At 37.2% G+C, this 144,179-nt stretch overlaps 3 protein-coding genes and 3 long non-coding RNA genes across 7 annotated transcripts in view; 3 read left to right on the top strand and 3 right to left on the bottom strand.

Moving 5' to 3' along the window:
- The window catches only part of gria2b (glutamate receptor, ionotropic, AMPA 2b), a 26,282-nt gene extending 11,760 nt beyond the window's left edge, over positions 1-14,522 (bottom strand). Inside the window, exons 1-7 of the mRNA XM_014981983.2 lie at positions 14,007-14,522; positions 6,049-6,245; positions 4,850-4,903; positions 4,560-4,718; positions 3,125-3,292; positions 604-708; positions 101-205 (exon numbers count right to left, since the gene is read on the bottom strand). Coding sequence (XP_014837469.2) covers positions 101-205; positions 604-708; positions 3,125-3,292; positions 4,560-4,718; positions 4,850-4,903; positions 6,049-6,245; positions 14,007-14,283 — 1,065 coding nt within the window. The 5' untranslated portion in view covers positions 14,284-14,522. The remainder of the gene's footprint in view (positions 1-100; positions 206-603; positions 709-3,124; positions 3,293-4,559; positions 4,719-4,849; positions 4,904-6,048; positions 6,246-14,006) is intronic.
- Positions 14,523-46,259: 31,737 nt separating this feature from the next.
- On the bottom strand, positions 46,260-68,438 carry glrbb (glycine receptor, beta b). The gene is made up of 10 exons (XM_088009361.1): positions 67,717-68,438; positions 66,601-66,739; positions 64,142-64,248; positions 60,426-60,493; positions 57,321-57,547; positions 55,407-55,489; positions 55,101-55,241; positions 53,735-53,887; positions 48,767-49,059; positions 46,260-47,296 (listed from the first exon to the last, which is right to left on the bottom strand). Exons 2-10 carry the CDS (start codon positions 66,720-66,722, stop codon positions 47,003-47,005), a joined length of 1,488 nt encoding a protein of 495 aa, XP_087865487.1. The 5' UTR covers positions 66,723-66,739; positions 67,717-68,438; the 3' UTR covers positions 46,260-47,002.
- A 4,771-nt stretch (positions 68,439-73,209) lies between these two features.
- LOC106914866 (uncharacterized) lies at positions 73,210-74,316 on the top strand. The gene is made up of 2 exons (XR_001417692.2): positions 73,210-73,634; positions 73,772-74,316. It is a non-coding gene; the product is annotated as an uncharacterized LOC106914866 (long non-coding RNA).
- Positions 74,317-79,055: 4,739 nt separating this feature from the next.
- On the top strand, positions 79,056-121,017 carry pdgfc (platelet derived growth factor c). Of its 2 annotated transcripts, none has more exons than XM_088009360.1 (6): positions 79,056-80,637; positions 108,665-108,857; positions 112,093-112,273; positions 118,469-118,676; positions 118,880-119,097; positions 119,974-121,017. In XM_088009360.1, exons 1-6 carry the CDS (start codon positions 80,466-80,468, stop codon positions 120,085-120,087), a joined length of 1,086 nt encoding a protein of 361 aa, XP_087865486.1. In that variant the 5' UTR covers positions 79,056-80,465; the 3' UTR covers positions 120,088-121,017. The 2 variants fall into 2 exon arrangements, with proteins under 2 accessions (XP_087865486.1, XP_014837481.1); XM_014981995.2 differs by lacking the exon at positions 79,056-80,637 and adding an exon at positions 94,790-95,406.
- LOC148156698 (uncharacterized) lies at positions 95,431-96,234 on the top strand. The gene is made up of 2 exons (XR_015764446.1): positions 95,431-95,850; positions 95,974-96,234. It is a non-coding gene; the product is annotated as an uncharacterized LOC148156698 (long non-coding RNA).
- On the bottom strand, positions 107,226-108,829 carry LOC148156697 (uncharacterized). The gene is made up of 2 exons (XR_015764447.1): positions 108,699-108,829; positions 107,226-107,682 (listed from the first exon to the last, which is right to left on the bottom strand). It is a non-coding gene; the product is annotated as an uncharacterized LOC148156697 (long non-coding RNA).
- Positions 121,018-144,179: the final 23,162 nt, after the last annotated feature.

Below are 144,179 nucleotides of genomic sequence, written 5' to 3'. Positions count from 1 at the left end.
GTCAGTCATTTAATGATGTTTTACTTTTGCATTGACATAGAAAATGTAAATAGATGATGCCAAAAAAATTGAAATAAAATGAAATCATGCTAAAAATTACCAAAATGGTGGTGACAACAACTGTTTTGTTTCCCCCGATTGTGTCGTTGCTGGATATATCTTTTTTGGTCACAACCATTTTGTTGTTTTCATTCCAGAATCCAATCTACAGGGAGAAAAAAGCAGAATATTTATGAGCTACAATGACATTGCAGATTTAGAGAAAAGTACACAACAGGGAATTACCATGCCAATACTCGCAAAAGTTATAGCAAAAATAGGTTTTTATTGATCTTTTCAATCAAATAAAAGTATTTTTTGTTACATCATACAAAAAATATTCACAATATTAAGAGTAAAAAAAATGCACTCAAAAATCTGACATTTCATAAGATAGATTTTTGTTTGGCTTTATGCATTCATTGGATGCATATTCAGTTTGATCACACCATGCAAAAAAAAACAAACAAATAAAAACAGAAAAATAAAACCATAACAGGCAACTATTAGGAGCAGTTTTTGTAAACCTTTGAATCTTGCTATGAGGAAATTTTAGACACTTACCTTCACAGGACCATTATCCGTTAATTCCATCACACCCACTGTGTAATTGAGTCTCTTGCCATGTTGATCAAACTGGATGTTTCCAGAAAGTCCGTCCACGTTCACCTGGGGGACACAAAGGAAAACATGTTTGTTCTTTTACATCTTTAGCTGCTTTTAAATATGTGTCCAACTTCAAAATCATTTTAAATGTCCATGTTAAAGATGGGAAAGACTTTCATTTGAGCTTGCCAATCCAGAGTTATTGTTCATGATGGTTAGATGGAACAATTTATAAAAAGACATAATGAGGCAGGTTCGTGTCTCTTCTGTTTAACATCTCAAACGGATGGCGATATTTGTCATTCCTGTCTTTATCGCTTGATAACACTTTAAAAACCTGATTTTCATCATATTTTAATCCAAGAAACAGTCAGAAATATTTTATAATTAACCTTGCAAGTGTTTTTTTTTTATGCAAAGAGGAAAACTTAGATACGCTAGCAGCACACATGAGCGGTTTGCTGTATGATGCCTGCTGGTAGTTTTACCAACTAAGCAAACCTTTCTAAAGTAAATATGCCGAATTCATATGTAGCTGATTATTTGTGGCACAGAAAAGGTTTGCAAAGTACATAAGTAGTCACAAGTCTTCAGTGGCTGTATCTAAGAAAAAGACATTGTTTATCACCGATAGAAATATAACATGGGATTATTGGGAGCAACAGCTTCAGCAAGGTGTCATGGCTACACAGAAATGCTGGGCTAGGTCCTGCTTCTCTGAAGAGGAAAAGGGCTGACAAAGAAAAATACCTGATCAATAATGAGGAAGAGAAATATCATTTTAAAAATATACTCTAAAGATGTCACTGACATTAAGAGGAGTTTTGAAAATAATAGTGGAAAAAGTACATCACAAGTAGGTAAAGTGAAGATTAGATGAATATTTTAATTGAAAGATCAGATTTCAGTAACATGCCCTTCGAGCATTTATCCCCATTTAGACAGTAAATGAATCTTCAGATGACTTTTGTTCTCCGTGTTATTCGATTAATCTGTTTTCTTTTGAATCTGCACAGAGTTTGGTATGTTATTAATGCCACAACATGGAAAACATGTCAGAGAAAAGAAGACATATTGGCACTACTTTATCTATCAAACTTATTTTATATAAATTTTTCAGCAGACTGCTTTGTTTTTGTATTTCAAGCAAATACAAAAACAAAGCATTATTCTCAGTAAACACACATGAATAATGCAAGCTAAAAACCTCAGTCTTTGATCAATCTCTTTGTATTTGGAATAATTTCAGCTTTTTTGGGTGCATTTTGTAAGGGAGAGCTCCTGTTACCACGGCAACAGGTCCTCACCAGTTTAACTGGTGAGCCTTGTTGTGAATGCATTTTGGCATCACAGAGCATGAGATGAATAATACTATGCCTCTTGTTGGGATTCTCTCTCTGTCATGCTCTGCCCATTCGGAAATGGGCAGAGCATTTAGAAAAGACTCTTCTGACGGAAGGTTGATTCCTGCATCAGTGTGTGACCACTGCTGGATGTATTCACACTAATCAACTGATTAGTTTAAGAGTTGGTGTACATAACTGACACATTAAAATGTAAAGGATTCATCACCATAATAAATATCGGAATGCTGAGAAAAAAAACTTTGACCTTCCTTAGCTAGCACAATACATGAACAGTTGTGTTCATGTATTGAACACAACCGTTCAATACAACTGGTGTGAATACAGCTGTGCATTCACACCAGCCTTGCTCAATCGAACTCTGTCTGGTTCATTTGATTAGTAAGTCCGGGTTATTTGTGGAGGTGTAAATGTGCAACTCTGTTGTGAATCAAAAAAGCACATTTTTGGTGCACCTCAAAACTAAAATTCACTGGTTTTTGGTTTTATATACAAACTTCTTATGAAGGTCTCAGTTCATGGACATGTGTAAGGAAGGTAGAACTCTCTTCAGATTCTAAAGTTCTACACATTTTATAAATATCGGGTTTGACACACAGTTGAAGTTAGATGTAAATAAGTCCAGATGGTTTATGTAAATAACCATCAAACTGACAGAGAGCGTACTTCCTTCTTAACAATATGGTCACAGCTGCAGGCAGTGCTTGTATATGTATTGAAGTACTGAGTCAGTGATTTCCAGTCAATGAGTCAGCAATTTTCAACAAAAATTGCAAGAGGATGTCATTTATAGCTGACATTTGGGTGTATATTCTGGAGTATCCTGCTTGCACATATCTGACTGGTAAACGGTAAATACTATTCTAAACAGCTCTTGCAATGCTTTAGTTTTCCATTTATCAGAAATGTGCAAGTATGCAAGGTCATTATTACTAACTGAACTCTGATCGGAAGGCGCATGTATGAGAGCTAATTGGCAACATCAACTGAATACAGGAAACAAATGATCTGCAAATGTAAATTATTAATTTAGAATATAATCCAAAGCATCCAAAATGATTGGTGTCATTTCCTCCTACAGGTTCCTACATAGGAACCTATAGGAGGACAGTTACCTGTTTCAGCGCTCGCTCAATTTCCACTCCCTGAGCCCAAGGCACAGCTGGATTAGCCAGACAGTCCCCTGTGTTGGCCCTCCTTGTGAAGTCAACGCGCTGCTTGTGAAGGTATCTGAAGGCTTCTGTCATCACCTGAACAGCATCGTAGGTCAGCGCTGATGTATACTAAAATGGACAAAATAGGACATGATCATAGATTTCTTTACAAAATATTTAGAACTCCCAGGCCAACATTAAACTAACAGACACCCCACAAATTCTAAGTAAACCTGATTCTAATTCTGAGCTACATCTCCTGCAGTCAGCAGGCCAGAGACCCAGGAAAGGTCACCAGTCCATCACAGGACAACACAGAGATTCAGCCATGCAGACACTCCTACAGGTAATTTAGAAAGAACAATTGATCCTAGTCATTTGGCAAAAGCTGGATTGTAGGAGAAAGCTGGAGAACCAAGAAAGAAGCCATGCATGCAGGACCACAGTGCAACTGAGTCACCATGCAGAACATTGATATATAAATAAAATAAAATGTGTTCCTGTGCTGGACTGGTTTGGTTTGCAACAAAGCACACAGACTAAAATAGAATGTGATTTTAACAACATCCGCTTCTCCATTGTCAATGTTAACGGTTCTACTGCAGCTTGGAGTGTCTCCATCAGGGTCATCAACGATGTAGTTACTATTATATGGAACATTTATAAGGAAATACAAATACAGGAGCATGTTGGGCAGAGGGGTAAAATACGGCAGCTTCCCGGCCAAAACGGGAGACTTGACAGGCATGCAGGTCAGACTGGGGCAGAACTGGTCAAAGCAGTGGAGAAATGACAAATGATAAAAGTTAAGTTTGCAGTTTTGTTTCCAGCATTATCATTTTTGTGTAAACTAGATTATTTCCACTCCATTTACCTTTGATATTTAACTATTGAATTTTGCTCTAATATATATATAGATCCCACATTTTGAATCCAAAGTCAACTTGTTTTTCCTGACAGAATAATCGGACAGTTTCTTTTTGGAACTGTGATACATTAACACAGGATGGCGACTATGAAACACTTAAACCAAAAGAAATATTTTCCTCCCAAGGTTTCATCATCCCAAAACCTGGAGCTGCTCCGGCTCATCATCTTTCCAATATGTATTATTGTCATAATTAGAAAAAAGATAACATGTTATTTTATTATTTTTTTCATAATGAGCCTTTATAATTTACTTTAACTTGCAGATTATCTTGGCTGGCCTGTGTGCCAACATTTACTAGATCCTGTTTTGTTATTTTATTATTCAATAATTTTGCATTATTATTTATTTGTTCCATTTTCAAATGTAAAAAAAAAAAGAGAATTAATGTCAACAAATACATTGCAATAGAATCCTTAAAAAAAATGGAATCAGAGAAAATAAAACGGTCAAATGCTTTAAGCTCACCCGTATTTTGCTGTCTGCTCCTGGATATTCCTTCTCCTCCAGTGCTTCCCATCGTTGGTTAAACTTTGAGACCAAAGGTTCTTCGAAATCAACAATCTGAAAGCCTGACACGTTAGCTCCACCATACTGAATTTTGGAAAGGTCTCCGTCAACAAAACCCTGAAAGCAGAATGGAAATAATTTATTCTGGGGTTGTTGTCTAAATGTAGGGAAACAAATTGATTTAGAAAACTGTGCAGTAATATGACAGAGGAACATTATACAAACTGGATAAACATGTTTAAACTCACCAGATTAGCAATGATGTAGTGATAGCCTTTAATATGTTGGCCAATTTTGATGACCTGCAGGATTATAAACATAAATGGAAGAATTCAGAAAATCATATTATTACAGAAACTATGACTTTATAAAGGATAATTTGAGAGAATTTGTTGTGACTAAACACAGTAAATACAAAATTATTTTTTTAATAATGAAACTATTATTCCTGTATTGGCTAATTTTCATCATAAAACAATTAATTCACAAAAAGCAGATGTAAATCATATCAAATATAAAACACTACATACCTACAGGAAAGAAAAACAAATATTTCTAGACACTGATGTACAGCAGGTAAAATAAGTATTGAACACATCACCATTTTTAATTGTAAAAATATTTCTAAAGGTTTAATTGACAATAAATTTTCATCAGGTGTTGTAATAACCAAACTAATCCATACATAGAAAGAGGTCGAAACAAGTAGGTTCAGAAGTTAAGCTATGTCTAATAATGGGAAATAACAAAAGGAAAATTATTGAACACAAGCAAAAGACTAAAAAAATCACGGATTGATGAATCAGTGAAAAGAGGGAAAACTGCAACTTAGAGACTAGAAAATAACATCCAAATTTTTTGCCAGAACAGATTCTCTGAAGAGGCGACTGGCTGCAAACACTTAGCAGTGATTTGCTAAATTGATGTTTCTAACCGCTAATGTTCATCAATATCCTTCTATAATGAGTAAAAATTTAAATAAAAAACACCTTGTTCATCTTCATTTGTATCACCTTTAATTGAAGTCTTGTTTACAGACTAAACATGCAATCAGTATAATTATTTTGGTTCAAATTTAAATCAGTGGAAGGTTCTAGTTCATCAGGAATTGTTTTTATGAATGGGTTTATTATAACTGAATGTAATTACTGGTCTACTGGGTAATTCTGCTATAATTGAGTTGTTATTGTTTCTTGCTTTCAAGTTTTTTCCCTACTTGTTTTAATTATTGCATCCATTTCCACATTAATGGAATATTTTAATTAAATGAAGGTCGAAATTCACTTAAACAGCAAGCAGCAAAGAACCAGCATGCAAAAGTTTCTGTAGCGGACTCATAAATAAGAATCGCTACACAATTCATGATTATACCACACGCTGTTCAAACCTATTGCTCACACTTGTCTGTCCACAGAGCACATTTAGAAAACTGCACAGCCTGGAGCACCTGCTCCATGATGTCCTTCACTTTGTCCTGTTCGCAGTCCAGGATCACTCTCCTCTCTTTCTTGCTCTCCAGATCTTGGAAGAGTGAGCGGTAAGCTTCGTCCTTCTTCTCATCTTTGAGGTTTCCCACATTGATGGCCGTCACATGCCACTCCTTTATTGCTGCGATGTCCAGAACAACCTGCAGAGTTGTCAGGCCTGGAGACAGAATTAACAGAGAATTATTTAATAAACTTCAGGCTGTGACAGAAACATTAAACAACCATCCAAAGGTAAGTGCTGATATTATGAACATATTATTTTCCACCAAAAAGATCTAACCTGTAATAAAGAACATGATATTTAACCTTAAAGTAACCAGGCCCAAATAAATTTTTTTCAGGTAAACTGTCTAAATTGACTTGTATGTTCTATCTTTATATGTTTGTACAAATTTTAACATGTTTGTGTGAATATGTTTAGTTCTGCAATATTTTGCCTAAAGCCGTCTCAGTGCTGCCCTCCTTGGGTTGAACGGTGGCCACTGCAGTTGGATTCCACAGAACCACGTTCGGTATCATCTGGGTCCACAACATCACCCAAATACAGGAGATGAAGGCGAGAACATCTGACTGCAGCTGCATTCTGAGGATTTTAATTTCCCTTCTGTCCACCACTCCAGACTGAAGTGACTTTTTAGGGCAACTGACAAAATAAAGTGCAGACAGAGATATAGAGGTTCACAAACATCATCACTGCATGAAACAAAGTCAGAAACAATGCTGATCAGAACCAACACAGTATCCTGAATGCTTCAGTGTTTTGCATTAATGTATTTGTCACAAGTGGATTTGCACACAATGGCAAATATATATGGAGAGACTTGGTTCATCACTTCTAAAACCCCCTATGAGATTCTATCTCCTGCAGTCAGACACATTTCTACTCAGGTCCTACTCCTCACTGGACAAATGACTAATTATTCACAGTATGAACTCAGCTTTGAGCTAGAGATTTTGAAATGGTTCCTTCTGTTTTTCTTATGGATGTGTTATGCATTGATGTCTGAGTTCAGCATTTGAAGTGCAACATCTCTTTCACAACATAGCGACTCTTCTGGAACTTTTCTTGTACATTTTATCACACAGAGAATCAAATAATAAACATTATGCATCATTAACTACAACCATCAACAACAAGAATTTCTTAAAAAATATATAGAGATACACCCTTTTTATCTTTATGTGAAATGTAACATTAAGATTTACATAAATACTGAATAAACTGGCTGTTGATGTTTTACAGTCACTTCCTAACTTATGTAAATGTCTCTGTATGATGAGTCACAGTTGCTCTGCCATGTACCTGAAAAACATGTGGGAGGAAAATGGCTGCAGCAAACAATGCACTCAACTACATCAGTACTGCTGATGTCTGATATGGCAGTGTGCTGTGGCTTTATTTGCTTTGAAATTAGTTGCTTAACAGTTTATTTGATTGTGTAATGTATGCTAAATGAATCCCAGAGGATCAACTCATTCCCTGTGATTTCACCTCAGAGACTTCTTAAAAAAGGAAACCACTTTATTTCTGATCCACATAATCATTTCAATAGAAAAGAGGAATTTCATTAATGTAACATAAAAAATAACTGTTTAGTGATATATGTATGATCAAAATAATAATAAAAACTTAGTTTCAGTGTACATTCTCTGAACAGAATCCATGACCATATATTCCTATCAACAACTAGTTTCCTTGGTAAATCTTTGCTGATATTGATTGCTGGCCAACAGAGAGCAGTTAGAGAGTGGTTTGATAAAAGGCTTGGCCGTTTCACTCCAACTCGCCATGCTGAGGTGAAATACAGATGTAATCAATTTCATGCGATACAGCCATAAAAGCATGGCACTGGTGAGGAAAACGGAGGCTTGCAGTTTTATCTAAGAGGGTGGTACATCATGTTTACCATGAGGTCATCATGGTGTACTTAAATTTGACTGTTTTATTAAAGCTTAAAAAATGTGGTAATTACAGTTCAGAATGAGTTACAGGAAAAAATAATAAAAACAAGATATTAGAAAAGGTTTAACACCACATTAAAGCTGGACTGTAATTTTAGATAAATGTGAGCGTGACTGAGAGGTGAAGTGCACCCTGGACAGCTCACCAGTCCTTCACAGAGCATCATAAACATTATTTACAGAAAAACTGAAATGTCTTTGTTGCATATTCCCCCACAATGCCTGTACAGTATTTTGCATAAATAAAATATTTGAGTTACTTGTATAAAAAAAAACCTCAAAGACAAGCGTCACTCCTTTATAACTCCAAGCTCTCCCTGAATTGTTTTCCCCTCAATCAGTTGAGGTAAAAACAATATTTCAAGTTATAATCCTTTGATTTAATGAATGAAACTCTTTGTAAATCAAAGAAATGGCTGAAGACATCTGATAAAACTCCAGCCAGTTTCATAAAAACACTTCAAACCAGGAGCTGGTCAACTTCAAACTACTGCTGTGTGATTTTTGAAAGGACTGATGTATCATTGAGGGTTACCGTCAACCCTCTCCTGTTACACCTCTGCATGAGGAGTCAAGCAACATCAGAACCAATTTCACTTTAAAACATTCGGATGTCAGACGGGAAACCTAGCAAAACTTCTCAAAACCAAATGTGAGTTCAGAGTAAACAAACATGTCTGACTGGGAAGAAGCAACATTTCAGTAGGTTACATTGATCTGTGGAGATCACCACAAAATGAGCCGAGACAATCCAGCATGTTGGATATTCTCTATTTCAACGTCCGTCCAAACAGACCCGATCACTGAAGACATCTGACAAAACATCACACATCGCAGGAATCGGGACAGCTTTAAAACATCTGATAACATCTGATATTGCCCAGTTTGATGGCAAAAATCTTGCCATCAAACTGGGCATTATTAAAATCCAGACTGTTAAAATATTTTACCAAATATTATTTTGCAATGTTAATATTTAGAGTCATAATATAATCCATCCCCAAATTAGCAGTTGATGTATTGATAAAAACAACAAAATCCCATTTTGATAAAGCCATGTTTTTTTTATATATCAAAAAGTAAAGCAAGTAAACTCACATGCATAGTGACATCTTGTGCATATTTCTTTTTCTCTTCCAGCTTTTACAAAGCAGCATTATTTAATGACCTGGGAACAAGAACAAACTGCAACTTCTCTCACTAGCACAAAAACCATCAATTCATTAAGAGAACATTGCAGTCCCAGCAATGAAACTGAATTGTGAATTTACCCAACTCTTAATTTTTCCACCAGTTTACTGGAATGTTTTTGCAGACGGGGTTACCTCCATATATGGTCATTTGAGAGTTGAAGAAATTCAGAAATAAACCCCAAAAGCAAAAATGATTTAGTTCACCCATTAGTTGGAAAGTGCTAATCAAATTCATCATGACCTTTAGTAACTCCAATGCCTCCTCACTTTTTTCTTGAGAAACACCCACACACAGACACGCTCACTTCATTTAGCAGCCGGCTCAGGCGCATACAATCTCTCTCTGTCGTTCTCTCTCCTCCGCTCTCGCTACACTTTGGTTGCCATGGGAATGAGAGGATCACACTGACCTAATTAGACAGCCATGCAATGATGAAATATGCACAACAGGCTCCTTAGTGCTTCCTTGGACGTACATTAGGGAGATCAGGTCATTGCTAGCATCAGCTTGGGGACGATCTAAAACTGCTTGTTCCTCTGATTTTAGAGAGAATCTGAGTGTGATCCTCTGTTAAGTGGAAGGTAGGCTGCCAGGGAAGACACTCAAACAGAACAGAGGAGGAAAAGTACCAGAGAGACTAGACAACAAGCACAGGTTAGGAAACAAAAGGGCTTTACTATGTTCAATAAAGGGAACTCAAAGTCTGTAAGGCGATACGGCTCAGTGGGAGAATTTAAGTGATGTAAATGATAAAGATTGTAAGCTGATCTCTCCTAATCTGTCTGCAGCTCAATGAACTCCATTCAGTCTGCACATGTAGCAATACAACTTGTAAGAGCTGATTTTCCTAAAGTTACCTTAAGCTACTGAGGAGGGAATTCAGGAAGCAGGGCCATCGCCTGCATTTCTGTTCAGGTTTTGCTGAATTCGTTGCTTTATTTGTGCAAAGGATTCACAAAGCATTTTGCCATAGTTCTAGGTCATAGTTATACCTACTCTACAAACAAAAGTGCCAAGATGATAAAACATTTTCTTTTAATTGTAATAATCCACTCAGGATTTTTAGACAATTATTATTATTATTGCATGACATCGACTTTGTTTTGTAAGAAATATTGGCTCTGTGAATTTTGAACATTTTTTATTTTAATATTTAGTTTCATAAAAACTTTTACATGCATTTTAAACTAGAATATTTATTGTTCCCTCTGTATTTTTGTGATATTCATTTCAGAAGTTTGCTCTTGCAATCTAATATCTATTTTTAATTCTTGTCTTAAAGTCCCATCAAAATATTCACTAGGTGAATATTATACACAATAAAGGGGCCAAAATTAATGCAATTATTTGACAGTTTTCCTGTATAATGAGTAATGAGTGCTTATGCATAATCACATGCAAACATTTAAAAATATGCTGAAACATTAGAAGTCTTTTAGATGTGTTTAAGGGAGAAAGTTGGAGCACAAAATGAAGGGAATCTAAAAAGTGATCAGTATTCCAGCCTCTGATCCAAACATGATTTCCTGTAAACCCTGGGAGTTATGTCACAACACTGTTTTTAAATCAACATGTGAGGCTGCACATTGTTAAACACTGGAAGGATGCATCAGCTTAACTGATTTATATGGAGATAAAAAGCATTGATTGGTTCAGATTGTAAAATTCTTATATAGTTGTTGGTACAAATACGCTCCAAACATTAAAACTTGCAGAGTTGTATCAGGAAAAAGGAGGCATGTGTGTCTGATTACAAACAATTGATTTCCATTATGAGAAGCTGTGCAGTACAGATGTGACTGACATCAGCTCTGGTGTAATCCAGACAGAGATTTCACTATTTGCTTCACACAACTGAACTGTTGTGCTTTATTCCAGATTCACTCTCTAATTAATCGATTCACTACAAAGAAAGGAATGCCATAAAAGAAGCCTTTATATAATAACGATTATAGCGTTAAATTCAATACAACATCTCAGTCTACAGTTACTAACATAAAGGAGAACCATATCGATGAATGAATATTCCAATCACCAACTGGTTTCTGTGTTAAATCATTGCTGATATTGATCCCAGGTCGTTAGAGAACAGTTATGGAGCCATTTAAAAGTGGCCTGAATGGTGCATGAAGTGCTTTTCAGAACTGATTTGTCTTTGTGTCATATTTCTGAATTGGAAGCATGTGCAAACTCAGGTTTGCAAACTTACAGCCCTTGCTGATATTGTTATTGTAAGATATGCATTTTTTCAAAAACAATCCTGAAACATTTTTAAAACTAAAAATAACCACTTTCGTCTTTGTAGTAAGAAGCACAAAACCTGGGAAAACCGAAAAAGAAAAGCATAAAGAAACTAAAACGTAATGTTCTCCACAAGAACAGAACATAAATTAAGTCTTTATTCAATGCTTCTTATCACAGTAGCACTGTCAAAAAATGACACTATGTATGCAAATGAGTTTCGCTTTTTATTACAGGCTAGTCACTCTTTACTGGAGAAGAATGCGTTTTTCTGCGGAAGAATTAGTAGATGGCAGCAGAAAATGAGTTGCATGACGCAGTAAAGTGAGATAACTTACTAGAAGCAATTTTTCTGTCATCTTTATTACAGGTTATTATGGGCAGCTTTCGTACCCATTCGCTTTTTGTATTCCCTTGTCTTCTTTGTATTACGTCTTATTCCTAGTGGGTTTAAAAAAGGTTCAGTCTTCTCAGAATACAAAAGCCTGCTCTGTCTGTTAAACCTTTCAAAGAGTGTTCAAAGAAATCTAATCTTACTTTCAGATTTTGACACAATCAGTGTGAAATAGAAATGAACCTCTGATGAAAAGGATCAAAGAACAGTGTCAAATTTGATTTATATATCAGAAAACTCTGGATATTAGTTTGAAGGTACATTTCTTTTCATCTATTTTAGAAATTCAATCTATGATCTTATTCAGGTCAGTAACCTCAGGTACACCTGCTGCTGACGGCAGTAGTTTCATTCATAAATATAGATTTTTTTGTTGTTGTTTTTGTTTGAATATTAAACGTATAACTGTTTTAATCTACCACTTTCTGTAAATGCAAGCTGCTGGGATATAATTCACATCAGACTGTCAGCAACAACCCAAGTAAATCACACATACAAACGCAAAGTAGTTCACACATTAATTTGAAGGTAAAAAATATGTGTAAAGATGTAAAGAAAGCCAAGAAACCAGCTGACATCAGGCAGTATTTTGAAAGCACCAATGCTGCCAAATGCAAATCAATATCAGCCAGTTTAATATTAATAATCCACAAAAAGGTTTACAGTGAAAAGTTAAGAAAAGAAACTTCTAAAAATTATTTTAAAAAGCATGCTAATGATAACGGTTACTGACGATTTTCTAAACACCTAAACGTTCCAGTGAATGCCACTGAAAACTAAAATGAAGAAGAGGAATGATAATTTCACCAAACCAAAGCCAAGAGCCTCTCAAATGATTTTCTGACAAAGGATTTGAAAGAATAATCGACAGACTTGTCCGAGACACACAGAGATCTTCAGAGAGACCTGAAAATAGCATGTTCAGTTATTCCTGTGTCAACAATAAATGCTACTCAAGTCATTAATACACATGATAAACAGCTTGGGCCCAGAACTGAGCCTTGTGGGACACCACAGGTAATATTCAAGCATGCTGATTTGGACTGGGTAACAGATGCTTCACATCCAGGGGTATAAGAACTCAAACAGATTTCCTGTGAGGGTGAGTGAACGGACCAGAGAGGGGACAAACAAAGAGGAATATTACACAAATAAATCCACCGTTATATATTAAGTAAGATTTTCTGGTTTGCAGGCTTTTAGCTCAGTCTGCTTCATGAATCTTGTGAAGCAGTTTAAAGTAAAGCAAACAGTAGTTCCAAACAATTGAAAATTATGAGGGAGATTGCATTGTTTGTGAAATTCCTTCCTCAGTTTCAAATAGCACAGGAAAACTATTGTGGATTCTTAAACAGCTGAGTTGTGGTTTGTTACGTAGCAAAGCTTTTTGTTAGTGCTATTGCCTGACACTCAGAGACCGTTATCGACAGCCTTGTGATAATAAAAGCAGCATTCTGCCCCATGGCACCATCGGGTTCACAATGGAAATCTCACCCTTCAACACAGAAACATATTTGGTCGTTTCCAAATAAAAGAAACTTAGCAGAAGAAGGAGTAACTTTGTGTGCACACATCTGCAGGCATATCTATACTTTTATTTCTGTTTTATTTTACTGGAAGTGGGATGACATACATGCCCTCTGTCTTATTTTATCTAAGTTTATCAGTGACATGTCAGAGCATTTTTTTTATATATTTTATCATCAAAACAGGCTTTTGTGGTGAAAAAGCAGGTTCACTTCACATATATAAGAGATGTAAACAAACGCCACCATTTGGAGCAGGGATGGAAATAAAGAGCTGCAGGTTATTTTATCTCCACTGTGGTATCATGACTGGCTGCACCTCCTCACCCATGTTACATAAAAACACCCTAAAACACATGACCTGCTGTAGCTGACTACACTTGACAAGCTGATTATCACGATCCAACATGCCCTTTAGCTTCACCCTTACAGTGTTAGTTGGATTTTTAAGTGTTTTGTTCAGCAGATGAACTCTGTGAATATGATAATTGCAGCTGGAACCAGTTCATCCAGTCATTCAACTGGTTTGAGCCTTAAACTGAAAACAATGCTGAAATAAATCCCTCAAATTGTTCTTTAAGAGTTCTTGTTTGGGCCTCACCTCGATCGCTGTCATACAGATAGGCGAACTTGTCCCACTTGTAGTACTCGATCAGGCTGAGGAGGGGCCCCTTGATATCAGGCCGCATCTGGATGACGAACTGCTGGTTTCCGTCCAGAGGGAAGCTGGGCGTTATGAAGGACACATGTAGCGTGCCACAAAACGACGTGATGGTGTTGACGGACTTCTTATCATAAAATCCAAAGATGGCGTAGACTCCTCTTGAGAACTGTGAACAAACTGGAAAAAAAACAAAACAAAACAAAAAAAAACACATGGTCAGATTTAAAGCTTGGATTGTGATTAAAGTTATTTAAATCTTAAATTGTTGTGGTGCTTATTTGAGCTTCTGAGCCAAACTCAGAGAAATGTTTTCCTTTTTTGTGCATTTTTAAGCAAACTGGTCAATTTAATTCCTGCTGTAACTCAAAATGATTTACATAATAAATCCAAGGCCTTTAATATGATTACTACACATGAAAGTGAAATATTAAGGGACATCTTCAGCTGATTAATGGATACATGTTAACCTTTTTCTTCACAAAACCAAAATCATCTGACTCAAGATTTCTTTTAACAGTAATCTAGTTAATTATAACCTTTTCACCACTAAATGTGCCAAAGTGTGTTAAACATAGTCTTTAGCACATCTCTGAAGACAATGAAACTGTGCTCTCTTTCTTGTAAGGACGTTTAGTGCACCAACCCATTATTTATTCTGTCTTGCTTTATCATGTCATTATTACCAGACTGTCATTCTGGTGACCTACCAAAATAAAAGCCACAGTATAACTTTTATGGCCATTGTAATTTCTCATCCAAAGACAATAAATAGCTCATGTAAACTCATGTTAAGAATAAACTGATCTTCTGAGTAATCCAGAGAGTGCTGCTTCTTCAACGTCACACTCTGCCCAGTAAATTGGTATGCTGCCTGTAAATGCATATTGATCAAATCTGGAATAAGTTAGTGTTATTGATGTAGACGTGTGTCTTGCTGGGTAATCAATCTAATGAGTACTTTCCTCTAACAATAGTGCAGAGAAAACTGCTGGCAACAAAAACAGACAAAGTAATTGACATGAAGGCTTAAGTTTTCAAATTTCTTGTCAAGGATGAATGTTTTAAGAAACTGGAAGTGATCTTTTAGTTCAGGTGAGGTAGCAATGTGCTGTGGTGAACCGACTGTGACCCTTCAAGAGTTAAAAGCAGGTATAGAAAATGGATGGTGTCTCTTAGCACTATTGTATTTTTCTCAAATTGTCTTTAGTCAAGCAGTTTTATTCTTACATTTTAGGCTGAATGTGCAGCTGATTAAATTTTATGTCTGGTTTTTAAGGTGAAAAGCCTGCAGTAAGCTCTAACTTTGTTCTAGCTCGACTGATTTGGTTGAGTTTACTCCAAACAAAGTTTTACTAATTACTAGAATGTGCAAAAAGATGGTGTTGCCATGACATTGCTGTCCATCGATATTGCCAGAACTTTCTCTGATGACACTTTTGCTGGTTTGCTTCCTGGCTTTGCCCAGGATTAAAACTCTCTAAGCTCATGCTTAGAGACTGGATATCCCCACGACTACACTGCAGCTTATGCCAGAGCAAACTCTGACAACATTTCACTTTATTACCAAATATAGTATTTCACATTCATAATCAATGTCTGCATGCAGTAAGGGTTCTGGTGGTCTTTCTGGGTCTGACTGAGTCTAAAGTAGAATGTCAAAGACTTCTATGTACACTTTGTCAATGACAAATTCAAAAACTTTTAATTAAAGAAGAAAAGCCAAGCACAAACAGTAAATCCTGGGAACAGTGACGACTGTAGAAAAGCCATTAAGTCTCTGTTACATCTGACTGCTTTTCACTGAAACTCAATATTCATTCTTAGAAATCTCACTCCAAACAGAGAACAAATAAGAGACTTGCTTTGTTTCTCCTGCTGAAGAGGTCACCCTAATTAGGCACCAAGAGCAAACTGCTGAAAAAAAGACTGTTCCTCCACTCTCCTGGGTCTGTTAATTGCAACAAAGAGGCTGTTTTTCAGTCCATGTTTCTGCTTTAAAGATAAAAGAAATCCAATTGTTTAGGGAAAATGTGATAAATTAATTTGTACTCCCATCAAAATACAAATACAATATTGTAGCTATATATTGTTATTTTTTCATGCATTTAAAAAAAAAGCAAACCAAATTATGTGAATTCACATAAAATAACAAATATGCTTCATATTTATTTTATCTTTTTTTAAATGTACCTTCCAGTGTCATCTAGAACAAAGCAAATAACTACAACAAAATAACCTCCTTATGTATGCAATAAGTAAGATTATGTTCTGCTGTTCATATTTATTGGCACCCCTATTAAAGAGTACCAAGATCTTTATAAGGTCAAACATTTATCTTCTTTTCATGTTTGATTGCTGAAGAACTACAGCAAAAAGTGAAATTCTGGGGTCAAAAGGTCAACAATAGCAGTCATTAGATGAGACCTTTACAATAGCAAAGTTTTGAGATTGAAACCAGAAAAAAACTTTTTCTGTCCTCCCATCACAGAGGTGAATAAGAAGTGTGCTACAGTCTACTGGGACTTGGACTAGGACAGAGTTCTTTTGGTTATAAAACTAAGACTGAGCTTTTTCGCAAACCACAATCCAGGCGTCTCTGGCCTATAACAAAGGATAAACATCTGGATAATCACCTTATGCCTAATGAGTACGGTGAAAGATCGGTGATGCTGTGGGCTTTTTCTGTTTAAAGGCCATGGGAAGTTTGTCTGTGCATGACATCAGCATGGAATGTGATTCTGGAGAAGTTAACCAGTAAAAGTGAAATGACTGGATATTTCAAGTAATTTAATGATTAGTGATTACTAAAAATATAATGCTCTTTTAGTACGATAATGATTATATTAATGCATCAATTTGCTCGCCAGCCACAAAGTTTACATTTTCCCATGGTCTTCCAATCCTAACCCGTTTTGTGGAGAAGCTACAGAATGAAGTTGAAATGATTGTGTGAAGCAGAATGTTCACAGATCCCTTTATCTTCAAAATTTGGGAAATGCTTCAGAAAAAGACAAAGTGTTGTCCTACATGTCAAAAACTATATGTATGAAAAGAGTAATAACATTTCCAAACATGAACATGATGAAATTCACAGTAGGATTATTCTGAAATCCTACCTTCAGAATAGGTAGTTAAGCTTCTATTATGTTGTATTATGTTGCTGCAATAAAAACTTAATTTATTTTAACAACTTTTATGCATCTTTATAAGGAGTGCCAACAAATATGGCTGGAAATCGTTAAGAGTCCGACATCTTTGTGATCAGGTCAAAATCCATATGATGACTCTGCATCTTGAGTCGATGCAGAGCAACGGTGAACAAATAAAGCCAAGTTTCATTTGTTTGTTTTGATTTGAACATTTGTTTGACCATTGGGTCGTTTATTTTATTAACTATAGCGTCGTCAGCAATAAACCCAAAGTCTGTGGTCATCACAAAGTTGCAATGAACTCATTACACTGAGCTTTCTAAATCTGTTGCAGCAGTGACTCCTGCACCGAGTATCACCACCCAAGGAGAGGGTGTACCCTGCTAAATATATTTAGCTGTCCCAATTAGATGACCTCATTTTCACCATTATTGCTCCACTGCTCTTCCACTGTTTACATGGGGGCTCCATTACTGATCAAAGATTAAACCTGCACCAATTAGCGGTTAATAAAACCAGCTTGTGTTAAATATCAGCAAGAATGAAAGGCACTTAACTGCAAATTCAGCTGATATTTGCTCCCGGCTGACATCCCAAACTTTACATGAGGGGATGAAAGACTGCTCAGTGCCAAACTAGATGTGGAGCTTTAAACTTTTCATTATTTTTTGGAAAACAAACATTTACGCTTGTCTTTCTATTGAAATACAAGACAAAATATGTGGTTCAAGTAAAACATTTTTGTTTTTATGCAATTTATAGGTAATACAGAAGGAAATCAGAAGCACAGTACATCAGTAAAACAATGAGTCAGTGTGCAACACAAACTTGCATTCACACGCTCCACATGTCTCTGTGGTGGTGATCATCAGCAGTCCAGTCACAGCTAGCAGAACGTGACTGTTACATATCTCATCCTCCCCAGCAGCAGCGTTCTCACCAAGAGGAAACGCCTCGAGACTTCGGGCCGTTTTATGTAAAACTGATCTGTCACCAGTTGGTGCGGCAGCTTAAAGCCACCAGCCTTTCTGTCATGCTGTACCCTGAGCAACTATAATTGTTGAACAAGCAAATTTTAACCTTGAAAATCTAAAGGAAGGGAGCGTTTCAAAAACATAGCTGAGCAGTCCTGTCACCTCGATGTAAAAACTGGATTTCATGAGTAAAATGTTTTTTTCTCTCTTTTTTTTTATATTTTTACCAGATTTTTTTCAGCAATGGACTTTTTCATGTAGTTTCTCTTGCAGTATTAAAGCTCCTTGGTCTACATCAGATTTCTTGGTCATTCAGCATCACTGGTCTCTAAGTAGGACATGAAGGTTTTCCTCAGCTGGGACAGAGAAGCAGATCAGAGTCAATGAAAGGATGGAGCTCAAATACAGAACAAAATACAGGAAGAGAATTTATTAGTTTAGAAACAGAAATACTTAAAACATTTGATCCCAGTCATCTAGTTCAAAGTAATGCAGAGGAAACGTATGTAAACTTCTGATTAGTACATCAATCCCTTGCATATTTCTTCTTTCATTGTTGTGGTAATTAGCAAATAGAAATGATTTTTGTAGTTCTAACAGACATGAAACAAGAGAACTTTGGTCTGATTTAGCTTCAGTCATTAAGAAAAAAATGTCCATGTCTTTTTTTTTGGTTTATGTAAACTTTCACTTTTAACTGCAGATGCAGTGTATATGATTTATTGGCTCTGTTTTGTCTCAAGCTACCTCTGCAGCGTGATGTGGTCTCGTTCTGCCTGGGGACTGCTGCCAACGTCTATTTTAGTAACGTTCTTTCTGCACACAGAAGAAACTGTTCACCTGTGTCACATAAATGCAAATGTTGAGGCTTGGAAATGTCATTTTTCTGAGAACTAGAATCAGCAGACTGCGTTTTAACTTGCTTCTGTTATCGTTATTGATTTCCTTTATGCAGCTTTAAATGTCAGTTCAAAGTACTTCTTAAATGTGGACCTACGGCTGTTTTTTTTTTAACTGTATTGACTAATGACATGATTATGAAATGCAGGCATTTATGTCTGAAGCACATGCAGCAAAGCATTGGAGCAACAGCCCCGTCATGCATCTGAATGGCTGACTGGCTTGTGAAAGGTTTTTTTGTGCACCCTTGAGCAGTTCTTCCGGCTGTTCGTTTACAGCGGCCCAGTTTTTATCACCTATTGAGCTCCACTTCTCTCATTTCTCATTCCATTTTCCTCTGAGTCTTTCTCCCTTTCCCCCCCTCTGCTTTTATTCACTGACCTGTTTCCAGGAGGCTTCTTCATAGTGGAGGATTTAAATTCTACTAAAACACAGTTTGCTGAATGCACACGCATTCAAAACCTCAGTATTAACATTTTAGATTCAGCTTCAATCTTCTAAATGTGTTTTTTGTGTTTAAACTTTTCTACAAAGTATGCCTTTGTTTTACAAGGATTTAGATGAACCTGGAAGCTGAGCCTCAGAAAAGCTACCTGCTCACTGATGCAGGAAAAATAAACTTTCAGAACAGAAACTCCAAACCATCATAAACAGATTAAGATTTTTTTTAAATAATAAAACTTCTAAAGTTTGGTTGAATCTATATAAAATATATACCTTTTCATGGGCAGGTTTTTTCGTCAGGTTGGTGGAGAGACAACACAGTGTTTGTATTTTCTCTCTTTTTTTTTTTTTTTTTTACTTTTTGAGCCCTGAATTGTCTGGTCCCCGCTTAATATCTCTGACCTTCCAGAGCGCTGCACCTTTTCTCACAGTTCGAGGTCTTCCAGTCAAAAGCTGTTAAAGCTTCCACAAACACATTTTACCACCGGAGGGGACAGAGCTGTGGTCACAAGCTTGTAGAATAACTTGCCTCTGTGTTTCTGCCGTCTTGGTCATTTTAAGGAGAAGTTGAAGATTAATTTATTCAAAAGAATATGTATACAAATTTATTTGTACGACACTTTTAGTGTGATTTTAAACAGTGAAAACAAACAAACAAAAAAGACAGTATATTCTCACTATAATGCAACATATTGAAGACTAGACTGAATCTAAGTTCTAGTTATTGTTAACCAAAGGCTGATCTAAGCAAAGGCATTTTCTTAGATTTGTGTTTTGATGGATTTAAAGGTATTCAGTATTTCAGCTTCTCACCGAAAAACTTCCAGTTTTCTAGAAATTTGTTCCAGATTAAAGGACCATAGAACCTGAATGCTGTTTCTCCATGTTTGGTTCTGGGGATGCAGAACCTGAGTGGTATGAAAGGCTGATACAACAACACATCATTGATTTCTAAAACTAAAATATTTTATATTAACTTCTCCTGCTTATGACTTAAAATTTATGTCCATGAATGTAGATGCTCGCTTATGGAGGGGCAGGGGGATTAGTTGTTTTTGGTCCAGTCCAATTATTTAACATTATTATAAATTTATTGATTAAGATTTTTGGGAAAATGAAATTCTGTCGTAACTGGATATAAGAACAAGGTGAGTGTATAATAAAATGGAATATTGCTGAATAATTTCATAAACATTTATTTCTTGAATTGTTTGTAATTTTTTGGGAGTAAAATTTGAAATCTAGATGTGATCAGTTGTAAAGCATTTCCCAGTGTGGTTTAATCCTTAAAGCCAATCAAGAAACAATTGACATTCAATAAAGCAAGAACAGATTTAAACTAAATTGCAGAAAGTAATATGTGTTTGGATTTCTTGGTTTATGGTAGCTATTGTGTTTCAGATGACTAGTTTTTTGTTTTTTTTCTGGATACTCTAGTTTCCTCTCACGGTGCAAAAGCATGAATGTGGGGTTAATTAATGGGCTTGACCTCGAGTGTAGCTGTGTGCATGGTTGATATTCGTTTCATGCTCTGTCTCAGCTGAGAAATGTCCCTGCATCCTGAAAACGTCATTTCAAATTCCAAACAAGTTCACTAAAACCAGAACAACTTCTCTTTTCACAATAGTTTTAATTTGTCAACTATTTTAAGCTCAAGCAGATGAATCAGCTATTCTTAAGAACAGTGTTGTATGATTTGATCAGTCTTTCAGAAGAATAAAGTTTTCCAGATGTTCTTCCTAAAGCGCAGCACCTTAGAATCCAACAAACGCTCTGTGCCAATCTGTCCCACTTAGCTCATTGCAGATTTCTTTGACCAGATTGATCCTGCAAAACAAGCCCATTCATCACCTACGGCGGCTTTGTTCCCATTTCATCTTCCTCCTGTTATAAAACATATCATATATCCACTGACCTTTAGTGGAAATACCAGCGCAGACTTTGGATCTGCTGTTCTGCGTTCTAATGATCTTGGAAACGGCCAGAAACAAAATGAGGGGCGTTGATGGAAACGCAGCTTTAATCAGAAGGAACGGCTCCCACAGCAACCAGTTACTAAGTGTTTGCTGAAGATAAGCAGGAACAAGCTCACAGGGAAGCAAATAGACATAAAAACGTCTGATTGTGTGTCTGCTATCATTAACTCCAACTATAACAAAAGCTTCTTCTGATTTCTTATCCATTTTCAATTTCTATTTAGTTTTTTTTAGTAAACAAGGAAATGAAATTAATATTTATTTCTTGGCCACTTATTTAGGTACACCTTGTGCATTCACCTAGTCCCTTAGACCTACTTTTATTTTTGTGATATAGATTCAAAAGGGTCCCAGAAACATTCAGACATTTAGGTCTCTGATGACAAAATCGTAATTTTGCTGCACATTTATCACCAGTATACCCATGATGTTGATGTGCATCCCGAACCTGCTCTTCTGGGTTGAGATATATTAACTGTGGAGGAAGTAGGAGGACAGTGAGCTGTTCAAGAAACCAGTTTATTTAAATTCTCTAGTATCTGACTGGAAAGCCTTCAAAGAGACGTCCAATTAGCTGCTTGAGTGCTTTAACTAAGCAGATCTGGACACACTCGCATATAATCTAAAAATTTCCATTTAAAACTATGTATTACCTCATGTTATTTTGTGGTAATACCATAACTGAGGCTAATGACAGAGACAGAGACATCATATTTGCACATTTATGAAATTGAAATGAGATGCACATAATTTCCATTTGCAGTGAAAAGTTTACTGAGTGAAATAGTGGAGCTCCTGAGAATTGCCTCATTTTTTATCTAGTGCTCCCCTGAGCTGCTTAGAGAACACTCCTGACATCGTGTCTTTTCCAGAGCCCACACACTTTGAAACAGTGCCAGCACCGCGTCCCGCAGAAACAGATTTATACAATATTCCATCGTCAAACGGAAGCCAGCTTAAGTTGTGACCTTCTGGAGGCCTCAGCTTTCAGCAGCAAAGAGAGCATTAAAAAGTAAAAGTGGGGCTGCAGCTGCAGTTCTTTCATGGCATTTGATGTCTTCCTCACTTTGGGGGATTTTCATGTAAATTTGACTGCTTTTGACAGAATAAAACACAGATCACTGCTTCACGGTGCAGTTAGACACAAAAAGGAACCTGGAATGGTGAGAGAACACTTAAACATTACTAATATTGGTAAAACAAAAAACATACGTGTCATGGCCATGTAAATTCTGTCAGTCATGATTTATTATGGGTATAATTATTATGGCATGGATTCCCCTAAGAGATTTAAAGATACCAGTTTGTTAGATATAAAATATTTATGGATTTCTGATTCCAGGTTAACCTGTGACCCTGAATAGGAAAGTGTAGAAAATGGATGAACGTATTCCAGCTCATTTTTTAACCATGTCAATGTATTCATTAAAAATGAAAGTGGAAGAAGCTGGGATTAGGATTTCAAAATTTATTGATCAAAATGGTCAATAAATAGTTTAACACATATCTTAAAATTAACAAGAGAATTGTACCTGTATAAAATGTAATTTTTATATTTGTTAGGGGTTAGGGTGCAAAACTGCACATAAATATCTAACAATTGAACATTTAATCATTTTTTCATTGCCTACACATTTGTGACTTTCTTATTGATTGTAGTTGATCAGTGGATAACATTGCAAAGAATATACTTTTCCCTATGTATTTCACTTTTAAGACATACATTTCTGGATTGTTTATCTTTTATTAATGAGAAACAGATCAAATCTAATTTTGATTTGTAACAATGATTTCCCTCTTTATTGTGTTGATGGTGACTTACTCTGCAGATTGTGTAGTTTATGACCTGTGAGTTATTAGAGTAAATGTGAATTGCTGTGATCTGTATGATCATAGAAATTAATGTCAACCTTTGGGTGATTGAGCCCCTCTGTTGGACAGGTCTGCTTTCACAACCGAGAAAATTATCCTCTTCTTGTTGTCATGACACGATTCAGCCTGATAATTCATATACAGTACATGATGTCAATGTTAAACTAAATTAAGTATTTTAACAGAGTTAAAAACAAATCTGGAAATGTCATTTTTTTAAGTCAGACAAAAATTTGGGCTAAGAATCTCATTATATTTTGTTCATCTGATATGAGTTAATGCATCTGACAAGCCAACTTTTCTCGCTGTACTTCCTGCTGTTCTGTCACTGCAGGGCGACTGGAACTGCCAACAAATGTGGGAGACATTTTTTTTTGCTGCTGAAAAGACTGTACCTGTCAAATTAAACTACCTTAAAGCTATATTATCTAGACTCAGCCTCTACCTGTAACCACTCACTATCTTTGACCCACTCTCATTAACTTCCACTAAGTTAAAATGGGAGCTGACAGCCAGCAGGAGTCTGAAGCTGTCTCTTGCCTGCTGTAACTTGTCACTCTCTGCAGTCCTACCAGCTCAGTGTGTATTGGGCTGAACATTTCCATCCTATTTGTGTGCATGTAAGCATCTGTTTCTTTCTCCCAGTCCCACACAGTGATTCCTCCTGCCAGGGGACATGGGTGCTGACCTGGCTATTGTTGACGCAGCTGTTGGTGGAAACCGTATCTCTCTTTGCCTTGTCATGTTTCTGGTTTATTTGTTTTCTTATAGGCCTCTAATTGTCAATGTCATTGTGGATTTAATGATTTTATCCTTGCCATATTACATCCTTGCATGCAGCTAGTGTCGCCCCCTCGTTTTTATTCCATATTTTTCTTTAGGGGTTTGATCTTCCCATGGCGCCACAGATTTTTTGTTTACTGATTTCAATTTATTTACTTGAAATCATATTTTGCATTGCAGTTTGGTGCTTTTGGCTCCATAATAGGAGCTGCAGCTCCAGGAGGCAGTAAGCCAACATATAAAGAAATCACTTACATACAGAAGAAAAATCAGAAATGGAAAAGTCACTGATCAGCAACACAATATTTTTACAGATATTATCTATGAACACTATGTGCCCAGGTTTGATGGCCATAACTGCCAAAAGTAGTTCAGCATTGTATTTGTGAAGTGAGAACATGTCGTACTGCCTCCACATGGGCACGTCTTGGTCTTTCATCTTGCACACTGTGCGCCTGTCACAAGGAGTCCTTATAAAAGGCTCAAGGTGAGTCTCATTTTATCAAGGCTCATCCATTGGAAATTTCACACATGTGACTGACTGACAGCAAGATGCCATTTAGACGCCCCGTACTTCCAACTGGGACTTAGAAATTAGGAGAGACAGGTCATTTATTAATCACTGGAGAAATACAACAATTTTAGATTGCATTTTCATAAGGAAGTGTACAGAGTCTCACAACAAGAGTGTCTAAAATAAGACTCTCAATGATTTATTTTTTCTTTCTAATCTGCACTCACCCACAAACATACATTCAGTTCTACTAATTTTGGTAATGTGTTCTTTAATAAACTGCAAAGAAAACACAAGTATCTGTGAGCAAGGGTGTGGCAGGATATTTACCACTCAGTGGGACATAATCAGTGGAGCTTATATAAGGATGATGTTTCCTTAACCAAGCTTTTAAGCAAAGTCTATAAATTTTCAAAACAGTTGGGCTCAGCATCACACCAAATATTAATGTGAGCCTTCTTCATCCTTTCCAATACCAACTACGATGTGTGTTTTGGGTCATTGTCCTTCGAGAGAATCAGTTACGTAAAAGTCTGAAATGTCTAACCAAATAAAACTTCTTGGGATTCTGAGGAATATTCTGGAAACAGTTAAGGTCAAGCCTATCATAAACTGAAATGTCTTTCTTCTCTCCTTTCTTTCTTTAAAGTTAAAACCTTCAAAGCATCTGAAATTTACATCTGTCTTCATGGAAAGCCAATTACCTTATGGAGAAATGTTTTAAGGTCAAAATTTGCAGAGATTGAGATGTTTTACAACAGCAATGTAAAAATTGTTTGGAGGAATCAAGGTCAAGTTTTCAAACCTATGTACACTGCACATACTGTCAAGCACGATGGTGACAGCATTATGCTGATTGTCTGACTTAATGTCAGTCAAACAGGGGAAACAATGGGTGTCCCAATGGGAAAATGACACTAAAAATGAATTAACTTTGATCAGAACAGTGGTCAAATATCTGGGAAGAAATATCCTAGAAGAAAAAACAGAAAGTATATTATAAATTATAGAGTATAATATTAATTTTGAAAGATCAAAATCTGATGAGGGGGGGTTTGGTCTCAGAAAGATTCAACAAAACAGAGATAAATTAAAACAACCAGAGAGAAGACGTCTTGGTATAAAAACATAAATATACACTTTTCATTAAAAAACAAAAATCTGTGATCTGAAAGGTTCCTAATCTTCTTTCCTCAGTTGAATTCATGTCTGTCTGAGAATTTCATCATAGAAACCATCTACAGTGACTTTACAGGGCAGCAGGGAAAACACATGAGCTTCGCAGAATGAAGACAAACACCCTCACAGATCAAAGCAGCAGAGCATCAGTGCTGGAGCATGTCTAAAAAAGCCTCCTGATCACCTCTAAACTCCAAAAACTCCCATCAAACATCTTCTGACAACAGAAGCATGCACACACATTTCATATTAATCAACTATATTGTAAGAAAGTAACAAGAGAATAATGTACTGCTGTTTCTAATTTGCAGGATTTGTGCAAGCATAAATACATGCTGTATGCAAAAAGAAAAACAAAGAATCGGTTTATGTAAAAGCCCGATTTAAAGTAGTAAGACAGAGAAAATGTCCAACTAGCGCTGTGAAACATTTGTTTCAAGGTTTGAAACTCTGATGCGCTCACAAAGTCTGCATGTTTGTGGAGAAGCTAAGTGACATGACAAAAGCAGCTGGGATGTGTTGGCTACAGTCCAGATGAAACCTTTTGTTTAAACAAAGACCATCAGGGAAAGAAGGTTGTTACAAAAGAACAATGCAGCTGTCAACCAAGCAGACATGAGGCTAACAGCACCGCTGACACCACAAGGAAATGCTGCAAACGGATCAAAGCTTTAAATGAGCTGGTTAAATTAGGCTCTGTAGAAAAAGTGTCAACCAAAGAGGAAATTTACCCATCAGCATTCTATTCAAGTTGCCTAGTATGTTTGGAGGAATGACAGATGCAATTCTTTTAAAGAAAGGCTTTGCTAGCAAAGCTAACAAAAGTCAAACCTGCGGAGAATCAGATAGAGGAGGAACTGTTCGCCTTACTCTAAAAACAAGATCAGTTGGTATTTACAACACCAATTAGTGCCACATATTAATGTTTCCTAACATAGACTACCACCCTCTAAAAACATGTGCAAGTGCCTGTTTTAATATTCCAAAACACCAAATTTATCCCAATATGCATTAAATGTAGAAAACATTTTGGTCCAACCAAAGAAACCAACATCTTCAGTTTTCCTTCCTTGCAAAGGGCAGCTAATAGCGTATCAAGTGGGATGGGGTCAAGGGATTTTTGAGCTTCCAATAAAAAAAAATCTGCAAACAGGCAAACTGCGTTCTTTATCTGTTCATAGATGGAAATCAATTACACATCTATATTAGTTAGAACATCATACAAATTAACACATTTGAATGAATTACACACAGAATTAAAACGTTCAACCAAACTTTCATCCTGACTTCTTATTTCTTTCAGTTAATGAATAAACAAAGTCCAGTTTCTCATACATCTAAAACAACAAATAAGGTCTAGAACAACAGTTGGCAGAGAGCAGCACAAAGTGATGCACAAGCAGGAGAGCTAACCTCCAAATTCAGAGGACTGAAGTTGGGCTCATTCAATAGTTTGGCTTGAACTGCATCCAGAGTCCAACAAATGCATCAGGCATTTTCTCAGGTTCAGCAGTGGCTCAGCATGATGGATGTGACAGATGTAGAGCATGCCTTTAGTACATCTGTGTGGTGGCCTGACTGGCTGCAGTCCATGCCTGGGGAATTTCTCTGAAATCTTTAAAATTCTGTCAGGGTTACAGTTCATCTGGCACACTTTTTCCTTCCACCAAGCTTTCCCTCAATAAGATTGGATACACCACTCTATAAAAAGATAACTTTTTTGTTTCCTACCATCTCTACTTGTGAAAAGTAGAGATGAGTGTCTTTGCTAAACAATCTTTTCTATAGCTACTTAGGTGATGACAATATTTCTGTACTATTTTTTAATAATGTGTGAATTGTTTGTTTTTCTGTCCTTTTAATGATTAACATTACAACTATCTCAGTTATCTGGTTTCCTCCACATTTAGCATGCATCATGCTGCCATTTGTAAAACAAACTTCTCTTAAAAACTTCTTAGATTTGCTTAGTGTTTAAGTTTTGCTATTAGATAAAATTTTACAACCCTACCACTCCATAATGTTTACACCTTTCCTTTTTTGATTCATTCCCCTCTGCTTACACATTTGAAGCCAAGCAATCAAGAAAGCATCATAAAGTGCAGCCAGGTTTGACAGGAACACCCCAAGAACACAACAAAATGAAATCTTAATCACCAGCATGATAAGGACAGAATCTCCAATGAGAATCCCTCCACCACTGAAAAGGTTTCTGTCTTAAATTCTGAAAAAATAAAAATAAAAGAACCGAAAATGATTTTCAAGATGATCAACAGTTGTTAAACATTCCATAAACGCCTTAAACAAGTGAATGTTTAGCCAAGTATGTATTCTTATTCTCTAAACATAAGTATAAATGAGGACATTATAAAAGGGATAAACTTTATTATTAATAGATGAACTTGGTATATGTTAGGTGTTAGACGACTAGCCTAACATCTTCATTTCTGACAAATGATTTGCTGTATTTAACCCCATTGAAACGGTTAGAATAAATCCTGTCATTGTATCATTTTACAGTTGAACTAAATGAGGTTTTATCTTTTAGATCACAGAGGAGATACCATTTTAAAGATTTAGACTTTTACATTCAAAGTCTGTGCTCAGTCTTTATCTTTGTGTTTTAAGGCAGATGCTGATAGATCATTAACAGGAAATGACATCATTCTGAACATGGATTTATTTTTTCTCTCAAAATCAAGAAATTCAGACAAGTAAATCCGTTTTTTGTTTTATATACTTATTTAACGTGTAATCAGCCTGGTGATGACACATGATATTTGACAATATCGTTCCTCACATTTTTCATTGGAGGAAAGATTCAACTAGTAAAACCAAATTGATTGCAGCAATCATCCTTGAGATTGGCTCAAGGTCTCTCCTTGTTAAAGAAACTGCTTCTCTTTATTGCCAACAGCAGCTTGTGTAAGCTCAGGATCAGGGCATCGACTGAAGTGAAATTAAACACAATCAGCTTTTTTGTAAGCTGGGGGCTCACTAAAAACCGAATTAAATCAAATTTTGACTTCTGTGTGACTGTGCTCCTGCAGGTACTGAATGCTGGATAATCATACAAAAACTCCAACAGTCATTTTACGCCTATGCCATTTACACTGCGCATTTCTGCCTGTTTTTAGTCTGTTTTGTCTCTTTTAGTAACACAAATGAGTCACTATCAACTAAGTGTCAATTTGTTTCATCATCTGTTTTAAGGAAATGTGTTTATATCAATTATCTTCACCTGCAGGAGGTCATTTAGACTTGGAGTCATTTTGATAGGATCAGAGGTCATCATCTCTCATATCTCAAAAAAGTAACTGATCCAAATCATAATCAGAACCACAATCAATAGAAATGTAGCATCTTGTGAGATTTAAGGATGGAAACAATATAAACCTTTATAGATATTTATCATACAGACCTCAGGATAAATATGTTTTTTTTGTTTTTGTTTTGTTTTCTGAGCATCACACTGTAAAATTTTAAATTTCCCTTACAAGGAAATATACCACAACACCGAAAAGCCTTATGTTATCACTGTGTTTACCATCATAAATCATACATTTAAAAGCTCCCTTCTCTAGTTTTAGATGTAGTTTGTGTAAACTAGAAGTGTTCATAAGTTCTGGCTTCTTCCACTAAATCAAATACAACATATCTTCCCAAACAGCAAACAGCAAAGGCATTTCCATTCTGAGAAAATGTAGATATAAACTTAGACCTCTGAATCTGCCTGTATCTGTAGCTGGAACTTTTGAAGGACACAGCGATAAAGGCTCGGTTGGGGGGCTGTATTCAGGGCAAGCCAAGATCCGCAGAGGCTGTTTAGCCTCTTTTTTTTTTTTTTTTTTTTTTTTTTTGACCAGCCAGCTGCTAGGCCCATTTACCATTTCAACACTCTCTGTGAAATGGCAGAGATGCTCTTAATTAGGTGTGAACAATGAATTGGCTTTAACCAATTCCTGGTAGCGCATATAAGGAAGGTTTCTCCTTTTGATCATTTGGCCAGGTCCCTGAAATCACGCGTTCATGAAATGCTTTGTGCATTCAAATGTATGAAATTGCAGTGCGACATGATTCAGCCATGACAAACAGGAACTTTGAAGTGTTAAATGGACAGCTGGCTGTCAAAGACCTCTTCGCCCTCACTTGGCCTCAGTAATGGTGGATGTCAGGAATGAAGGCACCGAGACCTGCTGTTGCAGCACATAGACTCCCAGTCATTATGGCAAACACAAGCAAAGTAAACATATGCACTGTAACATCCTTCTGTTTCTCCAGGATGAGAGGAATAGAGAGAACATCAAATTGGGAAAGAGACCTACTGAAGATTAAAATCTACTGGCTTACTGATATGTGTTTACTATTGATTGTTTATGATCTTTAACAATTAAATGTTGGTGAAGTTTGATTTAATGATTATTTTTCAGGTATTCTTTGACACGATAATTCTGTACTGCTTTATGTTGACCTATCCCAAAATGACCATTAAATACTTTGTAATTTGATGTCATAATGTGACAAAATAAGACGTTCCATGGGATTTAAAAACAAATCCAAAACACTGTAAAATTACAATGTAGATCTGGAAAACTGGAGTTAACAGGAATTATTCAGGCAGGCAAAAAGAAGCTTTGGATACTAAGAGAGCAGGAAATGACTGATTTTTCAGATTGCAGTCTTTTAAACTGTACAGCTTAAAACACCTCATCACTCCTAACCCTTTAAAAATGGATTTAGGTGATCATCCAGCTCCAACAATAGAAGAATTACACAGGAACCTGCAAAGAATTGTTTTCACGCTTTGCTGCTTTAGTATCAATTTGTACTGTTTTACAAAGGAAAACTTTTATCAATTTCCCATGCTCCCAATATTCAATGTCAGAAATAGGCTGCTGCAATTGTTTCACATCAGTTGTCCAATAAGACAAAGAAAGGGAAGAAAATGACAAAATAACACTTCTGGTATCTGCTTAGGAAATAAAAAATTAGATTCTTCCCACTTTCAGAGAAACGTTTTGAAATTGTGACTGCATGCCAGAGAGTGAGTTTTCCTAAATGTTCAGCCTGGGTTTGCTTGTGTTGCCTTACTTTCATTGAAGAGGATTCATTTGAAAAGTTCAGGAAGTAATTTCAAGTTTTAGACTTTTAATTTAAATAACACAAAGTGAATGGATGAAAAGCTTTTTACAACTTTCCATAATAAAAGGTTTTCAGGGTCTGTGACCAGTTCTCAGTTTCAAATTCCCACCATCATTCAGAAACTACATCATAATCATTTTATATTCATTGTGTCATTATCCAAAAGTTTCAATCTTCTCAAACTGATTACGCTTGTCTAAAAATGTAAGCTGAAAACATTATTAGTCAGAAAAAATAAAAAACATGAAGAAAACTGGTTAACCAGAAATGTACATCACTGCTGTGTTCTGTCCTCAACATTACACACAATAAACTTATTAAATTAAACAAGAAAACATTCAATCTTGTTAAGAAATATGAATAAATAACCTAACACTGGACCAACACAGAGGAGTGGTACATGGTCTTATATTATAACAGTTTTTGATCTAAAAGGTGATTTGCATTTCCATTCACTCCCAATAAGTCAGTCCTTTATGGGAGCCCAGTCAGGATTTAACCTTTTGGCCAATAATAGCTGCAGGTCTTCAGACATTTCTATCAGGCCGACTCAAGAGTTTCACATTTTTTAATTCCTTTTTCAAATTACAATAAATTGGCTTTTTCCCTGGACTTTGACTAACCAATTAAGAAATCCTGATATTCCTGATATTCCTTTGTTGCTTTGGATACATTTGTAGGGTTGTTGTCTTGCTGGAAGGTTAACCTCTGCTCCAGTCTCAGGTCTAACAGGTTTTATTCCAGGTTTGCACTGTATTTAGCCATATCACTGCATTCTAAGTTGAACTACCATAACTATTTAAAAGTTAGTTAATAGAAAAGTTGAAGGAAACAAGACAAAGCATGAGAAAGAAATGTGGCTCTCCTGCTCCCCCACAACAGTGAAAAGCAGCTTTAGGTTGTTCAAGTCATTTTCAGGATTAAGAGGTGGCTCTAATCCAGGAAGTCTTTAGATTTATTGCTTTAGGGGGAAAGTGCATCAACATTACTGCACATACACACATATATACATGGTCAGAATGAGTCCCCTGGTGCTGGCAGCAGATGCAGGGCTGCCCAGATGAACTGTTATTGATGGAGAAATGTGTCATTCTGCCACCCACTGTCTCTGACACACTGTGTTGATGAAGTATGCTTCTGCACAGGCATAGAGCAGCGAGAGTTTCATAAGCCTGAAAGGAACTCAGACACTGTGAAATAAAAGACTATAGTTAATTAAAAGCTGAAATAAGGCAGCAGCTTTCACGATATAAACAGATAATAAAATCAAATCATATTACACACGTCTCATTCATGCAGTACTGCAGTACTGCATTTTTTTCCCCATATTTTTGGGTCATAGGAATTTCAGATCTAACTAATTTTAACAAAAGACAAAGTTAACCATGTTAAATACAAAATGTAGATTTCAAATGAAGATTTTACATAATAAATTAATTATATTCGGTTCCAGACTTGTACAATGAATGGATTATTTAAGTAGAACATGAAGTAGGCTAATGGAAAGAAAAGCACCAATTTAAAGAACATCAAGAACAGATGAGAAGCAAATCAACTGACATCTGCTGTGGATCTTCAATGAATCAGAGAAAGAGCCATTATGTTTAAATACAGAACCTTCCCAGAAGTGGCTGGCCTCCAAATTACTCCAATAACTTATCAGTGGCTCATCCAAAAGGCCAAAAAATAACCCAGAATAACATCACTGCTTTTTTTTTTTTTTTTTTTTTTTTAAACAAAACATTTTCTCATAAGTGAAATAATCTTCCAGTGGAATTTATCCTTTTCCATAAAGATTAAATAATTATTTATTTAAAGTAAGCTCATGTAAAACCTACTTGTAAGTTGATTTTCTCTTATTCCACGTGGGAAAAAAAGCAACAACTAGAAATTAGACCAACACTACTTGGTAATATTTTATGTTTTCAGTGTGCAGGTCACACCATAAGGTCAGAGTTCATGATTGGACAATAACAAAAGATGGTATTTGGCAGAAATGACCTCTATAGGACAGGGACCCATCCCAAATGACCACAGTCCTGCTTGTTGGTAAAACATATTGAATGAGAAAGTCCAGCAGTCAGTTTGTGTCCTTAAACTTAAACACACTTTGGTTGTGCATCAAGACAAAGATCAAAAACATATCAGCATCCCGTCCTCTTAAGGTGGATAAGGGGCTAAAAATCTAATTTAGATGTCGTAGTATGACCTTAAACAGACTCTTCATGTGAGACAACCCTCCAACATGGCTGAATTAAATTAATACTGCATAGAAACGTGAGACAACATTCCACCATCATAAACATTTTTGGGGACATTTGTCTTAACAAAGAGCGGCACAAACACCTGTTAGATCTAGGGGGCAATTACTTTTTTCCATGCTGATGATAGACCTTATCGCTAAATAAATAGTTTGAAAACTGCTTTTTGAATTTAGACAGCTTATCGTTGGTATTAAAATCTGTTTGGTTTGATTAAGAGGAAATCTGAAGCATTTTGTGGCCCTATATATGATCATAGTTGTTCATAAGTTTATGTGTTGAGCAAATTTTATCATGAGTTTTAAACACTGATATAAAGTTGTACCTTTTCTTCCGTTTAATATCTTCCTTTATCGTATGCTGATTAATGAATGCCAAAGTACCTCTCTTCCCTGTGGTTTGAAGTGTGCTATTATGTAACAGAAAGCCTATCAGAACATGTCATTGCTTTTACAGCTTCATATTTCTCCCTTTATTCTCCCCTGAATGCAGTTTCGTGGAGCACATTTGAACAAAAGGCGAAGTGGTGGAGTTTAAGTGCTGTAATTTACAGTCCACCATGGATGGTGAGGCAGACTGCCATCTACTGGCTTTTAAAGCTTCCCCACACGACCCCCCCTCCATCCACACCTCCTCACCACAGCCAGCATCACCCCTCCTCTTCTCAACTCCCACTCAAGAACTCAATTAATATGAAGACAGAGTTCACAAAAAGCCACCAGATAAATCCATGGGGGATGCAAACAAAGCTTCTACTGGCTGTCAGACCAGGTGACAGCCTGTAAATCAGCTCAGCATCACATAATCAACATCAATCCACTCATTTCTTCCATGTCTGCATTTATAAGCAGCAGCTGCTGATGCTGAGATGAACCAGTCCTGCAGTTTGTCACCAGAGACCACTAGAATTTTCTAGAAGGATGATTTAACCCTTAAGTACGTTTCATCAATAAGAACAAAAAGAAACTGAAGACGATATTTTAATAAAATAAAAAATGAAACTCAAGACTAAAGCTATTAATATTTTGATAAATGAGAATGTCCTAAGTTCAATCATAATTGATAACAAAATGATGGTTATCATAAGAAACTTTTAAGATTTCAATCGTTTCTGTTCATGAGTCATTTCCCCCCAAAACACACTTGTTGAGGAGGGAAAAGTTGAAAAACATCCACAAATATACCTGATGTTTTACATAAATTATTAAATATGACAGAGAAGTGCATGTTAACACCATATTCTCTTATGTAATCTCTTCCCACTACTATAAACACCCAACAGTACCTAATAATATATATTTCTAACTCGTAAAGCCTGGACAAGGAGCTGTTTTTCCCATCAGGGAAGGCAATGCTTTCAAGTTCTTGTAACCAACAAGAAGCAATCATCTGAGCACAAAACACACGACTTGCTGTGATCTGTCGGACGCAGTGAGCATCTTCAAGCAGGAAGGTTTTATATGGTAATGGGATCGATTGGACCAGTGCGCGCACCAATGAGAAGCGTTTGATTTATGTTTAAGGGACTGTTGAGAGCAGCAGTCGCTTGGCAACCACCTAATGAATGTACGAAATATAGCGACCTATTTGCTGCAGCAGTTTAAAATAAATCTGTCAGGAGAACAGAGCCGATTCTTACAGAAACTCTGAGGAGAAAATGTCTCAAAGTGAAGTCACAGCTTAGATTGTGACTGGAAACCTTCGTTTGGACCAAAAGTAGGGATTCAAATCAGACTAGAAGCCGTTCTGGCAATTAAGTAATGCATAGGAAATCCTTCAGTGCATCGGCTTTTAATTAATCGCTTCATATCAGCCCTCATTAGCCGTGTTAGAGCGTGTCACAGGCACCGAGAATGTCTGTCTCTATCTGTGCATGTGGGCTGTTCTCCAACCCTGAGTGAACAACGCTCCTCCTGAGCTGAGAAAAGACATGAGGGAGAAAAAAATCTGCCTCAGTCACTCTTTACCTCAGATTTCTGTCCTGAAACATGACAGAAGACATTGTTAAAGTTGGGAGATGGTGTAAAAAATGTAAGATGCACAGTTTTTAATTATGCAAAATGAAAAAATTAATAGAGAATCAAATGTACCTAGAAAATATTGATTAGCCCTTGAAAAAGTCTGCTAAGGCGTTTTAAATAAACCTGAATAACAGAACTTTTATTATTGATATTTTTTATTGTGTAGCCTCTTCTAATGAATGTGAAAGACTGAAAATGGTATTGATGTGACGGTTGCTCTGGAAACCAACTTTCCCCTGGCTACTCAGCGCTGTTCATCCTCAACTACCCAGCTCACAGTCTCAGCGTGTTTGCAGACAGAATATAGATAAGAAAGCTTTGAAAATATTTTTATTAAAATAGCTGAAATTATTTATAATATTTAAACTATGATGTTCTGAAGAATGACTATAATTGTTTTGTGGGTGTCATTCTCCCACTAGATTTTAGTAAAAAAAAACAATAAGACTAAAGATATTTTTGCTTACAACAGTTGGTCACAGCAAAACTGTTGGCAACCTCCAGATTGTCAATATGGGGTGTCAGTCTGAATTCCGAGGTTCCAAATTGAACCATTCCTATCCGAAACGCGCTGTACTCTTGATCTGCGCCCCTTGGAAAAAGTCCCCCTGAAATTATGACAAAAAGCCTGTTACACTTCCACAAAAACAACATCACAGATTTAGCGACCAGAATTCATAATTTTATTTTATGCCAAATTATTTAACCCAATTTTCTTTTGTCCGAATGAGTTAGCTACTCACCAATTTGAACACTGGGCGAGCCCCCAAACGCGCAGACCCATAAAACCAGAAGAATAGAAAAAAATAAATTCACTATATTTCCCATGTCTACAGTTCAGGTGTCCACATCCACCAGAGGAGTCTGGTCTTCCCTTGTTTCTCTTTGGAGGCGTTAGATCCAACACATATTAAGAACCTTTAGCCTCGGAGAGAAAAAAAGAGGAAGTCTTCTTGAAATGTGCGTTTTGTAGCAGGTAAATGACACCAGTAGAGGAATGGTCGCCGGCGGTGAGGTTCTGCTGTCTCTTTTTCCGCTCCTCCTCGTCACTCCCCTTCCACCGGCAGCTGCGCCTCTTCTGAACGCACGGAGCCGGTGCGCGTCTCCGCTCCGCGCGCCGGAGATCTTCGCGGTATCACACCCACAACTGAGGAATGTTAATGAGAAGGCGGACAGACACGAAAAGATCCGAAAGTCATCCACATGGAGACCAAACCACACGCCAACCTTTGAGTAAATGGGAACGGAAGCTCCTTCTCAAGCAATTCAGTTTTTTGTTTTTGCCTCTGGGTTTCAGTGCACATGATTACACAGGAGATTGGTGAACATTGTTCAGTCATGACACCGTAGCGTCATTAAGAGAAGTTAAATCATATTTACGTGTCTTCCTCAGACAACTGGACCCTTAAATTTCAGATAAAACACTCTAAATATACTACTAAATATCTAAATATCACACTAAAAATATGAAGAAATTTTTCATTTTCAAGTCGACTGAGTGTTTTTAGAAAGTCATTATCACAATTTCCTGTTCAGAGACGATATCCTGAGGGGATTTACTTGCAGTTATTTGCAACATGCAGAAGTGTGAAAACAAAATCACAACTTATCTGTGTTTTGGTGTTCAGCCAATAAGTGATTTCTAAACTGACAGAAGTATTTCAAACTCTATTCTCAGAATGAAATGATAGAAGATCGAATTTGTAATTGCTTTTATGTGTCTGAAAGTGCAGGTCCGGGTCCATCATTACACCCACATTTCAGGCCTGATTACCAGTTTCTAGCTGTAATAACTGAAACGGTTTGCTAACTTTTGATTGTTCCTCCTTTGGTCCAAAAATAATAGATTCAGTTTTTCTTTTTTATTCTAACTAAAAACAGTTATGGCACATCCATGCAAATTAAGCAAACCATGCTTGCTTAATTTGCAAGCATGACCCCACTTATCCCTACTGGAGTTGTGAGGGGTGTTGGTGCCTATCTTAAAGCGGTCAACAGGTGAGGTACACCCTGGACAGGTCATCAGTGCATCGCAGGGCAACACAGAGACACAAACAACCATGCATGCACACACTCACACCTAAGGAGAACTTATAGAGACCAATCAACCTGACAGCCATGTTTTTGGACTGTGGGAGGAAGCCGCATGCACAGGGAGAACATGCAAACTCCAGAAAGACCCCAGGCTGAGATTCAAACCCAGGACCTTCTTGCTGTGCCATTCTGCAGCCCAGTAACTTGTTATTTGCTGTAATCTTATCTAGTAGAAGCATGTCAATATTAAATAAGGAGAATCCCAGGGAGGAACTTTAGGCAACTCTGCATGTGACTTTTTTGTTGTTGTCAATGCCAAAAGTTACCCACTGACACAAACAAGTCCTTGCATGTTTGTGGTTATAGGACCCAAGTGTTGAAACTGGCCAGAGGAAAACTGAGAATTTTAATGATGAATAAAATGGAGACTTACAAAACCACAGGAGGCAAACGGGACATAAAGCATTAGTAGGGACATAAGAAAACCATGAAAGGGAACAGAAATATTCAGCCAGGAATGTCATAGAATGAAATGTTTACTGTACAGCTTGATTACTGTCAAGACAAGTGGCTGAATGAAAATGGGATGCAGCTGTGAGAGAAGCCAACAAGCATACTGAGGGAACATGAACAGTAAGCACGAGAGAAGCCGAAAAGGACAAACTATAAACTGAGAGAAGACTAATCTGAAAACTAAATTCAAATGCAGAACACAATACAGAAAAAAATGTAGAAACTCACTAAAAAAGGAACAAACATATACAGCATGACCCTTACAGCAATAATAATAAACTAAATATGGCAAGACTTTTGAGCAATGATGAATTCAGAAAATAAGAGGAATATGGCAGTACCTAAGAAAGTAAACAAGAAATTGGCAAAATACAAACAGAAGAATGCCAAAATCCAAACACCCCAGTATCATGACAGACCTGCTCTGGACTCAAACCAGTTGACTACAGTACCAGAAAGTTTAACCCAGTTCTTCAGTCGCTCCAGTAATAATCTGTCAACAGTGTTGAATGCTGCTCTGAACCCAAAGAGAACAGCATTGTGGTTCTTCCAGTCTGCATTCTGCTGACGACTCTGAACACCGATAGCTTTCAGTCCAGTTATGTGCTAACCACAGTACTGAGACTGCTCTTGTCAAAGTGGCTGTTCAGTGTTAACCTGCCCTAACCTTATTATGGAATTAAATGCCCTGTTAACTGGTTGAGCCACAGGCAACAACTGCCATCAAGTATTTACTGTGGAGAAATTTTGACCCACTGTTATTTGCAGAATCATCTTAATTCAGCCACGTTGGAGAGTTTTCAAATTAGAACCAACAGAAAAGCTAAAGCATCTCAAACAGATTTTAATCTAACTTTTGATTTTGTCACCTCAAAACCTTAATTGTTTTAGACAGTGAAAAGTAGACTTGCTGCTGTCCTTCTCCATAAGTCAAGTTCACATGAGCTTAAGATCACAAACCGATGGCCAGATGTCATTTTAATGCTCAGTTTATGCTGTCAGTTACAGAAGGTCATATTAAAGTGATTTCTTCATGCAACTGGTCTGACAGTGACCAGGCCTGAGCAGGGCTAGTGAAGCTGAATTCATCCTTCCAAAAATTGTTTTAACAAGTGCAGCAAATCCTTCTTCTCGTGGAAGCAGTTTGGTTTGGACAGCTTTTTTCTGTCAAAGTTAAAACAATATTTCAAAACTGCTTTTTGTATCTAGTCTGACATTACTTCTGTTTTGAAAATCCAGACTTCTCTAATATAAGGTGTGCATTTCAAGAAAACGTTGTCTCACATTGTGACAGTTTACAAGGTTATTTATTTTTTAATGAGGTGCCAGCCAAGGATCCCTCCTGACACCTAGGATTTGCAAAGTTATTTTACTTTTGTATTTTTTGTAACTGATCACACAAGGACCATACACTTCAAAAGGTGTTGATCCTCTAGTACAATTAATGACAAAAAGCATTTTTCTTTACAAACTATGTGTGTATATATATATATGACTGGAGAAATACCAGGGCCTCAGAGAGGAACTGGAGAAGGCCTGGAAGGTGAAGACCACAGTGGTGCCTGTGGTCATAGGGGCCCTCGGGGCAGTCACCCCCAAACTGGAGCAGTGGCTCAAACAGATCCCAGGAACAACATCAGACATCTCAGTCCAGAAATGTGCAGTTCTAGGCACAACCAAGATACTGCGCAGAACCCTCAAGCTCCCAGGCCTCTGGTAGAGGACCCGAGCTCAGAGGATGAAAGAGACCACCCGCGGAGGGTGAGAAGGGAATTTTTTTTTTATTTATATATATATATGTATTCATCATAATTTTATTTTTTTTCTTAGTTTTGTATTTTTAAATGTCCATAAGCAAAATAAACACAAATATGGACATATTTTGCTTATGCCCATAAGCAAAATAAACTACAAAAAATTGTCCATCATTATTTTCCAAAGTTCACATGCAAGCAAAGGTTCCCTAAGATTTTTTTTTTTTTTTGCACTACAGCAACATGAATAAACAGAACAAAATATACATATTTAAATGCTCAATTACAAATACCACACACAAACAAAAAATTAAAAGACTTCCAGGTCACTATTAGTCTCTCAAAAATCAGAACCAGAAATCCATTATTTTCATCTGCACTGGACAAATACAACCGTTTAATTTCATTATGGAGCAAAAATTATATTGAATTTATGACTTACGAGTAACTTTTAACTCGGTGACGTCACACGCTTTCAAGACTTCCGGCTTGCCACGTCGGAAATAAGTAGACGGTTTGTTTACTTTTTTTTTTTTTACTTTTGTTTTGTTCTTATCGGTCCTAGGCGATTTTAGGTTCTCAGCATGACAGTGATGCGATTAGGAACAGGCCAGGGATTGAACAGCCTTGGTTTTTATCGTAATAGCTCCTGTTAGGGGCGGCAGCGCTGGCGGCGGTGTTTGCCAACACCCGGTTTGGGTTTGGAGGGAAAGTTCTTCTTCTTTTCTATTATGGGAGACCAACTTTCATGTGCATACCACCACCTACTGCTACACGAGTGTGTAGCAACACTACATCCATCCATCCATCCATCCATCCATTTTCTATACACCCTTCTCCCTAGTGGGGTCGGGAGGGTTGATGGCGCCTATCTCCAGCTAACGTTCCGGGCGAGAGGCGGGGTCACCCTGGAAAGGTCGCCAATGTTACAAACCGGAAAAGAACAGCGGACCAATCAGGTGAGCCCAGGGGACAACTGGGCGTGATCAGGGGCGTGTCTGAAACTGTGACAGGACGGGAGGGGCGGAGGGAGAGAGGAAAATAATGCGACCAACTCAGTGCAACAAGCGGGTTTTCACAACGTGTCCTACAGGGATAGCTATCAAATGAATCACCTCTTTAACTTTAATCTATCTCCACCTTTTGCATACAAATCCTTTTCAAATTTATATGTCTGCCCCAAAGTGCTATTATAGTTCTTCTATGTGAGGTAAAGTGTGCCTGACAGCCATCAGAAAACGAGTGGCAATTTTCCCCTGTGGTTTTATATAATTTAACCCTCAGTGTGAACCGACAGATTCACATTAATCATTGTCTGTATTCGATCTGGAAACAAACTAAAGCATCTGGTGGACATTAACGGCCACGTTTTGTCAGATTTCAGCACCTTGGACAGCACATTACATAGAAAAGTGAGGCTCCTGTTGAGTGGATGACAGAAAGCCTGAGGAAAGGAAGAGCTTAGTGTGCAACAAAGCAGTTCTGTTATGGCCAGTTTCCATGAATATTCATTCAAAACATTTAATAAAAGTCATTTTTAGAATATGAAAAAAAAAATCACTGCAAAAATACTAAGTAAAGTTTCATATTCTTTATTTTTCACATTCTGCTGCATTGAAGCCCCAAACTTTAATGTGTGTTATTGGAATTTTATTAGATAGACCAACACAATGTAGCCTAGACTCAGTATAAAGGAACATTGATTGTATTTGTTTTTGGCTATGTTTATGCTGGTGCACCTAAACAAAGCCTAGTGCAATCAACTGTAAAAGTAATTTATTAAAAAGATCCTTTATTGTGTGATTCGGCGTCGGTGTAAATGCAGTTGTAAAGATATCAAGTGTTTGTTAGAAAACATTAAGGAAAATAAAAACAAAGACCAAGGAGACAGGTCAGGGATGAAGCTGTCGAAAAACAAGAATAAATCAATATCCAAACCTTTGAGTATTTAGTAAAACAGTGTTTAGTCAGTTTTCAGAAAATGTAAACACTATGACAACTGCAACCTACAAAGGTGGTCAAAGTTGATGGAATTATGGATGAAAAATATGAGACGAACATGAATAAGTTGTTAGAGGATGTAAAAGTCTCCAGCAGAACAAAGACACATTGCTGGGTGATGCCTGCAACCACAGTAAAAAAAATAATAATAATAATACATACACAACACATGCACTACCACAGTGTACATACACCAATGCTTTTTGGAGATACTGTTTATTGAAAACATGAGTGAGTTGCCATTTTCTAACATGACAGTATTTCTAGTGATTATCTCAGGAGTTTTCATTTTGTTGATTTACCCACAGAACGGTGCCCACCCAAAGTTTTGGAACCACTATCTTAAACCATATGAGAATGGCTTCTGTAGTTTGTGTTATGTGAAAACAGGGTTGCTGAAGATTCTCTCTGCTGTGACGTTTTGGGTTCTTTTCCTCTCTCCTTGATGGAAACTCTCTCTCTCTCTCTCTCTCTCTGAGGCTTATGCTCCTCCTGGCAGAAAAAGCTGCACTCTCAACAAACTCTTTGCTCTTTAGCCTTTTCTGAAGGTTTACTGTGCTTTGATTCACTCTTTTGGTGTTCCTGTGTTACACAGAAAAGCAATTTCACTTTGATTACCTTACAGTGCATTTACAGCTGTTCTAGATATGCAGCCTGTAATATAATTTAACTGTGACAAATTTTGAGGGCTCAAATTACTTTTTTCGAGCCAACATGGCAGTATGTCATAATAAAATCATAACCCCACTTTCTGGATCAGTTCACATGACTAACTCACAATAAGGAGGTGTGAATCAAACACATTTTGATGCACTCATAATCTAAAAATGAGTGTTTAAACTTTCAGGTTTCTTATTACATGTTTTATTCTTCATTTTCCAGCTGTATTTATTTATTTCTCTAACATCTAGATTTACCTGAAGCTCTTAACTCAAAATGCTTTCAGTGAGTAGCACTTCAACTAAGCCCTATTTTTGGATGGGCAAACAGCATAAAGGATGTGATAAGTGATGAGACAGGTGATCATGCTTTTGCTTTAACATATTTTTATTCCTGCGACTGATCATTGTTATTCTCAATGTGTTTTATTTATTCTTGTGCTCAGATAGTCTAATTAATTTTTTCAGCAGAGTTCATTTAAGTTATTTTGAAAACATTAAATTCAAACAAAAAAAAATCTTCACTAATGTAGTGTCATTTCTGTTGAGTAACAAAATGATTTAAGTGTTAACATATTGCCTCTAAAGTAAAAAAATAAAAAATAAAAAACTGAGCTCCTGCTGAGTTTCAGTCGATGTTTAAATCATTTACTTTGTTGTTAAGTTGTGGTTTATAGATGTTCATCTGCCTTTTTGAAGGATGAGTTCTTGAATTTTTCATGTTTATACACTTTGAACTGACAGCAGCATTGTGGTTTTCTGGTGTGTTGGTGGAGTTCATGACCTCATGATTTCAGTCCTGGGTTTTTCAGCAGGAATGTGGTTTCGCTGTTGGCAAAACGTGTTTCTACATTTATAAATTTAAGACCTCAGCCTTAAAAAAAATGCTCATGTCTGATTTTGAAATTCATCCTGTTCCATGCCTGAAATATAAGTCTGTCATGTTCTTGATAGGATTAATACTGCAAAAAGAGATGTGAATTTCCTGATATGATTTCCAAACAAGCAGTGAGACAAAACCTGCAGAATTGCTTCACTACTGTCCCGATTGTAATGCTTTTGGGGCACTTAGCACACATGAAAATGGAAGATTGTGAGGGTGAACTGTCCCATGAGTAGCAGGATACGGAGAGCCTTGGTGAAAACAATGACGCACCACTAGTGGGTTAAGTAACAGGGAACCAGATGTTTTCCTTTGTTACCCAGAGTGATGTTGTCACATAGTTATTTTCTAGAATCTGAGGCACAATTCGTCATTCACTGTAATAGTAATTACGATTATTGAATAATTTTAGCAGTAAACAGCTTGGTAAAGGTCACATAAATGTTTTCGCATCTTGTCATTTTACTACAAACTTTAGTGCATTTTATTTGATAGAGTAACACAAGCAACACAGTGTCTTCTTGTCACTATTGTGGAGTGTCGAGAAGAGGAAACATAGTTTTTGTATGTTTTTTTTTACAAACAAAAATGTTAAAAGGGTTTTGTGCATACATACATATTCAGTTCCCTTTCATCTGATACTCTATAAATAAAGTTATCCGTCTTTCTGTCACTGTTAGCTTGCAGTTAGTTGGATACTTTCCTGTTTCTCTAATATTTTGTAGCCAATTTAAAAAAATGTAAGTCACCTGTCAATATCGAGTACAAAAACTGGTTCAGCTGAATCTAAAGCACTTGCAGTAACAAGTCAATGTCAAATGTATTTATGTAGCACATATAAAAGCCACATCAGCTGACTAAAGTGTTTCACAGGTACATCCACAATCATAAAACAATACAAATTCATGCATCACTTTTCAGATTGTGATTTGATTTGTTAAAATTGGATGCTGTTTAGAACTGCGTTTTCATTTCAGCTATGCACTTTGTGTTGTACCACATAAAATCATAATTAAACACATTTGGTTTTGAGGTGATCAAATGTGAAAAAGTTTGAGAGAGATGAATAATTTCAGGAGCTTCTGGATGATCATGAACTTTTCATTATCTGAGTAATTTTGTTTAATTTGAAAAAATGTGCAAATATCCTCACGTGCTCACAAGATCTCAAAATAACATTTTCTTTAATCAAACAGATTTTAAAAAATTACAATGTTCTAACAAATTGTGAATAAAACCATAAGTGAAATCATTTCCCATAAGCATTACAGGTTGTTGGAAAGTTTTTGTATTCAAATCCACATTTTATATTCAGAGGAAAATAAGTCAGGGAAATCAGTCACAACATTGATGTGGGGACCTTGTCCACCATAAATGGGCCTGCAGTGAGCCCAGTAGCATGTCCTCCCCCACAGCGCCTTCACTAATCATCGCCTTGACTGTCATGGTGCTTTTCTCGGTGAGTTAGGTGGGAGCCTGGTGAGAGGTCTTGTTGGATTAGAAAGAACCTGTTTGATATAGGTTACTGCACTGTGGCACTAGCAGGGTGCTGTGGTGTGTAGGTGGAGCGCACACACACACACACACACACACACACACACACACGCACCGTCATGAGTCATACCTGTTAATGATTTTTAATTCTGATGCTGCAAATGTAATCATATTGCTGCTCACCATCACTAATCACAAAATATTCATCACATTAAACAGTTTGTCATGTTAAAACCTGAGAGGGTAAATTAAAGATAACAATTTACTCACCTCCTTAGATAGCTTTGTGTTTTTCAATAACTTTCATTAATATTCGGAATCACAACAAGAAAACCTTACCATTAGACTTTCCTTCAAGTTCTAAGCTCCGTTTAGAAGAACTTGTTAAGCAGACGTCACATCTGCTAAATTCCCAGAACATTTTCTCTCCTCATCACTGCATGAATGTCGCCATGGGGGGGCACTGCAATGCAAATTCTTTGTTGTTAGCCTCTGAGTCAGACCTCAAGTGTTTAGAGCAGTCAAAAATAACCACCAATTGATTTGAATTTTGCAGATCTGCATAAAATACACTTGTCAGTATGACGCATGTTTCCTCTTTGATTACAGATGCCTTTTCTCCAAAATGATTCTCGCCTTCATGCAACTTCTATTTTGTCTCCCTGTGTGATTATTGGCCAGTCAGACAAAAATTCTCCTCGGTGTCTGTAACCATGGCAGCTACAGACAGAGAAACAAGTCTTGTTTTCTCATTTCAAACCAATCCATAAAAGAAAAACAGATTATAGTATTGAGCTTTTTATTTTCTTTTTCCTTCACTGATCAGACTTTGGCCAAATGACTTCGATATTCATAAATAGACACTTTGTGCTTTGACAGAAAGTCAGCATCTATTTTAGCTCATTAGGCTAGAAATGAGTTTCATATGTGAAGCTTCACATTGATAGTCAGGAATCATTTCCTAAGCAGGTCAGCAAAATAAATGATTTGGCAAATTATCAAGCAGCTGTTGTGCAGGAAGATATGAAGACATAAATGGACAAAAATGCTGGACATGAAGTGAGAAATAAATTATTATTCCCCTTATCTGGAGAACAGCGTTCCAGACTGTGTTAACTTGGTTATGCTTCTGACTTTCGGTTATTAACATAATTTAGTCTTAGTTTTTAACTCAAGTTCATTGTGTCTGTAATTTTATTTTTACTTTATCATTTTATTTTATTTGAAACTATTAATGTAATAATTCAAATTGGCTATTGGAATTTGATGTAGATTTGACTGTTTTCTTCTTGGTATTTGCATACTTGGACATATTCACAACGGTTAGAGAACACAACCTCCCATTAGAAGCTGAAACCTGAAAATACTTGATCCTCCCTCTAGAAACACTTATTTCTGCCTATTTCAATACTTCAAACACTAAATATACCTCAATATGTATTAATACAAAACCATCTCAGCACTACAGCAGGAGCTAATGAATACTTGTGTTTTTGGCATTGTTTGGTCACAATATGTTTCTATTTTTTTCTGAAGTAAAGTACATTGTCTTCCCTACCTGTACCAGTGTAAGGTGTTCTAAAATGATTTATTGATTAATAAATAATGAGACCCACAGACACGTTTCTTGTCCTTATTTTTGATAACATCAAATGGTGGAAAGTCATTTGATCATTTATTTTCTTTGCTTGAAAATTTCACAAATATACGGTCACAGCTCAGTAGTGACCTGTTTACACAGGCTACAGTTTGGATGAGTCAAGTGTTGTATTAGTTGTAGGAGTGGCAGTGTCACATGACCATCTGGCAGGAAAGAGTGCTTCACATATCCACAAATCTTCTCAAAAGTAAATCATTGGAATATTAATATTTCATAAACATTTGATATATCTTTTTAGATTTTCTCTTCATATACATGCAGTATGTATAACATGCAAGGTAATTACAATGTAACACTTTGCAATGAAGCTAAAATAAAATGCTTTAACCAATAAACTTTACACAAACAAGGCAAAAGAAATAAAACTGAAATAAAACAGTGATTAGCAAATCATCTTTGAAGTTTCAGTTCCCCTCTTTAAAATTTTCTGTTTCACCATGACTATTTTATTTCAGCAATCTTCCTTTAAGTATAACTAAATGCATAAAGCATTTAATTGTAAGATTCTTTATCTTTCTTCTAACAAAAAAAAAAAAAAAACTTTTTATCTTATATAGAAACTGCACTGAAGTAGTATTTTTACTTCCTTCACAGCACCAGTTCTGTAGGGGCAAGGTTCCCATTTCTCACTTCTCAGTTGGAAACGCAAGCCTTTTTTTATACAAGCCAGTCGATAAAGAACTCATGAAACTATAGCAGTGGGATAATAATTCCAGATAATCACAAGTATATGGACCAGTAAATCACATTAAAGAAGAGGAAGGAGAAAGGGAACAGGGCTCTGGAGTACAGGTCGATTCTTTTGGCAGCGGAGGGGATGACTGGTTTTGGGGGAGGTGGTTTCTTGTTCTTTGCCTGGGATTTACCGAGAGCAGAGCCGGTGTCAATCGGTTTCCCGTAGCAGTCAAAGTTTGACAGCTCAAAGTCCCGTGGGAGAGATCCCACGATGCTGAAGTCATTGGTCCGCAGGTCTGATTTGGATGTGCACACCTTTTTACAGCGGGTCTCACCCACCTGAGAGACAGCAAGAGACAAAAAGATAAACATTTTGTTGCTATGATATAGAGATTTTGCTCTTTTTAAATTTTTCTCTGAAACATAACAGGAGAAAACTAGTTATGAAACAACTGCTGAAAAAGAACCATCTGGACAACTCACTACTGCAGAATTACAAGTCAAACTCCGAATTTCCATCACCAGTAAAGAAATCTGTTTTAACCATTTCCACATCACGTTGCTATAGCAACAAAAGATGCAACAAATGGCAGGCGATAGATGGAGGCAGACGTTTTTGTGACTTCAATGTAAAAAAAACAAGTTAGTGGTTAGTGACTCCATGACAAGCCCTCAGTTTATTTAGTTGGTCAGTTTATTTAACATGTGATTCTGAAAAGTTTACTTGTAATAGGTACAATTATACATTTGTTCTAATAAATATGTGAATTAATTGGTATAACTAAATGTTGGGCTAGAATTTGCCAACTGCACAATAGTCTGTGTATAAACTCCAGCTATTATCCAACATCCATACCGCACTGTTCCAGAAACTGAAGGAATCATTTATCTGATGCTTTTAAAAATGTTTTGACTCGACTGCAAACACTTTGAGAATGTAGTAAAACGAGCCGCTTGATCAGGAAACTTGGACAAATCTCCCACTGATAAATCACCTGCTGCTATTTTAAGAGAACATGAATGTTTGGAGTCAACAAAGAGAATTCCTTTGTTCTCCATAACATTACCTAATCAGAGGGGTCTTTTAACCCCTGTAAAATGCTATTTTACCCACTGTTTTTTAGGTTGAGGTCACCTGAAAGAAATCCTGTTTTGCTTTGCTGATGGCCTGCAGGGTGGACAGGATCTAATCAGACTGAAGTCATTAAAATAATTAAAGCTTTGTTATTTTAATTTCCTTTTGATGAGAAAACAGATTTAAACCTCAAAGGAGTAACGCTGCGACTCAGACCCTGATGTAAAATTATTTCTGTATATCAATGTTGTGGATTTCTAAGGAAACTGCTACAAATGTTCAAGCTGAACTCTGACCCCACAGTTATTTGCATTGGGACAAAAACATTTTAATGAATATATTTTCCTGATTTGCATTTAGATTTGATCTTTGCAGCAAAACAGCTTGAAGGTGTTGGATCTGCAGTCTGGGCTTCATTTGACTGTATGTTACTGAGTGTGGGCGTCTGCATGAAATTTGATATTAAAATGGAAAGAGCGCCAGCAGAGGGTATTTCAGGTTTTGTAGTTTGCACAATTAATTTTGAAGATTTTGATTTCTGCAAAAATGTACATAAAATTATAATTACCAATCACTTCAAGATCTCACAAGTCAAAAAAACACAACTTCAGACTTTCAAATTAAAAGCCTTAGAAAAAGCCTTAATTCTAGAGTTTAAAAACAAAAAATGTTTGTGGCTATATCTTAATGCTTTCCTAACACACTCTCTTATGGTATCAAAGCCAGTCACTAACGTGTAAGGTGCTGACGTGCAGAGGCGTCCCTCCGGTCCCGTTGATGGTGTTGTTCCTCACACCAGGACTCTTCCCTGCAGCCTTCTCCTTGGAAGCTATCTTGGCCTTCTCCGCCTCAATGTGCTTTGGACTGTTGAGCATCACTTGAACCACAGCGTACTCCACCAGCGAGGCGAAGCCGAACAGCAGGCATGCAATGAGCCAGATGTCGATAGCCTTGACGTAGGACACTTTGGGCAGCTCTGAAGCTAACGAGGTGCATTCAGAAGACAGGGAGAGCACCGAGAGGATCCCTGCATACCGGGGAGCACAGATGACCTTGTCAGTCAGAAATGTGCATGACAATGAAGAATAACTCTCTTTAGAAGGAAGACAAAAGCTACATTATTATGATGTACTGGATAGCAACAATATGAACAAATATTTATTCATATCAACATGGACAAACAATGCCTGGAAATATGTTGTAAAATCCTGCCACCATTCACTGAAAAAGGAAATAGTTGTTTCAACAGTGATGTGACAGAGGACACAGATCCTACCATGACGCAGCAGGACACTGTGACTTTCACCCCACTGATGACCAGCAGACAAAAGCTTTTCACAATCAGAGCACTTCAAATGCAATAATCTAAAGTATACAAGCAGGTCCATCTTTGGATTGCTAAAGAAACAGTGATTTGGTCAAACAGCAGACTTACATCTAAGAGGCTGCTGCATCATGTAGAGCATTGGGGGTCAAAAACATTCCAGTGTGCCTGATTTAAAACAATTCTGCAAAGATCAGTGAGTCAACATTCCTCTGCAATGATGTAAAAAATGTAGATACTCCAAATACTAAAGGTGGCACAACCTGCCAGTAAGCTTAGATAGTAGATAGTAGCTTTTCATTAAAAAACAACTGTAGTTATCATCTGATATGGACATTTTTGCAATGGTTAAATATCTTACTGTAAAAAAGCAAAAACTAGAGGAAATCTGTAAGGGAGAAAGTACTTTTTCACAGAACCGCATAATGAGTGAATCAGAGGATGGATAATGCACTTCTCAGGTACTTTGTCATGCATTTGCTGCACTTTCTGTATTTCTAAAAGACATTACAGTCAGATAACTGTTCATCACTGATCATTTTTTAGGCCTCATACTCCTGTCCTTGACTTCCCCTTTCATTTTTTTGCACAAGCTCTATAATCAGCAGTGATACAACCACTTGACAGAAAATCTAACAAAATGTAAAAAATCTACAGAAACGCTTCCAAAAATCTGGAGAATTAATCAAGACATCTTTTAAAGATTCCAGGAACGACTGGCTCTTCAGATGCAAAGTATTAAAGAATAAATGCTCCCATTGTTATAACATAAAATAAGACAACTAGAATTATAGAGACTTGATGTTTGTTTCCACTCAGGAACCATTTGTAGCCAGTTATCTGTGAAGGAAAATTAAAAATGTCTATCCTGTCAGCACAAAAAGCTGTAATCAAACGGGTACAAAAGGTTTCTGAGAACATTGCTGAAATCAGCATTCAAAGCTGATTTGTTTCCTTTTGTTAAAAGCACAGACAGCCTCTAATGAGTATGTAATTCCAAAGAGTTTTTATCTCTCAAAGCTTACATCATTACAGGTTAGTGATCTCCCCTAAATAGCAGCAAATCTTCTGGGCCAAAGTGGAAACAGCAATTACGACCAACGTTAAGAGGTTATTCCAACGTCAATGAAAGGCTCTGCAGACTTCTTTTCTTAACATCTCACTTTTTGCTGCTAATGTGCCTTACAGTGACTTTTAATACATTCAAATGATTAATAGATGGATTAATAGATGCTGCTCTCAGACTTAATTAAGATCATTCAACCAAAGAGAAGCTTGCAGAAAAGGTCGGACAGACACATAGATGTGGACACCCCCAGAAAAGATGCTGAAAAAATGTCTCAAAACAAATTCATTGTTAATTGATCCAACATACTCCCACACTCAAAAATTAAAAGAAATCCATTGTTTAATTTGATTAAATTCATTCAATGTAGGAAAAGATAACAGTGTTTAACAAAATTACTGTTAGATGCATGGTTCACTGTAGGAGACCTGGAGCAGAAAGAGGCACCATGATGTCACCAAATCTCCATGACAACCGTTAATCAACGATTTCAACATATTATTTGGGTGTAATGACAGATATATTTTGTCGCACCATCATAAATGAAAAACAAGCTGTGTTAGTGGGTGTAGAATTATGAATAATGGCCAAAAACCTCACCCAAGGTTTGGATTTTTCGACATTTTTACAGTGTATTCTTATCTTGCCCCAGTACAGGCAAGTTTAAGAATTTTTAGACATATTTAGACAGGATCTAGTAAGTTTGTCCTCTTTGTGCATATAATTTGACACAAAAATGAGCAGGAATGCAAACTCACAAACACACCTGGGTGCTGACTGACCTGGAGCCATCATATTCAGAGAGAAGTCAGAGCAGGCCGCCAGGAAGGGTTGAAGTGATGATGGAATGAAAGTGGTGATAAACAGCTGGAATGAAGATGGAGCAAAAAGGAGGCAGTGGATGAATGAGGTGGGATAACAATGGATTTTCTTATCCAGGCAGTCCTGTGCACACACACAAGGGTAATAGGCAATAATATATGAGGGTGATACTGACATATGAGAGTGATATGGACTTATTATATGTGGGTTATGGTGTGGAAGAGGAGTAAATATGTCTTTTATATCTAGTGCCAGCCTATAGTGGATGTATTTTGGAAAGATAGGACCATGTGTGAGGAAGCATATCTCAAACTCCGCAGGCCAGCCTGCTTTACAGCAGAAAATTCCTGGAAACACTTCCTGTGTCTCAAAATGCTAATAAAATTAGATTTAGCTTAACTTAAATAAAAAAACTATATATATATATATATATATATATATATATATATATATATATATATATATATATATATATATATATATATATATATATATATATATATATATATATATATACTCATCAGAACTTAATGCAAAAGGTTTTTTTTATCCTTCACTCTAGTTCTACAATAATTTGCAGAATCCATTAAGACTCCAGCAACTTATTCCCATGAATGTATCTAAACCTGTCTTTAAAACTCCATAACAGGAGAGTGTAATTGTTAATCTTTAAACTCTTAAATTGTTTTATACTTTTATCCTATGTTCTCTCAAAATATATTTGTCTTTTGTACTTAAATGAAGTTTATGATGTTTTAATTCTTTGCTTTTAAAGTGTATACTGCTGTGATTTCATCTTTTTCTTTTTTGACTTTAATAAAAAAAATAGCATTGACACAAATATTAAATTAAACATTAAAAATTCTGTTAATTACATTTAATTTGTGCAAATACATTTTTTTTTTACATTTTCATGGCTGCCGTAATTATATTTGTACTGTACATGTTTTTTGGGGGGTTTCTGAAACCCAAACTGCAGAGGTCCAAACCTGAGTTGAAAACACTTGTCAAATACACATTTTTCATTAGTTCACTGTTTACTTGTACTGTTTATAAAGCAAAAACAGTCAGAATTGTTTGCTCTGGAGTGATCAAAGCTATGTCTTGTTTACCTTAGTATTTTAAGATTAACCTGTTTAGTCTTTGATCTGTGTTATATGGGGTTGCATCATGAACCTACATGATTACATATCAAAAATGGTTAGATTTGACAGTTTGATACAGTAACAAAATGAAACTCATTTGCTCTCCTATGTGCACAAAATATTTCACACCTTTCTAACAAGACTTCAGCAGACGGTTTAGATGAAAATGTGAAAAAGGTCACCAATTGATTGTCTTCTTAAATTCAAGAACAGAATGTGTATTTAATTATTTTCTTTGTGTAAAAGTTGCTTTCAGTATATTTTTGGATTCGGTATTAAAATGTATCTTAATTTAAGTTTAGCACAAAGCATAGAAAATCCTGGCTGTCATTTACCAGACATAAAACCAAAAACAAAGCAACAAAACGTTAAAGCCAACACCTCAAGCAGTGGCAAAAGCCAAAGAAAAAAATAATTATTTATTTAAATCCATCCTGACAAATAAATAAATAATGATGGTCATTGCACTTCAGATATGAAATCATTTGTTTTTAGGACTACTCTAGATAAATGCATCACTGAGCGGGCCCCAGCTGTCAATTACAGCCACATTTAGTGATTTATTATTCAGCACAAACTGGACAGGGAGCCGTGCTTCACACGCAAAGTCCTTCACGGTGTCAAAGTGACTGATGATGTCATGATGGGAATGATTGGAGGTTACAATGTGAGTAATCCCTGAAACCTTTAGAGTGCTTTCTGTTTATGTGTCTGATTCTCTTCATAACATTCCTCTTAAATGAAGATTTGAACAGTAAACTCATTCAGAATATATGGGCGAATCTCATCAAAAAGTTGATTTGTATCAGTAATAAAATTCAAAAAGTTAAATTAATTTCATATTGAGTCATTGCATATAGGGAGCATTTCCTGTTTAGGTTTGATGACTACAGCTAGTGCAAAGGAAGTCCAGATTCTCTAAAATCAGAACAAACTTTACTTTTTTAACAAGGTCATTCATTCATCTTCCCATGATTACTTAAGCTACACCACCACAATTATTTACTAAAAGTACATTTTCATTGGTCTTATGTAATATTCTAGTATTCTGATAAACTAAAATGCAAGTTTTTCTCAGCTGTAAGCAATAATCCTCACCACTGACAAAAATAAGTGCTTAAAAACATAATGCCTCCTATGTTTTATGACTTTCTATAATATGCTTTATTTTTTACACCAAATTAAAGAAACAGATATGGCTTTTGGATGATTTATTACTGAGGTGGCCCTGTGAATGCCTTCTCACTGCAGCAACACTAGCTAAAAGAGCAGGAAGGGTGCTTACAGTGTTTATGTCCTTGTAAATAGCAGTGGAATATGTTATAGTTGGTAAAATGAGTCTTACCCAAAGGAACCCTTGCAGCACTCGCATCAGGGTTGATCCAGAAAGACAGCCAGGAAAGGACCACTATGAGCAGCGTAGGGGCATAAACACCCATCATGTAGAAGCCAACTTGTCTCCGTAGGGTGAAGATAACCTCTACACAAGTGTAATACCCTGCATGAGGAAGAAGAAAACTCAAACCTCACGAGGACTTCATTTAAATGATTTAAAAATGCATAGTAAACAGTGAAGGGAGGCAGAGAGTATCATTCAGACTGGGACCTCAGAAAATAAAGGTCATCCTTACATAAAAACTGACAGCTTTCATAATGGGACATATCTGTAAATTAAATCACAATTTTAGTCCATTTTGACATTTCTAACTTTAAAAAGATCCAATTGTGTAAATAATACACAGCATTACGAACTATTCTATCCATTAAATGTACATTAGTCATTAAAAGGGACAAGCTGACTCAAATCTTCTAATTTATCTGTCTTTTAACCCAGGAGCTACGAGGATGACTGCAGGAGACCCTCTGGTAGGTCCAGCGGGAATGGCTGAGCTGAATAATGTTTTAAAAACTCAGGATTCTCTCCATCTTTTATATAACGCCTGACAGTGTCATGAAGCATGTTCAAACCAGCTGAACGCAGAGACAATCATTATAGGTAGCCATGGTAACCAGGTAAAAACCTGAATCAACAGGAGCAGTGCTTGTCAGTAGGAGATCAGTAAGAAAATTCAGCCTCACATGCAATGGACGATAAACTGGCGCATCACTTTAAAAAAAAAGGATTAATTTATTGAAGCTGAGTTGTTTTCTCGCCCTGTATTTTCAATATTCAGAAGAAAATCAATGCTTCTAGCAGCAAAGGCAAAGCCACAACTTGCTGATCTATTGACTGAACAAAAATATTATCTGAAATGAGACACAAGTAGCAAAAATGATTCAATTAGCTTTAGATTATGACTTTGCTTCCACAAATTTTATGCTATAAAGGGTTTTCTTTGTTCAGAGACTCTTTAAGGATACAAACCATTAAAAACTCCAGGTTTTTCAGACATAAAATACTGAGACCATGATAATCATTTCCAGTTTTGTTCTACCATTAACATGACATGCATGATTCTCACCTGAAAAACAAGCTTGTCTCTCAGGCCAAGACAAGCAAAAAAAAAAAAAAAAAAAAAAATCAAATAAAGGGTTTGTGGCAGCACCTTTCAGTTTCATTTCTATATGGAATTTATTGAATTGAATTCTATTCAATCAGACAAATCTGACATTTGTAACTTACAGATCTCAGATGAATATGTTTACAGACAGTACTTGCTTTCTCTCTTTCTTTGTATATGAAAAACACTTTGTTAATATAAATCCATCACCTGTTCCTTCATAGAATTTGGTGCAGTTTCCATAATCAATGTCTTCTTGTCTGATGTCAAACTGTGGAAGAGCAATAGCATCCATTTGGACAGGGTCTCCTGTCTGCCACATGAACTGCAGGTCATCTGTTGTGTACCCAACTAAAAAATCAAATTAACGACAAACACACAGATATGAAAACATACAGATGCATGTTAAAAAATACAATACAAGTCTATCTATAAGAACTAACAATATCTATTTGAGTGATCTAAGTGCTTGCAGGCTATAAGAAGTAACATCATGAGGTATTTTTCTAAACGTACAGCTTTCAAGTTGCATTTTACACCTCTGCGTATCCATTGGAAACAAGGTCAGATCCAACGGGCAAGAAAGAGTGATGGACAACCTGGATGGAGATGAAAAGCAGCAGATTTTAGTTTGATGAGCTTTGTCTGCATCTCTGAATATCTACAGGTCCTTCTCAAAAAATTAGCATATTGTGATAAAGTTCATTATTTTCCATAATGTAATGATAAAAATTAAACTGTCATATATTTTAGATTCATTGCACACCAACTTAAATATTCATGGTCTTTTATTGTTTTAATATTAATGATTTTGGAATACAGCTCATGAAAACCCAAAATCCCTGTCTCAAAAAATGCATAACTTAGCATAATAATGTTAAGTTATGCATTCAATACTTGGTCAGGAATCCTTTTGCAGCCTTCAGTGCGGCGTTGCATGGAGGCAATCAGCCTGTGGCACTGCTGAGGTGTTATGGAGGCCCAGGATGCTCTGATAGCGGCTTTAAGCTCATCCAGAGTTTTGGGTCTTGCATCTCTCAACTTTCTCTTCACAATATCCCACAGATTCTCTATGGGGTTCAGGTCAGGAGAGTTGACAGGCCAATTGAGCACAGTAACACCATGGTCAGTAAGGCCATGGTGTTTGGCTCTGTGAGCAGGTGCCAGGTTGTGCTGAAAAATGAAATCTTAATCTCCATAAAGTTTTTCAGCAGATGGAAGTATGAAGTGCTCCAACATCTCCTGATAGCAGCTGCATTGACCTGCCCTCGATAAAACACAGTGGACCAACACCAGCAGCTGACATGGCTCCCCAGACCATCACTGACTGTGGGTACTGGACACTGGACTTCTGGCATTTTGGCATTTCCTTCTCCCCAGTCTTCCTCCAGACTCTGGCACCTTGATTTCTGAATGACATGCAACATTTTCTTTCATCCGAAAAAAGTACGTTGGACCACTGAGCAACAGTCCAGTGCTGCTTCTCTGTAGCCTAGGTCAGCCGCTTCTGCCGCTGTCTCTGGTTCAAAAGTGGCTTGACCTTTGACCTGGGGAATGAGGGACCTGTAGCCCCTTTCCTACACACGCCTGTGCACAGTGACTATGGATGTTTCTACTCCAGACTCAGTCCACTGCTTCCGCAGGTCTAGAATCGGCCCTTCTCCACAATCTTCCTCAGGGTCCGGTCACCTCTTCTCGTTGTGCAGCGTTTTCTGCCACACTTTTTCCTTCCCATTGAGGTGCCTTGATACTCTGGGAACAGCCTATTTGTTCAGAAATTTCTTTCTGTGTCTTACCCTCTTGCTTGAGGATGTCAATGATGGCCTTCTGGACAGCAGTCAGGTCGGCAGGCTGACCCATGATTGCGGTTTTGAGTAATGAACCAGGCTGGGAGTTTTTAAAAGCCTCAGGAATCTTTTGCAGGTGTTACTTTGTTGATTCAGATGATGAGGTTACTTGCTCGTTCAGAGAACCTTTTCATGATATGCTAATTTTTTGAGACATGGATTTTGGGTTTTCATGAGCTGTTTGCCAAAATCATTAGTATTAAAACAATAAAAGACCAGAAATATTTCAGTTGGTGTGCAATGAATCTAAAATATATGAGAGTTTAATTTTTATCATTACATTATGGAAAATAATGAACTTCATCACAATATGCTAATTTTTTAGAAGGACCTGTACATACACACCTTGGTTGTATAAAACTAGTGTAAACTTTGGCATTACATCACAGGTCTCTTTAAACACCAAACAAATGTCATGATTTTCAACAGTTGTTTTGGTTTCTGGGTCCTCCAGATTCAGTTATAACAGAAAAATAAAAGACATTGGTTTACGGATGTATTTTTTGTAAAAGGCTTTTTGAAAAATATTGTAAAAATGAAATGTAACAAACAAATAGACAAGTAAATCAGTAAGTAAAAGTACCTCATACTAATGAGGACATCTCCGTTACGGAAGATGAAGAGGAGGATGTTCTCTTGGGTCACATCGTGAAAGTTTGCACTTTTCTCATTAGCGAAGAACAAGTCAGGCTTCCAGAGACATTTGAACATCTTGGGATCAACAGTGAGCGAGTCTGACTTGAAGTCCTGTGGTAACTTGAGCCTGGGGTCATTCCAGCGCTGCCGCAGGAAGATGTTCACCCTGTAATCCTGTCGGGTTTGACGCCAGACAAGTTCAAACATGGCTGCATTTCAAATAAACACTTCTGGACAAAGGCTGGTTACTTTCAGACACGTAGCTCAGCTAATGAGTCACTTTTCCACATCAGAAAACTGGAACATTTGCTCTGAAGTTTTGAACAAGAAGGTGTTTAACAGCTTAACGACTGTGACAATGCACAGAGGTTTGTTAATCTTGAAATAAAAGCATTTTAAACAATTATTTGTAATATTTGATTTGTTTAAAAATACCTTCTTCTGATTGTTATCTGCTATTAAATTTTCTCTGTAGCACAACTAAAACAAGCCAAGAAGCAAAGCGAGTTTTTATGACTGAAACTCAAACATAATGACACGTAAAAAGCTGCAAAGCCCAGAGGTCAGATGTTATCAGGACACCAACACTGCTGACGCCATTAAGGAGCTTAATGATGAAATCTCCACATTCCTGCTGGTCTTGTGCTAAATTAGGCTGTTGTGAAGGTGAAGATGGATGAAATGTCAAAATATCATAGAACTTCCAACATATTGGTAAAAAATATGTATTTAAAATATAAACATATTACTTTTCTTTAAATTATTTCATTATCACTTGTTGATGAAGTCAAGTTTTATAAAGCACTTTTACAAAACATTTTTTACATATTTATCAATATTGTCACTATGTTGTCTCCCAGTGCTAACTAGAAACAACCAATCGGTGGTGGGAGGAGGGTCTTAGCAATGTCAATCAAGCTTGTGTACATGCTTTCTGCTGTGATACAACTTCCTTCTGATCGTGGAGCCCGTCATAAATGCAAAGGCTAGTTAGTATGGCCACCAATGACAGCAGATAAACAGCAGATAAAAAATAAATCTGTTGGATTTATTAAATCCAACAGATTTGTTGAATTTAACAAATGTGCAAAACAGTATTTTTAAGTTTTATACTGCAGTTTTAATATATGCAGCCTGACTAGTCGTTAATCTTCAACATTACAATGAAAGCCTGAGGTCCTTTTGCTCCACATTTAGAAAGCAGGCTGTCATTTGTGCACCGCCCTAATTTTAGTCTCCAGTGTCTGTCCAGTTCCACAAACAGCCTCTGTTGGATTTTTTTTCCTGTCTGAGATGCAAGCCAATTCCCACACCTTATCCTTCCTGAAAACCAGACAAGGAAATATATCTTCCTTCTGGCTCGGTATCAAGCTGCCAGTGCGACATTCGATTCCAGGGAGATTTAACACGGCTGTGTGTTGTAATCAGCAAGGAAAACTCAAGCTGGGAGGCAGTAAAAACATAGCTGCAATTTATTCTGTCTCAACAGCAACATCATTTTCTACAGAGGTGTACACAATCTTCAAGTGAAAATTGGTGCGTTAAATACTGCAGACGTGTGCTGCGTGTTAGCCTGAGGAAGGTGTAAATGATGAGGGATGGCTTTCAGAGATCAAACACCCCACAGAGTGATAAATTGAGGGGGCAGAGGTGACCAGCTGTTGTTTCTTTCTCCTCCATGAATCGTTTCAAACCTTCTTAACTTTCAGCGTCTTTGGGAAACTCGGCGGAGAGAGAGAAGACCTTTGGGACTTCTGCCTCATTTTCCTTCGTTGCCATTTTCTTGGCTCATGTTCCTATTTCCAACACCTGTCCTTTTCTTTTTTCGTCTTCCCCTCATCTTGCTTTGGGTAGATTCTCCCTTATGTTGCTTTGATTTTCATGGCTTTTTCCCATGAAATGCGAAAATGTTTTCACATTTTCTGTTACATTATTCCTCTCTGCTCAGTCTTCTTATTACTAGTCTTACTCCGTCACTATTGCCAAATTCAACAAATCCACGAAAAGAATAATATAACAAAGAGACATTCCAAATTTGCACAAATTGTTTGAAAATGAGCAGGTAGAACATATAATATCTTGTTTCCTGCCCCTCTCATTTATCAAGTTTGTGCATCTATTTGTAATTTTGAATCACATTTGTAACCAAATATTGAATTATTTGTAAATTTAGTAGATCGGGGCACTTTGGCTTATACCTCACACCTTATTCTTATTGAGATGCTCACAATAAATATGTTTTATCACATTGAGCCTTGTGATAAAACACATTGCATCGACATGTCTCCTCCCGTTCCTGACTTTATTGTTCTTTCTTCCTGTTTTACATCCTCTTTGCCAGACAAGGAAACCATCAATGACAATCAGGAAAGCTTGCATGCAATCTATCACTGATGTTTATATCAAAATGTGCAGGAATGCAAGACCTGCACATCACATCTCACAAAAGACTACTGTTCAGGATGCAGCTGTGTTTTCTCTCCCTGCAGTCATCTATAAAACTTCATCTCCATAATACTAAATTTCTAAAACTGCATGTGAGATTAAAAAAAATTCTTTAAGAAACACGAAGGAAGAACTTTTCAAATATTCTCTAAATTATACATGACAGAACTGAGTCAAATGGGAGATACTGTACGTTACTGAGCTGCCAAGCTTTAAATAATCTTATAAATAATCACTCCTTTTCTGCCAGCGGCTTTAAGAAATCATGAAAATCAGGCGACCTTCTTGAATGTAGAAAGCCTTCTTACACGTTTCTGACTGTTCAGAAGTCGGCCCTGCAGCGTCCTTGAGTTTAATCTGGTGGTTAGCATTCAAACTGCACTTCTTTATCTGCAATTAAGCCATCAGATTAATGAGGCTTGAAAACTTGCCTTTTCAATCATGATTTATTTCTAACGGTTCTAAAACATGTCAGGAATCACTTCTTTCTTCATTCTTCCTTAGACATCCACATTAGAGTAGTTTTAAAGCTTCTTGTTGACCAGCAGAAGTATGGATCATAATCATCATAATCTGACTACAGCGGAAACAGAACGGATTCTCTCACCATGGTTGTTTCCTGAATTGAGCCAAAGCTGTTGATAAAAATGTTCACTCTGTCCTCCACAGGAATCCCTGGATTCAGAAAGACAGAAGAAGACATTTTAACATTAAGTGTCATCTTTGATCACTGCTGGTTGGAAGTATGACTGAAGCACCATGCGTTCAGATACAACTCAAAAAATTTGAATGTCACCAAAAAGTTTTGTGATTTAGTTTGAAAACTTTAACTTCTAATTCAATTAAACAGGTTCATTACATACACAAGACCAGTGTCTGTATTAAACAACTTAATGTAGATGCTCTAAACACTTGGGCTGGGCTCCTTTTGCATGAATAAGTGCATCAGTGCAGAGGCGACCAGCCTATGGTTCTATTGAAAACACTTCACAGATTCTCTATAAAGTTTAGCTCAGGCCACTTTGCTGGCCAATCACAGTGAAACCATGGTGACTAAAGCAGGCATTGTTATTCTTGGCTGTGTGGGCCAGTACCAACCTCTTCTGCAAAATGAAATCAGCAGCGCTGTCAAGCTTTTCAGCAGAATCAAGCTTGAAGTACTCTGAAATTTCCAGGTTCCCAGCTGAGCTGAGTTTGGATTTGATAAACCGCAGCAGACAACACGGCTCCACGAACCATCACTGAGGGAGGAAACTCCTTCCTCATCCTCTATACATGTATTTTCATTTGAAAGGAGGATTTTATTTAGTTATTTTTTTCTCCTTAGCCCACGTCAGGTTCTCCTGATGTTTCCTCACTAACATCCTCATCCAATCATCTGACGTGGTCAATACAGATGTGGAAGCACTTAGTACATATTGATGATGTTTTTCATCCTTCACAGGCTGCCTGGGACACTCGCTTGTATTAATCTAAATATGAACATAAGCTGTGCCGAATGACAATGAAAGACCAAACACTGACCCTGAACATCACATCTCAAGTGATGTCACTTGAGACTCGGCTCAAGCAGCAAAGTCCTTTGCGGTCCACTCATCTAAAGCACTTAAACAGCTATATGATATACTTCAAATATATATATTTTTAGATAAAAGTTTTACTTACTGGAATCCGCAGTTCTAAAAGAAAAAAAACACATGTTGATACCAGGTCCAAATGGGGCCATGTGGTTCAGGAGTGACTTCAAGTATCTGTGTGTCTCAACTCTTAAAGCACAGAGTCCAGCTGCAGTCCAAGCTCCTCAAAGAGCTTTGCTTTCCAGTCCTCTTAAGATTGTGGTTATCCATGTATTGAGCACCTTTCCCTGTCTTACTTTTTGCTTCCACACAATTTTCCATTAATATCCTTGAATAAAGTGCTCTGTGAGCAGCCAGCTTCTTCAGCAACAACCTTAGCTTCTTTTTTGAAGGTATCAGTTGTGTTGTTGGACAGTTGTGAGGTCAGCAGTGTTCCCCGAGTGTTTAATTGGTTCTATGAACTATTACAGCTTTCTAAGGCAATAAACTTAAGTGAATTGGCAGAAATAAATGTTTGAAATATAACTCTCAGATTTTAATTTGAATTCCTGAGTCAAAAAAAAAAACTGATCAAGAATACTCTAATTTATTGACATACACTTTCTTTAATGTTGTTATAATGTTGAGAAATAAATCCCTTTTTTTGATTTTACACCTAAAAGTATTGCTTCAGATTTTTAGGTAGTTTCCTGTCTGACAAGGTGGAAGACTAAACAATAAAAAACAAATAAAAATCTATTTGCATGAGCCACCCATCTGTTTGTGACACTAAACCTGCGAATGTTTGGGCTGGCATCTCGCTCTGCTTTACCGTTTTGCATAAACTAATAAAACTTCTCATAAATGCTGACTCCTCACCCAGCTTTGAATAAATAATTTCTTTTGAGGTGTTCACTGGATGCGTCAAAGAACAAACTTTTCCCTAAAATGAATGCACATGAAGCGGAGGCGGCGCAGGGCTCTTGCATTTATTAAACAAACCGAGCTAATTAATATTCCATAAAACACATTTTGTGTTTCCTCACATATTCTCCATAGGATATGTAAAAGCAGCTCGCCCTTTTAAAGCCGCTGACAAAGCAATGCCCAATGTGCAGCTTAGATATTAATGTGGGAGATTAAGACATGGCTGTTAATGGACAGGGAGCTTTCAGCTCTGAAATCAAGAGCAGATGTCTGGCTGCTGGACTAGTTAGAGGCGTTCAGGGAGGGAGACCGTCTGCTCGCTACATATCAAAAACAGCCTCAGATTCAGGTCTGCCAAATGCCAGAGAATGGAAACTATTTGCAATCCACCTGAAGAATGACAAAACCATCAGTCAGATAGACGAAACAGTCAATAGTCACTCCTGTCTTGTTCTTATAGCCGTGTCTGGGAGGGTGAAGCAGGGTAAAACGTCTCTGTGATATGAACAGTAGAATATAAACACTGGAGACAGCTGCTTCCTGTTGAGTAAGAACTGAAACTAAAACTGGCACACATTAGGATTAAAGGGTTCACTTTAGCTCCAATTCCCACACAGATCATCTATTTAGAAACAGAATACTTATGTTTTCTAACTGTAACTTTGAGGTCTCCAACTCTCAATATAAATGTAAACTAATCAAGCACAGCATTATGACCACTGACAGGTTAAGTGAAAAAAAATGTGTTTAACACCTTTTGGCAGAAGTGGTTGGTAACTAGTTGCATTACTACTCCCATCTAGGAGTAATTTTACTGTGCTTCTTATTCCTGAGACAAAAAAAATTAAGCTATGAGGAAAATCTGGTATTTCAAAGAATAAAACATAAAAAAATAACTAAAATGATTGCCAAAGGCAGGAGAGTTAGAAGTAGAATAAATTGGCAGGCATAAGGAACTGAGTGAATTTGGAAATGGCCAAATCCTGATGACCGGATGATCAGGTGAGAGCATCTCTGAAACTGCAGCTCTGGTGAGGTACCTGATCTGTGTTCATCAGTTTCTATCAAAAGTGATTCAAGACTGAAACACTGGGGAGCTAGAAACAGCATCAGACACAAACAAGGCTAACTGATTGATATCTGGAGCGAAGGACGACCGATCTGATTCTGACCCAGATGAGCTACTGAAACTGCTGAGCATTTAAAGGACTATTATAGTAAAATGGGATATTATGTAAAATCAGAAAGAGTAGGAGATTTTTAAAGACACAGAGGCCCAGTTTCAAGGTGTGAACTTACAAACTCAAATTTCTTTTAAGTCATGATTGATATATACACCATTTTTATAACAACTGAAAGATAGCACAATCAAGCCTCCTTGATTGTGCTATAAAATGGCAATATGTGCCTGGAAATACATAAACCCACCCATTCAATGCTGTTTGTTGACAGAAGGATCTCAGAATACCCAGTAGACCAGTTTGGTTGTTCACCACCAAAAGCACCAACAGAAGAAAGTGTCTTGGTATAATGCATCATAATTTTAAAGCAACAGTTATCAAGCAATGTTTTAAGGATCACAACCACAAGTTGAGGTTCTGAATTTGCTCTTAAACTCCCCAGAACGCAATCCAATTGAGCATTTCTGGTATGTGTGGGACATTGTACATTTACAAAACAGAAACAGGACTTTCTGTGTTCCTTTACATTTTTAAGATACTTCCAACAGAACTATATACAAACAAACTGAATGTGCATATTTGTAATTAGCATACCAAGAACTCAGTGAAATTGTAAATAAAATCCAAAGCAGGCTGGTTATAGATGTGACAGGACTTGCCTTTGAAGTTGGGTCTTATTCTGGGATCGTAGCTGATCAGTAACCTGTTCAAGATGTTACTGGTTGAGTTTGCAGGGACTCGAGCCAGATCCTCAGACGACAGCTGTCTGCAAACAAAGAAGGCGGAGAGGGAAGTTTAGCAGGTCAAATTCCTGGCAGATGAACAACACAAATGGACAGCGCGCCCACTTCTAGCCGCTTTGTGTACTTTTTGATTAAACTACATGCCGAGAGAGGAACCACTTTGGGATTAAATTGGCTTTTAAAATTTGGACCACCCAACAAATGTTAGAGTGAAGCAATGTTTAAAAATGGGATCTGCTGTTATTCTGAGTTGTTCCCAGACCCTGACATACCCTTGGGTTGATGGGTGGTGTTTTGTGATCATCTGGGACAAATAGGAATAATCAGGGCTTTTACAACAAATACTCAATAAACTGATTTGCCACCAAATCAGTCCTCCAACTACTTTGATACATGCAATATTCCTAACATCAATTTTCATTTATTTTAAAGATCATAATGCCATACTTTTTTTTCCTATTTCTATCCTAACCAACTTGAGAATTTTCTTTTCAACCACCTTAAACCAAAAGTAGCAAAAACAGAGTCTCCTAAATGTGAGCACTCAAGCAAGGCAGGGGATTTCATTGACATCCAGCCAAATATATTCTGTTTCTACATCTTAAATATTACAGAACTAAGTGACAAAAACAAAGACTGAGCAGGATCTGGCAGGGGAGACAGGAGAAAAGCCTCTTCATGGGTGGCAAAGAATTTACCCCTCTCAAAAGCACTTTACATATCAAGAAGTAAACTTTATGCTCTGAGGATGATTCAAAGTCTTTCACAGGAATGATCTACAGTGTGTATGTTATGCTGTTTCCTTGATCAAAGTGAAACACACAATTCCCACCCACAAAACCTCCCTTTCTCCCCTTTCTGCTTTAACCAGCTCTTCTGACAGCCTCAAGCACCAGAGCTTAACTAGAACCAAGTGGTTTTCTTGATCCACAGTGGCATCCACAGCATTAAACACAAAATATGTCACGCAGCTTGCACATGCCAGCGCATGAACCACATCAAACAGTTTACTCCTCATTTCAGGAAGCCTCAGTGTGGATCCAATTGTTACCATTTAAGGGAACAGACAGAGCAGTTTCTCTGTGAAAAGAAAAATGGATATGCCAAAGGAGTAAGAGATTCTGTTCAGAGACTATTCATCATGTCTGTAATTTATCAATAAGATCTAAATCAGATTTCTTTGAGTTTGGATTTTGAATGCACATTTCTTAGATTTCAAGAAAGCCTGTTTCTTTCTTTGGAATGCAGATGAATAATGAATAATGCCTTAAAATAGTCTGATATGCTGATAAAATGAAACCAGTAGAATTTATCAAACCCATCCATCTATCCAAATCTATATCTGCTTGTCTGTACAGAGTTGGAGGGGGGGACACGGGTGACTTTCTCCAGCAGTTAAAGGGTTGCAGGGTGGGTACACCCTGAACAGGTCGCCAGTGCAACACAGACAAACAACTATGTCCGCACAACCTCACTCCTAAAGGCAATTCAGAGAGACCAATCAACCTAAAAGTTTTGAACTGTGGGGGGAATCCAGAGCATTCAGAGAGAACCGATACATTCATGAGCAGAACATGCAAACTCCATGCAGAAAAACCTCAGGCCAGGTTCAAACCTGGGGCCAATTTCAGTACAACCCAATCAACAAGAACTAAAGCATAGTGTGTTTGGGATAGACTTGGGGTAAACTGAGTCATGGGAATTCTAACTGTTTGGACAATCCAATGTAAAGATGAGTTTTTATTTGCTTTAATTTTAACACTTAAATTGTTGCATTTTCTACATTTGATCCCCACCGTGATGATTGACAAATATTCTCAATGTTTAATAAATGAAGCATACCTAAAGTCATGATTCTTTTATCTAATCTATATTAATGATAAATTATAAATAACATATAATTGATATATTGCCTCTTAAATTACTTTTTAACATTTTCAGTAGACTGTTTAATAACACAATAGATAAAATATTTAGAAATGTTACTTCTCAATCAAGAATTTTATGAAAAATAATTTACTGTGTTCTGCTGAACTGAATTATAATTATATTTAATTTGAATATACTGAATTAAAATGAGCTTTCTAGATAATACTGGTGTGCAAAGGATTTACATTTTAAGTCAGAAGTTTATATGCACTCATCATCGGCATAAGTGGCATGATAATGAGCAATTTTCCCATGGCTGACCAATTTTACACTTTTTTCACGTGGTGAAGACTATAAATAAAGGCTCACACACACACATACATCCCCAATAATATTTGTGTTTCGAACCCAGTGAAAAACACCCTTGTTTCTGTCTGGTAAAACAGTGTGTATGGAGGATGTTACCCTGCACAGTATAATAGATGTGGTGTTTATCTTGTACTTACGATGGACAGTAAACCTGCTTCCCTTTCTTTTTTCCCTTCTTAGTTCCTTTCTCTTTAGCAGATCCTCCCTCTAGACAAAGAGAGAGGACTAAGAGGAAGATGGCAAGCTTCTTCATCACCATTCTGGTGTGAGTGTGGCCTGTGGAGGATAAAGCAATTTAAGTACAGAGAAGACAGATTAAAAATTGTTCAGGCAGGAATATGACTTAAAATATTATAATGTTATTTTCACGTTATGTTAGGAGTTACTTGTCCTAACTGGATGTATTTTCCTGGTTTCCTTTGCTTTTCTTTTTTTTAATGAATCAATTCATTGTTATTACACACATTTATGATGAGATTTAAATGATACATAGACTCTATCTTTTCAGATCACACACATTCATATCTGACTAGCATAAGTAAGAAAAACTGCAGCCAGAAGAAAATAAATTGCATTAAACTTCTTTGAAATTTGCTTTGATTTATATTTGTTGTAGTGAGATAAAGCTCACTTTATGCTAAATAGATGGTATATGGGTAGGATCTTATGATGGGCAGAAATGCTCTCATGCATGCACGGTGCATTTTTCCTTTACAGAAGCCATTAATCAGAGAACAAACTGGTACCTGTATGATTCATGCCCTGTATTAGAAAACTGTGCCCTTTTATTGCATAGCGACACTAGAGACAAACAGTAAAGCCAGCAGTCTCGCCTCCAACCCCAAATACACACTCTGCCAGCCAGCCTGTATATTAACTGAGGCAGTTTAGTGTCTAGACAGAGACATACTCTTTCCTCCTCGATGCCTTGGCTATTTAGCTCCCTGTCTGCTCCTGGCCTGCACATGGATTATTAGTTTATGTTGGAGAAATGTTTGTCTTAAATCTGTTGAGTTTCTTTGCTCTAAATGCAAACATTTCCTGTTGACCATATGAAGTAAACAACACTTTATCAGGCAGATAAAATACAACAATGAAACTTTCTGGCCAACTACATTATCAGTCAAATGCTGGCTGGCAGCAGCAAGTCAATGTATGACTTGACGAAAAGTTTCACCTCCACAGATCAACAAAAGTACAGTAAAGTCCGTGTCTCCATGCAAGGACACGCATTCACACCCGACATGACTTACTTTTTGGTTTCACCACAAACTGACGCGGTTGGTGTTCCTGCCTCAGGTGTCATATCCATCCTGGCTAGCTTGTAGTTTTCATTGTCAAACATTCACCGGTTCAGAACGAAGCTCCGAGAGGGAGTCACGTGATGACGTCATGAGGATGTCTTAATTGAGTGTTTTTTCTTAAATTGAGTATTGTTTTTTTGTCCTAATTTTTTATTTCAGTGTTATGATTATTTTATTTATTTAGTATACTTTTATTATAGTTTACTTGAATTATAGGTATTTTTGTCTTCTTGTGGGCGGAGCCTGTGACCTTTCACATGTGACGTCACGCTTTCCAGAACAATTGGATTGCTTCTCAAAACAACTTATGCACTCTTGTAAAGCCTGCCAAAAAACAGGCAACTGTTAGCCCATTAGTATCGCTTTCACTTGATTTCACCTTAAAAAATTGTCACAGGATGCTGTGCGGTCAGCTGCATAAACAGCCAAGGGTGAAAACCAATGTTGTTATTTTATTGTGTAACTTTTAATGAAGACATATTGTAGTAATGGATTGCAGCCGTCAATCAGAGGGACTGGCAGCCCTCGGTGTAATTGTGGATTTGCTGCTAACACTTTTCATAAAGTAAGAATATTGAGGTTTATAAACTTTAGAAGTAAGCGTGATTAGAAAGATATAAAATATTGCATTACGGAAAAGGTACGTGTCTAACCATTTGTAATCATGTAGAAAATGCCCCGCCATTATGTTGCCTAACATGTTGCTAACTTGTTAGCATCTAGTCTTTGTGTTTTTGAGGCTTTTTCGGTGTTAGCGGAAATGCTACTTATAACATAATTATATAAATTAAGTGGTGTGAATTCTGGAAAAGTCTGCAATTTGATCAACACATCAGGAGGGAGAAGATTTGGGTCGGTTTTTAAGCTAACTATTTCAAACGGTTGTAAATACCACTGTGAGTCCCGACAAGTGTGTTACGTTCAATGATAAATTAGTTTGACTTGAACTACTAGAAGCTATTAATACACTGGCAAAAACAACTTGGTAAAACACACAGTTTTAGTGGATTGCTATTTTCCATTCTTTTGTTGTCATAGGCCTGAGGAGAGGAAGAAAGTGGAAGCTCTCCAGCCAATCACAGGGAAAACTCGGGATGCAAGGCAAACAACCATTCATCCACACATTTGTGTCTAACGGTTATTTAGAAAATATCCTTCCAATGTTTCTTCCTACTTATCCATATAACGTCAGCACTCATTCAGTGGCCAGCGGGTTAGTGACATGCTGGTCATGTCACTAATCCGTCAGAGAAACACAATAATACACATAAGGACAATTTAGGATCTCCCGTTAACCTGACATCAATCTTTTGGCTGGTTTGATGAAGGCAGAGAACTAATGAGAAAGGGGATGAGAACATCATGACCACCCCAAACATGAAGACCCCAAGCTGGGACAGTGCTAAAAAGGGCACCTCTGTATTTTTACGTTCAACATGGACATATGAATACATCCCAACAGAAATATGACTTGATTTAAAATACTTCACTCAACCATGGCCATGCAGCAGACTTAGGCTTAACCAGCTCTGTTGTACTACTAGCAATTTTAAACAGACAGAGGTTGTGTCACACAGTGACTCACATTCCTTGCCCAATGGCACAACTGTCATGTCCAACTCAGGTTGTTCAGGTCCAGATATCCACAGTCAATTAACCCTTTTTCTGCCAAGGCTAAATGTTGATATTATGGCTAAGTCTGAGAGCTTTGGTCTCTTTTCCCAGTTGAACTTGACTTTTCAACATTTGGTTACAGATTATTGCACATAATAAGACATTTTCAACATTTTAAAATAAGAAAAATACAAAATTGCTTTTTAATTGTTAATTTTTGAATTGTTCATGAAATTTCGATTTGGTATTTGGAACATGAACCTGTAAATGTTCAAAATAATTTACCAGTGATTTTTTTTTTTTGTATCTAAAATCAAATAAATATCTTTCATAACATTTGCAATTACAAAATCCTCGTTTGGAACATTCTAATGCACAAAGCCTGTCTTCTGCTCATATCGACATGCAACAAAGGTAAAAAAAAAAAAAAAAAAAGCAACCCGGAGCTATCCCAACCTGTAGCTGCTCATCGCCTCCAGCCCTTTTCTAACAAGAGAAAAGTAGGAGGCTGACGCTCTGAGCATCAGTGGGGGGGGGACACAGACAGGAGTGGGAACTAAACAGCGACCACCATGACGGGGGGTCGCAGGAAGAAGATGCCTATGCATGTGAAGGCGATGGTGTGATGTCACGTCATGCTATGAGCATATAAAAAACATGTTATCTGTTAATCACTGAACATGCACAGCTCCACTTACCGTTTTGGTTTTCCTCTTGTTAAAGATAAATCCAGAACAGCTGACTGTTAAAAAAATAAAACCCTATCAGAGCCTCGCAGACCAGTCGCTGATTTTCTTTCCCATCCTGTTCTCCGCTCACCTCTGAGAAGCAAATTGTTGAGCGGATATTTTCAGGGAAGAAAAGTTACATCTCGGCAATTTGCCAATTTTTGTGTTTATTTCTCCCGCTCCCGCTTATTGTTATTTTGGAATCAGAGTGTATATGGCTGCTGCCCTTTCGCCTCAGCTCGGGATGCCCAAGATGGAGGCTTGTGTACCTGTCATGCAACATGCGCAGTAGCGGCAGCGTGTAGCTGGAGCGCATCACTGCCATCAGCACCACGGACAGCCGCTTCCCCGCCTCCTGGTCGGCGGCGGCGGCGGCTGCGTGACGCCAGCTGAGCGAGATGCTGTCACACACGTGACGGTTCACTATCTGTAGCAGCTTCTGTGAGAAATCCACGGACGTGATCAGACCCACGGAATGAACATGTCTCCGAGAACATGGATTCAACCCTATTCCAGTTAGCAGATCGGATTTATAGGATTAAAATGAGACAATAAATGAATTCAGTTTCAGAAAATGTATGACCTAATATCGTCAGATAGGTGAAACTGTGGCACAAAATTAAATCACGCTGTATTGCACTAGTATTCATACCCTTTGAACCCCACCACACACTTTACTGTATTTTATTGGGATTTTACGTGATAGACTATCACAGAGTAGTGAATAAATATAAAATATATTTTATATTTATAAAATATAATAAATGGCTTTCACATGTTTCCATAACTAAATATATAAAAATAGTAAAAACATTTTATTTCAGCTGATACCCCGAAATAAAATCAAATTGTGAATTTGGTGGCGGTGAATCTGTCTGCAGCGCAAACATTAGTTGCCCGTTTTAGCAACCTTTCTTTATGGAAGAGTGATTAAAGCAAGTACTTTCTTCCTTATAGTAAAGTACTATGGTAAAAAGAAACTAAAACAGATTTCTTTTTCTACATGTAAAACGCTGTCTGTTGCGATACAGAAGTCCTCTGAGTCCTTAGTCTGTCCATTAAATTACATGTCCGAGTTAGAGGAGAGATGTTATTTAGGGATATAATTGCCCTCCAAGTAACTACACTATAAAGAATAGATGCACTGATGACTTACTATCCTTTATTTTTTTAAGGTAGAGTTTTTGGCAAGAGATCAAATCATTCTAAAAATAAAAAGCATTCACCTAACATTTTCATACTATTGATTTTTACATTCTGTTAGTGAAAAGATATTGTGTATAAAGTCATTTCATGGATCATGTACTACACAGCACTTTTATGCGATATAAAATTAATATTTGTTCAAACTGAAGAGCATTCTGTGCTGAGCAGAGTTTTATATCTGTGGAAACATCTAAAGAAATTTCAGCTCACTGAAACTGCTGGGGGAAAAAAATAAAAAAATATATTTAGATCATTGTCATCATATTCCTCCACATGTGTGGGGGTGCTGATATTTATTATTTATCAGTGTAAATTTAAAAAAATACAAGATATATTTTCCAGTGTATTGTTATTCATTTCTATATGACTGAAGTTAAGCAACTGAATGTAGAAATAAACTTTGATTTTATTATCATTTTTATGGTGAAATAGAGGGACAGAAGAATTCTGGTGCTTGATTCTTTATCAAAATATATTTTACAATTATACTACATCACATTAAGAACATATCAAAGAAATAATTGAATCCAAGTTTTAAAGTGAATTTCATGTTTGCAGTGGTTGGTAGATTTGTCTCCAAGTAGAACTGAGGACCCAAATGCAGAACAAGCAGGAAACTGGAGGCAACACAGTGTGGACAGGGTTTGCTACGTATAACACCAATCTTTCAAAAGTTTGTTTTGTGGATGATCTGCCCACAGTGTGACTATAAAATATTTTCACAAACATACGTTTATTTTCCAACACAATGCCTCTGAATTTAAATCACATGCACCATTTATAAACGCTCACTTTTAACTTATTTGACTCACAACCAAGAACAAGTTTTATATTAAAGTGTTGGATGAAGTGAAGAAATCTGAGTCAGTCTTCATAAATAAAACTTATTTGATGAAGATTAATTATAATTTTCTGAAAGATTTTCATCTGTTTCAAATCCTTTTAAACCCTTTAAACCCTAACACAAAAAATTCTCTGGATATTATTTACAGCCATAACTTTTCTACCCAGAAATGTGTTTTATTATCCAGAAGGTTTTGTATTATTTTTCAATTATGAAAAGAAACATACAAGTCTGACCTTTGGTCTCATCAGTGAAAATGAAATATTTTGGGAAACAAAACAGAAATAATTTAATCCACAATTTTAGTTCACAGTGATTCTCTTAGTTTGATCCCACATCTTCTGGCTTTATTTACATAGACAAGTTAATCAAATCCACATGTATATGGATAAATAATCTATGACCCAAGCCATGGTTCTGTTACACTAAAGATACAATTAGTTGAACTCAAAGACTCTTTTGTGTTGGTTAAAAAAGAAAAATCTGGCTCTTAAAGCTGGGTGTGCTGCACAACAGGGTGCAGATCCAGGAATGTGTCAGGCTGGATTGATGCAGTTTGATGCGATCTAATAATGTCTGGCATGCAAATCCCCCCTGTGCTACTACTTCACTTCTGGAGACACACTGGTGTCATCAGACGCATGTCTAATTGGCTATGAACTTCTTGGTACTGTGTCTGTTTTTATTTTAGAAGTGATGTGTGGATCTTTGACTAAACCCAGAGAGGTTTAGTGCACAAAACTTTAACATTTATCACAGGAGTTGGAAGCTAAAGAAGCTCATCTTACAGGATAAATTACATCAAAAAGCAGAGAGTCTGATGGAATCTGTAAAACAATTTTAAATTGGTTATTGTTTATAATTTGCTTACAGGTTGTCTTGATGTGAAAATGAATGTGTTTCATAATAATAGTGTATAAGAAAATATCTTGTGCAGTTATTGGTACCCTGGATTAATACTTTGCACAACTGTCTAGTCACATCCTCAGAGCTGAGTAGAGGCTGTTTGTTGTTTCTCTCATCACTCTCTCCAGGGTGTGACCGCAGGTGCAAGCGCCGCAGCTGCAGCTCATTAAGGTTCCTCAGCAGGTGCTTAAAGAGGAGTTGGCTCCCTAAACCAGCTGCTGGATTGTTTTGCTCACCAGAGTTGTAATCGGGCCTCTAATGTTTTGGTTCCAGGATCCCTGCAGTCCTGACTTGAGCTTTTCTTGTCTCCACTGACAGAAACTGTATTCCTCTGTTTATGTATGAGTTCAGGACTCTAACAAACTGCTTGCTAAGTCCTGGTATCTGTGTGAAGATCTCCTACCTTAATCTCTCCCCATCTTCGCCGTCCCCCACACAGCTGCTCCCTTGGTTCCTCACCTGTTCCACCGCTCCACTTACCTGCCTTGTCATTACTCGTCACCTCCAACCAGGACAGAGGACACAAACCATCACTGGACCATCAATGATCAAACACCTGCCAACCTCAGGTCTGTGGGTTGACTCGCCTCTTCCTGGAACTTCTGCCATTCCTCATGATTAAGCCTTGCTCATTATTATTATTATTATTATTATTATTATTATTATGTTCAAACCTCCAACTGATCACTTATTGTTTCTCCCATAGGCCTTTTCCTCCAGGAAAACTCTAATCCTTGAACTGGTTTGGTTCACGTACCTTCAAACTTCAGTGCCTTGCTAAGAGCCAACGCCTGTTTCCACCACTTTGGGGAACCAAAAATACGTGAATAGTGGGTGTTGCACAATGTGGTAGGAGAAGGTAGTAACAAGATGGCGGAGCTGTGCTTGTTTTTATGCATCTTCCTCTTGATTAGCAATCCACAAGCCTTTCAACTCAATCTTTATGTACATGATAAAGAGACTGATGTCATAAAACAGAAAAGGTAATGACTTCAAACGGTGTTAACTAAGCAGTAGTGGAGATGGCATGTGGCACAGAAAAAGCTATTTTGCAGTGCCTGTATTAAACTACTGTTTATGGTTTGGAACTTCTTTTTTTGAGGTAAGACGTGACACTCGTTTAAAAATGCATTTGGGGACCAGAACAGGCTCCAAATCACATTGTTGGGGAGGCTTTCTAGTGCCCTGCTGGAACTATGTCCCAAGAACCCATCTGCATATTCACTTTTTTGATAAATAATTTTGCATTAACCTCTTTTTCTGTCTATAATTTCTCCCTGTACCAGAGTCTGGCCCAAAAGGATGACGCCTTTTGCTGACTGGACAGCATTTTATCTTCTCCAGTAGCATCTTGCATTTCTGAAGCATACAGAGAGCTGGATCTTTGATCATTGCTCTTTGCACAATCTTTCTATGTTGCAGTTCTGGGGTCTCTTCTCTGATTTTCCGAAAATCTGTCTGATTTTCCGAAAATCTGTCTGATTTTCCGAAAATCTGTCTGATTTTCCGAAAATCTGTCTGATTTTCCGAAAATCTGTCTGATTTTCCGAAAATCTGTCTGATTTTCCGAAAATCTGTCTGATTTTCCGAAAATCTGTCTGATTTTCCTCAACTCTTCTAGAAATTCAAAAAGTTGATGCAATTCTTCCAACAAGGTCCAGATGGTCTTTGGAAGAAAAGCAGGCTCACATTAGTTAACTGTGGGGATTAAGTGCCTTTACATTTACTAATCCTTTGATTCAAACCCACTCAGTTTGTTGTGAAGGTAGAAGTTCTTAGGAATTCTGATCAACTTAAAGCAGGAACGAGAAGATTGTCCTGAACCATCGGTGCTGGCAGTAAGACCTTTGCTTACCAACTTGACATCGGTTTCAATGATGGTGTCGTCTAACTTTTTTAAACTTGAATTTCTGCCTCAAATGAAAAATCTAAAGGTGTCATTTGAACCCTCCAGTTACAGTTTGAGGTAGAAATTTTGAAATTAAAGATATTTCTGAGTGCCCTATAAATGGGTTATAGTTGTCCATTTGCCCTGAAGGTTTCATGCAAGTAACCCCAAACTCATAGCATACATGCTCAAATAATGCTTAGCTAATTATGATTTTATTAAAAAAAAAAAAAACACAAATATAAGCACATCTTCCAATCTGTTATGTACAGGCATCCTGATTATAAGATTTCTCATTTGCAGAGAGCAGGTTCTCAGAATAATTAAATTTGGCAGAGTGGTGCATCTGACCTTTCAAACATTAAATAAGCAGATTGTTTTAATGGGAGCTGGGTCTTCCCCATCAGCTTATGTTTCATAAGTACAACACTAACTAAAATGACATTAGGGGCACCGAGCCAGAAATCTGAGTCTGGAGGTTACTTTGTGGGGACAAGATTTTACTTTGTAGAAAAATTGAGGATAGAAAATAGGAATGATGGTCCTAAAATCGAAAAGGTGTAAACAGTGACTTCATGTTTACATCAACATTCAGCCAAGAATGATTTGGTACCATTTTATTTATTTACTCACTTCAGTTTGAATTCTTTTTAACTCTCTTGTGAATATTAGGACATCAATATACATGGATAAGGCTTTAGGTGAACTGTATTACTGACAGAGGAGAAATGCATAATAAGCTGGATAAAAAAATTAAATGACAACGATGAATAGTTTAACTTTTCAAAATGTGATTACTCTAAAAGTGGAATTAAATAAAGGCTTGAAGTGTATGAAATTAGTCTTATTTTAAAACAATGTTTCCAGATGTCAAGATGTTGGGTTGTTGGTTTTAGGTTTTGCTCATTTCTGTGTTCCTTTGTTCCTTTTCTTTTGTCAGCTGTTTCTGTTTTACTTTGGTTCAATATTTTCTTATTTTCTTAGACCCCTCAGATCTTCTGGTTCTGGTCTGCATCCCCAGAACCAAACGAGGAGAAGCAGCATTCAGCTTCTATGCACCACAAATCTGGAACAAACTTCCAGAAAATTGTAAAGCAGCTGAAGCACTGGGTGCCTTTAAAACTCGACTTAAAACCCACCTGTTCAGAGTTGCTTATGGCTAAATTAGGGTTAGACTGTGGGTTTTGATGTCTTCGATATTTTTGATGTTTTTATCTTTACTTTTCATCTATTTATTAATGTCACATATTGTTTTTATTTCTTCTTTAATTATGTAAAGCACCGTGAAATGTCTTGCTGCTGAAATGTACTATACAAATGAAATTTGATTGATTGATAGTGACTTAATGTAAAGTGTCTGAATGTCCTACTAAAGCTTATGAGCATGTCTGGGATTTCATTTCATGTTTTGACCTCCTGGAAATCCATGAATCAGAACATCAAGCAAAGAACAGCAAAAGATGTGGGTCAGAAGAGACTGTTCACTTTGTCAGAACCACTGAGTGACTTTGAGCTCTTTGGACGTCTGGAGGCAAAACTTGTACATCAGTGCAGAAATTTCACACAGAAATTAGATGAAAATAACAAAACATCTGATCCAAATGAAAATATTTATCGAAACCAAATCTGGCGAGTTATTCTAAAGAAGACAGGGAAAAACTAATTTGTAAGAAAGCAATATATTCATAATCTGAAAGAGATTTGATCCAATCAGTGGTAAAGTGAATGGATGTTTTGTACATCAATTAGATTAGCAAATCCCTTCAATCCCCATCTCAGACAAGCTCAGATGTTCTGCCAATGTCATGACTCAGATCCATCTGAACCCGTAGAAATATGTAGAACCATCTAATTCCTTATTGGGCTGTTTTAATGACATTAGTGGATGGGACTTAACTTTCTGAAACTAAGTGATGGAAAAATAAAAGATCTACCATCAGCTAATATTCTCACAGTTACTGATCTTTGACCTTTTGACACCTTCAGAAAATCATTTGGTGTAATCTTTCATAATCTTTAGAAAAAACAACACAAGCAGTCATCACAGTTTTTCTTTCAAGTTTAGGTCTTTCGTGAAGGTCGAGACCTCTTTTGTTCCCAGAGTTTGAGTGATATAAGCTTTCATCTTCAGACTTGATTATTGCAGCAGTACAGATTATTTTTGTAGGAGCCAGTCCTCGCTCTCTCATCTGCAGCTGGTTAAAAATGTTGCCTAACGACTTCTGACAGCCACATGTAAATGTGATCGTATCGCTCCTGTTTTACTTTCCCTGCACTAGCTTCCTGTCTATTTTAGAATTGATTCAAAGTTCTTGTCTTACAGGCATGAAATGGACTGGCACTTCAAATCAGGAACACTCACATATTTAAATCCCACTTAAAGGCTTGTTTCTATTCTTTAGCTTTCAAACTTGAGTGAGTTTTTTTGTCTAAATGTTTGCTTGTGTTTCTTGTATTAGTGTTGTTTAACAGTTTTAATAGTACCTGTTCATGCTGGATTGTTTTATCTAGTAGTAGAGCATATTGGCCAGCTCTAGTTTTCAAATGCAAGCAGATTAATTTTAGTTGATTTCTATTTGATTGGAAGAGCCTCTACATGTAAACACTAAAAAAAAACTAAAAAAAAAACTGGTTATTCATCCAATTGACTTAAAGTCTTAATTTGCCTCTTTAATAAAAATGAGACAAAACAATTCAAAAAGTTGAAAATAACTTGCATAATCTGAATTAGTACTGAGTGTTTAACAAAGTAAATCAAATATGCTTAAATGACAGCTCCCCTAACCCTACACAAGAGAAGCATATTAGAAAATAGGATTATTTTATTACAATAAATTAGAATATTTAGTCTAAACAAACTTTTGACATTTCCTTACCAACAATAGAAAAACTAAGAACTGGAAGAAGTTCATATACTACTAGGGCCAGTGCTTGTCTGTAGCCCCAAGGGGCACCACCAGGGGGCTCTGGTTTCAAAGCCAAGTGCAGCTTGGGGCAATTGATACCAAAGTGGGCATGTTTTCTAAGGTTCATTCATAAGCAAGAGCTCATCAGAGATTCACTGACACAATAAAGAGGCTACATGACCAACTAGTAACACTCAGAAACTGTTATCTGCCCCTCTTTGTTGACTTTTTTGATGTAAGGATGGAAATAAAACTTATATCTGAACAAAATCTAGAGATGTTGGTAATCTCAAAAGTCTTGCCCCTCTGAGCATAACAGTTTTGGAATAAACTCTAACTGCTTTAGCAATTAATTTACTCTTCTTGGAACTAAACTTCCATTTTCTGTAATATTTGATCTAGTTGTTAGTAAGAAATTATTGAAAGAGGGCAAGTGTTTGTTTGACCAATTAATATCCAAAGTAATCAAGCAAACCTAGCGATATTCATATGAGAGGTGATGACTGATTTCTCTATTACACACACATGGTGACCCCTCCCACCAGTCGACATGTCTCTGCCCATAAGCTGTGACCCAAATGGTTTACCTTGTCCCTAATTTCCTCTGTTTATTTTATTTCTTGGTATCAAAGCCTGTGCATTTTGCAAGACCACCCTGGAAGTGGTGATCAAATGTGGAAAAAGAGACAAAATACTCAACTTTTGCAGACAGAACCTCCTGGGGTGAAAGACTGTGCACATAAATGTGTGCGTGCGTGCGTGTGTGTGTGTAAAAGAGAGGGATTCCACAAAGTGAAGTGCTGACATCTGCTGCAGGCCCTTGCAGAGCTGGAATGTGATACTCTCCTTTACACAAAAGGGCCTTGGCCCTTGCAGAAATCACATGAAGACCTCCATTTGCCTCCCTCCACAGGGGCAATACAATTATGAAATGACTGCATCAATGTGCCATGCTTTTTTCTTCAAGCAGTTCACTTAGATTAAAAGCACAAAAAACTCTCCCTTAAACCTTGGTGCCACAGAGAAGGCTGCTCTTTGCTCTCTTTGAGGTGGTAGTGCTGTGTAGTTCTGAGCTATGCGAGACTGGGGGTAAATTGCTGCAGCATTGCATCATGCCTCTAACTCAATAGGTTCAATATGTCTCCAGAACTCCTTTGATTGTTGTGTCTGTGCCGCAGCAGATTTAACCTACAGCGTGGGGATACTGGTGGGTTTAGCCAACAGTGGGGTGGGAGGAACCACATGAAACACAGTTGATGAGGTACTGCACCGTGCTGGAGAGAAAAGGAAATTGGGAACAGGAGGGAGTATTGTTCCAAGCAGCGACTCTGCTTTGATATAACAAATTGGGAAGCCCTTTAACATTTCCTTCCTCAGAAACATGACAATAAAAGAATTTAGTATCCAATTGGTCATTTTTTTTCACTTCAATTCACTGTAAGTTAAAGTAGCTTGTTAAAATTTTTTTTTTTTTTAAATGTGCTTTTATGGATAATTCAGTTTCCTCAGTGAGGTGAGGAAGAATAAAGTATACTCCTATGATATGAAGATAAATATCTTCATATTATTTCAATCAGATATTCAAGATATAAATGCTAATGAAGTGGATTAAATTGAAACTTGGCAAGTAATGGTTGTTCCTAATACGAAAATATTTTTTTTTTCTCTCAGACACAGGGATAAACCAAAAACAAACTATTCGTTATCTTAGTTTTATACTTTTTTATTTAGTAGTTTTTGTTAATGTAGTTCTATTTTTATTAACTAATTGGACCACGTGTCATTTCTTTCTTTAGATGCTTCTGCAAAGCTATTACAAAAGCTTGATCCCGTCTTTGTTCTGCGAGCCAAGCTGATGTTTTTTTTCTCTCTCTCTTTTTCAATCCTGAAGCTTGAAAACAGGGAAAGTAAGCCATTGGATGACAGAATGGGACGGCCAAGGACATCATAGACCCAGACAGCAACGTAATGGTTAACATCCAGGGGAGTTCCCTTGGCTGGAAAGTTGTGCTTTATGCGCAGCACCTGTTGTGCCGTCAGTTGCCAGTCTCCAAAAACCCAACCCCGTCCGCGCAGCGATATTTTATCTCAGTCTACAAGTTATGACTCTTGACTGCGCCAGACAACAGATCTCGTCTCGGAGTTCCGGATAGTTTTCTCTGCTCGGACTGTATCAGGTTGCTGGACTCCGTCGCAGTCTCTCTCTGTGTGAGAGCTTTGGGTCTAATGCGTAAAGATCTGACGGGATTTATATGACGAAGTGTGGAACACACCATGAGCGCGCAATTGAGCCGAAATGCATCTGTGTATTTTTGATCGCCCTGTGCCATAGATGATACGCGTGCATAAAGGCGATTTTCAAACCATGTTGCTGGGATTTTAATTGCTTAAACTTTCTTCAGCACAAATATTCGACTTTCCTCAGAGCCAACAGGTGCGCACCCGCACTGCGCAGCAGAAGCAAGTTTGAACGCCTCGGAGAAGATCCTCATTCATCAGTTATATGTTTTTTCGTGTTATGAGGAAGAATTTATGATTAAGATTATGTGGATTTTACTCATTGCTTGTACTCTCCAGATGTGTCCAAAACTACACTTGTGTCCCGCATGTTTGTGGTGATCCAGACCAGAGTCCAGCTTTGTGATTGCCAACTACCACTCATCCAAATGATCCTTTTATTAATATTCCTTCTTGCATCGCTTCTCCAACAATATGGCACCGAAGCCGAATCCAGTGATGTCAGCAAATTACAACTTTCAAGTATAAAGGAGCCAAACGGTAAGTCTGTCTTTCTTAAAGTTATTAAAGTGCACATTGCCTTGCAACTTTCTCACACGGACATAGCAATAGATTCCTTCTTACTTGGCTTTCAGTAACTCCTAAAAATGCAAGTGAAATTGTGTGAAAGGTTGCATTTCAGTTAGTTCAAACATTGCTCAGGATGAGAAGTTGCAAATTACCTTTTACCTTTAAAATTTACCCTTGTATGTATACATAAGAGGGGAAACCCTCCTGAAATTCCACGTCCCTGGGGAAAAGTTTTCCTTGTGAGGATAAAAAAGGCTCCATTCATCCAACAGAAATTGCTCCAGGTCATGTAATTTACCTACCTACTGAACTGACTGGGATCAAGAGCATTAATTCAGAAAAGATGTTTTCTTATGTTTTATGTTCATCTCATGTTAAGGGCAAGTTTGTCTCTAGCTGGAAACGTGCATTTCTGTCATCATGGGATTTCTGACAACCAAGTTCTTTGTTGCTTGGGGAGTTGGGAGTGTGTAGCACTGGCCGCAGACAATAGTATCTTTCAGACCTTAATCAAAAGTTTTTAAGCTCTCATCATGCCGTTATATGACTGACAGTTGTGACCTTTGATTAAAGGTATCATCTTAAACCTTTCTATGCTGCGGTGTGGATGTCTAAAAGCTGAAAGCAGCATGAAGCAATCAATCATGCCATGTTGCCGGAACAAAAATAATAATTAAGTAATTTTAAGAAGTCATAGCATCTGCGGTTGTAGAGTTAATAAAGTAAACAATTAATAACCAGTAATGTGTAAAATTCTCCTGTTTTACTGAGATGTCCAATCATTAACAGACCCCATCATCAGGGCAGGAATTAGATGTGCGGTGGGGTGAGAAATGTGGGAATGAAGCATTACACTCTCCTTATCCATATATGACATAATAAATTATTCATTGTTGGTAAGTTGTTTTTTCTTCTTTTGACTACAGAGTGCTTCTAATCCATGAGCAAGTCGTGTGCTCCACAGTTTCAAAACCTTTGAACCAAATATTTTCCTGTGGCTAAATACTAAAGGGTTAAAAATAACCTTACTTTCACTAAAAATCAAATGAGTGAAATCATATGTGTAGGATGAAGAAGATGTATTTGTTGTAAGTTCCAGTAGATGTGTCAAAATCCATTTATCAGCCAGGAGGAGGACATGCAACAGTGACTTCACTACAGTAACAGTCAGGGCTGAGAAATCAGACCCCCTCAATGGGACTTCCAGGTTTAATCAGGACAACTGAGGAGGGAAGCACAACAAGGATGAGGGAGGAGAAGATGGTCAGGCAGCCTGTGACCTTTCACCGGTGTCTGAATGCTCACTACGCTGCCCCACTTGATTTCTGATGCTTTGAGACACAATGTGATATTGATCAGATCGTGGGGAGAGAGCCAAACCTGTCTGGCATGTTTAGTAGTAGTTGCTTTGAGAGTTACAGTCCCCAGTCGTATTAAACTTGGCAAGTGGCTGCTGATGACTCCATAAGATATCAGATGGGAACTTCTCCAGCTGAGAGCGAGTGCTGTGTAGATGACCATCAGTCACAGTAAATGATTTTGACAAAACTCAAGAAAGAAAAGGGTTCTAACACTGCAGTCTAAATATTGCACATTGTCTTCATGAATTAACATTTATCTTCCTCCTGCTCTGGGAATTTAATATTGCACTTGACATTTTCGTGTGTTACCTGCATGCCTAATATTTACAAGATGAAAATTAGAGATATGTCATTTAGAAGAGCAGCTCGGCTGTGTATATTTTGCAAACTGAAATAGGGTTAAAAGTCGTCTGGCCAGATCAACACATCATTTCATTTCCTGGACTTCATGCTTTTGTGAATAAAAGATTCTGTCCCGTTATAAAACTTACCAAAATGTCCAAACCAATATTTTAAAAAGTTTTTGAAAAGTGAGCTAAGCAAATTGAGGTTAAATAAAAACTTTGAAAACTGAAGTTTTTAATGGCCCCAGAGAAGAAAATGCTCCAAGCTAGATTATTAAATATAGAACAGTAGTTTTAAAAAAGCTGCTAAATTATTCATGACAGAGAAAAACATATTTTTTGATTAATAAGTTGAACATAAACATATTTGAATCTATTTCAAATGTTATTTATATTTTCAAATTAGCAGACGTTATATCTGAACAATTTTGAAAATAATATAAAACAGTCTAACATATATTTGGATAGTAAATTAAATGTGAAATAATAAGAATATTGCTGTAGATGCAGATTAAAAGAATAAAAGTTAGTAGTTTCATGTAATTAAGGGTTAAAAAGACAAATGGAACGGGTTTGGATTTTGAACCTGGATCAGCAGGGTTAGAAGTGACCTGGATGTTTTTTCAGTCATTAGATAATTGACACTTCACTTTGAATCAGAGGAAAAGACTTGAGACTTGATTGGGTCTTAGAAAAACTGATCTGGGAACATCTCTGCCCTAGACACACCATCTCCTCTGTGAAATATGGCAGTAGCAGGATCATGCTGAGGGATAGCTCTTTCTCAGCAGGGACATGGAAAGTGCTGTTTTTAGATGAGTCTCAAAAAACATAAATGTAATGTTTACTCATTGGCTTTCAGACGCCCAGCCACCAGTTTTATCAAACCACAGTAAATATACCTACTTTTATCACCAAAGAGAGGTTAGTAATACTAACATGTTGTTCTATGACTTTATTTAAAAGCTAATTATTCAAGGATTCCCTAAAGAACTGGAAAGGATTGTTCTGTTAAACCTAATTTTTACAACATTTCCCTACAGGTGTAAAAAATACAACTTTGGCCCTTCATTAAAGCCTCAGGAGATACATTATTTATTTTCTACAGCCAGTTAAAGGAGATCTACTGTAAGTGTTTCTATAAAATGTATTTTATATTGGACAAGGAAAATGATAGGCATTTATATTTTGATCATTAAAATGCTGTGCTGAGGTAAATCAATGCTTCCAATCTTTGCAAATAGAGTTTTTTATAAAGCTACACTTCACTCTGACTTCAGTTTATTACTTCCTGGCCTGTATGAGCTTGAGCTATTAAGCTATGATGGCTTCTCTTAATGCTGTAGAGTTCACTGTGCCCTCTAACATTACCGTAAGCTATGATCTGCTGGCCCAGACTCCAGTTGTCAAGACTGCACATCCAGCAGAGAATGCATCTCAGCTTCCCAATCAGACAGGTCATCTCAGAGGGCGCCTCCTCATATCACCTCTCTGAGTTAAGTGGTTTCTCTTGTGTTTACCGTGGAAGGTTTGTTTTCATCCCTGCCTCACTCTGCCATCAGCACAGGCCCAGATCTCATCAGAAGAATCTAGCAGGAGATATTTCTAGGAGATAAGGATTACCTGTGATATTCCGATATGGTACACCCTGAACCATCAGAGGAATGTCTGCACCCCACTGGACCAGCCAGTGATCACAGGGACTGCTGTTCCTCTAAAGATTACGCGATTAGGGGGGAGGACAAAGGTTAAGGGAGTCACAGGCCTATGGGGAACATGTGCACTGTCCCACGTATGCATACTTTCAGGACAGAGGTGCTTTACATACTAGCATATAAACAAGTAAGATATTTTCAGTGGGGATTTTTTTAACAAACAGGAACAATCAGTCATTTATTGACATGAACAGCCCACTTAAACGGTAGGGTATAATTTAAAGTTTACGTTTTTATTCCTCCATCACAAACATACCTGGAGTGTTGCTTTGGTCCTTTTATGCATGTTTGAGAAATCCTCCAATAATAATTATAATTCATCTCCTTGGAGCCGCAGACTCTAAGTTGAGCTTCCTCTTCACAGAGTACCTCACACTCATAATTTCCCTCTCTCTCTCAACTCCCCCACTCAGTTCCTCCAGACTAGCGGCAGCGGCAATTGGGAAACACCTGATGGAACTGTGCAGTTTAGCAAATGAACTACTTCTTATTCCAATATTGATAAGAACGTTTATAAACGGCTTAATGGTAAACCATTGTTGAGATGACATGCTGAAGGCAGAGTGTCGAAAAGAACAGGAGCTTCTTAAAGAGACACAGGCTCAATTTCAAGGCATTAAATTGGAAAGTTTAATTTTTTTAAGTTATTTTTGATATATATGGCATTTTTATGTATACTGAAAAGGGAATACCTACGATAATCCTTTGAAAGGTTGTACAAGTCAAAGTAAAATTCATATGGAGGAAATCAAAGTGTTTGATCTTTTTCCTATACTGCATCAGGCTTCCATGTGCTTCCAAGGTAACCAGGCACATGCACCTGTCCATTAATGTGATGCAAAAGAAAACAGGATTTGTAACACCAGCTTTCCTCCACGCTCTGCTCTGCAGTGCAGCTTTGATGCTCACCTGCATAGTTTTGGCACCATAGGCAGTAGGGTGTGTTGACTGGACTGCAGCTTTGCAGCTCCATACCCAACAAGCTGATTCTCTGCATTCTGACACCACTGAATTTCTCTCCCGTCCATCATCAATAAACCTTATCATGGATAATATGGTTATCCATGTCTGATGAACTCTGTTTATTTTCATAGGCAATGACCACTGTAGACCAGAAACATCCAAGTTACAGTTTTGAAGATCCTCAATTCAGCCATGATTTTCTGGGCAGAAAGAAACTAATTCTCTCTTATAAATGCACACACTTATTTATCACTTCAACATAAGCTGTTCAGTTGATGGATTCAAAATAATGTTATTGTTTCTTTCTTAGCCACTATTACAAAATTTGTCCTGTACAGAGCAGACGTAGTGATTTATATAGATTCAAACCTCTTCTGCCAGCTGCTACAAGTGAAGCCAGCTGGCATTCAGATTTCCTCGATGGCATTTGAAGGGTTTCCTCCATTGTGTCTAACTTTAAAACTACGGTATGACTCTTAAACTCGTGAAATAAACTGGCTTGGCTGCGTGCCTCCATTCATTACGGGTCAGATGCTTCTTCAGCATAATGAAAAAGCTTAGAATAGTCTCCACTTTGACGCTTGAATAAATGAAGCACTATGCAGTTCATCATTGTGTTGGGTAGCTTTATATCAGTGCGAAAACTTCCTTTAAATTAAGGCCATCCAGGAACATGAATGGTTTCAATGTTCAATGAAATCATTGAAAGGCGAAAAGGACGACAGCGAGACCACTTAGAATGGTGGTCAGATAAAAACCACATACCAAAGACAGGTCAAACACAAAAACGTTTTCCAGAAAAAATAACATATTCCGGTTTATGAAGATTATTCTTTCTACTTTTACTTTCATGGATATCCCAAACATAATAATTATCCCATAAAAGTCAATCTGACTGCAAATGAAAATCCTTTTAGTAAATCTTTATACTACTGCCAGCAGTTTTCAGAGACTACCGAATGCAGACAGCTCCGTTCATGTGTGTATTTTTTCATGAAACCTCATTGGAAGACCATGTATAAAAGTATGTAAGTTTTCCCTGTCAGCACTATTTGAACATGCAGCGCTGTGTTTGGCAAGCAAAGCATGCCAATGTGTGCCTGAAGTTTGTCATTTCAGGGAGCCCACACTCCAGCTGTCCCAAAGTCAGGAGTTTTCAAAAAAAAAGTTTAACTTGTACTGTCAGAGTAAAGGTCCACACAAACTTTGTCTGTGCCATAGTAAATTAATGTTTGTCAAGCTGTGTGTGGTGAGGCCAGGCTTTAGCCAGTAATGGTTGTCTGAAGATAAACATCAAATGGAAATACTCTGGTCTCCAATAAGAAAACAGTTTAATGTTTTTAATTTATCTATGTTGCTAAAAGTTGGCAGAACATGCAAACAAAACTACGCTGTAATGAATCGTGGTTGGATGACCCATAATCAGAACCAGGAAGGTGCATTGGCTGATGGAAACAATGCTCTCTAATTTTAGTAAGACACAGAACATAAACTTTGTTTATACTCTGCCTCGTACTAAAATTATATAGAGCTATGGTTTTCAACTAACTCAGGTCTTGGTCCTGCTGTTTCTGTGTGGTGCCATTTGCTAAAATGCTAGGCTAATTTCAGCATTTCTGCTCTCAAAATTTAATATGGCATGTTAAAATTAGGCTAGCATCACATTTCAGTGTGGTGATAATTAATTATGTATGCATGAAAGTTTCATGTAAAAGTGTTCTGATGTGCAACAACAGAGGGAGTTTCTGCTGCCTCTTTCTTTCAGTCCTGAACAGAAAGCCCAATTTCTAAATTAATGTTCAAAATAGTTTAATGAAGTCTGGCCATCTGTGCATGAAAATCTGCTGTAATTGTAAAATGCAAATTAAAAATTGTATATGAATACATAATGAAACACAACAATGACACCATCACAGAACATAAACCAGTGACCCAGCAGTGTGACTGTGTTTTCTGTGCTTCACTTTTTGAAATATTACAAATAACTTCCAATTCATAGCTTTTTTTAAATGCCGCTTGTTAAATGGTTTTTCTAAAAACAGCTGCAGTATCAGTAAAACCTAAGTTCTTAAATAGTCACTTTTTTACGAGGTGTGCCCATGTCTTCCACTTTGACCACACTGCAAAAACACACAATCTTGCCAAGTATTTTCAGTCTAGTTTCTGGTGCAAATGAAAAAAGAGCAAACTATAGAAGCTTGTTTTAAGTAAATAACTCTTTTACTTTTAGGATATAAAAAAATCAGAAGTTCCACTGACAGATTATTTCAGTCGTTACAGAACTTGTTGCATCTGAGTACAGTGATCAGTGACCAAACTAGCTACCACAAGCAAATTTGCATTCAAACATGAGGGTCACAAATACATGAGGGACAGTACTGGTGTAATGAGATGTAAACCCACAAGTCTACATAAAACTGTTCAGCGTTCATCATGTTAGATGCATATCACCATTGTGGATTTTGAAATTGTTGCTGGTAAGAAACCTCCAGCTTTCCATGTTAAAATTCCGACCTCACATGGAGTTTCAGTTGTTTTTCCAACTTGGAAATGGGAAATTCCAACTTCCGAGTGCAGAGCACAGCCTGAGCCTCATAAATTTTGTTTGGAAAATAAATCGGCCTCAGGGTTGCAATGAACAGTGATTCTCTATGCATTGTGATCTTCACCTAGTTGCAATTTTCCAAAAGATGACAGGACAAGCTCAGACAGAACAGGAAAATGTGCTGTCCTCCAGTGATTAATCATATGTACTGTAGAATATAAACAAAAATGATAAAATCTGAAATATGAGCTCAGAGAGAAGGCAGGGATATTTAATGATCCTTAATTATTGACTAGAATAATTATCTTTCTTGCTGCAACAGATCTTGCTTCCTCTAAAACAGAATCTTGACAAATCTTGCTTCCACTGTTTAAACAGTACAACCATCTTAGGGCTTTAAGAAACTCATCCAGTGCATCTTATGCAGAGCTTAGAAGCTTCATAATCACTTAGGATCTTATGGCTGCCAGAATTTGACATGGTCAACTTAAAATGTTGCAGATGCCATCATGTTCTAATACAGAGTGTTTTTCAAGGGTTTTGTGCTGTAATGCAGTGACCTTGTGTTGGAGTAACATGGAGTTGAAGCCAAAAACAAATTTCTGAAAAATGCTTTTATGGTGAAATTTGCATTCAGATGAAAATAACATTTATTCAAAAGATAGATGAGGAATACAGTTAAAAACAGGGCATGATTTATGAACATCTTCTACATTCTATTGAATTAGTTGCACACTCTGTGTTAATTTGTCACAGACTGCTTGCTGCATACTGTTGATAAAGCAGTATTTAACTCAGTGCATTCTTCACATTCTTTCCCAAATATCCCAAACTACCCCAAGTTAATCTGAGTGCAAAAAAATGTAAAAGTATTCCCTTTCAACAATCTGACACATCAGCAAACTTTTATTTTTAAAAAAGGAAGGGGGTGGGGGGGATTATGTAAAATGTTCTTTTTTCAGCTTTCATCATGTTATAATGTTATTCCCTCATCAAAAACACAGTGCCATTTTATAGCACAATCAAGTAACCTTGTTGCTTCCAGTTGTTACAAAAATGGTGCATATATCAAACATATGTTAAAATAAATATGACTGCGATTTGAACCCTTGAAATTCACCTTTGTCTCTTTAGGAAGCTCCTACTCTTTCAACACGCGACCTTCAGCTTGTCATCACTACGGTGTCTTTCCATTATGCCGTTTATAGCTGCTCCTAGGAGCGTTGGGCTGAGAAGACGTTTGTATGGTAACCTCAGCAGGGTTATCAAACAAACAACAAAATTACAATGATGGATAACAGTAAATATAGAAACACTGTTCATTGCAGCACTCAAGCTGTTATATTTTCCTAACAACTACATTCATGTGGTTCATGCTGTGCTCTGCACTTGGAAGTTGGAATTTCCCAGTTCTAATTTGGAAGAACAACTGAAACACCACGAGGTCAGAACTTCAACATGGAAAGTTGGAGCTTTGTTATTAGCAAGAATTAGTTCCACCAGGTGTTTGCTAATTGCTGCTGCTGCTAGTCTGAAGGGGTTGAGGAGAGAGTCTCAGGGGTATTGTTCTCTGAAGCGAGAGCTCAGCTGGAGACTACAGCTCAAAAAAGTTTATTTTACATCTTATTCTCCCCCTTTTTACCTAAATGTTTTATAAGTATAGAATCTGCAGTGGTTGATGATCAGCGTGTCTGAGCTCACAATGCTGAATGCTTTTCATCTTCCTTTCCTCTCTTCCTCCCTGTGATGATCTGCAGGACCCATCATGTGTAAATCCAAACCACTTAGTGCATCTGATGCGGCAGAGGCATTTCATGGTTATCAGGCGCCATCATTAAGTGGTCTAATTTTAGAACGCATCAGTAAACATTAAGTATGTGTGAACAGCCTCATGCTGTTTACATACACACATAGCTACAGACCAGAAGAGGTTTCGGTTTCAGATGACCTGAGTGTTGGTTCTGATTGCTCCTTGGAATGGGTCTTAATAGATAACACTTTTTTAACCGTGTTTTATATTCAGTAGCAATAAAGCACAAATCTAGTGAACTACTCCTGCACTCTTAGTCAGATTGCTGCTGTCTGACTGTTTGCAGTGTAGCTACAATATAATGCCGGGTTTGTTTGTCAGGTCAAATGCAGACATATTTTTCTGGGCCTGTTGTGCTAAATGCTGTTCATTGTGCAAATATTATTTCTGGTTGACTGATTAGATTTTTTTATTAGTTGACAGATTGAAGGGGAGCTAAATGCCTTAATGGGGATATTAGTAGCATGAAGGCTCATCAGTATTCGACATGCTGCTTTCCACTTGATTAGCTGTCACTTAAAGTGCTTTGTGTTTGTTATCCTTTAACTGTTTATGAAAAAGTCACAATCCACTGGGTGTTTCAGCAGTTTACTGCTCATTGTAATATGCAAACATTGAACGGTTTTTTTTTACAGCTACATTAAACATTTCATGTTTCTTGTTTGCTTAGTACATTGAGTTAATTTTATTTGATATATATTTTTTTATTATTTATCAAGAACCTTTTTGAATTAATGTTATCTTTAAAATTAAATGAATACTTTCATAGAAGTTGAATGTGCATTAAACTTACTAAAGCTAATTTAGGCAAATCTGAACTTATGTACCCTTGTGTACACTTATCTTCTAGTTTGGCTTTAAATCTTTTATTTTAAACAGTATGAATTTCTAAGAGGACTCATAATACAGCAAACAACTTCAGTAACATTTTATATGTATATAATACAGACTTTCTCACATTATGACACGTCCCTTAGCAAGTTCCAGAGAAACCACATGATTGCTGAAGCCAAGAACAAAAGCCTAGAATAAATTTCTGGCTAACTATTTGACTACTTCTCTTATCAGTAACAGTATGTCTCATTGAAAGGATTTAGGGTTAGATATATTGATTAAGCACAGTCAATCCCATGCATTTTAGTAGTGTTGAAATCGGGGTCATTTCAGCAACAGAGATCCCAGACACACATCAAACCTGGTACTGGAATGGATAAAGGTGGTTCATATTAAGGTCTTGGAGTATTCCTGACCTCAGCTCTATTAAGTCTGCAGATTGTGCTGAAAAGGAGGTTCTGTGTCAGGAAACCCAGCGATGTCAATAAGCTCTACTGCTGTGCAATAAGCAGTGCAAAGAATAACAGGATCAACCATGTGAATATTGATCCCCATCAAGGTTCTATTGCTGCGCTTTGCTTGCTTTCATTTCTCATCTCCAGCGATTAGGATGCGAGCTAAGATGTCATTCCAACAGGAAGACGCTAACGGGAATAAATCCAACACTGTGTCATCTGAAAGTGTCAGTGGTGGCAGAGAGAGAAAAGAACCAGAAAGTGTTGAATGTAAATGTGAAATATATTACCCATGATACATTTAGGGTGCGAAATAAAACACACAAATGCACACCTGCCACAGTAATCATCTGCAGTTCGCTTTCTCGTGATGGTTGGATTATGTCACCTAGCACATGGTGAGATGTGATATATGACACTATGACAGTGGCACACATAGCCTGTAACCCAATAACGCACACTATTTTCAGAATGTATGGCTTTTCCCAAAGCACAAATAGGTTTCTGGATATGCTCTGCCATAGTATGCTTACACTTGGATCCCCCTGGGAGGGTATCCATTTCTACAGCCCAGCTGGAATGAAAATGCACATTAGCTATTAGGCCTTATGACAGACTGGAGTTACTATGCCCACTGTGCAAGCATTCAGACTTTATGTGTAGCTGTCTGAACAAAGAATTAAACTGAAAAATCTCTATTTGATAAATCAGTGATACTTTCTAAGTAGTGATTCCAGAACTGTTCTGAGTCACTTCTGCAGCTGATTATCCTCACTTCTTACTAATCAGAAAAAAGATAAAACAAGGACTCTGGAGACAATGATCTCACATATGTTGAGCTGTTCTTCAAAAGCATGATAAACATTTATTTATTGTATAGAAGGGATTTTGCTTTGAGGTGCATCTTCTCCATTCACAGTTGGAGATTGAATAAATTTAGGAGGAGTATTAAACTGTCACTTTGTTGCAGCATGAGAGTTTCTGTCCTTGTACAATGTAGCATAATACTTGGCAGGAGTCCTTTACTTACTGGAAGAATGCATTTTACTCATTCACCCCTTCTCTCTTCCAGTAAGTAGGGCCAAGCCTTCAGTTTTTCCTCCCTATGTGGTTTTGTTACATAGAATCCGGTTCATTGCTGAACATATAATAATGACTGTTTGTGACATTTTTATGTGACATTAAGTCCCTCTTTGCTTGTGACATCTTTAAAATTGCAACACATTGTAGTTTCAAAGTGGTAACGGAAAGGTTACAGGAAAAAAAATGTCTAAATTAAATATTAGAAAATAGAAGTTGTTGTTTGATTGGAGGATTCATTTGCTCAGAATTACCACAACAACCTTTATGAGGATAAAGTTGCTTATGTTGCGTCAATCATCACAATGTTTAGAAATCAATTTGTTAGGACAATGATGGGTTTGAAAAACATTTTGGGGGGTTTAAATACTCCCTGACTAATAACCTTGGTTGTAGACACACACTATTCATACCTGACTAATATGAGTTTTGGGAAAATAGAAAATTGAAGCAATATGTTTCCACTACTGCCTGGGTGAAATTTCTGTTTCAATTCAATGTGATTCAGAAATACTTTTTTAGATCCTAAAGAGGGTTAGGATCAAGGTTCTTCAAATAGTTGTTTTAGAAGTGAAGGCTGTGGCAGGAAGGATCTCCTGTAGGGGTTTGTTTTACAGCGGTTCTGAAAAGGCCTCTGACTGAAAACACTGCTGTGATATAACGGTCTCATGAAAAGATGCTCAGGGCTGTACGTTCTGTTGAAGAATCCTTCTCTGTACCATCATCTCCTTTTGAGCCACAGACCTCTTTATCAGGTTGTTGAGCCTTTTCATGCTGACACACCAGGGTTAGTGCTGAAGTAGTAAACACAAAGGAATAATCAAAGCACCCAAAACATGTCTTTTATTGCTATTGTACAGTCAGCTGCCTGTCTATGCAGGATTGCAGAGGAGCTGGCAGCTATGGCCAGCAGCCATTAGGTCAGAGACTATCAACCCTGAAAGAGGCAGCAGTCAGCTTTTCTTTAATCATTATTGCTTTTAAAGAAGGTTCAGTCTGAGTTTGTTTCAGTCTGGGTAATTTTTAATCAACAAACTTTGAACTTTCTTGTGAGACATTAAAATCATTGCCTTCCCTCCCCATCTTCCAGTTAGTTTGAATTCAGAAGTTAATATTTTTTCATTCCTTTTTTACACTGTTTCCCAAAATAAGCTGATTCAGATTTCTTTGTTGTAATTTTGTGGTTTTTCACTAGTATAAAAAAGGGGACATGATTGTTCATTGTTCAGCAAGAAATAGTTACAGACATATTTCCATCTTTGTTCCTCCTTTTTATGTCATATTGTTGATCAAGTTTAGCTGTTTATTCTTCATAAAGCAGATTCTCAGGATTTTGTTTGGACATTTACATATTTTCAAACATGAGTATTTTGAAGTTGTCATTCTACAGATTTAAGTCACGTAAAGTGTTTTTTTAATTTATGTAACATTTATACATAAATCATAAATAAAACACATTTAAGGTGTTTGAGTTGAGATAAAATAAAATGACTCAATACAATCCACAGAGTCATTTTAATAAGCTAAACTTGACTGCACTGTTCGATAACTAGGATCAGTTTGAATGTATGTTTGATTGGACTTTTTTGTAAGGTGCCTTGTTATGTGATTGTGGGTGTAAATAAACTGAATTGAACTGAAGTAGATAAATCGACGTAAACAATACTGAGAAAACTATTTGGGTTGAGGGAAGGTTCTTGGAAAGGCTCTCTCTTTCCTCACTCCACCTCCCGTCTCTTGACTTCATGTCTCTTCAGCTACGTCTAATTAAGAGTTTCCTAGACAACAGATAAAATGGAGTTAATGAGACACCACTGACAAGGCAGACCTTTCATGCTTAACTCCATTTGTCAAATTCTATCTTTCATTTTCTGCCTTGACAAGCAAAGTTTGTTCAACATGCTGTCTGGCTGCACACCTGTCGGCAGGCCTGAGCTGCAGATCGAGGCAGGTCACTGCTCTGGCTTGTCGTTTTGGCATAAATGCAGCTGCTGTAACAGAGGTATGGTGGTGACGTCCAAGGTGTAACACAGGTTTGCAAACTCAAAAATTATGAATGAAGTGTAACTAGTGGTGAGAGAGGCTCCCTGGTGTTACTGCTGATGAAGGTCTTGCAAAAGTATTCATAGCCCTCAAACCTTTTCATATATTGTCAAGTTACAACCACACACTTTTTTATTTCAATTGTATGCACTGTGACGTACAAACAGAAAGTAAAATGATACATTGTTTTGACATTCTTTACAAAAAGAAATGGGGGGAAAATATGCAATGTATAGGTATTTATCCTCCTTGTGTCAATAGTTTGGAAAACCATCTGTGCTACTGTTAGGCCTGCATCTCTTTTAGAGGTGCTTCTCTACCAGCTAAAAGTTTTGCCCAATTGTCTTAGCAAAATAACTGGAGCTCAGTCACATGGAGAGCATCAACATAAGGCAATTTTCAAGTCTTCTTACATGCACTTGATTAGATGTAGGTCTAGGCTTTGACTAGGTCATTGTAGCATTGTAGCATGAATTTGCTTTGACCTGAGCTATCCCATTGGAACTCTGGCAGTAGGTTTAGTGTAATTGTCCTGCTGGAATTTTAAACTCCCCCTGATTCTCTACTGTTTTCAGCCATTAACAAACTGTGATGCAGCATGATGCTGCCACCACCGTGTTTCTCAGGTTTGGATTGTTTAGTGATAGGTTCTTTTAGGGAAATAATATGTTGCTCTTTTCTGGCCACAACACCTTCTTTCACATGTTTGCTTTGCCGCCTGAATGCCCTGTCTCAAACTTTACATGGGAGGTTTATTTATTTCATCTACAGCTTCTTCTTACCAGATTTGAGGATTAATCAACTAAAAGTAATCTTGTCTCCTGCTCATTTTGAGCTACCAAGAGCCTCTTTGCTGCTTCTCTGACCATATCTTGTTCAGCCTGTCAGCAGTAACAAAGATTTGATTTTTGATATTATTTTAAATGTCATCATCAGCACATTCAAACTCTCATTGTTTGATTTAGTCATGTCTATTAATTAGTGTGACAGGGTTCTCTTATGCTTGGACAAACAAAAAAATGACTGACCAAGGCCAGAGATCACTTTAGTGAAATTTATTCAGTTCTTCAAGTGAGCAAAGAGGTGGCAGGTGAAGAATATATATACAGGGACGTCCAGGCAGGTTAAAACAGACAAAACAACAGTACCTTCAAGATAAGAGTCCATCACCTTCGCTGTGATCTGGCAGGAGTCTATAGCCACAGACTGCGTCCCTGTGGCGCAGAGCCCTGCTTTTAAAGCCACAGGCTCCGCCCACAGAAAGACCAATCAAGCAAACAAAACAATTAAACAATTACTTCTAACTCAGATGAACTCTTAAAGGATACAAAACAATCATAATAATAAAGAAAACAAATAAACTTGTAATCAAAAATACAATAATCAATTTAATAGAGAACACTCAGTATACTCCAATGACGTCATCACGACTCCCTCCCGGCGCGCCACAATCCGGAAATAACCCTTATTGACAACAAAACCGGGAAAATGTTTGGAAGTGAAAACAGATTAGGATGGAAACGCTAACCGAAGCAGGAACACCGCGTGTGCACCCACGATGAACCGCATCAGTTTAACCTGTAACAGAAGTAAGTTAGCGATTGTGTGTGGGCGTGTGCGCATGTTGACACAGACTCATAATTAAGTCCCGGCTCGTGACGGCTCCTCCGTCACATTAGACACTAGAGAAAATGAAATGTCATTGTTTTGGAGGAAGTATTTCCTGGGTGCACACACTGTGGAGAATGGCATCTGTTTTGTGAACGTTTATCTCAGGAGGTAATGAAGCAGCTTCTGTTCCCTGATTTAAGCTTTGCTACCACTCATTGGGTCCAGAAGTGAAATAGAAAGTTCTGCAGTGTGCTTTCAGCTCTCACATATGCTTCTGCTGTAAGTTGCTAGTGAACCAAAGGTGTTGTTGAAGAATAAGTGGATAATGATGATTGAGAGTATCTTTAATGAGCAGAGCGAGCCAGAGAGGAGTCATTTTGTCAGACAGCAGGAAGCCAATGACCCATGGGGATATTAAACAGGTAAAGTGTTTTGACTCCATTTCTTTGTCCAGTTCTTAAACTACTTCTAAAAATAATCACAGAGCATTGCAAAAGTATTCACGCCATAGGAAATTTTTAACATTTTGATTTTGTTTTTTACAGCTACAAATCTGAAAGGTGTGGCCTGCATTTGCAACTGATCCTCTTGATTTTACATAAATGACATTATACAATAGAAGACAAACAACATCATGAAGACAAAGGAACACGGCAGACAGAGACATCTGGGCTGAGTTCTAAAACAGTATCCTGAGCTTTGAACATCTCAGAGTTCTGTTAATCACCAGAACTCTGTGAGATTTTGACTCAAGGGAAAATTTATCAGGACATGACCTTCCACTTTGACTGATGGGCAAGCAGAAATTTTAAGAGGAAAAGCTAAAAGATGCATGTTGACTCTGCATAAGCTGCAGAGATCCACAGCTTAAGTGGTGGAGTCTGCAGGCGGGACAACGGGGAGTCTTGCACTCCACAGATCTGACCGTTATAGAAGAGTTAGAAAATGAAAAGACATTATAAAAAAGCATTGGTCATTTCTTTTGAAGTTTTCCACAAGTTATGTAAAATGAACAAAAATCAGTTAAAAGAAGGTGCTGAGGTTTGTGGCTTACATTAATTATAATTAATGTTACACAACGCCCTTCCCACAGTGTAACAGGGTGGTGGCAGCATTATGCTAATGACTCCTTCAGTAGAGAGTTTATGAAAAGATGTGGAGCTAAATACAGGGCAATACAGTGGCAAGTCTCTGGCTTAGAATAAACCCATTAGAGTTTGAAACACTTGATATGGAGGCGAAGGTTCATCTTCCAGGAGAATCAGAACCTCCAACATACTGCTGGAGCTACAACAGAACTTTTTAGATCAACAGTCTGTAACTCAAGTGCCACTGTTCTGCAACTTTTGGATGCAACTCTGCACCAACACACCTGAATTAAATTAATGGCTGACATGCCAATTGGGTAAATCAACCTTTTGATTCTGGTGTGTTGGAGCTGGAATGCAGCCAAAAGCTACAGAATAGTGGCATACCTCTGGTTTAAAGGAAAGCATATATCAATGTCTTAGAATGGCCTAGTCAAAGTGCAGATCAAAATCCAAGACAGAACCAGCAGCAAGACTGGAAAATCCATGTTCACAGATGTTTTCTGTCAAATCTGACTGATCTTCAGCTGAGAATATAAAGCCATAAATCATTTTCCTTCCACTTCATGATGACCTGCTCCTCTCTGTCGGTTTATCACATAAAATCCCTAAAATTCATTCAAATCTGTGAATTTAATATGATGAATTTTGTAGTTCAAGGGGGGTTAATACTTATACTATGCAGCTTAACAAGGGACCTGCTGAGTTTAATAACGCCTCACCAGATGTTGGTCATTGAGACTTTGTATGCAGGAGGATATAAAATTACTGGAGGAGTGAACAACAATTACAAGCACTTCCCTATAAAAGGAAATTCATCAAATCCCTCCCTAATAAATACATAACTATATGCAATAAACATAAACTTACCACCTTTTAAAGGAATACGTTTGAATGATCTTTTCAGTGACAGTGTCAGTCGTGTTGACAGAGCCGTGTGTTCAAATGAGAATTAGTCTAAAAAATTAAATTCACGTCTTGATTCTGTGTTTAATGAGTGCATCAGAACAACATAACTCAGGTAGTCAACTGTTTCCCCTTGTGAAATCATAAGGGGGATATCATATTATATTTCCTCCTCTAACTAATTTATATGCCAACCAAATTCATTCATAATTCAAGTTAAAAGTTCCAACAGAAATTGCCTGAAGAAGTTAATGGAACATTTTAGACATTAATCTAAAAAAGTTTGTATTTGACCTTGTTAGAACTTTTCCCACAGCAAAGTCCTTTTAACCAAAGTTACACTGTTTCCTATAAGTCTTTTTATTTTATTATTTTTAGTACATTTTTGTGTAATTTGATGTCTGGAAATGAGTTTTTTTTTCTTTTTTTAATAATCCATCAGTGTGTACAGGATCCAGAAGTTCTTCAATAACTATAAATAATTAAATTGTTTGTGGAAATTGCATGTTTTAAAGTCATCATCATGCAATAATTGAAATATCAATATTTTCTTTCTTATTTTAAGCATTTTACACTGTTTAAGCTTGAACTTGACCTCGAAGTTATGATGTCAAATGTTTGATAAGAAATAAAAACACAAAACTATGATTAAAACTTGTATGGTGCAATATTTATAAGCCTTCATAAGTAATAAGAAATTATCACTATTCTGCTACAAGTTATTAATCAAAGAGGAAGCCTGTGATTAATAACCTCTATTTCTGTAATAAAAACGATGCCTGAACCAGTCAGTCTTTAGTCTGTGATTCTGACAGAGCTGGGAATGAACCTGCCAGCTTTAAGACACTGCTTTACTTGCAGACAGCACCCCTTCCCCCCAAAAATGTCAATTTTCCTCTTTCTCTAATCCTCAAATTGGCACTCATGTGAACTTCTAGCCTATACTTGCTTAGTTTAGCACAGCCAGCCCCTTGGCAAGTATCTGTTCTCAAAGCTCTGGACTAGTACTTAAATTGTTAGCACAGTGAGGTTTTGACCGGGGGGCCCAGGAGGCTTCAACAGTTTGCATTTTTGCAGGATTTTGGTTTGACTGCTCAAGGGAACAACAGGTTTGGGTTTGCAGGACATTACAAAAAAGGATCAGATGATTTGGTCTTTATGTTGGTCTGCTCTTAGTTAATTAGGTATAAGCATAGCTAAAGTACTAAGTGGAAATTTTCTTTCATAATTGTATCAGTTTGTATTTTCTTTAGCTTTTCTTCTTCGTCTTTTACTTTGACAACTCATCTTTCAGTGAAATGTAAACAAGGTTAAGACATTTCCATTCTGTCCTGGAGAAGAAGAAAATGGTTCAGATTTAGTCAACAAACTAATGTACACAAGTTGTCATCTAGACTTATTAGCTGAGCACATGAAAATCTGCTGTGATTGTTAAATACTGATGGTGCAAAACCGAACTGACATCATCAGGAATGAGAGGCCAATTGTTTATATCAGGATTTGAGTTTCAAATGTACCAGGCAGATAAAAAGGCCATGATCAACAAATTCATCACTTGAACTATTATATATTTTTTTATTCTGCTGTCCTATTTGAGTTTTTTTATGATTTTATATAACTTTAAGCAAATTAAAGGGGTAAATTTGTAAGGACAAATTCAGACTAACATTGGTAATTGTACAAATTATAGTGTGATTTCAAATAGATGGGGTCTGCAGTAAATTTGGAGATAATTCCTCACAAATGGTGACAAACTCTTCTGAGCCATTTCTGGCTAATTTCACTGATTCTGTCTTGGAGCGATTCAGCTGCTGCTTCGTGATCAGCTACCAATCCTTGTAGCTGTGTTTAGAGCAAAAAATGGATCTTTGATCAGTCCTAATTGCAGTGTTTGAATATGTTCTCCAGTCTGGCTTGCCACAGATCAAACTGTAATTTTCTCCAAATATCCAGCTGTCCAGCATACAGATGTGACTACAAAGCAGCCTGGAGCTGCCGTCCACAGCTGTGAGGAGGAGTTTGAAATAGACGTGGTTCATCTGTCAACACATGGTCTCCAGCCAGAAGGGGAGGCTGGAACTGACTGGATGAAATGTTTTCCAGCCTTTTCTTTCCTCCTTCTTCAATTTGCTGTTGGTATTTGCATCAACATTTTTGAATTTTAATTTGGATTTCCTCTGGTGTTTTGCTTTGTTCTCAGGGAAAAGCAAAAACTAATGATGCCAACTTTAGCCCTATTTGCAGGGGATGGGCATTATCTAGGGGCGCCGTGTGATAAATAAATTACTCCCCAATGTGGCAGGATAACCGAAGCCTCAGATTTTGCTGAAATGTATGGTCATCTTCCAGATATAATGTGGATATGCTGTTTCGAGTTGACTGAAGGAGTGACTTGAGTTTATGTTAAATCTACTTTTCTGGCTGCAGGCTATAGCTCAGTGCACTAGGCAGCTGTATAAGGAGGCTACAAACAGAAGAAAATGATTCTTACCGAACAGTGTAATGCATGATGTGAGCCACCATTTGCATCCTTCTCTTCAGCTTTTTCTTTTTGATACTGTATGTTACAAGTCGATGGGGTTTTGCTGGACTCGGAACCTCCCATTCTTAGCCCAAAAGCAAATAAAAATACGCCCAGGAAAGCAAAAATGGCCCAGTTAAGTTTCGGACTCCACCCATTTCTGTCCAACTCACAGAGATGCCTATTCTTATTGGATTGGTTTCATCACAGGACCTTGGAGTTCAGCAATATATAGTAGGTCATTTGCTTGGAAAGTCTCTGCAGTTATTGCAAATAGCATGTGATCCCTGCAAAAAACTAATCCTGTGCAAAAGCAAATTTGCCTTCTTTACTTTTTCAAATTAAATCAACAGATTTTTTTGCCTGATATTCTCTGAATTAAACGCTCAGACTTAAATTTTTAGAGGGTCAACACAAATAGATGGCTGCAGTTGAGAGTGACACTTAATCTTACATTTCCTGGATGCCAAACACAACTGTGGGTACTAATTAGAGACTAAACAGAATCACTGAGGGGTGAGGAGGCATTGTAATATGAGGAGAGGTCTGATGTGTGTTTCTGTCTCTGTGCAGGATGGACCCAAAGCCTGGGGTGTTAAAAAAATGAAACTTCAGCATAGCTTGGTGTCTGAGCTTTTCACACATCACATGTGCACACACACTTCTGTCTTTCCTATCATTAGCAGCCTGCAGCTGTGGCTTTGGAAAACCTTATCACAATTTGTAATCGCCTCTGCAGTAACACTTTGTACATTTCATTTCGGAAATGTTTCATAGTTGTTACTGCAGTTGTATCTGTCATGGCTCGAGGGCTTCTTGTTCTTTCCACCTGACTGTAAACATTGGCTATTTTCAGTTCACTGGAAACTGAAGTATTTTCTTATCTGGAAACTGTGTGATCTTTGAGTTATGTAAAAACAAAATTCTGAGATTTCTAAAGTGAATGTGCTTCTTGATGCAGAAAATGTTTAACAATATAGTAAGCACACAAACATGCATTATGGATTGTTCTGAAGAACATTAATCAGATTTTTGTTCTGCAGACAGATTTACGGACATGAGGTGTATCAGGTTGGGTCATCTGATATGATGGACAGATGTCCGATGTGACCTCTGCAGCAGGTGTTGACAGATGTTTCTCTTCTTCTTATGGTTGAAGTTGACCCTTTGGTTAGACCATGGAGACCTTGGACCAGATGACTCTTTCAGCTCCTCCCCCAACAGCGTCTCATGCCTCTAGTGGGTTTAGGGTTACTGTCATGGTTTTCCTGCATCAGGGAAATGAAGGATTAATACTTTGGAGGTCTAAAATGGCATTTAGACATGTGAGTGTGTCTGAGTTACCCTGTGATGGACTGAATGACGTCAGTTCCTTCACCTCTGAGTAGGTGATGAACTTGGATTAATAAAGTGTTTTATTTTTATGTTACTGCAAGAAACAAACACAAAAGCTTCATTTAATCACTTAGGCAGAGTTTACTTTTAAAACTATACCATCAGAGGTCTTAGTTGCATTATTGAAGATGATCAGGAGTATTGGAAGATTTTTAGATTTACAGTTTTAAACATTAAGGGAAATCCTTCAGAAACCTTTTTTTTTTTTTTTTTTTTTTTTTTTTTGGATAGTACCACCAAAGAAAATTTCAAGTTTCAATATATTTTTCCTCTCTTTATCAAGCTGTTCTCACTTTCATAAGCTCACCATTTTTTTTTTATTTGTCAAGGCGAATAAAAATTATTTATTTTTCATTGTAAAATCTGCCTTAAAAAATCTAAATATTTAGGTTGTTTCTAAGTACCACAGCTGTGGTATATCTCCTCTGATTAGTTCATCTATTAAAACTGTCATAAATAAATGATTCAAACAAGGACAGTTCTTGGCTGTACTAGATTTCTGATGGTGTCTTGACTTTTTACGCTACTTTGCACATAATTTTCTTCATTTATTTAATATTTACACTGTTCTAATCCAATTTGTTTTACCAACATCATCTGTGGACTAATTTACTTAATTTGTTTTTTTTGTGTGTGTGTTAATTATTTGGCTTGCTATAGACATCTGGTATACATTTCATGTCAATGTTCACATTAGACACATTAGAAATATTTAAACCAAAAGGCTGATGTGTTTAATACTTATTTTGCCTGCTTTGTAATCACAGTAATACTTAAAGGCCATGTCTTCAGTGTGGTGTTGAGTGTTAAAGTGGGTATTGCTTAGGAATATAAAACTAACCATGACATTAGATCTTTTGAAAAATGTCACTACAATTGACCTGTTTAGTATGAGGTCAGGATATTTTCATGAAATGTATCCCAACATTAAATTAGCTCCATCTATTTCAGGTTTATCTCGAAGTCAATCTCCATGGTAACGATAATGGGCAGAGTCACGCAAAACTAAATGACAGAACTTCTAGTTTTCCAGTTTTAGTTACTAACTGGAATGTCTGCATGGCTAAATGTGTGCAGGGACTGCTGCTTCCTGAGATGTTACACCTCTATGGGATTATTTTATTTGAGTCTTGGGAGCTGTGGTAAACCTTCTGTGGCTCACTGATAAGATTCATCCTCTCTACTTTCTTTTTCTAATATTGAAAACTGACATACCTTTAAACTAAATCAAAAGGAAGGGATGTTGAACCTTTACTGAACCTCCATAACAGTGATGGAGCTCTATTCTAAATCAGACAATTCTTTAATATATAAAATGAACATACATGTTTTTATTTTTGTATCACGATCAGAGCAGCATCTGTGCAGCGTTTTAGACTGCTGTGAAATATGGAGAACATCATCGGTTAATGTTCTGATGATGTCTAATTTCTCCCCAGACTTGAAGCATCTTGAGGATCTGTTGCTTTACTCCCTCTTCTTCAAACAACAATTCATTTCATCCTTTTGTTTTTGTTTTACATTATTGGCAACATCACCCAGCATTTGTGTTCCCAAACTCTCCTTCTTTGGTCAAACATGCAGCGCCATATGCTCAGCAGATCAAAGAGCAACTGAAAGGCTCCCATGCAGCCAAATTATTTTTTAATGGTATAGAATTCCTCTGGTGTGTTTCAGCTCCCTTCCTTGCCTGACCTACTGTAAACCTAAAAGCAATAAATATCCTAAGCATGGTTGGGAATTTACTGCACCTGCAGTATCCACTGCATGGTCTTAATAAGCTGCAGATGGCGGGGAACTTGAATGAAGGCCCAAATACACACTCTTAAGAGAAGGAAATTCTTTGTTAGGTACAGTTTCATCACCTGAGCAAAGCTCTTTCAGCCATAAACCGCTCAGAGTTTCCCATTCAGTTTGATGAGGGAGTAAGAGGCTGAAATTAAAAGCAATTTGGATTTGGTGTCACACTGACCTGGTTGTCAATTATGGAACAGGAAATAGCTGTCAGAAGCACTTATGTTTGATCCATGAGGCTGGTGGGAAAACATGGTGTATAGATGGGCAAATATTAACCTCGTAATGTGCAAAATCAATTTTAAAGACTTGCTAATAACAATGCTAATTAGTGGATCCTCACATTTCTACCATTCAGAAATGGATTCTATTATTTTCTTTATTGCGTTCTTCAGTGCTGGATAAACCATAAACCTGTGAGTCAATGTTGTCAACCACAGTGACTGCATGAAACACAGAATTGTGAATTTCCTGAGTCTAATGAGTGCTATTCGGAAAGGTTGTTATTTCTCCCTTGAGTTGTTTAGGAGCTGTCTGGACAAAGAGGTCAGTATCAGTTAATCTTTGCTTAAAGCTATTTGAACATTTATTAAAGTTCAGGTATGCAGGAAAGCAAATCACTGTGTTTGGGTCAGACCTGTGAGTCTGCATGAGCATGCGTGATTGTGGGGCAACGGTATAGGCACCAATCTGTGGCTCTCTGCATACACATCCCTGTTTAGTTTTGGCAGGGGAAAGGTTAATGTTTAACAGCATGGTTGGTTCAGCTACTAACGTGTGAACAAAGCACAATGGCTGCACTGTATAGGCTCGTATTTATTCAGAGTCACTTCCTCCCTCAATAGTCGGCTCGACTTTCCTGACAGGGGAAGAAAGTAGGTCAAGGAAAAGTCATGTTTGAGGTAATTCACTCGAGGGGACTGCTTCTGTGATCATTAGATGACACTGGTTAACCCTAGGAGTGAGGTCATATTCAAGGCAACGTTACACCCAGAATCCTTCCTGACTGGTAGCGTGTCTGAGACGTTTTCGCGTACAGAATAAATCAAACGGAGGCGATCAGTGAGAACAGCTTGAAAAGAAAGACATGATTAATGCTTACAAGAAATCAGAAGTTTATTTCAAACCCCAGCTTTAATCAGTGTTTGTTTTCCGCTGCTGTGCTCGGATGAAGGTCAGTTTTAAGAACTTTCTGCTTTGATGCAGGTGAACAAAAGATGAGAAATCTGTTGGAAGATATTCTTGAGATTTGTGTTCAATGACCTACGCCAAAGATGAAGCTAGTGTAACTATTTGTGTTAAGCTTGTGGGGATTATGCTGCGTACTAACAGAACTTTTGGATTAGGCATTGTTTCATCCATAAAGTAGTCTGGAATGTCTATTCATTGAGACACAGTGCATTTTTTTCTCTCTTCAACAGTGTCCTCAGTGTTTCACTTCAAGGCGCTTTTAGAATCTTATAAAACAGACTTTCTGGTCAGCATTTATCTTTTTGCCAAATAAGGAATAATGTCCTGCATGTTTTCAGAATGATACAAGGAATTCCCACCTCCTTTTTATTCATACCATCTGTCTCTGGAGTCACACATTAAAGAATCATATACTTTTCACATTATTCATGGGGAGATTGTTTGCTAGAGCCAACAGTAATAGAGATGTAATTAAAAACATGTCACTGTGATGGAGGGCCAAGCTTTAATCACATGAAAGCTATCAGCTTCTTTTCTCCTTAGCCAGCAAAGCGTGTAAAAACTGTCCATCAAATTTTTTATGTTGAAAATTTATGCACCATAGTCAAAAAATATATTTTTTAAAAATCACATTTTAACAGAATGCATTTAACATCGTTGCATCAATAAATACATTAAACAGCATAAAAATTGCAGCATTTTTGAAGGACAAAGTGAGATAAAAAGAATAAAGCTATTGGATATCTATTCTGTAGCCTTGAGGTAAGCTTGTTCTTCTGCACAAAATGGTAGCGTGTATTTGGTGAGACCTTTTGTACTACAGGCCAAACTCCTCACACAGTTATGAAAGAGCCTGTTCATTGAGAAGTCATGCCCGGGCTTTGTTTTTCTTTGCATCTGGCACATTCAGCCTGTTCCCTCCTGGATCATCACCAAACCCAAATGAAAACATCAAAGATATACTTTCAATAAAGAAGAATTGGTTCATTTTTCAGGAATCATTTTCTTCATGCCTCAGCTATCCCACTTTTTTTTTTTTTATAAAATGTCAGGAGAAATTCCAAGTGGGGATCAAAAAGAGCTTCATCATTTCAGTCAAAGTCACTGTATGAAATTTAGTTATAAGAATATTTGTTTTACTCTTAAAATAAAGCCTGAAATAATATAAAAAATACTTCATATTTACTTTTAATTACCCATATCTATCTCTATAATCCCTTCACTGAATGTTGATTTCTTCTTTACCGACTGTAACAGGTTAATACAGGTCTTTGGGGATTTCTTCATAAATTAAGATATTGTCCACAGAACGCTTCAGTTTCAGAGCTTTGAATGTTGCTGACTCGACAAAGCATTAGTTTATCTTTTAGTTTATATTTTTTTAGTTTTTAGGTATACCAAGCCAAGTTGTTAAACAGTTACAGTTTCAAAACCATCATGATTCTCTGTTTTACTTTTCCTACAAAGTCTGTTTACTGATTCACAGAGATCGCCTGAGTGACTGCAGTGTTTCACCAGTAATCTTCTCATATGCTGCTATGCAGATGATATTCAACTGTACAACTCCTGTAGGCATCAAAACACACACGTGTTTAGACTGTGTGAAATGTTGGATGGTTATCGTTTTCCCCAACTAGATGAAGACAAATCTGAAATTCTTCTTTATGCTCCAGAAAAACATGATGTGACTCTTGGTCCTTCAGCTTCTTTTGCTAAATCTTCCATTGGGAGGAAATTTTGACTGGTTTAACTTTATCTGGCCACGAATTTTTATCAGTTGTGAAAAATTGCTAAGCTCCGTAATATCTGATGTTACAAGATTGAAATTGTTATCTGTGCACTGGTTTCTTCAAGACTGGATTACTGCGATTTATTGTTCACCTGCTAAAGCTTTACTGGATCATCTGCAGGTTACAGAATGCTTTAGACGTCTGACCACCTCAGACATTTTGTCACATCACACCAATACTCACGTTAGCATGTTAATGCTTGGAGAAGCCCCAACTAGCCCACTGTACCATAGTTTGTGGTTAATTGAACTAAAGACTATTTAATCATCTGGGAGAGTTTATAGAATGTGTATTCTATAAATTGGATTGGACTTTCAGCTTCTGGTGATCAGGTTATTCCCAAGTATGAAAAATTTCAACCAGTTGCAAAACTTTGATGCCACATGTCCTAAACTACTCCTACAAAATCCATGCAAATGCCAACTAATCTGATCATATTGCATAAAGACCACCTGTCTTGGAGTCGCTCGCCTCGGCATGCTGAATGTCCAGAGCAGCTCAAACTGACCCACGTTCTGTTTGCACTAATACTTTTTAACCAACTGGAGACATTATTAGACTCTGAAGGGATTGAACTTTCACCTCCAGATCAATTTGAATTAAAAAAGTAAGAAGCCTGCTTTATGCCACACACCATTCATCCCAGAATCAAGGTGGATCACATCAGAAACATGTCAAAAACGTGACTGGACTTGATGTTCCACAAAATGTATTCATTTCATTGCATCAAGACGCTTTTAGACACTTTTTTAGATTTGTTAACATAAGGAGCAAGATGAGAAACAGGGTGATAACAGATATGTTTCAGCGTAATCCTCTTTTTTTCTTATGACTAAAAGAATATATAAGGTGATGAAAGGCCTATAGAGAGGCTAATAGAAAATGAATGATCAGAGAAACATGCATTTAATTTGCAGTATGTTCAGTATTTGTCCATTTATATTGATGACATTTGAACATTTCTCATTTGGTGATCCATCTGGGAGAAGATGCGATGCCAAGAGAGGCTAGTGGGATCTAGAGTTGGTCTTTTTAGGAGGACTGTTTAATCAGTGAATGACTGATCTTTCAATTGTAGATTAGGACTAGAACAACACAGACAAGAGCTCAAGTGAACAAGACAAAAATATGTTTTAATACAAACTCAGACATTACTGTCATATTTTCTTGATAGATCTACAAATAATAGTAATCACACTTGATCTGTTTTCCTGATGAAGTTTAAGTTTTCATTTTTCTCAACTGTTTCAAGTTGTTTAAACCAAAAGTGTAAATTGTTAGGAAAACTAAAAATGTTTCGATTTCTGTTGTGCTTTGAATTATCCAACAAAATGGTGCTAAATATAAAATGTTTGGAAAGCCTAACCTGAATGTGTTTTTTATTCTCTTGTAAGTAACAACATCAAGTTCATATTAAATTAAAGACAGCCTGGTGTCAATATGCATCTTGAGCACAGGGGGAAAGGTTACGCATCCATTTATTATGTGTCAAATGTCCAGGAGCACAGTCACTCGCTTGAGCCCATTAACCTCCTCCTGGTTCTCCTGATCATCACATGTATTAGACTCCTGGGAGAATACAGAGCGCTCATTAGAGACACGCAACACATTCATCTTAACAGGGACCTGTCATACATAAAGCAAGTAAACAACTTGTTAATAAAAGCAGCAATCAGTGAGGAAATTAGCTTTTTTTAAACTAAATTGCCGATTGATGGAGGGATGTAGATACAACTTTTTACAGCAGTAGAAAATCTAAATAAAGTAATTCAAATGGAATTTTAACATCGCTTTACTGAACAGATATTTCTTATAAGTTAACTTTAATGACATTATCATTAGAACTTGATCAATTATTGTTGTTCATACTAATTTCACCAGTTTTTGGACAAATCTATAATCTATAATCATTTTATTAGTGCAGTTGTGTTTCCACCAGCAAGGCTTTCAGATGGAAACATCCTTTCATCTGTTTGAATCCCTGGCAGACTGAATGATTAAAAGCCCACAGCAGATACAGTATTAAATCCAGCAGACTACGCTACATTTAGTTTACTAAGTAGCCAAGGAATTAGCTAATAATGTATGTCTAAAGACGAACATGCATGTAAGCCACCAATAATTTCATGGTGTCTGTGCTTGCATAGTTTAATATGAGAAATACATATTTTAGTTAACGTTCTGGGTTGAGAAACATATGAACATGTTTGAGTTAGAATCAAATATGTTAATTAAAAAATACATTATCAAGGGAGTCACAATCAATAGCAGGTGAGGCATAAAATAGAAATAAAATAAATGAAAATAAGTTACTTTGTAAAGCATATTTACTCAGGTATGGATCTCACACTTGGTAGATTTTATTTGCTCTGTCACTTATAGTCCTAAAATACACTGAAGTTTGTCTTTATAAAGGTTTAAGGAATGTGAATACTTTATAGGGCAGCATGCATGATGGTAGCAGAGGTTCCCTGTTATCTGATCTGATCTGTCACTCAAACCAGAGTCTGTTAAAACCCAACATAAATCAAATATTTGCTTTCCATTTCAGGAGTTCAGGAGTCCGTTCAGGAAAAAGTCTTAACTGTGTCTGGAGAGGGAATGATCCACAGCCCAGACTTCCCACACACGTATCCCAGGGATACCATGCTGGTCTGGAGACTGGTGGCGGCCGACAACAGGAGGATCCAGCTCACATTTGATGAGAACTTTGGTCTGGAGGATCCTGAAGATGGAATATGCAAGTAAGAGAATAAAGACATCTATCTGCATGCTGTGATATTTAAAAGGGTCCCTGAACTTTACATCAGATAATCCATCCAATGATGTTGCTTTTGAGTTCAAAATTCAAACTTTAATCTTTGCCACCAATTTTTAAGAAAAGCACATTAATAAATGTTGCCATGCTTAACTAAAAGACCACATTGCACATCTGTTAGAAAATGAACAATTTTGGTCAGCGACCATCACATAGAGGCTTCCCCAGAAGCATGTCAGATGCATGTTGGTTGGTGGAAAAAAGAGAAGCATGTCCCATCTGGACTGTTGTCCATCTTTAAAGATTTAAAGTTGGTGTGTGGCCATTTGTGAAATTGCATTTGGCCTGCCACACCGGGCCCTGAATATCGAAAACTCCCACAGCAGAGTGATTTGTTTTGCCCGAAACGCCTTGATGACGTTGATCAGACCATCATATTTCACAGGATGAGGTCGATGGTTTCAGCTGTGTACTGAATAGTTTGAATGACACGCCCTGCCCTCTGAATGGAAACATATAAACACAAATACACAACAACATACCACAATATGTCATCTGCTTTATTGACTTTCAGTTATTGGTGGGCTTCACCTCTGGTGTCATTCAGTTTAAATGGACTTCCCAATTCCTAATGATCGATTTACTTGGTGTGCATAATACTCAGTGCCAGGATGTCTGTGAATCACTGGTTGGAGAAGTGGAGACCAGTTAGGGAAAGGTGGAGAAGACAGGAGGATGAGAGCGCCGTTGAAATACCTGGAGAGCCCTCTAATGGATGATAAATGGAACTACTGCTTCCCTCAGAGCTTTAAAAGTTGTAAGGTCCTGTAATAAAGCAATTCACCAAATTGAAAAAAAATACTATGGAGCTTTTAAAAAGCATGTCCTCAAAATATAGCCGATAAGAGGAGATGTTTTTTATTCCGGTTCTGATCTTGGTCCAGAATCTTGTTAAAACTGTGCTGTGTGTTTTCACTGTGGACTCAGCCTTTAGCTCAACGTCACTTTGCATTTTCATGTGTTTATTTGCTGCTGACTGAAGGAACCCACACAGCTCTATATCCTCACTCTTGTGCGTTGGCAGATGTAATGGATGTACAGGAAAGGATGTACATTTACAAACATGTATAACGTTTTTTTCATACATTTTTAAAAAAATGTTCTCACATTCTCTCAATTTTTCCCCTTAAACAGTCTTTATTTCTACCTCACACTCACACATACTCACAAACATATCCTCCTGGCCGTTTCTTCTTTTATATCTGTGTTTAAAAATTCATTCACAATTTTTTTCCCCTCAGACATTCCTAACACGGCTGTCAGTGAAAAAAAAAAAATAAAAAATGAAAAAAACTAACACAAAGCTATTGATGCCAGGCATTTACCTTCGTGTCACTGCTCTGTGATTCAAATAAACAAGCGTGCCGTGTCCTATGCAGTGATCCACAGCAATGACAGGGGCTAAAGCAAACAAGCAGTGGGAGACGTGTTCAGCTCTGGTTGCAAGCCTGGAGCAAGATCTCTGTGTTAAGATGTGAGAGAGGGGCTGTATAGTTGAGATGCTCATCTGCTATTCTGTTTGTCTGTGGCGAGATGAAAAGCATTCTTACCAAATCCACTGGAGGAGAGGCATATTGAAGAGGGATTGCTCTCGCTGCTGGTTGGCATGGCAGCAGAGTCGTGCTTGGCAGCTCCCAGACACGACTGTTTTCAGAAATGCGTTTGTGCCCTCTGTCTTCAGTCTGAAAAGAGAGGACTAAAAAAAATGTGTTTGTTCTGCTAATATGCGTTATTGCCATGGCGGATATTTTGTCTATTAATAATTGACAAGGTGAAAAGAGTGTAGGAGAAAGCTTTTTGAATATTAGGTACAGTTTACTGCACACTGCTGTGTGCATAAAGCATAGTTTCATTTCAAATTTTAATTTAAAAGACTTTTCAGTTGTCAACAGTTTATGAAGTTTGTTGTATACAGTTTGTCAGTGCACTGGTTAATTTGATGAATCACTGTTTGACATGGTGAGTCTGAACACATGGAGACGTGTAATGATCAGGCAGTTCTGCATAATTGATAAGCCATCTGTCAGAACTGTGGATTTGTCAGAGTGGCAAGTTTTAGAAAAAGGCTTTCCTTCAGGAACATCTCACAATGTAGAAAACAGAAAAAGGTATAAATTGATGGATTTCAGACAGAGTGAAAATGTATGTAATTTTACAAAGGATCATTTGCAACATGACTTTTTCTGATAGTTTTGTTTGTTCAGACAACAGCTTGCAGTTTATGCAAATCCCCAAGTAAAAAAGGGGGAATTAAAACATTCACCTTCAGAGAAAACTCAGTTGACGCTTTGCTCATGTCAGAACAAGCTGCTTGGTGAAATTCATTTTGAACTGAGCCGTCAACCTGCTGGAAAAATAAACGATGTCCCTGAAATCTAAATATCCAAATTGGCAGCAGCAAATGAGAGGTTAGCGCTTCTGTTGATGCAAATGGCAAAGTGATTAGGAGTCAGAGGCGGCTGAAGTGGAGGCAGTGCAACCTCCACACGTGTATAAATAATAAAATGCTGAACTCCTGAACTGCAGTTTACAACAACTGGAGACACTCAGTGTTAGCACTAACACAACAAAGGAAACTGGACTGGGGCTAAGAGCATCTGCACCTTATCATGTTTAATGGATTTATGGGTTTGACAGGTTGGCCAGTGGAGAGAAATCTCTGTAAAATACAAGGTGACAAAGTTTTACAGAGCAACCCAGGAAATCATGCTTTCCTGGGTTGCTCTAGACTTTTTGAATGCCATCTTTTTGCAAAAGTCTTTTTTATTGATGCTACTCAAAAATACCAAACCAGTCAATGCTTTCCAGGAACCTTGAGGTTACCAGATAATTTCTGCAACTTTGTTGACATTAATCCAAACTAAAAAGAATGATATTTTGGGGGACTTTATTGGGTACTTTAAAACTTACCATGTACTTTCCTGGAACCTTGCTGAACATTTCTAGACAGTTTTAATGTCATATGTACTGCCACAGAACTTAAAATATTATTTTTCAGAACACGCCAGTCTATTTCCAGAACCTACTGCAAACTTTTCTAGAACTTTCCTGGAACATTTCTGGAACTTTGATGGAACTGATCTGTTATATTTCTTGAACTTATTGGGTATTATCTAGAACAGCATTATGACTTTCTACAATTTTCTGCCCCACTCTCCTAGGTATGACTTTGTGGAAATAGAGGATCCCACTGAGAAGACGATCCTGGGTCGTTGGTGTGGGTCACAATCTGTACCATCAAGTCAAAAATCTACAGGCAGCCAAGTTATTGTTCGCTTCATATCAGATGAATACTTCCCCTCTGAGCCAGGATTCTGCCTCCACTACTCTCTACTTCCTGTGGTAGGTAAAATACCAGTGAACAGGAGTTGAAGAATGATCATTGTGAGTACCTAAACCGCTTTATGCTCAGCTGGGGAATTCACCTGACAATGAGCGAAGTCACTCTGTGTATGCACAATGAAAAATCATCTGCTTGGTAAACCCCACATTGTGCCTTGATTTGCAATAATCTATTTCTGACTCTCTGGTCCCAAGCTTTTATGTATCATTGGGGAGAAATTGTGTTTAAGTTATGTTGGAATGTAGCAACATCTGGTACATGTACTTTCATTTATTACAGCTGTAAAGATCACCAGGCTCCACAGCACTGCACACACATTTACAGAAGCACAGTTAAATAAATAAAACAATGCCAACGTGTGCTGAAAGGCAATTAGTGATAACAATTTACTTGACAATTGGCTTTTAGATGCTAGACCCTGAAATTACCTATGTGACTAACACTGTGAAGTTTGTGTTGTTTTGGTATGCTGCATAGTTTTGAAAGCAGTCATGCCTAACAACAACTTTATCTAGGATTTCTTTTGACACAACAGATTCTGATGAAAGTTTAGACTCTTGGGGGAATTTATTCAGCAGACTGAAATAAAAGGTATGGGTGTTATACGCTTTAGTCATAAGTCATTTTACTGGAAAGAAATTACATTTGCTCTATTCTTGTAGCCTTTGCCAAAGTTGAATACAAAGTAATTCACCCTTTTGGTGAATTACTTTATATTTCATACAATTCAAACTATCTGACACATTCAGTTAATAACATTTTGCGTATATAGGTCAGTTGATTTTTGTCTTCATCTGTCATCTTTGCATTTATTTTTATTCCTCTGCAACTTTTTTTCCCTCTGTACTGCAGACCACACACATCGATGCTCCAGGTCCTTTTGTCCCGGTTTAAACCCAGAGATAAACTTAAGAGACAACGGCCACTTTTCAGCCTGTTCTGCTCTGTTTACCTGCATTAAGTAAATAAAGTTATGCTTTAATCCCTATTGCTTGAATCGAGCATAAGCAGATATGGTTAATGGTAGTGCATCGTAATACTTATGTAACTTTCATTCTGCTTCTTATGCTTTCTTTTATTGTCGCCTCATCAGTCTTTCTGCATTAAATCCCACATCAAGATTTATGACATGAACATGAACTAAGAAGGAATTTGTGAATATTATAAAAAAGACACAGAGGTCATGGTGTACTTCACACTGATAAAGGTTCAGGGCATTGAAACTTTCAGCAGAGAAAGATAAAAGCCTGCACTGTTACTTCTTGCTACAGAGAGGATTTAGTAACAGACTAGCTTTCGATCGAACTTGCCTGTTTGTTGGGTCAAAAGTTTGAACACTTGAGAATTAATCCATAAAAGTACTTCTCACTCTCTACAGAAAGTCGATGTATAAGTTATTCATGATTGTGGATTTTTGTGGCAGAATTGTGATTTACAAAGACAACACCTGCAACACAGCTATTACAGGTGCAACTCAAATCTCCCTGTAATATCAGAACATTAATCAAACTCATCCAGAGTCACACAAGGAACTGCTGGGATGAAGACTCATTTACTCAGCATGTGGAATGATTTTGGTGGCAACACAGCAGAAAAGTCTGAACTATTTTCTGATTCCTTCAGTGAATCAATAACCATTTAGTGGCACTGAAAGACTGTGTACAGTGCAATAAACGTTCAGCCCAAGACGGTCAAGCAAATTATTAAATATGCAAAAAGAATCAAAGATGCAAATGTAGGATGTGAACATGTATTCTGTCATCAGATGAACTCTTCTTTTCTTCTGAGCAGCAAGATAGTTTGAACTTGGATGCAGTTGGGTTTTCCTCCATGCAAACGATCCTAAACATGCATCAGAGCTGGTTTTAGAATAGATAAAACAGACAAATATTCAGCTCCTCTATTCACTCAGTCCCACTGAAAATGTGTTGAGTATGGTTAAAAGTTGCTTAGCTATAAACCTGAGTGGATTGGAGAATATTCCCACTAAATTCCACCTTATGATTTTAAAATTCATTAAATCTGCTGTTTTATGATCTTTTATACCAAAGCAGAATGGTTCAAAACAATTATTAAAAGCAAAAATAAAAATGAATAAAACATTCATGTTTTTAAACCGTTAACATTTTGGACCTAATGCTTTACAAAACCTGCTTCCTTTCTTCATGCTTAGATCCACGTAAAAATGATTCACCAAAATCTTCAACAACAAAAATAAACAGCTTGACTGCAGCTACACGGACAATCTATGGACAATTTCAAATGATTTATCTCCATTACAAAAATGGCATTAAAATAGTGAATAGTTCCGTCATTGGAGACAACGTTTTTCTTTCATAGTCAAACTGTTAAAGGTGCAGGAAACCATTTGAGAGAAGAGGAAAGCTTTGGGCTTCGAATGCTCAGTTTGTCTCCCCTTTGAACCCGTGTCCGACAGAGGAGGAGCTCGCCGAACAGCAGCGCTCTGTGTTTCCTCTGTGGTCAACCAGCAGCTACTGGAACCTCATGCCATGCAGAGGCCAGCTCTGTAGTTTATATTTAAACAAGCAATGATTCCACCCTACCACTTCCATGGAATGAGAAGAGGGGAAAAAAATAAAACCCAGTCTGTAATCCACAGGAAGAGATTTTAAGAAGAAAAAGAAACAGTCGAGGCAAAAAGGTTGTTAAAACACGGAGGAGAAGGGGCCTGTTGAATGGAGCGTGACGGGCGCTGAGTGGTGGGCGTTGTGGGTTAAGGCAGCAAACAAAACATACATCATTGTCTTGGGGTGCTGAGGTCTCCATCCAGAACTGAGCGGCGCTGATCCGCTGGCCCAAAAGATCACTCAGCTGGCTTGTTTTTTAAAGGATAAAAAGGAGTTGTACGCAGCTGAGACGGAACAAACTCATGTTTGTTTAAATAGTGGCGCATGCTGCGCAGAGCTCATACGATCTATACTCGAGTAAAAAAACAAACACAGAAGCTTTTGAAAAAGCTGAAGTAAATCTTGGTTAACAATCAATGCAGGAGTCTTCTTTGCCATGATTAAACTAAGGTCTGTTTTTACACTGGCCTTAATTACAGTTAATTATGTGTAGTGAATGGAAGTGAAATACTTTTTCTTGCACAGAAAACCTTGATGCTTACTCTTCCTTGTGCAAGGAAGTGGTTTGCAGCTGCATGTGAAAGAAGAATATATTGTTTTCAAGAGCTCTCCCAGGATGCTATTTCAGAATTGTCATCTCAACATGGTCAGTTGAACCTGTCATTTTAGCTACCAGGAATATTTTGCGTGAGAAGAACACCGAGTGTGGAAGACCGCTTGGAAACGGGCCTGTTCTGTGGGGTCAGGGGGCAAACTCTTCCACTTTCATAAAATAAAACATTCAACTTTTTACAACCAACATACACTAAACCACACAAATATCCCTGCTGTCACTCTTTAAGGCTTTTTAGTTTCTATTTATTACACTGGCAGATTATGACTTGATATTATTATTTTTAAAAGAGCCTCAAGAAAACATTTGTTGTGAAATGGGCCTATCAAATTGAATTAGTAATATAATATACCTGATTGGTTACTCCAAGAAGCTTTTTATATCTAAAGTGTCAACTTTTGACAAAATTAAGCAAGCATGTTCTTCCATTGATTTTTTTCTGTTTTTCATTTGACCTTTGACACCCTCAGCTGACTGCTGGGCCAGTGGGTCCGTGTACATCTGTCATTTCTGCTTGTAAAGTCAAATCAGCTTGCTGTTCTTGAATCTGCTCCAAGTCAAAGTTAAAGGTTATTTCACTCATCTTACTTCAGTCTCTACTGTTTGTCTTGTGTTGCTTTTTGTCTTGATTTTAATTTTCTATTTTTCCCATCGATGCACACCGACTGATTTTAAAGGTCATAACTGAAAATGAGGCGTTTCAAATTTATCAAATGTGTCTTCTGACTTTCTAATGAAACTGACATGTTTTTAAAGGATCTCTCTCTGGAGCTAATCCTGAAGCATGCTGTGGTCGCATCATTGGCATTCACAAATGACCTTAGCCCTTCCTTACTTGTTACTACTTGTCATATCATATCAGAAGTTCTTTTCCCAGAAGACAGAAAAATACAAATACGATTTTAGCATAAATACAGTTTATAGTGCAACATTCTGATCCAGTGTTTGTTTTAATAAGTCTTTGTTAATCTCTAAAAGCTCCTGCAGCTGTCAGCTTTATAGCGGTATTAAAACACCTCTGACTGAACACACTGGGGTTTTTTATTTCATGCCTAGATTGACTCAAGTATTAGTTTGTAATTTTCATATTGAATAGAGATAAATCCACAAATATCTGCACTTTTTTTTTATTTTAAACTTGCACATCTCCAAGCAGCATTTCTTCATTACTAATTTAGCTGAATGAATTATTTAGGGGCCATATTGGTTCCCAGAAATGTCTTTTCAATCCCCTTAAAAGATTTTTTTTTTCCTTTCCAAAAGCTTTTAGGCACAGCTGCAAGAAGAGTCTTAAATACTTGTGACAATGTTTCCTTTCACATGTCAGTCAGATAAGAGAAAAGAAGCCAGTGACTTGACATTTTGCTTGAACAGGACTGAAATCAGTCTCTTCTGTTGTGGGAGGACCAAAGCCAAGTTATCAATCTTTTGTGTGAGAGCGTTGCAGCCAGGAGAACTGAGGGCTGGAAACAAATAACACTGTCAGCCATTCAGAGGCACAACAACAAGCTGCTATGCAAAGTGGGCAGAGGAGGTCAAAGAGATGTAATGACGTTTGACAGCTTAATAAAAGTCTGTCGTTATTTCATATTGCTGTCCTCTCTTCAGAGGATACAGTATTTTGAATATAGTCACAACTATATGCATCTACTAAAAATATTCTGAATGTAAACTGTGAAATGAATAATATTTAATATTCAGTAATCAGATAATTAATATTCAATAATTCAATACTATTTTTCAGTATATATTTTTCCCAAGTAAAACTTTTCCATTAGCAATACTAATTATTTGTCCAGGTTTTACCCATATCTGACTTCCACTAATATAAAATGGTACATTTTCAAATAGATTTAATCCTTATGTCTGTTTAACCTTCTTAATAGAATTAAGTTTGTTTATTCATTTCTGAGGATTAGAGGTTTAGAGCCTTTTTACTGCTTATGCACTTAGATAATTTCAATAATGTTGAGGTTATTAGTGGCTAACAATTTAACTGTCATTTAAATCAGCACCTTGCTGTGGATTTTTCACAGCAAACATATTTTTCTATTTGAAGACTATTTCATTCTCCCATTTCCTCTTAGATATCCAAAACATAAAGTTTCTACGTGAGAGAAAACTCTTCAGATCTCGACCTCATGTATTAATTCAAAGGCAAACGGATGACTACAAATCAGAGATGTATGTTTAAATTTTCTCTGCTTTTCACTTGAAGTTCTGATTACTTGTATCTTATGTGAAGCAACAACAATTAGGATTTGTAGACAAATTTCTTCAGATCTCTAACGTTTGATTGGAGTGTGCAGAATCCTTCACAACACATTCTTTTGCATTCTCACTTCTGCATCAATAACCTTTCTGAGCGCAATAAGGGGAAAGTTTATTACTCAGGGACTGACGACGATATCACTGACACAAAAGTTCAAAGCATCTCACATAAAATATCTTCACTTTTTATGTTAGCGAGCTACTTACTCAGTTTTGCTAACACAAACTGAGTAAATTGCAGCATAAGTTCACCTCAAAATACTCCATTACTTGTTTTTCTCTGACTTCATGAGAAGAAAATTAAACCTCAATAATAAAACATTTTCAGATTTGTAAAAAGCAAGAAGCAGCAATTTGTGTTGATCTCATAGAACAGCGACAAGCAGAACCCAAATGCAGGCAGGTGAAAATCAACAGTTTCTCTTAAAAAAGTGATTTAAAAGCTTTAAAAAAAACTGAGGACTATTAATACATAACACACAGGAGTAACACAAGGAACCAATAACGGAATAAAGCAATCATAAAAGAACTGACAAGCATATTTTAAAAGCATTTAAAATATCAAAATTTTAAATGCTTTTCAAATTTTTATTCATTTTTACACGAAAGGATAATCCGATTTTGTTGACAACTTATAGAAGGTGAGGTCAGATTGTTCAAGATTGTCACTGAATCATCATGAACATGGAGTAGATTGATTTATGTGATTATTGTTTGTGCAGAGTGCATCGGAGCCAGAGGCTACCACGCAGCCCCCTCCGTCCCTGCAGGGTGTTGAGGAGCTGCTGGAGGCGGTGGCGGTGCTCAGCACAGTGGAGGACGTCATGAAGTATCTGGAACCGGAGCGATGGCAGCTGGATATGGAGGAGCTGTACAAACCCACGTGGCACGTGTTGGGGAAGTCGTTCATCCTCAACAGGAAGGCCAGAGGTAGAGCACTTCATCTTCTAGATTTCAATTTCTGCTCTAGAAACGTGTTTAAAACCCTGCTAAAATAAAACTAAATAAATACGTGAAAAGAACAAAAACTAAAAGCTCTGTAAACTTCACCATAAGTTTCCACTCTGCTTTGAAACCCACATAAATATTTTGCACTGAGGTTTTTCTGGAACTTCTTCTGTGTCTTTGAGAAGGAGCTGATCTCAATCTGCAGAGGGAGGAAGTTCGGCTGTACAGCTGCACGCCACGCAACTACTCAGTGTCTTTGCGAGAGGAGCTGAAAAGGACAGATGTCATTTTCTGGCCCAGCTGCCTCCTTGTAAAGCGCTGTGGTGGAAACTGTGCCTGCTGCTCTCATCGCTGCGCTGACTGCCAGTGCGTGCCAACAAGGGTCACAAAGAAATACCATGAGGTAATCATCACTTCACAGATTAAACTTTAAAATTTATCCACCGTTTTTTTATTGTGTTAACCAAAAAGGAACGTATGGGATGGTTCACACACTGTAGCAGAATAACAACATAAAAAATAAATAAAGAAAAACTCATCCTTTTTCTATGCTTGAAACACAACATCAACTCAGAAACAGTAAAAGATTTACATTTCTTAAGTGTTTAATATGAAATCCCAATGTCCAATACATAAAAAGTGTTTTTTATTGAGTACATTTCTTAATCTTTAATGTTGATGGAAGTATGTGCACATGTTAACTTGTAACCTCTGACCTCCTGACTCATTAGGGTAGAAATATGACCGTCTTTTATTCTTCCTTCTTATGAATGAGCCCAAGAAATGTTCTTGTTTTATCTCCATGCAGCTGAGTTAAACACTGTTTTCTAATTTAATTTAAATTTAATTTAATTGTGCTGTGCATTTTTACATTTCTCTGCTAACCAACCATGATATGTCAAAGCTGCATACAAGAAAACTCTTCAAATGAACGTTATTGATCATTTTATTATGTGCCAACTTATTCAACTCATTTTTTCATTTTTCATTTTCAATTCATGTTTTTAATTGCAATCAACTAAAGCACTTCTGATCAATAATCAAATCTAAGTCTGGAATCTTTTTATACTCTTTTTTTTTTAGTACAGTAAGAAAAACCAGAATAAAGGAAAGGAATTTATTTATCCACCATTGATTTTATCTGAAATTATTTGTATTTTATTCACTCCAGATTGTTTAGAAATGATTTATGTATGTTTTCAAGTAGATAAAAAAATAAATGTGCTTTAGTGAAGTTTTTTGCACCGATCGGCTCATGCACTGTGCGTCTTCTCAACAGGTTCTTCTGTTGAGACATCGAGGCGGAGGGAGAAGCCTGCAGAAGTCCATGACGGATGTGGCCTTGGAGCACCATGAAGAGTGTTCCTGTGTCTGTAAAGACGACCAGGACTGACCTCAGATCTGCCAACGGCAGCACCAGAACATCAGGCGTGAACTCTGCAGCCGTTCTGAATCTCATCCACTTCCATTGGGAAGCTAACAAGATTCTTCTTTCATACTCTTGTCCTTTCACTAATTGGATGAAGCAGAACAGACTGGAATCTAATAAATCGTCGGTATGGATGTGAACATTGGGGAATACAAATAGTGTGTTCTGAGTGTATTTTAGAGGAAAGGAAAATCACTGGAGCAAATGTGGACTATTACCAAACAGCTCCAGACATGGAGATAACTCAGAGATGTTGTCTACTCATCCGGAAAAAGTTTTCATTCAGTGTGGACTGTTACATTTAAGGGAGCGTCTTCTTTAAGTGCCTCTAGTCTCTGCAAGTGAGCTGCCTCCAGCTGCTTCACTCCCACAGTTTCATGTTTTCCACCATCGAGCCAAAGAGAAGCGCCTGTGTCTGGCTATTTTCCTTTACCATCTTTGAACTTCGCTACAGATTTGTCAGTGGAAAAATGCAGTTGCATACAATCACATTATGTGTAAATATTTTGCTTTGTTTTGTTTTTTATACCAAATATTTTCAAGGAGGGATTGTTGTGGATTTCGAACCAGTTGGACATTGTCTAGAAACTTCTCTGTGATCCATATCAGCGATATCAACTCTGCTTGCTTAAGGAATATATTGCATTTTGTTGTTTTTGCAGAATGATTGTTCATAATAAATATTTATTTCTAATGAAAGGGAATTTAGTTATAATGTGTTTGCTACGTTTTTGCTGTACAGTAGAATTAGTTTTCATTTTTTATTTTTAGTCATTTTTACTTTGAAATTTCATTGAGGTTGTTTTTTTTATTTGAACACCAAAGTTATTTAACTGTGTATTTTCTAATACTGAGCTTAAAGAATAAAATTTTCAATTTCTGCTTGAATGTGAACTTCTTGTGGCTCCTCTAAATTAAACTTTGACAGACAGGAGTCTGATATGTGCTGGAGGTCGTTGGTGTACGGAGTGAAAAGGATCAGTGAGAGTACGGAGCCCTGCGGCGCTCCTGCTGCTGATCACCTGCTTACACACACAGTCCCTCTGCCTCACAAACTGAAGTCTGTCTGTCAGGTTCTCACTGACCAAAGCAGTTGGTGAGGCCTTGTGTTTTCTTGAGTTTAACAGAAAAAAATCTTTAATAATATATTGCATAGTAAATAGGGGGTCATGATTTCCAGCACTAAGGTCAATGATTTCAGAAGAAAATGAATGATTTCCAAAGTTTAACACCAGTAAAAGAAAATTCAGGATTTTATGAATGAAAGGGTTTGAGTTTAGTTCTATGCATTGTAATGAGTTAATATAACATTCTCACAACTCAGAGGACAAAGGGTTTAGAAATGTCTCATTCCCATGTATCCTATGTGTAAATAATGACTGAAGGAGTTTAAAACTTCTGTGTTTTCTGAACCCCCTGAAAACAAAACTGTTCGTTTTTCACATTCTTCTAAAAACTAAAAGCTTCACTCTGAGTGTTGCTGCAGAGTTTTGTCATCAGAGTTTTGTCAGAGTTTTACTCTCAGTAGATCTTGTAACTTTGCTAACAATTATGGCTTTACAAAGATGATTCGAATTAAAAACAGTCAAAGAATGAATCATTCAAATACTTAAAAACATGTATGGAAAATCAGATTACATTTTTGCCCATTTATAATCGTGATTCTAAATGTTCTGCATGTGTTAATTCGACCAGTCTGTTGCTAAAGTGCTTTATTACACCCAGAGAAGTGTTGTTCCTTTTTCTTTGGCCATCAGGTCACCCAGGAGGAGGTACTCATTTGTCCATCTCACACATTGCTGTCCTGGCCAATTATTCTCATATAATGTCCACCCTGGCAGGCATCTGAGGTGAGGCCAGATGCTACTGCATAAGCCCGCCGGCTCCCACTGTGGCTTTTCGGACATTAAACAGGCAGCCTTTCCTTGGCTGTAGCAGTGTTACTTTGCAAAGGAAACCTCACTGCATTGGCGCAGGATGTGACACGTCGTGGTCAGTTGGTTTGGCTCTAAACTGTGTTTGTGGATTTATAAGTGTGTGAGGAAGTTTGTAGCTATAATCCAACAGTTGACACTTCCAGGCTTCCTCTGTCTTTGCTTCTCTGTTGAGGACCAATCAGCTGCAGGCTAGAATACACACACATGCTGCATATTTCTGAGCATTTTTCATTTTAGACTTGCTGAAAGGATAACAATACTTTGCTTTGGAGCGTGCAGACATTAAAGTGGGTATTGAATTAATTAATGGTACTATAAACACCACATAACAAGAAGTTTCGCAAAAGCCCTTGGACTTGCTCTGTCCAAAGGCTGACAGACGTTCTTCCACCCTCCTCCACAGATTAGTCATGTTTCCATTTCTATACTAATTCTCAGAAATACTTCTGAAATGAAACAATTAACTTATGCAGAGTTGAAGGTCTGAATCTGCAGCAACTCCAGGATAAAGCAGTAAGAACATAAACCTGTTCTTTGGTGCAACATTTTGTAAATCGTAAATTCATGTGGATGGAACATTGTGTCGTTTGCTCTTTAGTTTTCACTCAGTGTGAACATTTCTGGTATGGATAAAAAAGCAACACAGCTTCCAATCTCTGTCTGCTGTACAGCCCACAGGAATCGATTCACCATGTCCTTTATATTCCTAAATATGACTCAGTGGATACTGTATAAAACTCTACTGTTGCCTCAGGCTGCAAACGATTTTGCACAAACAAAACTATCACGCAGGATGATTGTTTTCTCCTCAGGTACAACTCCAGAGCATTCCAGCATTGAAGAATACGTCGTTTTCAGATGTTTTCTTTCATGCACTACAAAGTTCTTTAAAAACAAAAATGAACCTAAAGGGGTTTTTTTACACTGGAGAAAAATTTCACTCCAAAATATGACTATAATACGTATGTTGTGGTTGAGGTCAAACAATACTTTAAAAGCACAAAAAAAACCTGAGCAAGAGCCACTGTTCCTGAATACCAAAATTCAGTCACCTGTAATACAAGCTGATATGGATTATGAGTTTCATTTCTCCAACTTTTTCTTTCAGCTGTTTAATTATAATCACAATCCACTTTACTGCAGTCTCTGCAGCGCGCCTGTGTTCACAGAAATCCCCTTATACTGGCAACAAGTTCAGAATCAATCTCCTCATTTAAAAGTGCTACATCTTTGAAGAACAGCTGTAACTTGTTTTACATTTATCTCAGGAAATTGTCTATTCTCTGCATACTACATGCATTTTAATATAAACACACCATGGGAAGGAGTGACGTGTTCTGACTTCATAGATGACATGCATGTGTCTCTTTCATTCTTCCTGGAAGAGCAGAGGAGGTAAAATGTTACAATGATTTTCCAGACATCTGTAGATAATCATTCACCTTTGAGCTTCTTTGGCCCCAAGAGGTTTGGATCCTCTCCCTTCGGTGGTTACAGAAGGATATCTCTCCACAGTCTTTGTGACACATTGGTGCTGGAATGTCAGGAAGCTTCTCTTCTTCATTTTCTCCATCTACATTTTAAATAGAATGGCTGAAATTGTTGTGGTTGTTGTGGTGGATTTTTTTTGTGTGGAGATGAGCCTGCAGAGCAATGATTCATAGCATCAATAAACTGTCAAATTTGTCATGAAGGAAATGGAATTTAGTTTTACCAGTGACAAAATCTTTTTACTCTTTTCATCACTACTTTAAAATATTATTATTTTTGCATCTGTGTGTGGTATTGAGCTCAGAGGGCAACTTTTAGATAAAATCTTCAGGAATTATTTGTTTAATCCAGTTAATTTTAGGGTCCATTTAATTGTACCAAATTTTAATAAATAATAATCATATATCAACAAAATAAGCAACATTCTCAATCTTCTTTCTGCTAAATATTTGAATAAACAGGCATATGAGCTCAACACAGGAGATAACTATTGTTTTAATCTGTTGTTTAAGTTTAGTCAGCCACCAGATTGGTGCAAAGTGTTGCTATACACATTCAACCTTCAGGGAATCCCTGATCACCCATGGAACTTTTTGGGGATAAAAAGATCTTCTTTGTGGACTGTGGATGCTGACATTAGTCCTGGGGACGTCTGTGCTGCTGCAACATGTTTTGAACTCAGATGGTATTTTATTTTTGAATAGCTCTGCTGATAGGTTAACTGCTTTTAACACAACTTGCACACAACAATAGTCCTTTCCAGCATCCAAATTATATTTTATTTATTTTTTATTTTTTTATAAAAATGAACCTACAGTGTGGCAAGAGAAGCAGCTTTGTTTGTAGATGTTTCTTGTGCATCAGAGTTACGGGCATAACAGAATGCAAAGGTTCCGTCCAGAACCTTGTATGAAATAAAAAGTGAATAATTGTATACAATTTTAATGTGTTATAATTAATTAATCAAAACTGCTTACCTGCATATTTTCTCTGTTGCTGCATGTTTGCACCTGTCGGCCACCGTATATAAAGGCCCTGGAACTTCCAACCCTGTAGAGATATGTTATACAGCATGCATGACACAAAAAGGTTAAAGTCCTGAAAATGAGTAATGCAGAATTTATTTTCAAAATAAGCAGCTACAGTTCTGAGGCAGAACCAAGCATTTCTGGTGTACATATGTGTAAGGAAAAAACAAGCTATCATTTTTCAAGGAATAGAAATCCAGAGAGCGACAGACAAACAAGAACATTTCACCATATCCAAGATTAAAGTCCTGCAATTCATTTTGCTTCCAGCGCTTCAGCCTCCAAATGAAAATTTTAAATCAATGTCAAATGTTGCTGCACCTGATGCGATCATGTCTTCAGAGCCAAAGGACACACTGTGCGGTTTCAGAGATTACTTGCTTTGAAGAATAAGTAGCTTGCAATGCCTTGGGAATGAAAATGGGCTGGAGTTTAAGAGTTGCTTTAGCTCCTTAAATGGAACGCCATGGTCTGTTCCTCAAATGTCATCCACAGAGCTTTATGTTTTAAATGAGAGGTTTTTGTATGGGAACAGCATGTTATCATTTTGTTTATGACATTTGGGAAACATGGTGACTGAAAGATTCTGGACTGAAAGATTCTGGTTTCTGGAGCCAAGAAACGTTGCCATCTGTGATTTGGGGTCTAGATAAATGCTGAACATGAAAGGACAAAGAGAACAGTTAATATTTGGGAATGTGAAGTTTAAAATTCTGAAGCTTTTTCCAATAAAAATGATGGGAACGAACCAAGTAAAATGTTTAAGGCAATTCCAGAAGAAAACTAATCAGTTTGTATTGAACAGTATTTAAAATACCTCAATGGAAACGTGTAATATTTCTATGCAACTTGTCCTGCACATGCAAGGTCATACCTTGAAATTTGAAATTGAGAGGAGCAGTGGTTGAACTGAGGTTTATGTTGGTTTTAAGAACTTCAGAACTTCATGGATGTTCTGCAGCTTTGTCTTGTCTTTCAGCTGCTCATCAGTTTTATTCAGTCCAGTTCAGATTTAATTATAAAAGCAAATTCATATTGGACCACAGTGGCACATATGAAAAGACATTAAGATTAATTAAAATAAAATTCCAGGTCTTACGGGTAAATTAAACACAAAGAGAAAAACTGATAAAATGACACAAAACCAAAACAGAGTAAAATTTGTTTAGGTGGTTTTTATTGTTGTCTGATATTGACAGCAACTGCCCTGTAATATCTGAATTGATTTCAGCATTTTATCCTTTTTTCTATTTCTTCTCGGCTTGATGATCCTCACAGTTGGAATTCCATCTTTCAACCAGGACTCAGGTTCAGTTTTATGCAGCCTGGTTTTCACTGGAGCCACAAAGTCCAAAACAGTCTGACAGGTCGAGTGAAACCACCAGCAGAGCTGCTTCATGTCTTCTGCTGCTCATCATGCATTGCTGTGGTTCGGTTCACATAACCAGTGTAGCATCACCAAACTTAAAGTTCTCCAGAACTTCATAGCCCTTCTGCCTTCATTAAGTTTGAAAAACAGTTTAGTAAAGTTTGTTTTCTTTGTGTTAAAAGTGTATTTCCAATGATGCTGTCTGCAGCCTCATCTGTTCCTATTTGCAATTGATGCAGCTTTTCCTAGAAAGTTAAAATCAGGGGTAAAAACCATGATATCAGTGGGTTATCAGCAAAGCGCAGCTGCCCTACAAAGATTATTGCAATCTTTCCTAATGCTGAAAGTATATTGTTATCGCATAAACAGATATAAAGTGATGAAAATAGAAAAAAAGTTACATAAACAGCGTTATCTATAAAATTACAAAAAAAACCCAAATAGGTCAGAAATTTTATCTTAAAGTTTTCCAAAAAACATTCTGTGAATTTAAATCATTTCCCCTTCAAAATTAAATATTACTGAATCATTTTGAGGACAAAGACGTTATTTCTGATGGTGTGTATTATTGTGAAACTGTGCTAGTGAAAGGTTTCATCAGATTTTAACATAAAAAACTGTTTTATAAAAATGGTGCTTCACAGAAGAGGTGGCAAAGAAATAAAACATTGCATAAAAGCCTGTACATTTTTAATATTTTAGGTATTAATAAATTATTCTCCTTTTTGAAAGCTTGCATCTGCCTCATCACCTCATTTTGAGTCACCCGGACAAATAGGCTGAGTGGAACGGTTCACACATCCTGTTTTCTTTTCTTCCTGCACCGTTTGAATTGAGGGTCACAGACCACAAGGGAGGCTCAACACAGGTCCCAGTCAGGACTCCACTAAATGTCTCATTCATGTCGAGGCGCTGCCGGGGCAGATCTTTAAAGATCGGCATGACTGATGTGGTCATGGGGGGAAAAAATCACAACAACCGGGGTCAGTTTACTCACTAGTAACGAAGGTCTGCAAACTTAGAAAACCAGCCACAGAGGATGACATGAGCCTGTTTCTTTCCTGCACACTTTCCAGTCATTCAGCTTATGGAAAACCTCAAAAGAAACATCACTCATAATTATGCAAGGTACATTAAAGAGGAACACCCAACATCATGACTTCAAGCACAGCTTTGAGTAAAATCAGTCAAGCAAACAACACAAACTATTAGAGACAGCTGTTACTGACACAGTTTCATTTAGGAAGGTGCAGTGGACTTTTCTCTGATTGCTTCTCAAAAATCTAGACATATTTCAAATAAATCCTGAGTGATGGTAAAATAAACTTTCAAATCACATAATCTTATAAACAATAGGCAAACAGTCTACCGTTAAGGGAAGGAAAACCAGTGTTTGAACATGTTTCTTCTAAAATCAAATGGTTGGCAACATGAAAGCTGGGAATTCACACAAGCCAAATCTCTGCCATCTTTTGAATGTCCTCTGCATTATTCTTCTTGCTTTGCACATTTTTGCCATTGTTTTTTATGTTTGGTACTACTGCAGAGACTGATCCTGACAGGAGCCAACATCTGCACTAGCAGCTACACGCTGAGAGAAAAATCATTTTTTAAACACAGTCTATAATGTACCACAGTGGTTAGCACAGCCACCGTGCAGCCAGAAGCTCCTGGACTCTGAATGGAGGATCTCATCTGAGCTGCTCACCAGATACTCCAGCAATCTCCGGCCAAATATCACTTGTCAGGTTATCTTCTCGCACCAAATTGCCCTTCAAGCTGATCCTTTTCATGTCTTGTGTTGCCTTATCTTGCTTTACTGTACTAAGAAGGTAAATTGTGTGTCTTAAGTGGTAAATCAAAATTTAAATTATTTTTTTTAAGTAATTTTGGACCAGAATATATTACAAAGCACATAGACTATAAATGGAACAGAAAACTCTGTTACTGCAATTCATGCAAAGGTTTCTGTAATACTTGCATCATTTTCTCTCTTTTTTTTTGTCAGTAGTTCCATGCAGTCTTTTATGCCAGGCCAGTCTTTCCTTGTTCCTTGACCATTTGTCACATCACATTGTGTTCTGGTTTGCATTCACATCTTTCTGCTGTACAATTATCTTTGATCTTTGAATGATAAAAGAGTGGCCCTGAATCTAAAGCTTCGCCTTGAATTTAAGCTCATTTTATTCATGAGACCAACGGGTGTTTAGTAGTCTGCACAGTTTTTTAAACACCAAATCAAGTTTTCAGATAAAAATACCTTTGAAGATTCACTTACATTATAAAAATATGAAATGCTTAAATAGAGAATGTACCAAAAACACAAGGATACATAAAGGTCTCCCTTAGGTATCGCCTCAAATAGGTTCAAGCTGTACAACACGACCTCTAGATCTGTGATGAGCTTCTGCTGTTAGACGAGAAGTTGGTTACATCAAACAACTAATCTTTGAAAACAAGAATAATAAATTCAGTCAGACCATTTTCAACCAGTTTTAGACAAGCTGATGCTATGAAAGGCCATTAAACTGATATCAGCTCAGGAGCCTAATCACAGTGTTTAAAGGACAGCAGCTGATGAGCTCAGCCCAAACAAACAGACAGAAAAACAGCATCTTAACACTAAAATTAAAAGCAATGAAAAAGATTGTAGAGAAAAAGGGGAAAAGTAAACATTTTACTTCAGTAAACATGTCCTGCCATTCTAACGCTCCTCCATACAGGAGCTTTACTCTCAGACGCTGCTCGCTTGCGACACTCATCCACTTTCTTTCCATTCCTGACCAATCTGCGTACTGTTGTTCTCTTTCAATCCTCTTGGGAGAATTTTGGGATTTTCTCTGGCACCCTTGATGATTTGATAAATAAATGATTTGGGTGCGATATTAACAGCAGCAATCTTCTTTTCTGTAAAACCCTTTTGATGAAAAGCAGTGATGAAATATTAGGGGTGATGATGACTGACATAAGAAGAATGATTTCAAGTGCTGCTGTTTTTTTAAAGCTTTAACTGCCTCTCCTTTGTAACATTTTACCCTGAGCTAAATAAATTCAGATCATGTTTTTCAATTCAACATTGCAATGAGAAATTAAATGTCGTAACTAATACCATCCAAGCATTTTCAGTGATGGAGGATGGAGATGCTGTGGGCAGGACTCCAGTAGTAGTCAGTCTTGCAACAATCTTAAGAAACCTCTGACTGAAGACTGTTGCTGTATGACAGCCTGATAACATGCTAACAGCTCAATGCCCTGTCCATTATGACACTATAAGTCACTTTCAGCGCTACTAATCCACCTCATTTACTTTTGCCGCTCCCTTTTAAGAGACTTCTAAAAGAAGGTTAAAAAAGGTTACAGTTGGAGATGGTAAACTGCATTTTTAAGCCGTTTAACTGGCAGAAATTAACAGTTTTCAAAAAAAAAATATTTTTCTCAGTTTATTAGGTTCATCTGGCAGGTTGTCACAAAGAAACATGTAACTTTGACAGAGCAGAGAGGCTCATTTTCATCTGCAAGTGCACCGAACAGCAAGGAGCAGCAGCCTAAATGAGGCTGCTTTTATTGGCTCCTTAGTGTTAAGCTCATGCTGGGTTCAGCTCAAGCAACCATAGCCTGTAGAGTTAAAGAGCTTGTGAGGTCTGGACTTTCAGCTTCTGCGGTGAATGAGTCAGTTTGTAATTATTTTACCCACAAAACAATTATTTATTCTCTGTAGCTGATAAAACCTTTACCGCCAGATGTGTTTGGGTCCTTGCAATGTCTAATGATGCCTGAGGTTTCAGTAGCTCGCACACATAGACCCTGGTAATAGACATCCTTAGCATAACTGTGGTGAAGGTAATTTCAGTTTTCATTTAAAAAGGTTCCAACTTGGCAGACTAATTCACATCCTAGTGGATGTGCGGTGAGAGGCTTTATTTACTGAAGAAATATATTATGGATAAGATAAGTTCTGGTTTGCATTTTAAAGATGTGAGAAGAGAAACAGTTACTCACTCAGTCAATTAGCTGCAGTGTGAAATGCTTTCACACAGTCAGTGCTTGAATTTTTTTGTTATAGTGACAGATTTAAAACAAAATGTAATTTTCAATAGATCAGTTGAATAAATCAATAGATTCATGAGCCAAAGTTTATACACATCTACAAAAAGCTAAAGATCTAAGCTTGGAGATATGAAAGCAGAATGCAGCCTGCATGTGAATGCTGCCATGCACACCATCTCAAACACACTCCTTTGCAGACATTAACCTTGAAGGCAGGACAGATGTGCCCTGTAGGGTCTCCTTTTCAATCACTCAGTTTCCCTTGGGAATATCTCCTGAGGAAGCCACTCTTAACAAACAAAGGAATGTCAGTCTGCTCTGTTTTTGTAGTGACACTATGATAATTGAGTTTCAAACAGTTAACAGAGCCAGAACTTTTCCTACCTTCAAGAAAGTTTGGTGCAGGTGTTTTGCAATGAAGCTAGGGTGCGGACATCAGACCTGAGGGATAAGCTGTCACTGCTGCTCCATGCTCTCCTGTTTCACTCTCAGGACTGCAGGGTGCTGCAACCATGATAATAAACCATCATGACCTCCCTTTGGAAGTTTGGCCATGATCAAAACAGTTCTGACTCTCCAGTGTGAAAAAAAGACAGCAGTGCATTTTTGATGCTTCCCAGAATTTCACATCTGAAAACTGATGTAGTTGCATTTTACTCTGCAGTTACACCAGGAGGTTACTAGCGCTGCCTATCAAGCTTGTGTATGCATTACTCAATGTTAGCATTGCGTACATGAGCATGATTGACAACAGTAAGACCCTCCTCCTGGCTTTGATTGATTGCTTCTAGTTAGTACTTCGAACAAGCAGAGGAACTCGATTATATCACAGATTATCTATTTTATATTATATTGTCATGACATAGTGACAGTTTCAACAAATACATAAAAAACCAATCTGAAAGTTACATACTGCAGCTTTAACTAACCAATACGTTCAACTTGTGTGTTCAGTCTACGCTTCTCTGCCCATTTCCCTTTTACAGATATTCATATCCATTGCCTGAAATGCAAGGATATGTTATTGTTAAAGATTTAGTGTGTGGTTAAACAACACAGGCATAACAGACTGATTATAGAGCAGAGACAAAATAAAAATGAACTCTGTGGGAGGAAGCATGCAGGTTGGTGGTCTGTCGCTGTTGGCACAGACAGAGTGTTTCCACTGGAGATGCCAAATGGTCACAGGTTGTGCCAAGACAGAGATGGATCAAGGCGATGGGCTGCGGTATTCCCACATCCCTGATCACAGAAGGTACACTCTGCAGGGAAACTGGGAAAATCCGGAGGTGGGAAGGGTTTCTAATTCCCTCTGAGCAGAACTTTGACTCATCAGCGCAGCAAACCCCTGCGGTACTTTTTTTTTTCTTAGATCAAAAGGGCCAAACCCCAATTCCAAGCACACAAACAAAGTGAAACATCTGCAGCAGAATCCATGATATTTCCCCCGAGGATTTTCCAAATGGACATATTAAAACAAACTCTTTCCTGTTGCTAGCCACACCTTTGACCACTGGAGCGCTGACCACTGCTTGGCCACATCTGTGCAACTTTGAAAGGAAAATAAGCAAAATGTCCGTTTTAATGCTGAGAAAATTTCGAAAAGAAATGTTTTTTTTCCAAACAATTAAGAATTTCATATATCACATGAGACTCAATGCTTTATATATAACTCAGCTGGAAAGAAGTTTGTAAAAGGCCTTCGGACAAAAGTGATCTACGTAAGCTAAATATAGCATTGTGATACAATATACACCCTCTTTTCTAAAGGCCTATAATCGAATAAAGTTACTTCTCTGCCATTGATCAGGTATTTCTGCAATTGACTGGAGGGATTTCTGCAACAGCCTTCTTGTTTGTTGAAAGCTCTCTTCTGGCTGTGTGAGAGATTGTGTTGCTATGGTAATGAGCATCCTGGCAAGTGCACAAGGAGAAACTCTCTAGAAGCAGAGTCTGAATGTGAAGATCACCTACAGGCGGAGCATAAATGACAGAAAAGCTGCCTGGAGGTGCAGCGGTTAGAGGGGATCGCACTGCCATCATATATTCAGGGATTTACTCTGGAGTTCATGGTATGTGACAGAGAAGATACAGCAGTAAGCAGCACATCTTGGCTTCTTCTGTCTTTTAGGAATGTAGCATTTGGGAAGGATAAAAAAGTCATACATCAAGAAACCATAAACTATGTAACAATAAACATGTCAGGTGAAATGATGACCCAAGACCTGAAGGAAGGCATTAAGCATCCTCTCTCATTTTTTAAGGAACATAGATCAGAATACAGAAAATGAAGATGAATAAGTGGCCAAACTCAGCGCAGAATAACCATGAAACACTTCAGAAAAGGTAAAAGAGCATTTCAACTTCAGCAGTTCTAATAAAAGAAAAAGCTAAAAAAACATTTTGCAGAATATAATCCTCCATAACGTTAATCCTGTCATGTATATGAAATATGTATGTGGCAACTGATGGATGTTTTTAGCTAGCCTATGTTGAATGTGTTTTGGGATGTTGGATGTGGAAGTTCTATCATTTCTCTGGGAAAAAAACAAAGTTATTGTTTCTGTCTCTTTTATCGAGGAACACTAAACAATTTCCATCTGCTGAAGTTCTCTGCTTAACACATAACAGCTGAATCAGTTACCAAACAGCCAACTCCCCTATCATGATGGCCACTTCAAGCTCTCAGCATGCTGAGGTGAGTGACACTTCATCAATACAGACAGAGAAACTGCATAGCTTTGCAGGATGACTAAGTAACAGAACAGACAGACAGACAGACAGACAGCATTTTGTTTTTACCACACACTGTCTATAGTGGTTGAGGATATTTTATGGTTTAACATGACCATACTATTTACATTACTTTAAATACTTTGAAATCCATTTCTCCACAGCTTTGGCAAAAATTACCACAAGACCAAAGGCAGATTTGGATTAAAATTATGAGGATATTAAAGCAGTATTGCATGAACTGAACTAGCGGTGTGTTTTAACCTCTGGAGTAATGTGAATATAATATGCCAGAGTTGAAACATTTGAGAGCCAGTTTAATAGAGATAAACTCCAAGGTTTTAAAATCCAGAGGAAAAGGTTTTTTTTTATTTTGAGCTCACAGTGTCTAATCTGAGACTACATAAAGGGTTACCAGGCAACTGAGAGTTGATGGTACTGATGTCTTTTCTACAATATCTTTCTGCCCAGAGAGATCTAACAGGAAGCCATCCAAACAAAATAAGGAATTCCATGTAAGAAGCATAAAACATGGGTAAAAATAAAAACAAGTCCAACCAGAGGAACAGCAGAAGAGATTTCTGCTCAATCTGCATGATGATTTAACACATTTAAGTTTTTCTCCTGCATCAGGCTCTGACATTACAAATGTTCTGCCTGTGGGTGACTGTGTCCATTAAAATGCCTGGATGTGATTGAGACCTTGTTGAATATCTGCTGTCTGGTCTGGAGATAAATTTCCTCCCACACCAACTTTCTGTCTGTGTTTTCCTCTTTGGATCCTTTATAGCTGTGCTTACCAAGAGGTTTCAGCATAAAAGCAGTCAGATGATTTACAGGTACGCCGAAGGCTGCAGAGTTTTTATGTCACCCTTCTGGACTCTTCTGGACTCAGTCATATTTAGACTTTATTGCAATGCTCTGACTCTTTCCTTTTAAACCCTTCACATTACCAACTCAGAAACTCTAAATGCATTTAAAAATGGAAGAGCCAGTCTAATTATATGCGCTAGTTTCATAGTTCTTGCTCATTGATGTTTTATCTATGATATATTTTTGCCTTCAGCAGCTTAGATATGATGCATTATGTACACGTCTTTTTACTTGCTTCTGAACCTCTTTCTGCACAGATATCAATAACATAGATTGCCACAGTCATAAAAAAGTGCTACAAAACTTTCTAATGGCAATGATTCCTGCTGGATATCCAAAGTCATGTATGTTCAACCGAATCCAGCTGGAACGTGAATCGAAACAATATCATTTCATCATGTATAAGGCACTTATGTCAGGAGTCAAAAGGACAATTAGAAGTTTTCCAAGAGCCAAGGAGCATTCTCAGAGGACTTTCAGGAAGATCTGAAAATATTAGGTCCTCTTTTTCCATGGAAAACATAAGCAATGAACTAAAACCACAAATGGCCTCTACCCTTTCTGCACAAGTATGAAGCTTGTTTGAAGTTTGTTGTGGGAGATTTAGACAAGCCAGCAAAATGCTGGGAGAACATAGTCTGGTCAAATGAGGTCAAAGCTGACCTCTGTCAGTGTGGCTACACACACACACACACACACACACACACTGTGGTTGGAGGAAGAATGGATCAAAACAGAATGCTGTTAGCAGGTGGGAACATCATGATTTGGGCTGACTTATAGCATCTGCTTCTATCAGGCTTTATATAACTGAAAGAAGGATGAAAGGAGAAATTTACCAAGACAATCTCGATACGAATCTGCTGATGAAATGACTGTGGAATAGTCCCAAACACACAGCCTCTTAAACGGTTTCAGATAAAGAAAGTAACACTGCTGGAACTGCAAAAGTCTTTGGAAATAACAGATTTTACACAAAACTTTATTTGTTAATTTGTGTTGCGTTGGTCCAGAATCTAAATACAAGGAAGAACTTGAGAAAACCATTGTGAAGGGAACGATTTAATGTTTAAAATTAAAGAAAAAATACAGACCTTGACATTAAGAAAACAGGGTATGAAACCATGGTGAAGACAACAGAAGAAACCAGCAGTCAACAAGGGAAACCAAAGTCCCTAAATAAAGAAGAACAAAGACTGGCAATGACATCAGGTGCGTCTTGTTAGAGGAATGCAGAAAAGCTGAGGAAGAGTGCAGAGCAAGGAAACCGAGGGAAGGAGACTAATTAACAGAACCAGGGAAAATGTCTAACAACAACATCCCAACTAAACTGCAAAGGGAACAGAAAAGATATGAAATATGATTTTTTACTAATATATCGTAGCTGTCAGTGCTTTAGTGGTTTATTGGCATTAGCAAATATAACCCAGGACACAAACAAACACTAACTATTAAAACAAAATAGCTTTAAATTGGAAGATATCCATATTAGCAAATACTGAAATCATTTTACTCAGAAGTGAAAAAGCATGTATGGAATAAAGGGAAAAATCTTCCCTGCAACGGTTTCATAACCATTTCGGACCAGCAAACCAATTTCATTGCTAAACATTTTAAGCCTATTGTCCCTTGTAACATTTAATGTGAAGTCAAACTTCTGTTGTCAGAAAATGAGTCCAGATAATTTGTTTATGTAGCTTATGGCTGACTATTATTGTATATCTTTTAGTAATAATAAATCAAATTTTACTCAGTTGCAGACTTTTAAATTAAGCCTGTCTGTCAGTTTATACACCGTTCCATACTCTGTGCTGAACTGACTGATCTGTTGTGGTCTCTGACATCTGAGTGCAGATAAGTTGTTTGACTTCACATTGATATTCATCTCAAGTATAATCCTGTCTGCTTCCAGAGCATCAGTTTCTGAGAGGATTTTAGCTTGTCATTCTATGCTGTCTTCTTTTTCTTGTATTACTTGGCAGATAGAAACTCACCATGAAGACATCTTTCAAACCAGAGTAGAATAGAAATGTGTGTACATGCACAATCTCAGTCAGATTTTGCCTACTTGTAAATAACATTTATGATTTTTGTAGATGATTTCTGAATTTGTTTTTTTTTTTTCCTGTGGAAGAAAAAAAATTAAAAAGACTGGGCTCGCATCAACACAAGGAAACATGACACAGGCGTTTTGAAATTTATGATTTCTGATCTGATTTCAAAGCCGATCGTTTTTGTTCCCTCAAGATGATGAATCTGTGCAGATTCAGATTCAAAAACTTTACAACTAAAATCATCTCTGTGTGGACGAGGCCTAAGGGTTGTTTAAAAAATCCTGCTTTCATCGTGTAACAGAAATCAAATAGTGTTAAGTTTGACATGTATTTAAATTATGATAGAGCAGTGTTATTCTAATTAACAGGAAGCAACAGCAAAACCCACCTGGGCAAAATTTAAAGCATAATATAAGAGGAAAACACAGACGACCACTGAAGGAAGACTAAGATGAAGTTCCTTCATTTCCTCTGGGGGAGCACCTGTGTGAGAGAAAGGCCATTACCAGGATATTTCTACACACTGGAGAACACAAGTGGCCAATTAGACAATTAGAGCAGCTTTTTACTCTGTAAGCTCCCTTTGCCTCTTCTCTATCACAGGCTCAAGACAGAAATCTTGGACTTGAGCTTGAGAAAATGTAATGTGGTGGCTCAGCTGGAGGCCCAGAGGAGAACAGAGGCACAAAACATAAGGGCTAAGAGTTGGATAAAGACTGTGTCATTTGTCTTTGTCAGCACACCGCAGGACTTATTTACGTTCTAAACTCGAGTCATTACTGCCGACTCTGGAGAATAATTATACCTGGATGCATATGGATTACAGAATGCATTTACAGCTGGTGGTTTTTCTATTTGTTCACTTACTTAGAAGTACTAAACTTATTTTGCAATTTGCTCATACATTTTAGGCTACCAGGCAGGAAATATCACAACCAACATGGGGGTCAGAGTGAGGGATAGATTCAGTTTAACTTCAGCTCAGAGACAACAGACCCATGCTTATTATACTTTAGTGTGGGTGGAGGCCGACATGCAGAGGTGCAGGCAGCATGGTTAAGTTAGACAGCGCATTGATTCTCCTAGCAAACATTTGGATAATATTCACAAATACAGTCAGGTTGTAAAATCAGTAATTTATCGTTTAACATTTAATTAGGCACAAAGCAGTTTCAATTACTAAACAAACTCTTCTGCCACAGATTCTGTTGAAAATTAGGAGATAATTAGTTAATTATTTGTGTTTCAAGAAGAAGATTCTGATACTAATGGACTGAGTCACATTTATGTTTCCTACAGTTTTTTCTACAACAATTAGGAACTTAGTCATTATTTTTTAATCTGATTACCATATTTTCAATACTGAATTTGTTATAGAGAAGCAGCAGAATAGAATGGACTAATTATATTTTTTCATTATATTGTTTATGCATCATACCTGATATTTAGCTTTTTACATCATTACCTTTATCTGAATTTAATAAAAGAAAGGTACTGAAATGTTTAAACTAAATTTGAGTCAAAATCTACAAGAAAAAGGCAAATTTCCTTTTATACATTTAAACAAAAAATATTTTAAACTATAAGTTTAATCTTTCTGGACACCAGTGATGATGTTTTAACAATTCTGTCAAAATTAATAATTACTAATGAATGCAGGAGTCATTATATTTTATCAGTTCATTTTTGAAAATTTATACCATTTTAAACATGGTATAATTTCCTCTCTGCACTTTAGTGACACAATTTAATTTAGAAATTTACCTTTACAGCTGGTAGGACAGAGCAGGATATTTACTATTTATATGTCTGTGTGATTAAATGGTTGCAATTATTTCTTCTAAAGTCAATGATACAGGCAAAAGCTGCAAATGATATAATCATCTTAAAGAGATGTGTCATCACTTTTGGCTTTAATTTTTAAGACATTTGTTTTAAATTTTTTTGTAATTGATCATATTTTTTGCTTACTTTAGTTTTTCTTTGTTCTAAAGTTTGGACTTCATTTTGAGATGGTTTTAAATGTATTTTTGATTTATTTGTTGTGAAATATGTTTGACTCAACCAGACTGCTTTCTATTTCAACTTGTACAGTAAATAACACTTTGCAAGGAGCCATGTGATGTTTGTTTGTTTGTTTGTTTGTTTGTTTGTTTGTTTGTTTGTTTGTTTGTTTGTTTGTTTGTTTGTTTGTTTGTTTTTTGTAAACTGGCATTCAGGACATAAATATCAAAAATTTAAATTAATTAAGTAGCAAATCTTTGGTTTCCTGTAGACAGGAAATACATGACAGATCATTTGTCCAAGCCTGGAAAATTACAGACCTGTGGATTTTTTGCAAATAATATATTGGTTTGTTTGCATTTAAGGTTTTATGATGCAAGCAAACATTATTATTATTTTCAGATTACATATTTTCAGTATTAATTTCCAAGAACATGAATGATCCAGTTTGTGGAAGTTGACCTTTGGACCAGTTCAGTCCAGCATCTAGCGAGAGGGTGCGAATTATGAATTCATTATAACCATTTTTCTTTTGAAATTTTTCATCATTTACGATAATCCTTTTAGAAAGAGTATGTTAAAAACATTGCAATTCATCAGTTATGCTGACAGTTTAATCCAATAATTATTTGAAGAAAGCCAAAATGAGAGGTTAGCGGAATGGGCTTTGAGTGAGACATGGCCTGATCTCATCAGCGTGCGACTGGCATTGTGAAGATCTAATCAAATCTTAAGTTGAAGAAACAGCTCCAGTTTTAGGGCATCAATCAGTAACTGCCCTTCAAAACAAGAAAAACAGCTTTATTTGGGGAACACTACTGGGCATGGGATTACTAATCTGCTTTATACAAGCTGATAAACGGAGGGAAAATAATTGATTACACTCAGGATATTCTGTAATCTACCACTAAATAAAGCACCTCATGGTGCTTAACAACAATCTCATTGTACCACTTGAAATTGGAACGCTAGTAGTTATACATCAGCTAAGATCCCCTTAAAGAATTTCACTGCTTGAGACGTAATGACACCAAAGGAATGATATTTCAATTGAAAGTCACCCTGCCACTTGGATTCTCAGATTCTCTGCCTTCTTTGTGAGTGTGAACCTTGTTTTCCCCTCCGTCTTCCCTTCAGCTCCCCGCCATGCTCAGTGATAAATAATAGAACTCAAGAACCGCCTGAGGCAGAGAAGATGCTGAGAACACAGCCACTTCCCAAAACCCAAGGTTTCAAATCAAAGGATTACTTGTGCTCAGCGACGCAACAGGCAAAATAGTGACCATGCAGCATAAATGCCTCCACCCATGGGTGAATGATTGCCTGAGAGATGAGAAACAGACTATGTAGCAATGAGGGTAGGTGTTCCTGTGGCACTTATGCAGTCGTGACTGATTGCTTTGTGTTGCTGAAGTCAGTGTGTAATTATATTTTACTTGCATAAGAAACAGCAAGGTAATTCTTATGCATGACAATAATTCACATGCTCAGAGAAGGAGTTCATGTTGGTATATGTGTGTGTGTGTGTGTGTGTGTGTGTGTGTGTGTGTGTGTGTGTGTGTGTGTGTAGCTTTCATGTTAAATATAATAGCTAATAACTTATCAAATAAATAAGTACTGGAACTGATATTTACAGCAGACTGAGAATTAAAAAAAAATATTGTCCTGCACAAAATCTTAAATTCTACAGAACTGATGAAATCATTAACTGCAACTTTCCGTCTCTTTTATGAGATCTTATAGCAGCTGTGACAGACTGTCTATTTCTTAGTTTTTTGGCATTTTTTATTCAATTTTTTGAAACACTACAGCATCTTAATTCATCCTTCATATTTTCATATTCATCTACTTGTCCTTCACCCCATGTGTCATCTCCTCTCCCTCTCCAGATGCCGCTGCATCATGGACTATGAAACTACTTTCAATTTTGGACACAATCATAGGTAAAAAGAAATTCTCTTTTATGCATGAAAATTATAAATATTAAAAGTAGGTGTGTTACTAACATGAAACTAAATATCAAAGGTGACTTACAAGTCCCAGCAGTGCCTTAGGGACTTAAGATGTTAGCGATGAACAATGAGCTGTTAATAAGCCTAAGACAAGACTGTTTGATGAAAAAAAGTTTAAAAAAATAATTCACCGAAATCCCAAATCATCATAAGAAATGTTTTCTTAGTCAATCAGTGTGATTTGGCAGGGTTTGGTTTGTTTTGAATTAATAAACAAAGAGCTTCACAAAAATCCTCCCTGGGATAAAATGTAATTACTGATGGTATTTTCCCTGAAATCAACAGGGAGGCATGCAAGGCATTTCTGTTTCTGAGGAAAATGTCACCATGGCTCTAACTTTCTCTCTTTTCATTTTAGAAAGTTTATTTCAACTGCAATTTTTTATTTATTTTTTGATCCAATGTATTTAAAAAATGTTGCAGTTGCACAGTGAATTGGCAAATTAACTCTACAACTAATGTTGCAATAGTTACAAACACAAAGTAACACATCATGTATAAAGTACTCGTATTTGTTTTGCTTTGCTTGTTTCAATCAATATGCTGGGTTGAAACATGCCAAATCAGGTATATTTATGTTCACTATGGGACAGTTTTGTAGTTATTTATCTTCACTTTAAGCTTGCTGCTTTTATTTCCTTCCTCGTTTCCTGCTGGCCAGGGGCTGCTCTGCATAATCCTGTTTGCTTATCTTAAACGTGAAATTTCTGTGAAAAACTGCCCTCACTGAATAAAACAAGAACAATGCTGGAAAGAGCTGATTTTCTTTGCCCACAGCTTCATGTTCTCATGGCTTTTTGGAGATGAGATATGATCTGCATTACAGGAACCTTGTTTATGTCTTGCTAACACGCCCTTCAACAAGGGAACACCTTAGCTTTTCATTCTGATCAAAGGCTGATTTTATGCTCTCACTGAGTGCTTGGTCTCTTTAACTGTGGTGTCATTATTCATATCCAATTAAATGTGCTATTATTAAATCAGACTAAGTCTGTGATGCACTATGAGAGGGTAATAGTTAAAATAATGATTTAAGCTGAAGTCTAAGTTCTCCTTGTGACACCAGCAGCTTTCAGATGATCCTAACGAGCCAAACACTTTGATTTATACTAATACTGTCATGTTCTGCCGAGTCCCCAGTGAAAAATAAAGTCTGGTGCCAGTGATGGAGATGAGGAATGTGTTTTCATCCAATCATTACCAGGGGAGAATAAAGCTAAATTAAAATGGAAATACTGCCATCTAGAGGCTAAACTTCTTCACAACAGCCTACATTTATTAATTTCTTTTCTTGCAGCCATTTTGTGCTGAATGAAATAAAGCCAAAAAAACAAAACTTGGCTTTTTGTCTGCTGTTGGTAAATCTGCTGTCTTACCACAGCTTTTGTTTTATGTCACTAAAACCTTTGCAGAAAAATAATTTTTGTGTTGCATGTTTTGTTTTGGTAAAGTGATTTCTAATCCTCCCGTCATTACCAAATCATTTATCATATGAGCATCTTTCAAGTTTAAAAAAATAAAACATTCACAGAAAAAAAAGTTATGTATGAAAGTTTGTTTTATTGTTTTGTAATATAGTATACAATAAAATGATAGTTTTCTATGGACTCTGAAACATTTCTTTTAATATCAATAAATACATTACAAATAGAAAATTGGAGCAATAACGTTAAGTGCATCATCCTAGAAGAAGTTTGGAATTTAGCAGCTTGAGCCAGAAAGTTGTCTCAGTCTGGTGCTTCTGCTTCTGTTGCTGTGGTTCCGTTTACCTGGTAACTGAATTCAAAATGTCCATGGAGAGGTGTGAAGTGTCAGTGTTCAGGTCCGTGTTCCTGCAGCGACTCTGAAACCAATCATGAGCAGAGTGTGAGGACAGTCCAATAACTTCCTGGGTCTTCACAGTCGCCTCCAGGACCCACGACATTAACATATGGTCAACCTCTGCTCCTTGAAATATTTAGAGGATGTTGGTTTCATGTTCCTGAGAAGGTGCAGACTCTCCTGAAAATGTTTCACAATCCCAGTGGTGTTCTTTGATTAGGTCAGATCATCAGAGATCTCTTATAGGTGGAATTTATTGCAGTCCACACATGAATCATCTCCTCCATTCTGGCTCTGATTGGTTGTTTCTGATCAAGTGGTGTAGAGGAGGCAGAGGAGCTCAATATATTCCCAACTATTGTTTATTGTTTGATATATATTTTAATAGTTACCTAATGCAGCTTTGTGTGTTGCATAGCACAGTTAGACTGTTGCCTTGAAGCAAGAAGGTCCATGGTTCAAATCCCAGCTTGGGGTCTGGATGGAGTTGGAATGTTCTCCATGAGAATGTGTGGATTTTTCTGGATACTCCAGCTTCCTCCCACAGACCAAAAACACAAATGTTAGGCCAACTGGTTCTAAGATTCCCAGAGGTATGAGGGTGTGCATTGTTGTCTGTGTTGTCCTGCCTCTTTCCCAATGAATACTGGACACAGGCACTAGCCCCTGGGACATGATTATTAATGCATGTTGAGCCTTTTATCATAAACATAAAAGATTACCTGTAAGACTTGGTCTGAGATAAAAAATAAGTTGAACATTTCATCCTACAGGAAGGTGTTGGCAGCTGCTACCTTCTATGTATGTCTTTATATAATCAGGTTTATGGTAAATGAGCCAGATTTATACAGAAGGTAGAGTATCTGACTTTTCCATTCCTTCTTAAATTCTTTGGGTTTCATTTTGTGTTCAATTACCTGATAAAGATATTTATTTAGATACACTATATTCACAGATCTTTGTTGGTCATAAGTAGCCCATTTCCTAAACAACATACATAAACCATGAATGATTCTGCTGCATAATGTAAGTTAGAAAATATTGAGATTTAATAGGTAAATAAAATGCTTTAAAAATAGCATTATTAGCAGTCATCACATCCTGCCAAGCTGCTGGAGACAGACAGTCAAATGTGACCCTGGTGATGAAATCCCAGTTGCATAGCAACACATCTCCATCTGCAGTAAAGCTTCCTTCCTCCACAGAAGCAACTGGATTTTTTTCTTCTTCATTTTTTTTTTTTTTTTTTTTTTTTTTGCTTCCGATGCAGTTTAATGTAATTAAAAATGCTCACAGTTAAAATGATTAAAGCATGGACGTATGATTTTCACGGCTTTTTGTGGTGAACCAACAAAGCATGCAATCAGTAGTCTGGTCCTCATGGTAATCAAAGCAGCTTAATTGGCTGTCAATTGTTCTATAAAAAGAAAGTCATATTTGACTTTAGTGTTTATCCAGCATGCAACAGTGATTTTAAAACACTGATTATTTACTGAATGTTTTTTTTTTTTATTTATATTACTACTGAACCTACAAAACAAATCAAATGAGAATAGCATATATGTTTGCTCTGGGAACATCTTGAGAAACATTAGCTGCAACTCTAAGGTTTTATTTAACAATTAGAAAACTCATTAGAACAATTAAGAAGAGACTATTAGCAGAATGAGAAGAGTTTTTTCTGGTCTTGAGATAATTAGACAAATCTGTTAAGTGACCTAGAAGTTTAATTAAATTTGAGGACTGAAGTTGCTGTGTCAGCCTGTCATACAAGCACATTCAGTCAAAGTGCTCACACCTGAGCTTACATCTATGGTCCTTTATGACTCACAGTTTGTGCCTCAGAAACGGAAAACCTAAGCTTTTCTGCTAATTGCCTGCAATTTGATCAAAGTTAATTAACTTAGTTAATTAGGCATGTGATCAATATACATTTAAGTGCTGTATTGCAGAGGAAAAAATATTTATTTTAGAATCTGACCTCAAAACAATCATGAGCTTTTTTTATCCGTATGGTCCTGTCATGTATTCTTCAAATGTACCTCAAATTTAGTATGTGCTGCTACTTTTCTCAGAAGATGTGCATTATTTAAAGTGAATGTGACAAGGCACATTTGTGTTTAAGGGTGCTTAAAATATAGTGTTTAAAAAGAATATCGCTCATTATATTCTCCCCGAGTCTCTCCTTGTGCCTTTTTCTATAGAGGCACTTGATTTTGCTTTTAAGGCTTTCATTTTATTGTTTTCAAGGTGTCATTTTTTTTGGAAAGTAATGTATTTCTTTTGTGCTGCTCTGAAGGTTCAAAGACTCAGCCTGCATCTGAACCAGCTGTGACTCTAATTAGGTGAGATCACATGGCCGCTGCCCTTTATTCTTTGCTATGTGACACCTTGTGGGAGAACAGAACCCTGCAGGAATATGCTGCTTTTAGGTTCGTACATTAGAGCTGAATGGAGAGAGCAGCTGCTTTTAACAAGCAAAATGCCTGTGCCATGGCTGAACACTTGACTGGAGAACATGAATTAAAAAAAAAAATCTTCAAATAAAGGAGTTGTGGTGGCAAAACTGCATAAGAAAAACATCTATCTATCTATCTATCTATCTATCTATCTATCTATCTATCTATCTATCTATCTATCTGTCTGTCTGTCTGTCTGTCTGTCTGTCTGTCTGTCTGTCTGTCTGT

Source organism: Poecilia mexicana, unplaced genomic scaffold, assembly GCF_051168715.1.
Source record: "Poecilia mexicana isolate PSO_F unplaced genomic scaffold, ASM5116871v1 scaffold_10, whole genome shotgun sequence".
NCBI lineage: Eukaryota > Metazoa > Chordata > Actinopteri > Cyprinodontiformes > Poeciliidae > Poecilia > Poecilia mexicana.
This window is presented reverse-complemented; position numbering and strand designations above follow the sequence as displayed.

What these genes read in the sequence shown, in the direction of transcription:
- glrbb (XM_088009361.1), bottom strand. Translation starts at nt 66,722, where the DNA reads ATGGTGATGAAGAAGCTTGCCATCTTCCTCTTAGTCCTCTCTCTTTGT. An exon ending in AAGCAGGTTTACTGTCCATC is followed by an intron (nt 64,249 to 66,600) that starts GTAAGTACAAGA and finishes CTTTGTTTGCAG; the next exon opens with ACAGCTGTCGTCTGAGGATC. An exon ending in CAATTCAGGAAACAACCATG is followed by an intron (nt 57,548 to 60,425) that starts GTGAGAGAATCC and finishes CAAACCCGACAG; the next exon opens with GATTACAGGGTGAACATCTT.
- pdgfc (XM_088009360.1), top strand. Translation starts at nt 80,466, where the DNA reads ATGTTTGTGGTGATCCAGACCAGAGTCCAGCTTTGTGATTGCCAACTA. An exon ending in AAGTATAAAGGAGCCAAACG is followed by an intron (nt 80,638 to 108,664) that starts GTAAGTCTGTCT and finishes TTTCCATTTCAG; the next exon opens with GAGTTCAGGAGTCCGTTCAG. An exon ending in CCTGAAGATGGAATATGCAA is followed by an intron (nt 108,858 to 112,092) that starts GTAAGAGAATAA and finishes CCACTCTCCTAG; the next exon opens with GTATGACTTTGTGGAAATAG.